General features: G+C 42.4%; 9 protein-coding genes and 2 long non-coding RNA genes across 22 annotated transcripts; 6 read left to right on the forward strand and 5 right to left on the reverse strand.

The window, feature by feature from the left end:
• The first annotated feature begins 4,170 nt into the window (after positions 1-4,170).
• Positions 4,171-16,977, forward strand: Pi3K68D (phosphatidylinositol-4-phosphate 3-kinase catalytic subunit Pi3K68D). 6 transcript variants are annotated; one of them, XM_025304700.1, is made up of 27 exons: positions 4,171-4,681; positions 4,867-5,102; positions 5,270-5,482; positions 5,639-5,709; positions 5,770-5,876; positions 6,036-6,080; positions 6,475-6,736; positions 6,908-7,128; positions 7,200-7,308; positions 7,389-7,550; positions 7,623-7,852; positions 7,927-8,026; positions 8,117-8,536; positions 8,621-8,822; positions 8,905-9,078; positions 9,220-9,480; positions 9,571-9,759; positions 9,849-10,098; positions 10,315-10,461; positions 10,546-10,794; positions 10,879-11,315; positions 11,398-11,554; positions 12,449-12,684; positions 12,909-13,109; positions 14,834-15,030; positions 15,158-15,405; positions 15,524-16,977. In XM_025304700.1, the coding sequence occupies exons 2-27, from the start codon at positions 4,867-4,869 to the stop codon at positions 15,695-15,697; spliced, it is 5,298 nt and encodes a 1,765-aa protein (XP_025160485.1). In that variant the 5' UTR covers positions 4,171-4,681; the 3' UTR covers positions 15,698-16,977. The 6 variants fall into 6 exon arrangements, with proteins under 6 accessions (XP_025160485.1, XP_025160483.1, XP_019698714.1 ...); XM_025304698.1 differs by having other exon boundaries at positions 5,639-5,876; XM_019843155.2 differs by having other exon boundaries at positions 5,639-5,876; positions 9,849-10,080.
• LOC112589860 (uncharacterized) lies at positions 13,316-14,051 on the reverse strand. 2 transcript variants are annotated; one of them, XM_025304702.1, is made up of 2 exons: positions 13,930-14,051; positions 13,316-13,814 (listed from the first exon to the last, which is right to left on the reverse strand). In XM_025304702.1, the coding sequence occupies exon 2, from the start codon at positions 13,790-13,792 to the stop codon at positions 13,385-13,387; it is 408 nt and encodes a 135-aa protein (XP_025160487.1). In that variant the 5' UTR covers positions 13,793-13,814; positions 13,930-14,051; the 3' UTR covers positions 13,316-13,384. The 2 variants fall into 2 exon arrangements, with proteins under 2 accessions (XP_025160487.1, XP_025160486.1); XM_025304701.1 differs by having other exon boundaries at positions 13,316-13,865.
• LOC105187091 (uncharacterized) lies at positions 14,181-14,827 on the reverse strand. The gene is made up of 2 exons (XR_850078.2): positions 14,438-14,827; positions 14,181-14,251 (listed from the first exon to the last, which is right to left on the reverse strand). It is a non-coding gene; the product is annotated as an uncharacterized LOC105187091 (long non-coding RNA).
• A 9,150-nt stretch (positions 16,978-26,127) lies between the features above and the next one.
• On the forward strand, positions 26,128-43,056 carry cad (homeotic protein caudal). The gene is made up of 3 exons (XM_011147694.1): positions 26,128-28,077; positions 38,597-38,742; positions 39,566-43,056. Exons 1-3 carry the CDS (start codon positions 27,117-27,119, stop codon positions 40,121-40,123), a joined length of 1,665 nt encoding a protein of 554 aa, XP_011145996.1. The 5' UTR covers positions 26,128-27,116; the 3' UTR covers positions 40,124-43,056.
• LOC105187095 (uncharacterized) lies at positions 27,950-30,367 on the reverse strand. Its single transcript, XR_850079.2, has 3 exons — positions 29,761-30,367; positions 28,441-28,567; positions 27,950-28,118 (listed from the first exon to the last, which is right to left on the reverse strand). It is a non-coding gene; the product is annotated as an uncharacterized LOC105187095 (long non-coding RNA).
• Positions 43,057-46,827: 3,771 nt separating the features above from the next.
• Positions 46,828-50,778, forward strand: LOC105187094 (coiled-coil and C2 domain-containing protein 2A). Its single transcript, XM_011147693.3, has 3 exons — positions 46,828-49,324; positions 49,673-49,824; positions 49,953-50,778. Exons 1-3 carry the CDS (start codon positions 47,686-47,688, stop codon positions 50,490-50,492), a joined length of 2,331 nt encoding a protein of 776 aa, XP_011145995.1. The 5' UTR covers positions 46,828-47,685; the 3' UTR covers positions 50,493-50,778.
• A 262-nt stretch (positions 50,779-51,040) lies between these two features.
• Positions 51,041-73,453, reverse strand: LOC105187097 (elongation of very long chain fatty acids protein 4). Of its 4 annotated transcripts, none has more exons than XM_025304709.1 (7): positions 72,310-72,651; positions 57,735-57,816; positions 57,124-57,311; positions 56,909-56,989; positions 56,581-56,752; positions 55,919-56,196; positions 51,041-55,321 (listed from the first exon to the last, which is right to left on the reverse strand). In XM_025304709.1, exons 1-7 carry the CDS (start codon positions 72,463-72,465, stop codon positions 55,163-55,165), a joined length of 1,116 nt encoding a protein of 371 aa, XP_025160494.1. In that variant the 5' UTR covers positions 72,466-72,651; the 3' UTR covers positions 51,041-55,162. The 4 variants fall into 4 exon arrangements, with proteins under 4 accessions (XP_025160494.1, XP_025160496.1, XP_011145999.1 ...); XM_025304711.1 differs by lacking the exon at positions 72,310-72,651 and adding an exon at positions 72,668-73,453 and having other exon boundaries at positions 55,163-55,321; XM_011147697.3 differs by lacking the exon at positions 72,310-72,651 and adding an exon at positions 60,840-62,007 and having other exon boundaries at positions 55,163-55,321.
• alka (glycine receptor subunit alpha alkaliphile) lies at positions 71,055-80,380 on the forward strand. Of its 2 annotated transcripts, none has more exons than XM_011147701.3 (10): positions 71,055-71,719; positions 76,320-76,618; positions 77,225-77,295; positions 77,379-77,478; positions 77,943-78,097; positions 78,181-78,336; positions 78,851-78,991; positions 79,465-79,694; positions 79,820-79,954; positions 80,111-80,365. In XM_011147701.3, exons 2-10 carry the CDS (start codon positions 76,542-76,544, stop codon positions 80,363-80,365), a joined length of 1,320 nt encoding a protein of 439 aa, XP_011146003.1. In that variant the 5' UTR covers positions 71,055-71,719; positions 76,320-76,541. The 2 variants fall into 2 exon arrangements, with proteins under 2 accessions (XP_011146003.1, XP_025160493.1); XM_025304708.1 differs by having other exon boundaries at positions 71,060-72,324; positions 80,111-80,380.
• Positions 80,229-85,856, reverse strand: LOC105187098 (periodic tryptophan protein 2 homolog). Of its 2 annotated transcripts, none has more exons than XM_011147700.3 (16): positions 85,722-85,739; positions 85,154-85,266; positions 84,857-84,951; positions 84,622-84,750; positions 84,215-84,485; positions 83,913-84,088; positions 83,481-83,745; positions 82,804-83,308; positions 82,383-82,720; positions 82,111-82,258; positions 81,861-82,029; positions 81,582-81,725; positions 81,301-81,375; positions 80,984-81,203; positions 80,698-80,900; positions 80,229-80,380 (listed from the first exon to the last, which is right to left on the reverse strand). In XM_011147700.3, exons 1-16 carry the CDS (start codon positions 85,737-85,739, stop codon positions 80,325-80,327), a joined length of 2,925 nt encoding a protein of 974 aa, XP_011146002.1. In that variant the 3' UTR covers positions 80,229-80,324. The 2 variants fall into 2 exon arrangements, with proteins under 2 accessions (XP_011146002.1, XP_011146001.1); XM_011147699.3 differs by having other exon boundaries at positions 80,314-80,454; positions 85,722-85,856.
• Positions 85,857-95,560: 9,704 nt separating this feature from the next.
• Positions 95,561-99,594, forward strand: CysRS (cysteine--tRNA ligase, cytoplasmic). Its single transcript, XM_011137176.3, has 10 exons — positions 95,561-95,714; positions 96,033-96,236; positions 96,551-96,893; positions 96,994-97,134; positions 97,215-97,425; positions 97,511-97,986; positions 98,088-98,232; positions 98,317-98,525; positions 98,605-98,979; positions 99,059-99,594. Exons 1-10 carry the CDS (start codon positions 95,593-95,595, stop codon positions 99,185-99,187), a joined length of 2,355 nt encoding a protein of 784 aa, XP_011135478.1. The 5' UTR covers positions 95,561-95,592; the 3' UTR covers positions 99,188-99,594.
• A 2,267-nt stretch (positions 99,595-101,861) lies between these two features.
• On the forward strand, positions 101,862-114,663 carry LOC105180856 (endochitinase). Its single transcript, XM_011137175.2, has 11 exons — positions 101,862-101,867; positions 104,336-104,450; positions 109,397-109,474; positions 111,118-111,447; positions 111,611-111,833; positions 112,346-112,469; positions 112,590-112,787; positions 112,871-112,952; positions 113,309-113,523; positions 113,658-113,858; positions 114,295-114,663. The coding sequence occupies exons 1-11, from the start codon at positions 101,862-101,864 to the stop codon at positions 114,415-114,417; spliced, it is 1,695 nt and encodes a 564-aa protein (XP_011135477.2). The 3' UTR covers positions 114,418-114,663.
• The last annotated feature ends 28,711 nt before the right edge of the window (positions 114,664-143,374 follow it).

The following is a 143,374-nucleotide window of genomic DNA, read 5'->3' on the forward strand; positions in this document are numbered from 1 at the left end:
GCAGACGTTTGACGAATTTTCCGGGAATAAGAAGTCGGAATTTCGCGCTCGGTATTCACAATCCGTCATCATCCGACTAGTAATCATGACTTTATGAATTTGCAATTACTCTCGTCAATCTCTGTCTGTCTATCTATTTATTGCGTTATTGTATACAAGAGATATCGACCCAGACAGAGACGGATAACGGTCCATGAACGCGGATCTCTAATTCATCATGTTCTCAATCAAACATTCTGAATATTTCCCAACTGTGTGAGTATACCGATCTTGTGTAGAATATTCAACGTCATACCGCTTCTTAGACTGCGACCACTTTTGTTTTCGGTCAGCGCTTCTTTCAAGTCTGTTTATTTTCGTTACGGGATCTAAATTTAAATGTCCATTCGTAAAAAAGTATTTTCGAAAGCACACAACTGTTGTCTCCGCTTCTTGTTGTCATTATTTTTCATCAGCTCTTTCAAGAGCTCTAAGTCCTATCTAGACTTTCAATGTCAGTGAAGAAAAAAACCGTAGCGAATATTCTCCACTCATCCCAACCAAACATTCTTTCTCTACCGCAGTTTACTAACCAGGAACGCTAAATTTTTGTTCCAGACGTTGCGGGAAGCAAGTCCGGCGGACGCGGATGCCGTACCGAAGGATCCGGTTCGGGCCAAGCAGAATTGGTCGGAAGGTAAAGTTTACAAGTTTCCTACACATCTGTGTTCAACCCTTTACGATCTTTGCCTTTGCAACTTGTTCCTCATCAGCTCTCTTAAAAGCTTCAAGTCTCATTTAAATTTTCAATGTTGGAACAAAAATATAATGATAAAAATTCCGTATCAAAATATTTCCGTGTTTTCGATTCATCCCGATTAAAGATATTCTCTCTCTTAGGTTATCAACCGGGAAAATCTTCATAATATTAATCATACACAATCTCAATTCTTTTTTTCTTTTGCGCATGTTAGCATGTTAATTCATATTACAAATGCATAACAATGTGCGAGACTGTGCTTGTTAAGTAAGCTATTATAATTATAGCACGGACATAAACCGCCTGAAAGTGGATGTAGCACGGACTGCCATCACATGCAGGTTTTACCGCCGAGACTTGAAAGTGGGTGTAACATCGTAGTTCCCCTCTCAAAATGGATGCAGATAGCGCTCTTTCCCAGTGTGGAATAGAGACCCTCTAATAAAGCCAACGACACATGGTGCTTGTTTTCGTGCTAGATTGCTTGCTGGATGAAAATACTGCGTTCTAATTGATGCATTTCCATCCATCTTCGGAAATGTACCAATCACAATGCAATATTTTCATCCAGCAAGCAATCCAGCACGGAAACAAGTACCGTATGCCGCTGGCTTTAGAGTCTGGCCAAGTGATAGCCATTTCTGATTGGTCCATTAATTCTTGTCAACTCCCGCTAATATTTAAATTACACTAATCTTACTATTGACATGAACATTATATTGTAACAATATAAATAAAAAATTAATGTTGCAAAAGAATCAGATATGTTTTTTATGTAAAGTTTATGCAAATGTTTCTAATAATATATAATATAAATGTAAGAAATTCCTTGTGTATGGTTAATGTTTGCTTAATCGTTTATAAATCGTTTATAAAGAGTAAAAGTAAGTTTTTCTTACAGAAAGTATTACTGGCTGTAATAAAGTAGCCAGTGATAAATTATTGCTGTTCACTAATTGCACTATAAATTTAATTATATTATGAATATATTAAAATTACTGAGCAACGTTTTACAGCTAGTAATACTTTTTTATATATGAAGAAAAGACAAAATAAAGAAAATAATATTTATTACATGCTATTAGCGTCATAAATATTATCACAATCATCTTTAAAAATATTATAATATATAATCACAACCAGAAAAAGTAATATTGCATCAGAGTAATAATAAAGACTAAATAATTATTGAAAAGCAGCATGCATAGCCATTGATTTGCCACCATATTGATTGCACACAGAATATTTTTTTTGTTATGAATCTTCAAACGAGACGTTGCAAATCGCCTTGTAATTTTATGAAATAAATCATGACAATTTAAAATATGGTCTGCATTTACTTTTGCAAACTCTGCATTTAAAAATATCATTAAATTAATATTTTGCATAACATTAAAATAAATATTACCCTGGTAGCAGACTGACGTCAAATGACGTACTAATGACGTCTTAATGACGTTAGCTAACGTCATTAAGACGTCATTTGACGTCAGTCTGCTACCTGGGTATAATGTCGAAATATATGTTCTAAACGTAAAAATACTTTAAATGTTTTTATATTAACAAAACATATAACGACTGTGTTGTATAGCATTTATGTTGTACTAACTTTGTAGATATAAAACATAATGGGACTGGCGATCGCACTGATTGTAGACGTTTATTGCACGTTGTACATATTTTATTTATAGACATAATAAGATAACCAGCTACATTGTACAGAATTTAATTCTACATTTGACAGCGGTGCTATGTTGTGTGCATTAAAGGGAGAAATATCAACAGTTTTAAGTTTACACGTATCTATCGTAGATTTTCCTCTTTTTTCTTGTGATAAATATTCAAGAAATCCGGTTAAATATTCTTGATTATCATTATCATAACTAGTATTATTAATATCATTCATCATATTGAGATTGCTATCAATATAAATCATTGGAAAATTGAAGCGGATTTGGTATAACATTTTTTTGTCGAATTTGAGAAAATAAATTTTCTACATAATCTTGTGTGAAGCACAAGACTCTCTTTTGACAGTATTCTTTTTACTACTCAGAGTAGCATTAACTGTTTGCAGCGCGCGCAAGTAAAAGATAGGTTTAAGAGAGAGATAGCGTGTGTATACCTTTCTCTCTCGCATGATTTTGACCATAGACATAGTATATTTAAACTGCGTGTTCGAGGAGTGGGGGTATAGCTCACGTAGAAAGGATATACTCTGTTTTTACCGTTCGTTTTCTCTCGCACAGTCCCGATGGAAGGGATATAGGGATATAGGTTGCTGTACAGTGCTGTACAGTAAGGGCCATCACACGTAGAAAAATTTTAACCGTAACCGTAAAGTTGTAAGAAAACTGACCAATCACAGTCGATTATTATAATGTCACAAGAGAAAGGATCGACTGTGATTGGTCAGTTTTCTTACAACCTTACGGTTACGGTTAAAATTTTTCTACGTGTGATGGCCTTAACCACCGCTCCTAACCCCTTCCATCGGGATTATGCGAGAGAGAACGAACAGTAAAAACAGAGTGCTTCCTTTTCTACGAGAGTTATACCCCCACTCTTGAAATTTGGGAGAACGCGCAGTCTAGGGCTGCGTTCCGATATTCACTGCCAGTATTGAAAATATATACTTTATGTCACATATATTATAGATTTTCAGTACTGGCAGTGAATATCGGAACGCAGCCTAGATATACTGTTCTTTATAGCTGCACTGCTGAACTAGTGCAATAAGTTAAAATGAGACAACCATATTTTTTCTCATTCTAACTTATTGCACTAGTTCAGCAGTGCAGCTATAAAGAACAGACCAACTATGTCTATGATTTTGACAATATCGCTCAAATGTCCAAACTCTTATTAGATGGTCTCTAGTGTGGAAAGTCGGTGTCGCCGAAAACACCGTGTTGGCCGCTTTCAGGTTCCTCTCTGTTCCACAGGCTTCTATAGTATAACTAGACTGCTAACTCCCTTATATACAGTAGCACAAAATTGACCCCAAAAGTATGTATTACATAAGGGAATCAAATATTGCGTATGCGTGATTGGAGTCCACAAGGAGAAGGGGTATATAAGCAATCTGGTCCATCCAATTAGAAGAAATGTGTTTTGATTCAACCAATCAGACGTGAATGTCGGACACCAGGACGGTACATACTTTTCGGGGTCATGTATTGAGTCGGAGTTAGCAGTCTAGTTATACTATAGAAGTCTGTGCTCTGTTCCCATTGTGAAAAGAGTTCCACCATCTCCCATCACGCGGCGTTGCGTTGGTAGATCGTCATCAATTGAGCAAAGGGAAATGATAAAGTGAGGAAGGGAGCAAGAGAGACGAGTGGATGGCCGAAGTGCCGAGGGAGGAGTGAAGAGGGATTGAGGAGTAAAGGAGGAGAAGGGATGGGAGAGGTGAGAGAGAGGGAGGGAGGGAGCGAGAGAAAGAGTGAGAGGGAGAGAAACAGTGAGCGTTTCGAAAGCACTTGTCAACGAGACGTTCCGTCGGGATAATGCCACGGTGATCCGTCATTTTTCGTCTCACGATTGTGTCCTGTCGACCGCAACCAACCGCAACTTTGCCTATCGCGAAAACGATAACGCGGTCCTTTAAACACGATCACTGGCCGCTCGTTATCACGTTACTTCTGTTTCTTATCGCTACACGCGGCGTTACATTACGCTCGCGGTAGCCAGTAACGTATGTATCACACAACGTCGTCGGGAATCCGCGAATCTCAATATCCGTCCTGCCTGATTCCGTCCGATGTGGTGATCGACTTGAAATCTTGGTATTTATGAGATGTCACGGAGTGACGCGCTCAAAGTGCGCGACAGACAGTAAATGCTCCATGAATGGACGTCGTTCTTGAGACAAAGCGGTTATTCACCTCGACAATCGAGCAGAAGTCACCTGTTGTTTTGTTGCTTCTTCGTTTAGCATAGGTTCGAATATGATTTATACCGTTCATTGGTCTTAAGTGCTGTTTAGTATACACATTTATGTACATGCATAATATACTGTTACACTGTTGAGGGATTGACTGCAATGATGCATCCAATTTGTACAGACATGATAATTTACAAATTTTAATGCAATATAGTGAAAGTAATCTTTTGTCCGGTTCTAGATGTCACACTGCAGTAAAAATACCTGTGATCAGAAGACTGCGGTGATTGATCATGAGAGGCAGTTTCAGGAGGACTTAGAAAGAGCTCAAGCATTGAGTTTAGAGAGCTTGGCTCTAGAGAAATTTAGACTGCAAAAGTTGCAGTCCAATGTGCAGCAATTGTGCTCTAGACAAAACAATGTGTGCAATAGAAATAGTACAGTATCCGAGACAGATGGATGTTCACAAGGAGAAAGGTAAGTGTTTTGATATATCATATTTAACAAAATGATAATTCATCTTAATTTATGAATCAGTAAATATTAATCTAATAATATTTACTGATCTATGACATTTATATTTTGATAAGAAATAGATAAATCTTGCAAAATCAATTAAGTAAGATCTCACCATGTGATTATAGATCCCAATGCAGAAGTCGACCAAGACCTGGATTTTTCAACACAAATCAAAAGAATTCTGTAATATTGGCCCCACCACCTCCGATACCATGTAGAAGAAATTCAACCACCACTGCAGCCAGTCAGGATTCTTCTACTGATTTGATCAACTTTACAAGTCCTGTGAAACAGGATAATCTAGCTGAATATTGCCCGACACCACCTCCACCACCACAGTAATATATTTTTACTGTTATATTTAGTTGGCAAAATAATGTTCCATGAAGCTAGCTTATATATCAATATATTCTTTTTGATAATTGTTCCTCTTTAATATATACATGTATAAAATCTTAATCTTTAATATCAAGTATATTATGAACTTGTTCTAGAAAAGCACCGATAGAACCTAAATGGGATACTCATCCATCTATATTAAAGAGACAATCAAGAGTATCACGAAGTAATAGCTCAGTTGGTGCATATCATTCCAGAGATTTCAGATATCATTCTCTTTCTCCAGGCCCACGGTCTTCTACGGCACCATGTACACCAGGAACACCAGGAATTAGTCCTATCATGTCAAGAGCTAGCAGTGTTAGCAACAATGTACCTGATATTGCACCGCAGGTAGCAGAGATGTCTGTTAAATCCAAAATCTTTTATTCTAAGAGCGAACATTCCCAATCCTGACCTTTTTTTTTCTTTTTGTTATTTGGCCATAGTAAAATTAATGTAACTTTAAAATAGAATGTAGAGCAGTTGGTTAAAATGCAGTTTTTCTTGCAGCCTGCATGGAAATCTATTACACTTAAGCATTTTTTCTTCAGACAGGTATTATTATATGGAACATGCGCCCATGCTTTTCTTTTTGATGGTTTTAGAAAGAATTTTTAGATATTAGTTGTAATATCACAATATAGTCACAATATTACCGAAAATGGCCATAAGTAGCGTGTGTTTTTTTATATCATTAATTTATTTTAATTATTATAAATGTTATTTTAATTTTTTTTAATAAACTCTATATATATATATATAATATCATCTATATATAAAATAATATCAAATAGATTCATGTTTTATATATTTTCTAATAAATGCACAAAGGTATCTTCATATTTTACATATGCTGTTATTGCTAATTCTCCAAGCGAGGAATGTTCATCAATGCATGACGAATGAAACGAAAGAATGCCATCTTGAAGATTTCATACTTCTTTTGCAGATTCCTCCATTGCCTATGAATTATAGACCAACTGTTGCGCCTGCCATGTGTGCACCATCAATATCAGCATTTTGTATGGACGACGAACAGTTGAACGTGTTAAAAGTAATAGAGAAAAAGCCAAATAGCAATCTTATAGATTTGAGTAGTTTTGAACAAACGGAAGACAAGACGAATGTACGAGTTAGCGTGTTAGAAGCGTTTGATCCATTACTTATAAAGACTGACAATAGAAACGATTCCACACAAAACCATAAAGACGGTGAGTTATCAAATGTCGTAACTTTTTCAAATGTCGTAATAATTTATTAATATTGCATACGAAATGATAAAATCAAAATATAGATATGATTCAGCTGAAATATTATGTATGCGAAATATATATATATATAAATATTGTTGCTCCATTGTTATCACAAATGAATTTTTACAGACTCGCAATCGCAAGTTAGTGGCACTGTATACGATCCGTTCGATCCATTTGATTATATGTACAGCACAAACGAAAGCGCCAATTCGGATCCAGTTTACGTCGCTGTGGAGAAATCTGCAAAATCGCCGGCTATTTCACCAGCTGCGCCTCCACCCTTACCTCCTCGGAATTCATCTGCATGGAATACCATAGAGAGACGAAAAACTTCTTTGGATCGTCGAGTAAATTTCACAAAAGTTTATTTCTCATCTTTTTTTGCACAAAATCCTTCACGTACCAATATTATTTCCAGCAAAAGCGTCAAACGCGTTTATACGAGAACGTAACGGTCATAAAAACCAGGTCATCTCTTCATGATTGTGACTTGAAGGCGTTCCACAGTATGATCAAATTTGTACGAGGTTAGTGGAAAATAATATTTTGTCCCACGCCACACATTTTAACCGTATTCTTCATTTTTCACAATATAAATTCATTTAAGGCGAGTTTCCCTTTAATAATCCCACTACAAATATCGGCTACGTCGTGAGTCCAACGATGGAGAACTTATACCCAGATGGTACAAGTATAAAATTGGTAGTTCATCCACAATTGACCAGTAGCACTAAAGATCCAGTACCGTCTATTTCTTTTACCTGTAATGGTGAGTTAACAGAATTTATTTGAAGACTGCACGAAATTATTTCAATCTGTCATTTTCACTATTTCATTTCAGTGAATTGTAGCGTTGAACATGTTATTCTGAACGTCGCCTGTTCTTTAGAGGATGAGGATACAGTAAATGTAGAGAAATATTGTTTAAGAGTATGGGGACTAGCTGAGTACCTCGCACCTAATACAACTTTAGCACAATATGAGTATATACATCAGTGTATTAAATTAGAAAAGGATATCGAATTAGCTATAATGAGCAGATCACAAATTAAACAATCTATTGCTCGATCGGTCAGTATCATGTACATATATATGTAAGCATTTCATTATCTCAATCTTTACACATTCCTTTTCTTCTATTTCAGTTGCAGGATGACAATCGCGACCACTGTCTAAAGTTGGAAGATATTCTACCAAACGAGCCTTCACAACCTATTTCATATGATACATTACTTATTTTACTAGGTATATCTCCACACAGACACACGTGTATGTCAAAAAATGACATACTTTTATTGTATTTACATTGTTATGTGTATATTCTTACATTTATAGAAACAGTGGAGAAAGAAATGGAACGCGTAGAGACCGCAGCGATACAATTGGCCACCACAAACCAAGGTTCTAGCTTACTACCTCAACTTCAACCACGCGGCGTAGTGCAAGCGGTAAAAGCGGTGTGTGCCTTAATGGGAAGCATCGAGACATTCGAGATCACAGAGGCCGTTGACAATTTCGTGAATGCTTGCTGCCAGTTCCTGCCACAAGCTCACACGGCCAATATAGAATGCAAGAAACCAGAAATCTTGCACGAGGACGGTGATTACGCTGTGGTCACCTTAAGAAAGAAATTTCCCGACGTAATCGCCTCGCATTGTCATAAAATCCGTGACGCTATTCAAGAACTCGTTGAAACTTACTGTCATGCGTTCAGAGTCGACTTTCAGTTGAACAGCAAAGGAGAATTCCCGACAAGTAAGGAGAAACCAACTCTTTCACTTATGTGTATGTGTGCGCTTGCAAAATATAAAATTGACTTTTTCATGTTTTTGTCGGCAGATACGCTGGTTTCATCAGAGGTGATCGATACTATTTTGGTGCGTGTCGGAGCACTGCATAGACTACCGAATTCGTGGAAACACGACGATTATATAGTGGCAGCTCAAATATTTCATGGAACTAGGCCGGTAGGGAATCCCGTTTTATCGGAACCAATGACGGTCAGCTCAAATTTTTACCAGAGAATTTTATTTAATACATGGTAAGCATTAGGAAGCATTTATGACGTTCTAGTCAAAATTATTTGATTTATATAGTCTAACTAAAACTTCAATTCATACAAGGTTGGAATTTCGCGGAATAAGCGTATGTCAAGTGCCGAGAGAAGCCAGACTCGTGCTAGTTCTTTACGGCCGTACTTTGCAACCTGCTGAACACGAGTCCAATTCGTCCGCGGAGAATTCAATGCAGAAAGAGGAACTTGGATGGGGTGCTATACAATTCTTCGATTATGATGGGTAAGTAACACGAATAATATTCCACATCTCTGGTTTGTTCTTCATTCGACTTTTTATCTTTGACGAAATATCACATTGTCTCACCTAGTATGTTTCCTCGAGCCATATACGCACTTTTAAATATTTTTACTTTACTTGTAGCGTTATGAGCCAAGGGAGCTTTTTTCTGTCCCTCTGGCCAGCTATTGCAGACAAGAGATTAGGTCCAGCGCCAGCACCCGGAATTCACCCGCATGGCGATACTCACCCCATCATAGGATTAGAGCTACCCGATTACGGAGGAAAGGTATTGTTTCCTACCGAGTTGAGGGATCATGACGTGGAATCGCTCGACTTCAATTCGTTAGATCAAAATACGCAAGAACTATTGATCGACATCACGCAGCAAGACACGTTTTCGAGGTACGCGATTTTCTAGAAACGCGACAGTAACAAGTCAAATAACGTTCAAGCTTTCTCTGATGTGTTACGAGGGTTCTTCTTGTTTCTCAGACCGCCTATCGACGAACGGGAGATCCTTTGGGAGAAAAGGCATTATCTACATGATAGACCGGAAGCTCTACCTAAGGTATTATTAGCTGCGCATAGTTGGGACTGGGCATGCTTACCAGATTTACACGCGTCGCTCAGAGTTTGGAGTCCGTTGCCTCCAGTGCAGGCCTTGCAGTTACTTTTGCCGTGGTACGTTTTTGTGCAAGCTAGTCCAGTGTAATATTTTTTGAGAAAGTGATTAGAGTACCGCGTTATCTTCTTTTTTCTTTTCTTTGTAGCTTTCCAGACATGAAAGTCAGGGAAATGGCAGTTGAGTGGATTCGCGAGCTAAGCAACGATGAATTAGTCGATTATTTACCGCAATTACTTCAAGCGATGAAACATGAGACATACGAAGCTTCACCTCTGACACGATTTTTATTGGAGCGTGCCTTACTTTCACCACGAGTGGCTCATCACGTTTACTGGTTATTGACTCAAGCGCTACCGGGACAGAGTCCCCAGGTACAGGTTGGGGGATCAGCATTGGTAACATTATTAATCGCTTATACTGCTATTTTTAATGCTTGAATCGTAACAAAATAGCAATAAATTAGATCGCACATTAAAAAAACTTCTCTTTTCTTATGATTCATTTTCATTCATTCATATAATCTAAGCAATAGTAGTTTCATGCGACTTTCATTAACACGAAAACACTATCCAGTATTAGATATGTTGCAGCGAAGATCTTTTGTTCTTCAGAATTCTGCTGAGATTGCCGCGGAAGATGACAAGGCTATCAGTTACGCTCGTTATCACCGGAGACTGCAATTAATGTTGAGAGCATTGTTGGCAGTTATTGGAGATGCGCTGAGAAATAGTTTCCTTACTCAACAATTACTAGTTAAAGTATGTTTCAATTTTATATTTTATATACACATATTTGAAGGAGCGTATATATACTACAAATCACAATTTGCATACTTTGTGTAGAATCTTCATGAGGTAGCTGAAAATATTAAAGTCACAAAGGAATCGTTACGCATAGAAACACTTAAAAGCGGCCTACAAAACATACACTGCCAGTTAATGGAAGATGATGGCACGTGTTTGCCGTTGTCTCCTAGTAAATTAGCGTTCGGCATAAACGTATCTACATGTGCCTACTTCCCATCGTTCACTCTCCCATTGAAAATTAACTTCATCGGTTGTGACAGTGTAATAAGTCCCGCAATTTTCAAGGTATGTTTCTCGCAAAGGCATTCTATCTGTAGTCGCAGTGTCACGCATTGAGTGGTTATTCACATCGTTACTTCTCTCTTACAGGTTGGTGACGATTTACAGCAGGATATGTTGACTCTCCAAATGGTGCGTATTATGGACAAGTTGTGGTTGAAGGAAGGACTCGATCTGAAAATGGTTACTTTCACTTGTGTACCGACCGGCCACAAACGTGGAATGATAGAAATGGTCACAAATGCGGAAACATTGCGAAAAATTCAAGTTGAATTTGGTTTAACCGGGTCGTTTAAAGATCGACCGATCGCAGAGTGGTTGGCGAAACACAATCCCTCAGAATTAGAGTACGAAAGAGCGGTAGCAAATTTCACGGCATCTTGCGCCGGTTATAGCGTCGCCACTTATATCTTAGGGATATGCGATAGGCACAACGATAACATAATGTTGAAAACATCTGGTCATTTATTTCATATTGACTTCGGAAAGTTCCTTGGCGATGCGCAAATGTTTGGAAACTTCAAAAGGTGAGCATAATCTTGCATTTTGATTTTAATTGAAATAATGTGAATTTATATGTATAATATTATTCATTGTTTTCAATAACAGAGACAGGACACCGTTTGTGTTAACGTCAGATATGGCATATGTTATAAATGGGGGCGACAAACCTTCTGCGAAGTTTCATCATTTTGTAGATTTGTGCTGCCAAGCTTTCAATGTAGTTCGAAAACATGGAAATCTTATTCTTCATCTTTTTGGACTGGTACGTTATAATTCTTCACATTTCATGGTAATGCTTGTGAAAAATCTGTCTTTACTACGACTTTTCAATTTCCTAATATAAAATGGGATATTAAATATAAATAATGTAATCACTATATATATCGTAAATTTTCTTTGTCTTTAGTGAACTTTACTTCAAAATCTTAAACCTCATACATTAAAAATCTACGAAAAATTATATTTTATCATAAAAATGAAGATACTTGAATTATATAATTATATACACAAATATATAAATTATATAATTACAGTCTATAAAAGTCTATGAAATTAAATTAAATTAATGAATCGTTATTTAGTAAAATATAGATTTTCAACATAATTAGAAAAATATTATAGACTAATTATTTCACGTAAACTTGCAAACATTATGTTGCATATTAGAATGCGTTTGCAATGAGAGATTCATGAGTTATATACTCTACTGCTCTGTTATAAAAACAACAAAACCGCAAGAACCGGAAGAACTTATCCATATGCTTTATCAGGGGACCGCTATCGCCCTAAACTATATACGATGTAGTTAATTAGCGTTTATCATCCGTGCTCTTGTAATATCGTGTATTGTAGCAGTCAGTTTGCGTCAATCGTTTTAAGAGTGAGGTGCCGTGGAGAGCGAATAAAAGTCAGAAAACCGTTGTCAAGTTAAAATGCTACCAATAGTTTCCACAGTGCGTTGCCGTTAAAGAGAATAGGGATACATTTCCATCTTCCCAATAACATCCCAAAATAGATCGCAATGGATGAACTAATATCTCAGAAGAATCTCCTCAGTGATCTCCATAAACAAGATCTCATAGCACGAAAACTTCACGATATCGAAATAAAAGATCATTTGAATCAAGCGAGAATGAACGAATATACGACTTCGCAGATGACTTCGTCTGGCATCCCTGGAGTGACCATGGACGCAGTCAGTTACGTACAGAAAGCACTACTCCCGGGACAAACGAATCCCGAAGCAGCGGCAACTTTCGCTCGAATGATAGAGAGCTCGTTGAAGAATTGGTTCACACAGTTCAACTTCTTCCTGCATAATCTGGCGCAGCTCAGATTCTCCGGAGATCACAGCGATGGAGAACTCCTGTCCTTCATCCCGCGCACATATTCGTGAGTTTTTCTTTCTATTTCAAATTGAAAGGGCGAATCGTATCAACGAGAGATGAAACGAGAATTCAAATTATCAAAATTTCACTCGGCAAACATTTTTATTTGCTTTAAATTACATCGCGATGCCCTTCAAGCGCATACTTTTCAAATCATAAATATGTAAATACATAAACATACACACACGTGTAATCTTAAGCGATTAACAACGTTTACAACCATTGTAGAATGCAACAAGAAGGTCAATTAACAAGCGTCCAGGTTCACGGCTACCAAAAACGCTACGATCCGGAAAAATATTATATGTATATTTTGCGGATACAACGGAAAGGTCAAGCAGACCCAACGTATTTGTTTCGATCGTACAAAGAATTCTGTGAATTCTATCAAAAATTGTGCATACACTTTCCACTTGCCAAGGTGGCTAGGTAAGACCCACGTATACACACCAATCATGTCGTTTTTTCGTGCAATGCTTAATGCAAATGTTAAATATATAGATTATAATATATCTATTCTAAGATAAGGAATTCATTATTAATATTTTTTCATGTCGATTTAAGCATTACATATATATATATATATATATATATATATATATATACAAATAATTAGCATGAATAATGGGTAGAAAAATGCGAATTGATATACATATTTTCGAAATACTTTCACGTGTACCATTTCATGACATTTTTATCATTTTTTAAATCACTAATTCAGTTTCTTGACAAGTACTATCTTTCATATTTGAAACATGATTTTGATCTTCATTTGTTTCATTCGTTTCTTCTTCGTATATGGACGATTGTTTTACCATCTTTAATTCTTTGATAGATGCAACAAGTTCCTCATTTTGAGCTACGTATTCATCATGTTCCAAATCAGTATTTAATGATTGTGATTGACTTGTAAGGTCTTCTTTATTATTGGCATTTGTTGAGTCATTTGCAATCGAAGAAGACACAGTTGACAGTGAATATTCGTTTTTCCTCATTGCCAATGTATTAGATTCAGAATACGAAACTCTTCTGTATATGCCTGGCATTGTTGAAATTTTGTATGCCCCTTTTTTATTTATTGACAAACGTGCTCGGAACCATTTTAGACCCATTTTTATGTGTATAATATCAAACCTTTAAAAAGAAATTCATTTCTCCTGAAATTGTCTTTAATTCTTAAGTGGTCTGTAAATAAGACACAATTTCTCATATTTTTAATGTAAGAACTCATTGGTCTGATACTACTTACTTTTATAAAAAAATTTTTTTGATAAATTCAGTTATAACCTGGTGGATCCTTTGGAAATATTTATCTAGTTATTGGATATAATATCTATATTTAAAATATTAAGATATTAATTATAAGATATTAACATCTTATCTTATTTTATTTGTCTGCAACAATTAATTTTTCACATGAGATACGTTAAGGTAGCACGCACAATAACAATATTATTTTTATTCTATAGTTGATATTGATAAACAATTATTTTACTTACGATGCAGAAATGTCAAGCTATTATTGCCTGTGTGGTCATTTCAGAAAACACAATAATAAATTCACAGGGAACCTAAAATACAATCAAAATATTATTATTATTACGTTTAAAATTGAAAATCAGTTCGATATTTGCACATTATCACGAGCGAGAATTCCGCGATATATTGAGAGAAAAGCACAACGAAGAAGAACGTCGTGTCACGAAGAACGCGGAATATCTTAAACACAAAAAGCCTCGTCGCGCATAAAGTCGCACCTTTTGATACGCGTTATCTTCAGATTGTCTGATATTAGTCAGACATATCTCATATGCTTATAGCAGTCTGTTAGTCATGCTATGATTAATTATAGCACGATACTCGTTGAATGCAAATATCATGAAGAATAATTTAATTAAGATGATTCTTCTTTGTTCTGTTTAAAACACTATATAAATTTATGTGTAATATACAGAAACTTCACAATGCCACTATTGCTTCATACAACTGCTTCAACTCTAATACATTATATTTATTTACGAAAAGAGGTATTCATCACACACGTTGTCCCCTCGATCACGAGACGCTAATACAATTGGATGTTTACAAATAGGAAAATACGTCATTCATCACGATTTTAATAACAGGGTCTACTCATCCCGTTTATTTCGCAGCTTACCGAGCGGAATGAGCGTCGGACGCTCCAACATTAAGCAAGTGGCTGATAAACGACGGGCAGATATAGAGAAGTTTCTTGTAAGTCTGTTCAAAATGGCACCAGAAATTTCTCAAAGCGATCTGGTGTATACTTTCTTTCATCCGTTGCTGCGAGATCAACAGAACGCTGATATTCGCTTGCGTAAAGTCAAAGGTAAAGCCTTCATACGTGTTGAAACTTGCAAAAGATGTGCTATATACATTACACTTTTAATTTTAAATTCGAAAATCTTAAATTTTTTGTATTTATGTATCGAGCAATTTCGTTTTTCATGTATTAGTTGGAAACTGGTGGGCAGAGAAGAGGGTCAGAGACAATGTGCAAAATGGCCAGATCAAATTATCTCTTCACTATGCACGTGGCACCTTGTCTGTCATGGTTTATCATGCTCGAGGACTCCCTAAAGTAGCTAACGCTCAAGAACCAAATACATATGTGAAGGTATACCTTAAGCCCGATCCCACGAAAGCGACGAAGCGGAAAACAAAGGTGATAAAGAAGAACTGTCATCCGTCATTTATGGAAATGGTAAATAAATAATGTCAATTTTAATACGCTCTGACTGCTCAAAATATCGATCAGTGCAAGTTTAATAAGAAAACGTTGTAATTGGTTAATTATTTACCTTTTTTTTTCATCGCACCAGTTGGAGTACAGAATGCCGCTAGAAGTGATAAAAGAAAGAACGCTTGAAGCAACGATATGGAATCATGATACCTTGCAGGAAAACGAATTTCTTGGTGGCATAAGTTTACCACTCGGACGTCTCGACTTGACAAACGAAACCATCGAATGGTTTCCGTTGGGTAGCGTACGATGAAACGAGTATAAAGACTGCCTTGAAATTGAGTCTCTTAATGCTCATAGAGATCTAGAAACTATCACATCAGAAGACATAACTTTAGCGCACAATATTAAAGCTTCTTCATCACATTATGCACAAACGAGTGCAATTATCACCGCGCTTATTCGCGATATAAAAATAATCTTTATTTATATTACTTCACATCTAGCAGAGTCTTGCTTCCTTAACGAAGTAATTTCGCAATTTATAGAATGACATGGTAGATGTTAAGAACTATGTGATATCCAGGAGATAATTATATGCAGAGGAAAAGTCAGCTTCTACAAAAGTTGCTAAGGAATATAAAGTATACATAATAATTATTTAAAGAAACATATAAGTGCACTCGTTTGCACATCTTGCGCAAAATTATTCTGATGAAGTCAGGAGCGTATTAAATGATCATGATTGTGCAAAACATCGTTTATGGGCTTCCATGGTGATTTGTTATGACAGAAATCGAATGATAATACATGGTGTAAATAGTTGTCCTTTATTATACTCTTACTTGATAAATAAAAGTATAATGAAGATGCATTTTCCTGAATCTTCCGGTGCAATTGTGACTTTGAATGTTTTGCATATCATCATTCCGACATCTGTCTCCGATAACTGATTACTGTACAAACTCGTGAGTAGTGGTTTGCAATCGTGATCATTTGATGCGATTGCTTTATAGGGAAAAGAGTGTGCAAACGAGTGTGCAATGTACAACATGGCCTGTCGCAAAAGTAATGGGGCTTTCTTGTTGTGATAACAATGGGTGTTAAAAATGTAATTCTTAAATCTTAGTATCTTGTAGACATGAGACTAGATGTGATACGATTTATTCAGTATGTCTCACGTACTCGTAAATTAAACAAAAGTATGTTTCATGATTGCGTCGCAAAAGTGGAGCACAGAGATATCAAGCGAAAGTCAACTTTTGTTTCACTAAAGTATGGATAGGTATGTGCAAAAGTATGAAACTTATCAGACTCTAAACTTTATGTCGAATACAAACTTTTTGGTGATATAAAAATTGTTTGAGAATCTAATTAAACTCATAAAGTTCTTCTGTTTTGCTTTGATAACGCAATCGACAAACTCTTGTCATATTGGCAAGATTTCAAGGTTCAAATCAGCCTGCGGATTTCGAGTACGATGTTGGCACATCACTTTGAAAAGCCTAATTGCTTTGGTCTAGTCTAATTGCTTTGGTGGCAGATCGCGGTATGTTGAAATATGCAAGACGAAAATAGATCAAGAAAAAAAAACAATCATACTGTTGCAGGAATTTAGAATTATACTGCGTTTATGTATATTTCTCTAATTATATTTTTTGGCAGAGAACGTCTGAACAAATGAAAAATTCATCATGTGAATCGAATGAATTTCTGCACTGGAAAGTTACTCTTTTAAAGGAATTTTATACACTTATTTATTTATATCACTTTTTACCGACTATCGATGACCAATTGTAAATATATTAATGTATTTTATATGACATGCAATCGCAGTAACGAAATGATCATCATGGAACGATCATGAATCAGTCATCAAGTTCTAAATTCCCTTTAGATGACATTTTACAGTCCGGGGGAAAGTTCGCAGAGATTCCTATCAAATCTAGTTAAATGAAAATCGAATTATGTGTGTATGTGTGACATACACATACAGCAAAATCATGTTTTATGGTATTATTTTAATGATAGAAGACATCACATAATTTACATAATCGTCTGATATAATGGCCTCTCATTTATAGCGAGTGGACGTACTATTAACGTTATTAAAGTTATGTGTATATATGCTATTAAATTTATGTAATAAATTATCTTTTTCGTTTTGTTTCTATACATATGTTGCTCGATTTGATGAACAACCGAATTTGCAAATATCCAAAACACAATTCTCAGAGTAAATCTTGTTTGAGTCATTTTAAGACAAGAGCGACAAAACGAAACTCGATTCTTGTCGATCAAACGAGCAACATTTGGTTCAAAACCGCTCAGTACTGCTTCGTCGTTTTAGAATAGCCACGATCGGTAAAGCAACTTATCATTCAACGCGTTCCAACTGAAAAAGATTAATATCTTGTTCGTTCGGGAGATTCATTTTTGATCTATAAAAACGAATACGAAATTATCGATGAGTTGTCAAAGATCATCGTCCTGGATAAATTTTTATAACCATCAAACAAACCCCAAAATATGTTTGACGAAAGATAATATCTACCATTTTTAATTGGAAAGGAATTATTAAACAATGAAAAATTTCATATATGCTAAATCTTTTGTAAGCCTTTTTCTATTTTTATTTTATCGCGCGATTTATTTGATATATCGATTGTATCGTTATATCGAAACTTGCGACCACACTCAATGTGCCAACTTCAACACGGTCTTTTTCGGAACAATGGCGGCGCGGCGGTGAGTGTTTGAAAGATCGTCCCGTATTTTTCGCAATTTTAGCTTGTTTATAATAAGTCCCGAACATAAATTATCATCACCGGGAGTGCCGGAAGTGTTGTGCGTTTGTATAGTAAGATATAGCAGGTTAAATGTCTACCGAAAACATGTATCTCGCGGAACGAATGCCGTCGAATCTTCGGGAGTGTCGAACAAGGTATCGCGCGACCGTTACGGTAGTCGGGGATCTAAATCGCTCCGTTATTGCTTTTGAATGTTCAAATGAAATCAAGTCGTGCGCGAAATATTGTGCGAAAGGGCAGATATGTGATGTATTTATTGTGACGAAATATCGCGAAGAAATCGCAATATTTCGTGCAACAAGTCGTCGAAAATGTCCGGTCCGATAAGCCGCATTCTGCTCTTCACGCATCAAGGAAAATTCGGTAAGTGCCAATTAAAAATGATTAAACAGATGTCGATTGATATGAGATATCCGGTAAATTTATCGTAAACCGTGTATCGTAGTTATTTTTGCCCACAGAATCATATATTGTGACGTTATATATATTCTTACGCTATATTGACAAACGAAATGTATAGTTTTAATAACTGACAAAAAATTTATTTTGTAAAAACTCTGGCTAGCAACTCATTCGTACATCGCTAAAAAAAATTATTACCATAAACCTGTATAATTGCAAGATAAGTTTCTTACTTATGGAAAAAGGAAACAGTCGGTAACGGTAGTACTCTAACTTTCTCTAAGCAGCTAAAAGATTATTGAAGAGATCGTTATTATCGACAGGTTATAATGTGTAAGATGATGAATTATAAAAATTTAGATAGATAAATGAATATAAAATGTAAGTTAGAACGCTGTATATTAGAATTTAGTCCGCTTACAATTTGAATGTGTTTTTTTCTATAAAATATAAATACTTGAACGCAGATCTATATAATACAAATATTTTATGTAGAAGTATAATCCTACTATATAGACTTGTATTGCTCGTAGTAGCACTTTTTCTTTCATAGGTTTGTTACTTAATATTTTTTATCAGTTTTTTTACATTTTCTAACCCTCTGCCACATTTTTAGAAATGTATTAATAAGTAACATATTGTTTTGCTTCAGGCTATTTGTTGGCTTATTAGATTTTTATATTTTTTTATATGTTTATTTTAATTCTATAACAAGAAGAAGTCTTATTAAACGACTATTTGATTAAATTATTCCTTGAACGTTTCATAAATGATTTCCAAAAATATCAATATCAATCAGACGATTAAATTTGGAACGGGTACTTCTTAATTTTTGTAACATGTTTATAAAAATATTCTAAATGTTTGTAATAGTTTTGTGAAATTTACTTTACAATAATCGCAACGCTCAGCAACACGATCGTGTGTCGGCCATTTGTGTGTAGCCTTCGTGTCAAATAAATGCAGGTAATTCAGCTCAAGAGTGGTCGAACCGGTTGCTATTTATCTTTTGGTCGAAATGTTTTTTGCTCGTCACAGGAATTTCAGTCAAAAAACAAACATTAGGGGTTTTGTATCTACATATCTGCAAGGCGGGGTTTCGAAATGCCCAATAAGCGACAGGACGACATAATGAGATGAAATGGAGGAAACTTTATTAAAAACTATACGATGGTTTTGATCAATTATTCATTTCGTCGTCATGCTGACTCATAAAAGCAATAGAAAAGCACTTTCTGTTTTGCTCTTTCGCGAAAAAAGCATACTTTTGCGATTCTCGCGAGTATATATAAAATAATATGCGGTACCAGCCAACCAAATGCAATGTCCCAGATAACACGAAGGCAACGTTAATCATATCGATGAAAGGATAAAGAAAGCTTAGAACGACTTCGTTCTCCATTTAACATTCAGAAAATACGCAGGGAACGAGACAAAGGCGTTCAAGAATCGTGCAACAATGGGAGTGTCCAAAACCTTTTTTCTCTGCTTTATCGTTTCATATTATACAAGGTTTAGGTAGTATGCTTAGATAACACAACCACAAATTTATGTATTGAAGGCTCAAAAGTAATTGATGACAGTATTCGCTATAGTGAAGAGTTGTTACAAGTGATGTTACATCGTAACATCGATGTACACTTTCTAAACACAAAATAAAAAGTAAGAAAAATGGAGATGAGAGATATTACAGAGAGCTTAATTAACACGATTAATATTATTAATAATAGCACATTAACATCAAGAGCAGTATCGACGATAACACAAGTTGCGAATCGAGCAATAATCTCTCAATTGCCGTGTTCGAAAATCGATCACATTGGCGATGTTTCGTTTTCCCTTCGCGTCGCAAACAAAAGAAAATCTTGTAAGTATAATGCACACGTCGCGGACATGCAAACACGCATGCCGATAATAAAATATTATCATCGAGGAAAAAGAATTCATCAACGCTCCGCGGATTCCGCGCAATGACAACGATAAATTAGCCGAATCACGCGTAGCGTAATGCTACACTAGCCTAAACCGAGTAACTTTCTTACAGGAGCCCCCTGTAACACACGGAACTTGGCGGGAACGAGATAGAGTCGCTATTTAAAACGCCGTCGTAAATATTATGCAATCGCAATTAATACCTCTCGCGCGTGTTTGCCGAGATATCGTACACGCTACGTCGTCGCCGACTCTGTGACATATATGACACTGTGTATAAGCGCGCGTTTAATCGCACACGCGGGTAGGATGAAATTTACCTTGATTCGCGGCTCCTCTCACACGTCGATCGCCGCGCGATTCCGCTTTAATTCAGCCGTGCGCACTTGAAACCTTGTTCGCGATAATCCGACAGCCAGTAGTTATTACGCACTCTCAGGATCTAATGTTAATGTCCGCCGATTAAACGTTTGAACTTCCGTGATCATAATGCCGGTGCTGGAGCTTGCCGCGGGACCCGTGAGGACGAAGGGCTTTTAGGTACTAATTTTATGTAAAGTTATGAGACGTCGGCGGTGCTCCGATGTGCCATCACGCTTCCCGCAGGTGCTATAATCAAGAACCCGCGCTTCACGACCGTCGTGTGCTGCAGTATAACTAAATATTCTGCCAGGAATTCCGACTCTTTCGGAGATGACGGAGATTCTTCCCGCGAAAACAAACTACGACCCTTCTGCGAGCTCCTGCGGAGCAGCCGAGAGATCCGTTCCTCCGAAAATGGAAAACGCGCGAAGGTGGACGTTTTCGCGAGGACGTCCACGCGAAGTCGAGTCACCCGCGAGATCCTCGTAGGAATATACGCGACGAGAAATGCGTTTTCACATATATATATATATATATTATCATCAACTATATGTATTTTTTTTTGTATAGGCAAAGAGGCATGCGCGCGTATATCGCATTTAACAAGTCTAGTTAACTACGAATGCTACGAAGGATATCGCCGAACAACACATAAATAAGCTGCAACGGACAAACACTATGCGCGCCTTCAGCGGCGACGTGTTTATGGCACCATAAAAAAATAAAAATAGGAAACATTTTTACAGGCTGATCATTAAAGCCGACTCGCGGCGAAGCAACGAAGATGTCCGTCAATTAATGTCTGCGGACTCACGTAACTATATCTCCCCGGCGTGCATACCGCAAAGGGTATATCGAGCCATCTTCGCCCGATCACACAAACTATTCTTTCCGCGTGCTCGTCGTAAGACCATCCTTCATTATCTATTCTCTCGCGCTTAATGACACGAATTTAAGAGCTTAGCAGGCAGCATATTTTTTACCATCTTCGAGACTGAGCACGAAGCTACAAGCCGATTCCAATTTCGTGACTCGCCCGCTGCATTCTCTTGTACTTGCTTATTTTTACAAGAAAGAGGAATTCTGTGCGCTAACTATTATAGTGTCTTGATGAAATGTGCTCGATGCACGACATACGAGTAATATTTTGAGGCTCTGCCTCTCTGCTTTTCGTGAGAAGAAGTAAATATCGGTTTCTTTTTTTTAATAAGTGATCGCTTTGCACAGAGAAAGGTGTAATAGTTGTGTATTTTATCGTCGACCGTCAACTAGCATTATCCTTATAAACACTCAATAAATTTCAAGTGTACACTCTTGAATCTTTCCTTGTCGTAAAAAGATTGTTGTTGGTGTAGAGATAATAGAGCGAGTAATCACTTGCGCTACCCAATTTTATTGTTTTACAGATGGCATATATCTTTGCGAAACACGCTCCTTCTATCACAGTCTGTCGTCATATGACACAACTATTGTCATACAGATCAACGTCTTGTTGGTTAATTATTTGAGCGTCAAGAAATGCAATTGCGCTTCCACAAAGTGTGAACATTGCCGGAAATCTCCGTCAGATTTCTTTCTTCTTTCGTCCGGAAAAGTCTCAGGTAGAACGCTGCCGCGCTACTTTCACAATTTCATGGTTCGCTGTGTTTATATTTGATATTTGAAAATGGTCGTTATAACAGAGCATTACGCGTTAACAGATTTATTTTCCAAGTGCGTTTTTTGAATGCGACATCCGTAACAAAAAATTTGATTTCTAAGAATCACGCAAAGACACATTTTCCCATTAAATGTCATCTACGTTCCGAGGTACGAAAAAAAGTTCTACAAAAAATTGTACACAATAGAAGATTGTTACGTAAATTACCACTCAAGCGCGATAACCCTAAAAAACCAGTTTGCACTTTTTGTCGCTTGCAACTTTCTTTATATTATATTCACGCTATAATACTTTTGGCAATTACTAACAAACTGAAACATAATCCGGATGTTTCGAGAGTACGAAAAGAACCGCAAAAGTCGAAACTACCTCCAAAGTATTTAACAGCAAATAGCAAACAGCTAAAAAAACTAGTACTGCTTCTGCTCCCTTTAGACATCACTTTGTAAGGTAACTAAGGTAACTAAACCTTGAGCCTTGACATTTACCCTGGATAGAGTCCTTCTGTGAGAGCTTCTTTGAAACTTCTCGAAAGAGAACGAAGGTATCTTGTGGAGCGCATCTCTTGCAAGTTGGCTATTTCGTGGCCACGCTGTGACGCTCAGAAATGATCTTCGATTGTAGAGACGCAATAAATGTGTTTTCAGGCGTTTTGATCTATTAGATTACCCCGATAGGAAGCATTCTTGTCACCATTGCCCGACGAAAATTTCGTGTCAAACGAATGAGCTTGAACGGAGTCGGGATAATAACGCAAACCGGATCGTAACACTTTGAAGTGTGTAAATGTAGCTCTTCTCTTTTTTTATGGAAGGGATCGGAATCTTTATGGAACGGACGATCGTGCGTGTGTGTATATCGTGATAGAATATTAATATTATTCAAGGCGCACGGTGTAAAACACGATATTAGCGCCGGAGAAACGACGAATGAAACTCGCACTTTCACCGAGCGCATTCTTAAAAGTGCGAGAGTTAGGATAATTGCAAACGATAAAAGTTGCGTTCGATTTAGCTATCAGTTACTTCTTGAAAAGTGCAATTGTTCACGAAAGCAAAGAGATATTTTCGATAATAAGTACTCACGCGACGTATCATACCGATGAAAAACGAAACGTTTGTAAGATTTTGCAAAAAGAAAAAGAAAATAAAATCTATCGGGTACAGAGGGATTTAAATAAAATTTCCGTACACAGATATGCTTGCTTTAGTAAGAACAATATTTATTGCAATGAGATATTATTTCAAAAATCGCTATTCATCAACAAGACGCTGATTCACAATCATACAGAAAAGTGCGCGACAATGCCCAAGTCTCGAAACACAATATTGAGACAATTCATTTGCATACGACCGCAGGACAAGCTACCCCGCGTTAGAAAAGCAGAACGTTAACTGACGCTTCATCGGCGTCCAAATATCGTATTAAGCCGCAACATGTTGCAGTTCATTGTTTGTATTGTACTGTGCATAATTTGTTTTATACGCCGCTTTTCTAGCCAGCGTAGACACTTCCAACAGAACACACATAAAGAATAAACTGTGGCGTGCAGAGCAATTCTTTGCTGGAGATGATTTTAACGCGATTACCGCTATCGGTAGCTAGGACAAGACAAATACTTTATATTGAACCTTGCCTTGCTTTATTCAAAACTTTTATTGCTTTGCTTTAAATCGTGTGCACGCGATGACCTGCCTGTTTCTTCAAAACCTGTCATATGACTTTTAGTGTTTATTGATAATTATTGATACTTAAAACAATTGTTTCTTTCTCATGAATTGCTCCATCTAAGCTTCGTCTAGCAAAATATATTACACACGTAGAAACGAAAGCTTATATATTTGTTATTGCAACCATTATGGGCTCTCAATAAATCGTGGGAAAAATATTATCATTATTACGCAAACATAATTTTAATAAAATGTAACAGTAAAACGTCATATATATAATCATCATGTATATTATCATATATATCACATATATTAAAGACGAGAATATACAATATAAGAGGGTGAGTTTAATATATATTTACTAGATAGATAAAAACATTATATAACAATAAATAATTATAAAAGAAAATAATAAAATAAGATAAAATATATAAAATTTAGGAAATAAATTGTATGAAATGAAATAATTATCAAAGTAAATGAAATAAAATATATATAACGTTCGAGTAAAATGAGAGCATGTAGATGCTTTTATTTAACTGCAGACTAGTAGCAAAATTGACTTAATCTCAAAGAATATTAGAAGGTTCTATAAAATAAAATTATTTAAACTCTTTCCATAAAATCATAAATTTGTTTGAGTTCCGAGTAAGAGCGAGTTACGAGCGTCGCAGAATTGTTATTATTATACAGAAATTTGTTTGTTGTATAAAGATGCTTGTTTCTTGATACATTAAACACAAAGTGTTTAGTGTGTAGAGTTTCTCATTTTGACTCATGGCAAACATAATAAACATATACAATGATTATATCGATCTTAATCACAGCCGTGATAAACTCGAGTTTTTGGCTCTAAATCATCTACACGGCAAAATGATTTATGAACTTCTGGCACAGTTTATAATTGTTGTGCATTCCGGACTATCGTGTATGATTTTGTTACGACCATGCAATAAAATAATATATTACACGAATCCACACCAATTAGAAGTACAGATGAGCGATATGTGCGCTATAAGACTTAGAAGCGATTACAATATTATCTTTGATCAGTCTTTTGACAATATAGATTTAGAGAAAGCGTGTATCTAATAGTTTATTAATATTTGCGTACTAACATTTGTTCCTCCAACTCCATTCCAAACTGATTTTATTAATTTTGTCCTTTGCACTGAATGTAATACCATATTTAAACATCATTAGCAAAAGTATTCTACCATAAACAAACGTTGCTCTTAGTAAACAATGAAATGTGCGAGTAAAAATTTGATGTTACACGTAAGCATATTTTAAAATTGGTATCAAGTTGTGAATATTCTCTCTAACATCTCTTTCACTATCTATTATATACATATAATTTATATAAATTATATTAATTTATTAATTATATTAATTTATATAAATTTATATTGTATACACAAGGAGTACACTCGTCGAATTAGGACGTGCTCTCGAATACCCTATATACATGATATCAGAGATATCAATAAATGACGATATTTGCAATGTTCCCTACATATTAATACTTCACATTTCACAATTCCGAGTTTTTGTGAATGTTCAAACACGAAGCTAAAGATGCTTGCTTGAAATTCGTCGTAAGCGCAGCAAATCTTGCTCGTTTAATGCAACATTCAACTCGAAGTATGAACAGCGATTGAATTGTAATGTAAATTTCGCATTTCCCTTCCATTTAAGTAGGAAATATTGTAAGTCCTAAATATACAGATTCACATTAGCGCGGATATACGACGCTTTTGTTTCTCGAATTTTAGCGTTGATGATTTCAAACTTGTAGAAACAACATTTGAAGCAGAGTAAAAATAATCGGATACAGAATAAAGAAAAAAAAATATATATATAATTGTAAATATACATATATATATATATATATAATTGTGCCTCCGATTATTTATTTCAATTCATCGTTATTTTGAATTGTTTTTATTTAAATGTTTTTTCCGCGAAATATCGCCAAAGTGCGAAGACAAAAGCATGATATCCCTTAAGGGGTGGCACTCACCCTCAAGTGAACGTGTTATAATGTGAGAAGGAAAATTAAAAATTTGCTTCCTACGCTTTGTGTCCGAAATCGATACAGTTTGCCGTGGCATTGCCGAACTGGCAAGAACTGGTCCGCTGAAACAAAAAGATTTTTACCTCCTTGCCTCATGCGCAATAAATTCGTCAGACGCAAAGCAACTTCCGCACGACAGCACTTTTCACATTGAAGGAACAATGTGATTACGCAAATTCAAATCTAACTAATGAACGCAAATCTGACAAAATCCAACAAAAACAAGCAGGAGTGAATTTTTATTAATAACCGAGGAGCTGCTCTCCCCCGAAGGTGTAAACTCGGCGCGATTCGCCAGGGTGGTGGGGTCGTGAGGGCCGCCTTCTCGGTTCTCTTTCCGTTAACGGATGATATCTTCGAGGGTCGGAACATTCTAGTCGAACGCCATTACGCTGAATAACGCAGGTAGACGGCTGCGATTGGTCGAGAGGAAATATTTGGTGGGGACTTCAGACCAGTCGTGGGCGGACTGTGCGCAGCCGTTAAATACCTGATGTAGAGACTGCTCACAAGCTTGGAGCAGCTGACAGTCTTCGCATTGCGAATTCTTTCGGTAGTCAGCATAGAGCCGCTCTATCGCTGTCACGTTCCGTTCCGTCGGCTCGTCAAAACAAATCTCGTCGCCCGCGCTACTCGTTCGCGAAATTCCGAATCCCCACATTCGCGACTAAACACAATTCGACGCAGTCGAGCACTTCCAGTGATGACCCAACACGCAATTTCTTAAGGTGACGATCAGATTGGCGCGACGTTTAACCGTTCCAGTGCAAACAGTGTACGTCGTGTTACACCGCGGATAACGAGTCGGAGTAAGCACCATGTCGGAAACCAGTACGAATGTCAACAACATCAGCGCGTACTTCAACTCACTGGGTGCTACATACTATCAGCCACAACGAAATGTACACCCGCAGACGCAACACACGCCGTCGCAAACACTAACGCCGCAGTCGTTGGTGCCGCAGCACCAACAATTCCCACAAATACATCAGCAAGCAATTGCTGCCACCATCGACGCGACTCACTGGCACGGTTATCCTCACGGGACTTTGCACATGAACCATCAGCAACCTGCAACCCCGGGCTCGCACCAATATGTTGACCATACCGAGTTATTCGCGTGGACTCACCACCATTACACGCATCTTCCGTACCCACCACCTCCGCAGTCATATTCCCAATTTCAACAGTATCCTCAATCGCAACATCAGTCCCAGATGCAGCAACTGCAGGTGACCGAGTGGGCGAACAACGTAAGCAACGTCAATTCCGGCCAAAACTCGCGGCAAGTGACCGGCGGTAGCAGTAGCGAGATCAGCCACCCCAGCACTCCGTCCACCCCGTACAGTCACAATAGCATCAGTAATGGCTTCAACCAAGCTCCCCATTCGGCGAACAGTCTACCGTTCGCGGCTGGTATCAGTTCTCCGAACACCTCGCAGGACCTCACTGTGCCGTCCACCATGGCTTCGCATCTCAGCGCGCCATCGTCCATCGCCACGGCGCGCGACCCCAACATACCACCGTCCAACGTCGCAAGCCGCGATCTCCATATCCCGACCACGTCCGCAACTACACCCGCCACGTCCTCATCGACACCTCGTGAGCACAACACACCATCCACCTCGTCGTCGCACAACGTGAACCTGCAGTACGTGTCTAACAATATGAACCAGCAGCCCGTGTCCCGCGATATATATTCGGTGAACGCGCGAGGCCCGAGCAGGAGCCCGTTCGGATGGATGAGGAGACCGTCGTATCAGAATCAGCCGAAACCGGGTGAGTGATGTCCTCTAATTACTTCATGCCCGAGCTCGAATCTGAGGGAGCAGAAAGGGAGAGTGTTTAAATGCCGAAGCTCATAGAGCGTAATCTTGGCACGCTATACGGGGATTATCGCAAAGTTACGTTGTGAGGGCGACGATTTCAACGCTGCGACCAGCGAAAAATATAAAAAATTTTCAATGAACGTTAGAACCGCTGTTTGCATTATTTTAGAAATTATACACGCGGAGGACGATCATCGTCGCCGATAAAAATCGTCTCTCAAGATCCAATAAGAAAACCAAAATTCTGCGCAAACAAAATTCACATAGCGCTTGTACACACAGCTGCACTTGTCGAGAGACGGATTATACCAACCGTTAAATTTTGCCCGTAATTCTCGCTTCAATCCTCTCATTGTCGTTGACACTTTCTTCTCTCACATTTTACAGTCTCTCCTGGAAGTTTTCGCATTATCCTTTGCTTATAACTTCTGTAAGCAAGTCTAGAAAAAAAAATAGCGTAATTCGCACGCGGCTATTATCGTGCTTGTCTTTAAATATCCAAGTAGCGATGGAACTCGCGAGTACTTAGCCGCAAATGAATTTGTGTCCAACTAGTCGCTACTAGTCAATAATGTAACGCTCGTTTTTCGAAGTTGCTAGATAAATATCTTAGCTGATGTCTAGACAAAAGAAATTACAACTACGTCGTGAAACATTGAAATTAACGGCCAGCAATGTAACTCTCTCTCTCTTCTATCCCTTTAAAATTTCTACAACATAACGCAAATTTGATTTTCACACCCAATTTCCAAATATTAGTGGCGATACAGTACAGCTAGGAAGAGATTATTTTATTTATTTTATTATATTTAGGTTTATCGTACAAACTGATTCTACATTTCAGTAAATAGCCAGTAATTAGCCAGTAATAAGCTAGGAAATATAATTTAATCTGTGTGTGTTAGCTAGCTGCTAGCTTCCTAATCATGTCGATTAATTACGCTTCTACTCGGGTATTTTAACCTATTGATTGAAAAAATGAACGAAAAATGATTACGAAATGTCCGTTGAAATGTCTTATTTATGGGAAATATAATATTAAGATAACATTAAGACATAATCGTAGCAATAAGATGTAAATACAAATGTATATATGAATTCAAGTAACATTAACTTCACCCGGCAAAATTCAAATCCGTATTCAGTAACATACTTATTCTATGAGACATTATTCTGTGTACATGTGAGAAGTCCGTGTGTAAAATAAGCAGGCGATGCGCGTCACATCGAGAACTTAAAGGCAGATATTTTTTATTTTACAAAATTCGCAAGCAATGACTCGTTAAATCAATCTGCTAACTTTCAGCCGACGAACTGCGCGCCGTCGGACACATTTCACCTCTCCACTCGTCGGTGCTTAGTCCCGCTATGTTTTTATCTTATCTCGCATTTGGCTAGGTATAGCATAACGCAATTTACGTAGAAGTTATTGTAGATTATAATTGCTCGATTTAAATCACAATGGGAAAATTAAAGCGGGATATATGCGCGGAAAAAAGGACTCGATTCGCACAAGTGAATTTTTATTCCCTGAGGATCAAATGAAAACGCTATGACAAGAGATAATCGTTACGTCAAAGTACACGTGTATAAAACTAAATCAGAGCTACAACAAGGGTCTACGTCGACTTACTTGTTTAAACTATCTTCGCATCGTCCGACGTGATGGTAATCCTCGGTTTCAAGAGATCGGCTAGGAGGAAATCGTGTTATTCGAAAGTCATGGCGCAATGGAGTACGAGTCTAACGAGAACGAAGAGAACTTGCTCGTTCGTATCGCGCGCAGTTATAAACACGTCTCGCCGGTCTAGATACGGCAAACCATGTAAACATGGTAACAGACGCGCAAACATCTAATTGCTCCCAAATATTTGTGAGATAATCCCCAAGCTCTTGTCATCAACCTCAATTTTCCACCGTATCCGAAAGAGAGTCCCAACCGTTCGCACGACATCCTGAATCAACACGCGGCAAGGAAGAGTTGGAGTTCCTTGAGGAAGTCGGAGTTAGAGGACCAGGGCTGCAGCGAGCTCCAAGTAGCGTCCTTGGCCTTGAAAAGAGGAGTCTCTTGCGCTCTAATCGAGGAATCTAATCGACTGCCCTCGTACTTGACGCGATCCGCGATATAATTCGCAATTACCACTTTGCTATGCTCAGCGGAGAAAGTTGTTTTGTAGCTTTGTTGTCAAATTCGTCAGTCTCATTGGTCAACGTACTCTTAATCCTGGCTGAATCAAAAAGCGTATACCAACCAGACTCATGAATTTAACAACAATTGCAAAGTAGCCTGCCTCTCTGCTGGATGTAGCCGATGCTTCCAATTACGTCGCCTTCTGTTTCCAACGAGGATTGAAAATGTATCTCTTTCACCCCTAAACAGCTTGTAAGAAATCTTTGCATGCCTTACCAAGCCCTTGCTACGGCCCTGGAAGTATGTATTATACCTCATATCGCGCGGAGCATGTTTGATCAGTATCAAGCAAAGATAAAGGGTGAGCGAAAATTTGGTCATTGCCTTCGCTTAAAATGTTTTCTACCTAGCTCAGGTATATGTTTGACTTTTTTTTTCTTAATTTACAATTATAAATTTTCGTCGCATTACTGAAGTCAAAGTTAGTTTTGTAAAAGCTGCTGCAAATTCGAGTGTATTCCACTGTTACGGCGTTACGTGAGGCGTGTAAGATCGGAAAATGATTTGGAACGACGAAAGTACCCCGATAGATGCTGTTGTTTCTACTGTTGCAGCTGGCAATGATGCCGCTGCCTCTAACGCAGGTGCTGTTTCAACGATTAATGACCTCTGCAGTCGTCTTGCCCTCCTCGGTAGGATTTATAAAGTATAATCGATGGATCGTTGTGTATACAATGCGGTGGCGTAACTACGAATATTTCACTCTCAAGCGAAATTACGGAGGAAGAAAGTGCACTCCTGATCTCTACTCTCTTCCGTTGCTCCGTTTACGTAAACAAAGAACGATCAAAGTAAAAATTCAATTCTCATAAACGCACGTTCAATCGTCGTTGTCGCTCACTCGCTCTTGACAAAATAGTTACGCCATTCGCATGATTCGATTGCGCATGCAGTTATTATCTGTAAAGTAGAAATAGAAATATTTGCGAGAAGATTTTTATTGAACGGGCTTAGCACGTAGTTACGAGAAAATACCGATAGAAAATTATTAACAATGACGAAAAGTAGGTCTAGAGCATGTATATAATTCTTTTAATCGTTTTCGATCTCTCTCTTTCTCGTATTCTCTTCTCTCGATATACAACATCGATTTATGGTGCACAGAATTTGGTGACATTACCTCCGCAGAATGTGACCGTATTGTTATTTATATTTTTGCGTTCCGTATTAGTATTGTGTAGCATCGATATAATCTCTCGCTGTTAACCCTTTGATGTTTTAATTGCAGAACTCTCCGCATGCATGTAGCATAATTGTTGCATTGCGTTGTATCGTTATCGATTGAGAACAGAAAATTCGCGTAACTTTTTTCTACATGGCCATGATGTCGGCGCGAAGGGAACGAACGAGCCCCTCGATTAGTCTATGGTGTTGTTAATGTTTACTGTTCCTGTAGTGGCTACGTTAGCATGTTAGCAGCGATAGAGATTTGGCAAATAGATCACTTCTTCGTCCGTTAAAAGTCACAACAATAATTACGTTGCGCTCAAGCGGGATCGTAAATTTAGTCACGCGTCGGGATCGGTTGGCTTCCGCGCGAGGATGCGCTTCATTTACAACACCTTTTAAAATCTCATTGTTGCCTCACGTCTTGTGCGCTAGTGTTATCTTCATCCTGAAGTTCTCTTCCGGCACGTTGTAAAGGTCGAATTAGTCATTACGTAACTTTTTTCGAAGATTGCCACATCCCAACTCCCGTGCACGCTCTCACGGCGAGACATCAATCGCGAGCGGTGCAAGGTCGGGCTGTTAGCGCTAATTTGCGGACGATGAACTTGAAGAACTATCTAACTACTTAATTATTCTCATTTCATCCGATGTGGAAATACATCGATCTTGAGAGATTTTCAAACAGTCGAAGACAACCTGCGCGTTACCGATGCAGTCGCTGCTCATTGCGCGTCGTGCAACATTTTCAGTCGACCGACGACTGCTCGCACAAACACTGCACATCTTGAGCGCATTTGCACTTCCGCAAAGCGGAAAGCCGTAACGCAGCCGATTTGTATTACTGGTTCTTTCCTTTTTTTTATAGTTACATATAACGTTATCCGTACTGGCGGAAATGTTCACGGCACTGTTTGCGCTTTCTTTGTGCCGAAGCTCCGTCCCCTTTTCTCCCTCGCTTTCGTCAGGTAAATTCCACGAAACCTCGCGGATCTGTTCTAACCCTTGTTTCTCGCCGTTTTTCCCCAACTCGTCCCTTTTCCTTTCGCTCCTCCATTTTTTGCCCCTCGTGCGATTTCACGGACGTGCAGTACTTTGACCGAACGAACGTCCACTGCCTTCCAACACCTATTATCTGCATTTTATGGCTATATTGCAGGTAGAGCCGCTCGGTATTTTCGCCATGAGGACGTGCATTCGCTCGTTCGCTCGTCGGCTCGCACGATACAGAAACGCGATGCGTTACATTACAATATCGTGCGCTTTCACGTTCGCGTATATCGCGAATCGCAGCCGTTCCGTGAGAGCGCATTTGCGTCGCGACCCTACGGTGGCAGCACGCGATTTCTACGGCTTTTATGGCGTCTTCGTCTCGTCTCATTCCGTCTCGGCTCGTCTCGGCTCGCAGCGATCCTCCCTTAACGGCACGATTAAAAGTAACATCGAATGCCGAAGGGGAGATCCAAGATTATTCCTCCGGGTCCGAGAGAAAGAAAACGACACGCGGCGCTATATTATTTCCAACGAATGGCCGCGGACTGTAATTGTTTTCGCGTGAAAAATAGTCGATCTTTCGGTGATCTCGCGTGATCTCGTGTGATCTGCAGCCTTCGATTGTAAGAGGTTGCGGCGCTCGCGGGCGATTGAGAGGGGCCAAGTTTCGCCCTTCGATCGCTGAAATATCAACCGAACAGTGCGGTTATGCAACGCGGTTATACGCTTGTGCAACGTTTCTGCACGTTCCAAGGGACGTCTGATGATTTCAGATCGAAGAAACCCTTGAAATCGAAGTTGCTGGTCCCCGAAATATCCTAGACATCTATCTTTAGCTTTCATTAGCTTTGGCGGCATTTTTTTGTCAAAGGTATACAACAAGAGAACCGACGTAAAAATGTGTCGAACGTTTAGTTGTCTCCGCAGGTAGTACAGCCGAGATTCGTCTCAAGGATTCCTTCCTCTGCGCTCTTTGGCGCGCCAGCTTGACGACGGCGCGCCGTGATGTGTCTGTTTCTTCAAAAGAGACGTTTAGGACGATCTGTTTACCGGTCCTGTCTACACCGGCCCGCCTCTTCTGTCACTTATGAAACAAATAAAATAATGAAACGAGCGTGGCGGCCCTGTGATTTTTCAGGGTGCACCGCACGAGCGATTTTCAGCGCCCGAAATGTTGCCCGAACTTCAGCCAGCCCATTCCATTGTCCAACCTCGTGCTAAGTGTCCGACATGAAAAAAAAATACTGCCGTAGGTCACACATGTCAAATCCAATAAAGCGCGAGATTTTCATGGTCGCTCAAGCGGATTTGGAAACTTGAGAACCGCTCGCTCTTTCTCGCGCGCCAAACAACACAATGCAGCCCGTGTCATATTATAAAAAGTACATTCGAAAAGTAACAGTCCAATAATTACCAGTGCACGCGTAAACGGGTGTTTTATTTGCCGAGGCTTTCTTCCGGTTCCAGCGGTCATGTCGAATCGCCAATTTCGGGCAGAACGGACCGACGATTTCGTACGTACGAACGCTCGCAGGTGTAATAGCGTGTATTGTATATATCCAATGCATATTAATGCGCATTTATATAAATGCACACGTAGAATTGTTCGACCGCTTTGTCCGATATTGGCGATTCACGATATATCGAGCCGAGACAAGTGAATACGCGCGCGCCTGTCGAGAAATTATTACTTGTTACTTGAATATACTTTTCACGAAACAACACTTAGCATGCGATTATTATATTCAAATACGAAAGCAAAGCGCGTGAAATAGCCGTGTGATCGGCAGGCGAAAGAAAATAAATGACCTTCGAGCTTGGAGTATTAAATTACGTTACTTCCGAGTTACCGTAGAGTCGATTTCTTTTGATCGACACAGATAACGCGTAATCATTATCCTCCGAGTTACAACGACGCAAGAATACCGTCGTTTGACCTGGAAAGTCCGAAATTACTCGTCACAATGCATTTTGCCCGACGCTGCAAATCGCATGTATGCGCAAATAGAACTGTGGCCGCAGAGCGGCCACGGTAGCCGGCGAGGAATCTCTCTCGCCGTTCGCGGGCACTTGATACACGATATACAAATGCGAGATGGCACAATAGGGGTAATTGTGACGCCGCTGACAAATGGCACCCGCGCGAGTCGGCGCACATGACGGACGACGCGGCGCCGAGCCGAGCCGCGCGTCGACGCGATATCGCCGGGGGTTGTCAAACACCCACAGGAAAAGCGGGGCACGCGCTTTTGCCATTTCGCGGCGTGAAATGGAAGAGCAAACGCTATAATGGGGTGGCAACGAGTCCCAGGAGCACCGTTTCTTCGCCCCCTCGCTCGCGCGCCTTTCATCTCTCTTTCTCCCGGGCAGTCTGTGGCTTCCTCTCACACATTTCGTCCGTAAAATCCGTCGTCTCTCTTCGTCATGCTCGGTTCGCATTTCGCGCGGATACTCGAGAGAAATAGCTCGAGTGGATCACCAGAGTGGCTGGCTCGAAGATGTAGCCAATGACGGCTCGACGTCGGATTCGACGAGACGCATTTTAAGAAATCGCAGGCCGATACCGTTCGCGTTAACGACGTATTTTAAGGAATCGGCGAACGGCCGCTCCACCTCGTTGACGAGGATTACGAAATTTGCATGACGACACGTTGACTTTTGGAATTAAAAGAATTCAGATAACGGCACGTTGGCACTTCTGAAAGAGAGGACGGGAAATTTTATGTTGCTAGGGCCAAGAGACTCGGCAGGTAACGCGAGCACAGATTCGACGCTTACAAGCACGCCATTCAGAGCATTCATCGGCTGCATCGCGGCTCCGCAGCGAGTCACCGTGGCTGGATAATCGTAGGTGCTAGCTCCGATATCGGTGAGATGAAAAACGCCGACGGTAATCCTTTCTGACTCACACACGAGCACACGTACGCACTTGCGCGGTCCGTGCATCGGGAAACGAAAGAACTCGCCCTTGCAAACAACAGCCTGTACAGCATGCAGACCATTCGAGACCATTTCGACGTGGTCTTCTCTCTGCCCGAAAATAAAAAAAAGAAGTTTTTATAGAAAGAATCACACACACACACACACACACACACACACAAACTTGCGCTGAGAAAGTTGCTCCCGCTAATCGTGAAAGACAAGTCGAGGAAACTAGAAACGTCGATTTTTCCGTTGGTCTTCCCCTCGGGTCACGCGTTATTGCAACGAGAACGATTCACACTTTGGTATTTTAAAGCGTTGTTTATTCCTCGACGAGTGTCGAAACATTGACATTTCATGAAGAAAAAATATATTGAACGTTTCTTGAGATATTTATTAGACATTATATTGTTCTCACGCTTCTTTTCACGCTATTGCGTAATGCGAGAATCTCGAAAACATCTCAGCATCTGCCTGTGCCTCTCAACTAACATCTCAATTACTCGCTTTTAACTGATTAATTCTCTCATTATATCGCATATGCGAATGCTGTAGTGTCTTTCGTCCCGCGATAAAAGCTGACTTGCGAAATTATCTTTTGCAAGCGATGAGAGAGAGATTCACGCGCGCGTATACGGGGAATCTATCGCAATTCAGGCCGGTACCGCACACGGTTTGGAATTTTTTGATTCGATTACAATCTTCAGAGAGATAAAGAGTATGTCTCTTTCGATAAGGTTTAAGGATGTCTCACGTTTGTTTACGTGCATCAGGTTGCGCGACGCTCGTACTTAACGTGCCAAATATTTGCGATGACAATAATGCATTGCGCGACTGAAGCGAAAAGGAAAGAAAGAAAAAGAGAGCGAGAAAAGATCCGAGCTGCATATCGCGCGTCTCGTATTGATCGATAGAATTATAAGGAGAATACCGTCTAATATTTAGTCTTCCTTCGTCTCTCTCTCTCTCTCTCTCTCTCTCTCTCTCTCTCTCTCTCTCTCTCTCTCTTTCTCTTTATCGTGCAAGCGTCATATTTATGTAACAGAGATTTAAGCTAGTCGTTATGTAACGGTGAAACAATTGAATCATTGTGGCGAAAGAACGCGTTGTGAACGGAACTTTCCTTTAGCGGAATAAGAGTGGAATTCCTGCAAGTTCTATGCTTGATATGAATTTTTGTACTTTGCCGAAATTATCACGCGTAAAAGTACGATTTGGACACTTTTGATCGATATGTATTGCCACTTGATGTGGCAAAGGAATCAAGAATTTTTGTTCTATTTTTATCGCTGCAAATTTTTATTGTAATTCACACTCATAACTGATTCAATGATATGAAAAAATCCTTACTGAAATTATTAAGTTTTGTCGTGGATTAATACACATGATTCGATGATAAATGACATAGAAAGCGAAGAGTAGGGACTTACATTTCGATTACAGACCGACCCGGTCGAAATTCGGTAGCGACGAATAAAGCACAATGATCGCAGTGAGCGTGCCGATTTATTATATAGCGCGCCTCCTCGCACGGGGGCAAAGGCGTGATTCAAGCATTATCATAGATACGGAAAGCTGAAAGTGCCCGCGATAACGATCGATCTCGAAGTAAGTAGATGAAAACTCGAAACCCGACAGTCTGTAATATATTGCTCTCCGTTATTTGAACAGATCTCACACAGATTTAGCAGTGAACGTGCCACGAGCGTGGACGCGTATATCGCTCGAGCGTCAACATAGCGTCTGACTTAAAGTCTTAAATAGCTTCAATGTTTACGTTACATCGTGCAAATATATGATGCGTGAAAAGAACATTAAAAAAAATCAGATCGTTCCAATGCAATAGAAGTAAGGTACAATTTGCAAAACTTTTTTCTTTTCTTTTTTTTTAATAAGCGAACTATATGTCTGTGTTTAAGTATCGTCTCAATATTTTCACGATTTTCCCGAAATACGTTTATGCGTTCCTTCCTCAAAAAACAAAAGATAATGAAAAATGATAAACATCTCTGCTCCGTGAAATTGCGGAAAGAAACTTGGGTCGCTAACAAAGCGCTGGACAAAGCGTTGGTTTTCACTTTAGTTTAATGTTGAGAATTTCTTTCCCCTATACTCACACTTTTTCCTTGGAGGGAAAGGAGAAGGCTCGAGCATTACGGAAGGACATTCAAAACTTCCAGATGTGTTTTCCATAGAACCAGTTTCCTCTCGTTCGCCCACAGCAAAGTGCCCACTCCTGACGAAGAACGCATGTAGACATCCGTCGTTTTCGCATCCTTACGAAAGGATGTTCTCCTGGCAGGCCGGTGTCAGCCATGCTGGATTCACCTATGTGTACCGTCAAAAAGTCTAAGATCGCTGCTTATTCGTGATGCCACGAAGGCCTCGGTGTTCCCTTATCGAGGAGTGGTGGATTAACGTGCACGCCTTTGATCTCGCCGGCGGGGTCTTATCTAATCGTGTCCCTCTCTCCCGAGCGATTCCTTGCCGTCACCATCCCTGTTCCCCATTCCTCTCTCCATTCTGTATTTTGTGCGCATGTTACCGCCACGAACGACGCCACGTCGTAAGAACCGCATTCACACCGTGCGGCCGCTTTCTCGACGCACCTCTCTTGGCGCTTCGTTTCTTCTTCTTCACGAGTAATCACCGCGCGTTAGTCGCTGCAAATCGTAAATGCGGGTCTCTTTCTTTCTTTCTTTCTCTCTCTCTCTCTCTCTCTCTCTCTCTCTCTCTCTCTCTCTCTCTCTCTCTCTCTCTCTCTCTTTCCTTCTTTGCGTGTCGTTGTTAATATTCAAAATAGTATATTAATTTATATCGCTGACCTTGTGCAATTTGCTTCTCCTTTCGCTCTTTTTCATTCCTGGGCATTTCCGATAAAAAGTAGTCAAGTCTGAGCAACCGGGGTGACTTTACTGATTCTCGATTGCGCAGAAAATCCTCAGTTGCTCCTTTGTCGGGATCTTCAGGATGTCTTCCCGTTTTGGAGCAAGCTATATACGTGTTTTTTATGTTCGCCGATCCGGCGTAAAATTAATTACGACGCTTGATTTCTTTACCTTATTAATGTCGCCATGCGATGTATGTATACGCGCTCGCTGAAAACGTTATCTTCTTAACGTATTATTGACAAGAGAATCAGTACGATAGATATTAACCGCGTAATAACGTCGGCCGTTATCTTCTTCTTTTTCAGGAAAGACGCGTACAAAAGACAAATACAGAGTGGTCTACACGGATTACCAGAGGCTGGAGCTCGAGAAGGAGTTCCATTTCAACCGTTACATCACGATGCGACGCAAAGCAGAGCTCGCCAAAACACTCGGATTAACGGAGCGTCAGGTGAGCAAATGGTGCCAAAACGAACGGACACGCAGACGGATGGCTCTTCTTCGCGGCGAATCACCGACGCGCAAATATTTCCTTACGGGATCACGCTGTTCTCTCGCGTTTGGTAACGAGCGCGTATCATATCGGAGATTACAGCTTTCCGAATTGGATTCGTCGCCCGCATGCGTACTCGAGACACCGTGTTGACGCCGAGTCAGATGCGAAAATATTTAATGATCACGGCATGCGTGATTGCCGACAAGCTTCGACGTTAATTAACCCTTCTGTAGGCGCATGCGTTTCTTATCTGGCTTCAGTCGCATCGGTCTACCACTGTGGACCACAATGTTTCGCTCCTCACGTGAATGAGATCAATGTTGTTCTGCTTGCAAGCAACCGCACGGAAAGTAAAGAACCTCGTTGGTACAATTGAGTTTTCCATAGCCTGGGAAGAGCAGAGACCGAACGGAAAATTCGGCTCCCGCGACCGAAGACGTTCCTTAGAATATTCAGCTGTGTTAAAACTCGGTTGGGATAATCGAAGACGATTGACCCATGAGAAACCTACGAGAATCTTCTCGTTTCTATATTCGAGTTTTCTGTGTGATTCCTATTTTTTTTTTTTCGACTTTAGTTCAAGTAAGTAGTGAGGGAATAAGAGACGTGAGCAAGTTCAGCACGCGTAAGGAGACGAGTATAGAAAAGACATGAGACTTCGATAGAGCTTCTGCATCCGAGACGCAGGCATAGGTCAATGGCTCGTGCACACGAACATGAAGAAGCGCAGGGCGATTACAGCCGACGGAGTCAGGTCAGTCAGGTTTCTCTTGCACAGGTGAAGATATGGTTCCAAAACCGACGGGCGAAGGAGCGTAAGCTGCAGAAGAAGCGCGACGAGCAAATGAAGGGGGATACACAGCAACAGACGGCCAGAACGTCCGGCAGGATTATCGACGGCACTGCGTCGGTGGCTGGCGTCGTGGTGCACAACAACCCCCTCAACATCAATTCGGTCCCTCTGAACATGGGCCACTCGCAGCACAGTCTGCACGGCCCGATGGTGCACGCGCCTCCGAGCCTGCATCTGCACCTTCAGAACGGGTACCAGCATCATCAGAGCGGACACACGTATCAGAACAGTTGCGCGTATCAGAACGGGCTCGCAGCGTCGCAGGGCGAGCAATTGTATCAGAACGGACTGCCGCCGCCGGACGAGCCGGCGCCTCAGCAAAACGCGCATCTTTACCAGAACGGGCTGTCACCGGCGGACGGGCCGTCGCCCCCGGACGCGCAGTTCTACTCGAACGGAGTGTCGCCCCAGGACGAGGCGTCGCCTCAGGACGGACAGGCGCCTCAGAGCTCGATGCACTCGTCGCAGAATGAACGCACCTAACCTGTGTGAAGTTAGCCCCGCACTTTTCGAATTTTAGCTTACCGTTGATCGTGCTGCATCGCGCGCAAATTGGCAAAGGAAAAGAGGAAGAATGGAAGGAACGCGAAGTTTTTTATGCTGACCCCGCACTCTCGAATCCGCTCCGAGTTTGAGGAAACAGATGAGAGAATTCGAAAAGGGCAGGGTTAACTTCACACACAGGTGTGCGCAGCTACCGCAACAGGCCTCCGCAACGAGGTCGTGGTGTTCTCCTCGCTCGTGACGGACTCGGAAAGTCGCTTCGTATCTGGGAGAGAACGTTTGCAGCACATGAACGACGTGCACCCACATGAAGGCCGGCACTTAGCAGAAGACGCATTGTCTTGTGTCGCAACGGATGAGTAAGAACGATCGTTCGCGTATCGCTCTCATCGGCATATACTGGACTTGATTTCGTTCACTTGCTCTCGTCCGCCGTACATGAACGAACCCCTCGACCGGTGCGACGATCATGTAACGCCCGTCGGCGCCACATTACGCTTAACTTTGGTTCGATTCCTCGAGAGCTTGTCCTCTCTTTTCTCTCGTTCCTTCGTTGCATCTCGTCTCGACCGCCGAAGGGTTCGAGACTTCTCGCGAGGGGCAGAGGTGAAGCTACGAAAGAGAGTTCAAAGTTTGCCTTAAACCACACTGACGCGCGCGCGCGCGCGCTGTCGAATGGTTGTTATAGTCACTTAAGTTGTAAGTTTTAGGCACTAGGCCGTAGAAATCGCGCGACGCGTCATTCCCGGCATCGTATTGCCGGGCATTTGTACATTTCGACGAGCACTGTATGGTGTATTATTTTGTACGATATCTTCTTTTTTTTTCTTTTTGCCAAACTTCAGAGTATATAATTTTAATTTAGTCGCGGAGTCGATTATTGGCGCTGACATGTATAAACGCTGTCATATGCTATACGGTGCGTTATTTAAAAGGACCTAACTTATATCTTTATTTTTTATGTCTATTTTTACTTTTAACTTATATAATTTATGTCAATGTTAACTAGCGTTTTACTTAGGGAACGTAGCTCGGTAATCCGAGATTCTAAGAATCGTAATCCTTAGACGACCATTAATTACCTCGTCTCGATGTCTTATGGACTTTCCATTACTTGAAAGGGAATCCTCCTAGAAGCAGAATTCACTAATCGAGTCCATCGTCGTAACTAGCGTCGGATGTGAAGTAACTATCGAATCATTTTCACCACAGTCAATCACATCGTGATCAAAATCGAACTAACGGATGCGACATATTAATATACGTTGATAACGATCCGGTCGGTCCTTGTGCTCCGAACACAAACAGAAAGAATAGAAGAAAGTCCAAATTGTGCCTTAAACCACAGACGCGAGCATCGAATGTGGTTGTTACAGCGGCTTAGTTAAATTTAGACGTTAAATTGTTGAAGCGAATGTTTCTTCTACGCGAAATTTCGGGATATTTGCGTGTTCCAAGGGGCACCGTAGCAGATTATATTGCACGATATTTTCTGAAATTTTATAGTATAAGCAAGGTGCATTTTGGCAATGCACGCATACACACGCACACACGTACGCATAGAACGTCGCGTATAAATCTTCCCTCACTCCGAGCACGACAGACACTTGAACGCACCTTTGAGGCCTGCAACACGATGGACATAGCAAGGCTTTAGCCTTTCGCTGTAAGCTCAAAACTGCAACGTAATTTCTGATCAAAAATGTTTCCCGCGCTGACAGGAATTGCAACAACGCTTTGCGTTTACGAATTGCTGCATCTAGTAGTCTGGAAATATCTTCCGACAGAAATTACATTAGTTTCGAACTTAGAGGCTAAATACCTACCATAACCATTGTGAATCCGCACCTGAAAGGTCGAGATTCAAGCTATGCACATATACTGTGAAACACAAACACCCATAAGGACATCTAGAAAATATAAGCTATTCTTTGTTGCGATGCAGCGAGACGAGGTGAGACAAGGCACGTCTCCGCTTAATCTGGATGGACATTTAAGATATTGAGAAGGGAAAGTAAACCGTATATACTCATTTTACACATTATCTAACACACACATACACACAGTATCGTTTACATGCTTATCATTAAATCGATGATCTTAAACTCATGAGCTTTTTTCTGTAATAATGTACATAATATTATTCGATATACATTATATCGAATATAATGATTGCACGGTGAAAAGATTTGTTGCTACAGCATATTTTGTTGATTATTATTATATGTGAACAATTTATGGGCATTTGTACATTAGGTTGTTCGATAAGTTCGGCAAGTTTGGATTTTTACGAAAAACTCCAAGCTGATAATTCTGTAGTCCGGCACAATTTTATTTCTTTCGTTTTTTCAATAATTTGCCATCGAAGGTCGATGACAAATTGTCGAAAAAGGAACAATCAATCGTATCGTTATTGAAATAAATTTGTGCCCAACTTTACAAGTATACGCCTTGAAGCTTTCATAAAAATCTCTACAAACTTATCGAACAACCTAATGTACACATTTATAATGATATGAAAATTTTGCTGAAGGAAAAACAAGTTTGCAACATTAAAAAATAATTTTTATAAATTTTCTCTTTTGATCAATTCTCCGAAGACGGTTTTATATCAGTGTTTTGAGATGTAAACTTCCTCGCGGATATTCTTCGCATAAGCATTTTAAAATTAATGGCGCAAAAAATACTTAGGAGTTAGGAATATCTGAAAAGTTACATCCACGTGATGATGAGAATATCGTATTTACGATGTTGAACAAATGTATCATCAGTAATTCCGTGAAACAGATTTTGCTTTGTTTGTCGATTCGTTCTAATAGCGGACAAATGTGTTCTTGTGAACAAATTTATTCAACACAGCTTCTGTTATTATTCTCCTAAAACGAATCATTTGTTTTGTTATGATATATTTGTTATGTATATGTTGTTGATATTATATTATATATATGTTTTAATGTCGAAAAAATTTTAACGAGAGAGAGAGAGAGAGAGAGAGAGAGTAGGCAACTTTTTTTTTACTTTAACAGTAAATAAACATATATTTACTAATGCAAATTCACCCAACAAAATTTTCATCCACCGGTGGAGAGAGCTTGCTGTGTAACATTGAACGACTGTTCGCACAGTTGATTTTATTAGCGAAATTTTCCTTGTTGTCACTACTACTATACAGCAGCGGCGACTGTCTCGCCGCAACGGCGAAATTCTTCGATCCTCAGTGGCGCGTAAAGCAAGGATGCGCGTACTGCAAAAGGATTCCGGATACATACACAGGGCGGACGTTTTATTACAGTTTTCATCCGCAGATTAGCCCCTTTGGAACCATCGATACCCGATTCAGGCACTTTTATAGCCCCCTCATAAAAGTATCTATTTGGTGTTTTCGACTGGGCCGACTGGGCCGCAGCAAGTCGAACAAAAAGGCATCTTCCGCGTCTACCTAGGAATTTCGAGGTATATACGTAAAGCGATGTTACGTCTCGGGTTCCAATTACGCACGGATTGCCGACCGGGAGTCGTCCTTTCAGGATCCACCACGGAATCGGTCCGTGCCGCTTCCCCGGCTTTTCTTACCGTTATCCTGGACGCGCTCGTTCTTCCCACATGCGTCGCGCGCCGCGTATCGGGACACTCTCCGCGGCAGCCTTTTGTAGTTTTGTCACGTTTGGAAAAATATGGCAAAAAGATCTTTATCTCTCTCTTTTTAGCGTTCACGACGCGCCACAATGTTGGATAGATTGGATACAATGAAGACGGAATTTATGTATTTTTTACCAGAAAATATGTTTGCCCTCTGTTACATTTAATCCATCATTCCTCGCGATCACGTCGAAACAGCAATTATAATTTTCTCAGATATTTCTCTGCTCATCGAGGCAAATATAATTTCACTAAATTGCTGACATATATCGACACCTTGAGCAAAATAAAAAACGCATAAAACACGTGTCTACATTACACAAGACAGAATTCATCTCCGTTGTTATTTATTGGCCTGTGTTTTATAAATGGTCTTTGTCGGCGGTTGATGCGGTGGAATCAATTAAATTTTGTATGCGTCTCTTAACTGTACACCAAATATATATTTGTTCTGCCGTCGATACGTTGTAATGCATAAAACATGTAACACACCGAATCTCCATTAATCCTAGGACAGCGGGTGGAGCGTGTAAATGCATAAAAGTCCAAGAGGCTGCGTCAAAATCTAGATTGCGCAATGTTGCGGAATACGACGCGTTTGCCGTTTCAGCGTAAATTTCTACATATTTACAACATGCGCACGCGCGCGCGCGATAACTTTTTTTCAATTCAGCCGCGAGAGAGTCTCCGATGAATAAATCCGCACTGCGAATGGCGGCGGCGGATTCGTTTGCGTGCAATTAAATTCCGATGCCGTCGTCGCTTTTTCGCGTCATCAGTCTCTCACGGTGTTTATTCGTCTCCGTGTCGCAACAACGACAACGCGTCCGCGAACGCTGCGTATCGAAGCTTGGGCTAATCAGCACCGCAGGCAATAACTGGAGCGTATAATACTGGAGGTGTCTATCTCGTTATGCGGTGGTTCCATTAATTTCTCCGCAGCGCCCATTTCTCATGCCGTCGCGCGCAATTGTCGGACTCACTCGAGACCGCGCGTTTCATTCGCGTGCGTTCGTTCGTTCGCGGAATTATTTCGACGGGGACGAAATGAAACGCGGCCAATTTCGCGAGGAAAACAGCCGCGATAAATATGTTATCTAAAGTCCGACGAGCAGGGAGGGAAAGAGAACGACCGTGTGTGGATGCTACACTGAGGGAAAAATGGAATTGGAGAGAGACTTTACGGTCGAATAGAATTCGCTCGGTTAAATGTCTCGTCGATTGAACGCTAAATTGTATAATTACTCCACGATGATTTGTCGAACCTTCGCAATTCGAGCAGCGCCTGTGTGAACGTATCTTTGCGCTAACGCGCCATTTGTTCACAACTGGCTACACTATCAGTATATCAGTCTATCAACATTGTTGTTGTTATCGCCATTATTACTATTTAATGCTTTTATTATTTTTATTAATACTTCTTTTGGTAGATTTTGTCGATCCAACTCCTTTTTCCGCATCCGACATGAGTTGAAGGATAATTCGAACGAATGTTTCGCAGTTTGTTCAGAACATTGTTCTTTCGACCGCATCTCTGGTCGCTTCTAAACGAGCATTTCCCCGACTTTAGAGAAAAAAGAAAAAGAAAAAAAAGAACGTTGAGGAAAGAACGATAGAGTCGAGCCATCGAGAGCGCTTTCGACGGTCGTGTTTACCGAACGAGCTCGCCAGACTGGCAACGCGCGTCTCGTCTCTCGCCGCGCCGGGAAGAAATCAAACCTTCGACCCGCCGGTGTCCCATAACCGCGCAAAGTTGTTCCTGGTTCTCGGCCGGCCGGGGTGGGCAGAGGAGGACCGCCGACAGGGCGGCTCGGTTGTCGAAGCGTCGGGGGTTGGTTTCAGGGGATGAGGTGGGCTGGTGCGGGTCGGACATCGATCTGGTAGTTAACTTCAGTGCCCCCGCGGGACTCGTTGCCACCTTCGTCTGCTTCGCGCCGGTATGCGTGGATGGGGTACGGCCGTTGTGGAACGCGCGCGTCTCCTACATCTCCGTGGACGTTGCGCTCTCGCATAAAGCGCATTATGTGGCGTTTTTACGTTTGCGTTTGTGCGCCTTCGCGCACGACGCGGAGCCGCTTTCGCATCGCGCCTGATGCCGCCGGCCAGCGAGAGCGCGGCTTCCAGGAGAATCTCAATGGCGAACAATGCGACGGCGGTAATTGCCGAGGTGGTCAAAATAAAGCAGTCGGGATTTTCGTGGACAGCTGATATACCGGGTATTTCAGACCACCCGGGTCACCCGATTTTTTCGTTAACGCGACACTTTAGAGAAAAATATTTCAGACAAAAGTTGCAGGGCTTCAAAGGATCTATTTACTGACGTTATGAATTTGACCTTGGAATAACCTTGAAAAGTTCAGTCAAGATCAACATAAAAATCTGAAACGGAAACCGCGACTTTTTATTACACTGTCTTTCTCCACCAATTAATTTGAACAACTTTTGTCTAAAATATTTTTCTATTTGCCTAATATTTTTCTAGATATTGAAGGAAAATTTGATAACTTTTTCAATATTTAACTTACGATATCTCGCTAACTAGTTGTCGGAAGAAAAAGTGGCATTTGACTTTTTTGCTCTATTTAGTCTCAAGAATATATTTTTACAATAGCGCCTTGACTTTTGTTAACTTGCTGATTTTTGGAAATTTCAAAATCATCAAATTAACCAAATTCAGGGCGCTATTGGAACAATATATTTTTGAGATTAAATAGAGCAAAAAAGTCTAGTACCACTTTTTCTTCTGACAAATAGTTAGCGAGATATTGTGAGTTAAATATTGAAAAAGTTATCAAGTTTCTCTTAAATATTTCAGAAAATATTAGGTAAATAAAAAAATGTTTCAGACAAAAATTGTTCAAATTAATTGCTAGAAAAAGATATAATAAAAAATTGAGGTATCCATTTAAGATTTTTATGTTGAACTTGACTGGATTTTTCAAGATTATCCCAAGATCAAATTCATAACTTCAGTAAATAGATCTTTTGAAGCCCTACAACTTTTGTCTGAAATATTTTTTTCTAAAATGTCGCGTTAACGAAAAATCGGGTGACCCGGGTAGTCTGAAACATCCGGTATATCGTCCATCGATGCAACTCACTCGTTGCTTTTCGCTCTTAGAAGCAAACGCTTTCGTCGTTATCTTATGCGAACACCGTCAATTTTTCACAGATTCACAATCACGCGCGTTAACAATTGCATTGAACTCATATTAACAATGTGCAATAATACCATTTGAATAACCGACGTTTTACTCTGCTTGACAACGCGGCTAAATGTTCTTACGGTGGTGACACGCACGTCTCATTCCCCGAGACTTGCATTAATATTGTTGTTAGTGATTTAATTTTTCTCCGTCGCGCTTCTCTCTATTGTCTCTCTCGTGCGTCACGGAGCAACGAGTAGTAAAAGTCTAAAGTCGCATCTCGCGCTGCATCGCGATGCAGCATCTATTCATCAGTTTGCATCGCATGCTCGCACGAGTTGCAAGCTTGCACGAATTCAATTTAGCCGAGACTCGAATCGCGCACTTCCGAGTCTTCACGCAGAGCCGTTAGATGGCAGCAAGCGGCTACGTACCTGTCAACGCGCCACGTGTCCCGTTGCCATGGCAACCGAGGATGCCGTAAACAGACCAACTGTTATCTGAACGTACGAGACACGAGATCGCGTTTCTAGCAATTCCGCACGTGACGATGTGACGAGAGGAGCGAGTGAAGTTCAGCGATTTGACAATTGTACATTAAAGAGCCAATAATGTGATTGTAAAATTTGAAATAATGCGATTAAAGGAATAAATCATTTAAGGAAACCTCTGTGTGTGAACATTCAGTCTCGCTTAGTTCTTCGCGCATATACAACATCGCAACATCTCTCTCTCTCTCTCTCTCTCGCGCGCGCCATGTCTTCCCCTCAGTTAGACTTTATAAGCGGACTTGGGCAGCAATCGGACGCATCGGAGCAAGACTTGAGCCTCTGCTACGCGTACCCGGAGGTCGACGACGATCGAGAAACGAGCAGTGTGCTCAGCTGCGACAAAGAAGCGTCGCGAGCGCCGAGCCGCAAAGACACCTCGGCCGATGACGGCCTGTACGTTCCGGAAAACCCGTTCACTGATAAGATAATCAAGCCTTATCGGCTCAACAACGTCCGCATGTTGGACTACGAGTCGCGGGAGGAGTTCCGTGGGAGGCTCGTGGAGATCGCGATTCGCGACGTTCGCATTCACGAAGCCAACACCCCGCTGCAGATCGCCTCGGTATCTATACTGTTCAAGCGGAAGCCGATATGCAGGACGAAGCAGCCGTTCAACCGGAAACTGTACAAGCTACTGATCCGGAACATGGAGAACCACAATCTGTCGATACAGGTGCACGCGCAGCGCGGGGAGTCCAGCGTGCTACCGTTGCCGTTGCCGCGACGCTGCGTGAAGGACCACAAGGTGGACATAGACTTCGCGATCGGCGACAGCTCGGGTAGGATATACGCCGGCACCGTCACCTCCACGGTCTCCGTGTCGAAGCAAGGCGATGACGAGCGGGAGGAGGAGAGCGACGTTTATTTCTACACGCTCAGCAACGACCCGAACGACCCGCAGAACTGCCTCTCCCTGCGGAGACCGTCAAGACGGCAAGCTGCCAAGAAGGAAGACGTCAAGTACTTCTCGCTGCAGGATCCAGCGCTGATCTTCGACACGGAGCTTCACACGGTTCGCAAGAGCCGCTCGCAGGAGTACAAGCCGCCGGACATCGTGGTGACCGAGCAGCCGGCCTTCTCCGTGCTGGACGTGTCCCTGAAGAACTTCTTCCAGGCCAGCCGACCGCTCAGACCGTCGTCGAGCGCTCGTAGGCATCGCACTATAGGGAAGACGATCCTCAGCGTCAGCGTCCTCCGGGGAGTAGAGGTGCCGGTGAGGGAGGAGTCGGCCTCGGTATCCCCGTTGCTCGAGGTCGAGTGGGGCGACGTCGTGCACGCGACCTCGGTGGCCGAGGGGCCTGCACCCGTCTGGCAGCAGACCATGCACTTCGAACTGCCGCGGCAGAACGGCGAACGCTGCGTGAAGTTCCGTTTGTACGACCAGCACCCGGTCTGGGGCCAACAGTGGCTGGGCGAGGCGAGGGTCCCGCTGGAACGCCAGCGGAATCATCAGGAGCTCGAGCGTTGGCTCGATTTGTCGCCCTTGTTCAGTCCGGTGCTGCTGTTCGGCTACGTGCAAGCCAGCCCGGGCCAGTCGCACACCAGGATCTATGTACTCATGAAGATGGAGCAGCGAGGTAACTCCAAGTCCATGGAGGCCGACGCCATCGACACCCTCTCCAAAGGCATTCAACGTTGCCTGGCGACTCCCTACAAAGTGGCCGGCGTGGAGACTCCTGGCGATGCTGCGCGATTCTCGATGCTGTTGCCGGCGTTGCCTGTACACTACGGCCCGGTCACGCCGCGCCAGGTTCTGAACGTCAACAAGGTGGATCACTATGGCCGAGCGGCTCTCTTGGCGACGCTGCTGCAAGGCTTCGGTTTGCATTCTTACGTGTTGCTGGGTGTGTGAATTTTGCTCTTCGCTTCATTCTTGTTTCGTTTATTTAACTCTTTAATCTTTCGCTCGACTTTCATCTTCGCAAAGAGTCATCCGAGTTGGTTGACGGCGAGTATGGTGGTCGTAAGCAAATTACTGCGAGAGAAATTACGAGATGTCGATCGAAATTTACGTAAATCGTAGCGTGCTTTGTTCGTTTTTTGTTCATTCAATTTACCGCGAAGCGAGTTTCAGATCTTCATCGGCTCGCTTTTAACTCCTCCTGAGCTCTCGTAAAGCTCGGACGTCACTTTTAAGGAAAGCTTTACTGAAAGGAAAGCTGGGAAATGTAGGAACTTTCAAATTACCGCAGGTTCGTCGCAGATAAGCAAGTGGACCGCGTTTGTCTTGAACATCGAGGGAGACGACGCTACCTTGTGGGACCCCGAGGTCGGGGACCACTACGAACTCAGCGACAGCCGCTGCTCTTTGACGAAAGTCTCGCGCTTGATCAATCACTCCGGCGTGAGTACGTTTGGTCTCATTGCTTCTCCGCTACCGCGACACTTAGGACGCCCTCCCCTCCCCCTCGTCTTCGTCGTGTCTTTGCATATTTCCGTGTACTTTTCTCAAGATCAACCTCTGCATTCTAGATATGGGAGAACCTGCAAAAGTCCATCCTGCCGCACAATCTCAGGTACAACGTAGCGAATAGCAAAGACTGGCGGCCGCTCGCGCCAGTAGCTACATCGGCCAGCCATCGGTCCGTTCAGACGCTGGAACCGGCCGTCGCGGACGAAGAGGACGTGCAGGCGAAGGAGAGCGCAGCGCAAATGGAGCAACATCTGCGGGATAAACTGTCGAGCTGGCGTAGCGCTCTCGGCCTGACGACCGTGTTCAACCGTCACGCAGTCGCCGTGCTGCGGACCTTCGTTTCCAGCATACCGAGCGACGTGAGCCAGCAGGTGGACAAGAAGGACCTCAAGCAACTATACAGAGCTTACCACACGCACGGCTTCCTGCTGAACCTGCGCCAGGCCAGCCTCGACGAGCTGACCGAGCAGATAGCAGCCACGAAGGTGCGCGACATCAGCGGTCCCGTCGAATTCGCGCTCGTCTGCCACGTGCAGCGCTACGTCGGGAAGACGTGTTCGGTCTGGTTGGCCTTGGCGATCCTCAGGAGCCGCGGTTAATATCGCTCGCGCGCGCTCCATGAAATAAATGTGGCGTCTGCATATGAAGGGGAGTGACGTATGCGAATCACGGCGCAGCACGCGTGATATAAGCACGTCGTTTACGCGCGTGGCCGTATCGTCAAATTGCAAATTAACCTGCGGATGTTATGTATAAGAATGCAGGATTTATGAATATTAATTAGAGAAAAGCCGTCGGTAGAATTAAAGATGTATTTCAGCCGTACACGCGTCCACATTCACACACACATTCACACACACACACACTCTCTCTCTCTTTCTCTTTCATTCTCTCTTTTCATTCTCCCTCCTCTCTCTCTCTCTCTCTCTCTCTCTCTCTCTCTCTCTCTCTCTCTCTCTCTCTCTCTCTCTCTCTCTCTCTCTCTCTCTCTCATATCGAAAGCTGTCTTAATCGTTTTTCGACGTTCAATTATTTTCCGTTAAACCGCACATTATGATGCTATAATTGTGGTGTAATTAGTTGCATTTATTTGTGTACTATTTGCCACACGTACTTAACGCAATTTCTGTAGAATGTGAGCTCGTGATTATTAACTGCCTGTGTAAACTAACGCGGTTGTCGTACTGCTCGGAGAAAGCGCGTATACAAATAAATAACAATCGAATAAAATTAAGATACAACGTTCAACGCACGATTACAAAGGTCCTCGCAAATCAACGCGACAAAAGACTCGGCACTAAAAGGATAATGGAATGCAAAGATCGTTAGTAATTGACGTAATGCATTTCTTTCATACTTTCGTTCTCTTTCATTCGTTCATCCCTCCCCTTTTTCCTCGCGGGCGTTGCTCAGCAACGCCTGTTTGTTGTAACAATCGTATCGCCCGTTTCCAACGTGATAATAATAAACATATTAACAATAAAAACATAATTACTTATAGAAGTTTTAAAGATATATTAGGAGGAAACCCCTTCGGATTCGACCGGATAATCGCGACCGGGACTCGTCGTCGCGAATGGTCATTTTGTGATTTCTACGGGCTGGTTACTGTCTCTTTCGATTTTCGAGTAAAAATGCGACTCACAACGCCGGATAAAACCCTTGCGCTTGTGCGTTGCGGAATGATCAAGACGGACGCCTGTCTTGTTCTCTGCAAGACCCTCGTGTTGCCATTATCGTTTCATTTCGCTCGTTAACTAGCTCTCTCTCTCTCTCTCTCTCTCTCTCTCTCTCTCTCTCTCACTCATCGCGACGAAGACGTTCTACGTGTTTCTGCGCGTCGCCCGTACACACGTGAACTACTTGTTATAGAAAAGTGTCTGTATCAAAACCTCTGTCTAACTGATCGATACTTCATTTGCCTAATTTCCTTTCCCGTTTACGTACATCGTTTGAAAACTAATAGAGATCTGTCGATGATATTCGAATGTGCGTAACCGTTTAACATAAGTATGCACACGCGAACCACACACCACACGCACACGCACATACATACGCTTCGGTGCATCGCGGGATCTCTCGTCACCGTGTGAGCAAACCAATCGAAAAATAATCATACATAGGTTGCTTGCGCTTGTGACTCTTACGCGGAATCGCTCGCTCGTATCATCCGCGCTCGCTAAATTTCTCGAAGTGGAGCTCCACTGAGAACGAGAGTGGAAAGTGGCAGTATACAAGTGGTAATTCCGCCACTTGAGATCGCGAGAGCGCGAGAGTGAACGTGTTCCATTGAAGCTCAGAACGGATTTTGACTTCGTACGAGCGAATGTTTCAATCGATTACAGTGAAGGTGTTCCCACTGCACAATGGAGCACGTCAGATTCACTCTTGGATTCCGGCCGAGGATACTCGCTCGTCGACTCAAAGCGGGGAATTCATTCCGTGTGAATGGAGAATCGCTCGAATTCGAAGGACTCGCTGGTCACTCTACTTTTCGAGTGAAACTTCGCTCCGAGACACTTAGAAAGTACCTGATGATCTCGCGCTCGCGCAAGACTTAACCGAGCCGATCCTGCGAGCGCACGCACAGCAGCAGAGAAGCGTATCTTGTTATTACGAATTGTTTAACGTTGCCAGACGTGTCGCGATTGGATCTCGAGAGCGGGCCGTTTCATGCTTGCGGCGATAAAGCAATTCCGATTGGAAATTTGACTCCGCATCCGTCCGTCCGTCCGTCCGACCAACTTGGGTCGGTAAACAGGATCGCAGGATCGTTTCTCAGGTATTTCGGGCTTCGTTCCGCAGAGTTCACTTTTCTTTTTTTTCAGAGAAGTCTATTTTTCTCTTTCAATTTCTTAGCTTACGAAATCTCGGGTGATATCATTGCTGGAGTAAAATTGGCGGAACGGGGTTTCGTATAAAACGGGATTCAGTGCAAAATTTGCTCGCTAAATTGGTCGGTCGCGGAGATTTCCGCTGCGAAGCCCGAAATTCACAGACCGGACGTCCTGCGAACGCGCTATTCACTACGAAACGTATCCGAACCTAAACTACCTTCCACTGTATATTCGTTAATATGTACAGTCGCTGGGATCAGCGTGGTGACGTACAATCGCTGGAACCGACAAGAGGGTGAGACGCGGATCGATAAGCTTGGGATTAACGCTCGCGATCCTCTTTCTCCGCCTCGGATCGCTCGCGTCATCCCGATATCGAGCGCGATGGTCGCGATTCGCCTCAGCGAGCGCAAATCCGACGTGTACACTCGTTTACGAAACGGTTGGAACACATTTTCTTCTTATGACGAAGCCAGAAGCGCGTCAAGTGGTCACGATTGCGAGCCAGCATTCACGAGTTCGCGTGGCAGTTCGTTGTGACAGGAGCCGAAGTGACAATCAGGGCTGAGAAATAACTCGTCGCTTGCAAACGCCGTTACCGTTACGAATTGCTTTCCTCCGGTAACGACTCGGTAACGACGGTGTTCCCTTTTCTCTCATTGGTAACGATAACGGTAACGCAGTTACATTTTTTGGTGTTAACGGTAACGAGTACCATCGTTACTTTTGTCGTTACTTTACGCACAGAATGAACAGAGAGAAACGAATTCTCAAAAAAGATCCTCAAAACTCGGTGAACAAAAGATAACGAAAATCGCGACGACTCTTTACTTCTTGAATAACGGTACCGGCAACGAGTTACTTTTTATCGACGAATAATGAATAAGCTTTCTTGCTTCTCAGAAGTAACTTTCGGACCAATCCCGATGACGACGGTTGCGCTTGGCGAACACAGCGGTTGTGCAACCGTCGAGTAAGACTCGACGTGATTTGTGATTAGTGTATGCTCTGAGATCTACCAATCATATCTACACTCCAAAAACCGATCACTCGACCGTCGCGTTTGCCGAATGCAGTTTAGTGATATCGTCAATGTGACGATATCACAATCCAACGTCACAGCTGCAACGGAGAATTCGAGAAAAACGTATCTTTATTTTATTCTTATCTATCGAGTAAGAGTATAAAATAAAGGACCACTATTTACATCGTCCACCGTCATTCGACTTTTGTCATAACCGATCACCACAAGTGGCTCGCAATTGTGACCATTTGACTCGCTGCTAGCTGTCGCAAGAAAATGTGTTCAAATTAGAGCTAGTATTCGAATATCTAACTGTCTGAGTACCCGAAATCGGTTTCGATCGGAAGTCTCAAAACCGTGTTATTCGAATAATCCGGATAATCCAAGTTCAAACTGTATAGACAAGAAATTCGAATCTACAGCCAAATTCTGATCCCAATTATATAGAAAAAGTAGATAAATACAAAAACGGATCAATTTGATATAAGAAAATCACCCGAAATAATTATTATTCAAGTACAAAAGTGAACATAATCATTTTGGATGAAATCCAAGTTGAGTTGTAGTTAAAAAATGTCGATTTCTTGATTGTCCAATTTTGTTTCTTCAGAGCGATCCAAATCGTCTCGAATGTTTCTGGTAGAGGCCGATCCTACTACGAACATAAATCCGGACTCGATACTTCAACTGTTCCCCGGATTACCCGAATATAGGATTTTAAACATTTACTCATACACATAGAACGGTACACTGAATATCCTTTTATCGATAAAAGTAGCTCTAAAAGTGGCTGATAGCTAAGCTTGTGGACCACTTTTGGAAGCACTTTTATCCATAAAAATAGTCACAGATTGAGCGCTTCACAAAAAGCCACGAAGATTATATTAGAAATAGAGATTGCCTGTGTCACGAGCACTCGATCTTTGTCTATCTTGATCCCCATCGGAGGAAGTTAAACAGCATAGCAGTGGGCGGTTGAGGAGAAATATAGCTGTCCTTTGCGTCTAAACTTGAAATCTCTCGTTGCATATTTATTCGCCGTCTGGACAATCGGGTGACCGGATAGTGCGAAGTCCGAATGAAGATTGAAGCCTTAGCTTTCAGATCGTTTCGTAGATGAATGTACATCGGGCGACCTAAACGAAGTCTATTCCACGTTCCCGTTGTTGCTATTGCTTCCATCTCTTTTCCTTTCGCCCTTTCGCTTCCTTCTTCTCGTGCTTTTGCCTCGCTTCACGGTGAACTACTCCCTCGATTTTCGTCGCCGTCGATCGCGACGCAAACTTTGACGGCAACATGACATGTGTGTCTGTTACTAATGTCCGTGACTATGTTCCTCTTGTCCTGCGTCGCGCGAGGGTCGTCTGTATCGGACTAACGTCGACATCGAAGAAAGCCGGGAAGAGCCTCATTGAGTCTTCTTCTTGGACACCCCGTTCGTGTAACCGTTCGTGTGCCCGTTTGTGACAATTCCATTGCTGAGCGCGCTGCTCGTACTCGCTGACGCAGCTGCCGCGGCGGCAGCCTTTAACCTCTCCAGCCGCTTCTCCGCGTACACTTGTTTACCCTGAAAAAACAAGAACGATCGGATATATTTGGTTCCACTACGGTTAGGACTCTTCTTTTTCGTTTCCGATGCAATTCGAGTGCAACAATCGATAAGGAAACTTAACTTCTAGAAATTAATAAAGAACAAGTCCAACAGGAGACGACGCGCTCTCTTGATTTGCCGTTACAACCACGTCGAATCATAAGACGCATTGTCAAACTTAATTGTCCGCCTATAAAGGTTCTTCAACTTTTATGACGCAATGATGCCCGTCGCGATGATGGCTGCAAACTCGTGATGGAATTTGAAATTTTCGCTCAGGTACGTCTAAGCATTCGTACATCTTGACTGTCGATTAATAAGAGCTGATTAATAATCAATAGTCATGACGTGCGGATTTTTTGATATAATGCGTCTGATCGGAGAAACACCTGTGAGGACTGGGACTGCATTTATAGGAAGCTTTTATGAAGCCACCGGCGTTTCTGATTGCAACAGCTAGACGTCGTGACAATTGGAGTTGACCAACTGTTGCGATGAGTTAGCCATCATCGTCGCTACGAGCGTGTTGCGACCAATTGCGGCCGACATCGCGGCGGACGTAACCGGACTGACCTTTGCAATGTAAGCTTTGGCGTAGAAGTTTCCAAACAGGACGATGAAGGAGAGCATGTAGATTACAAGAGCGTATTGCATCCAGAGAGGGAAATCACATCCCGATCGAATGCCGTTGATGCCCAAAATTAAGGCAGTGGTGAACTGGATGAGCTGGAGAATCGTCAAGTACTTCTTCCACCAGAGGTACTTGGTCACCGAAGGGCCTAACGCGGCGAGTCCGTAGTACGAGTACATCAGCACGTGGATGGAGCTGTTTACCATCGCAGGCAGGAAAGCTGCGAGTACACGGACACGCGTAAAAAGAAAAGGAAGTGGCTAATTTTCTTCGTGCGCGCAAGAACGAGAGGCGTTACGACTTTTATACGTTCGTTTAAATGTTGAAATAAACGTTCCGTTAATTTAACGTCTGAAATCTCCGCAGTGACGAGTCCATTGTGAAGGACAACATTTCAAAATACTCTTTTAGCAGAGTAGAAGAATTAATTCATCGTTGCGAAAGGTATATTGAAAAAATAGTTATTGCATCGAAAAATAAAAATGCTTCTTTTATTTTTTTATCATCTTTTTTATACCTTTGGGCCGGGAAATTTTGAATCTTACTTATATTTTTTATCTTTCAATAAGGTGATTGATTTTGGGAGAAAGACTTGCACACTTACTGGATCCACTCGGTACCCATTTGATACCGATCCACCATAAGGAAAACATGGTGGAATGGTGGTAGACATGGAGGAAGCTCAACTGATTGTCCTTCTTCCGTAGAATGAAGAAGAATGTGTCGCAAAATTCCAGAAGTTTGCTGAAGTAGTACCACCAAACCGCGTGAGCAATCTAAAAGCATAGAAAGCGAAATCAGAGATTCTTTAAAAAATCTCTTGTAACTATAAATCAGACGTGCTTGGAGCAGATAAGATCACTAAAAATTATTCCTTTTCGAAATTTTCCCATTACCGAAGAAGAGAGGGAGAAAGACACAAGTTTACTCACCTGAAGTTCGTCGGGACGTGTAATGTGCCTTATTGGCTGGCATACGTAACTATATCGTAATCTCGTAGAAGCTAGAAACAACTGCAAAGAACACCAAGTATATACACATCGATAAAGCGATGAAGGAAACGCACTTTCCAGTGAAAGTGGATAAATAAAAGTAAGTAAAAACGTTCCGCGGGATATTTTCTCGTGCGACAGGAAGTAGTACCTACCTGAATGGCAATGTAAGCATTAAGACAGGCCATGGCAAGGTTATAGGGCACCAGTGCCCATGTTAATTTGAAAGCTTTCCGCTTCTTCATCGCCTTAGGACCCGCCCAAACAATTAGGAGGTACAGTATCGTGTACATTAACGTTGGTTTGGGCGAGTCAACCAATAACCATCCCCTCGTCCTCTCATCTGGAAGTCAAACAGATCGAAAAAATAGTTTTGTGAGAAATACATAAGTATTATTTCTTCGTGTGGTGGAGTGCCATTTTCATCGACCTATGTGGTAAAATATTATTTGACGTGACGAAAGAGTTTAGAAACGAAAATCTTCTCATACTTTCTCTAGGCACTGACAGTTCTTTTTCTTTTTTGGTAAGATACTCGACCAACTAATAAATTTCGTGCTGCAATTTCCAGAAATGGAACAATCTGATATTCAATAATTATTCGATGTATTCGTAATTAAATTATATATTTGGAAAAATTTTAATCGTTCTTTACGATTTTAATTTTCTAGAAATTGTGATGTTATCTGTAAACGGTTAAACACATCTATGCGACGTAACGCGTGTTGTACAATATAGTGCATATATATTTAAATTATAAAATTACCTGCGAGAGACAGCGTCCAGAGGTAGTAGTCGTATGCATCGTTGATGAGACTCGCCGTCGAATTGATAAAGTTCGCCATCGCCTGCGTAAGTCATCCTTGATTTTAGCAACTTTTACAATTTTAGGTTTATGGCTATAGATAACTTTTACAGATATTTCAATCATTTATTTCAATTGTATACATTCTTATCATGGGAAATGACGAAGTCATCGTCATTGCCGTTCCGACGATTGTGTGTTTCGTATGTGACGAGTAATTTAGCTCAATAAAATAAGATTAATAGATTCTCGTACGTTATTCCTTATCTTTGAAGACTACTTTGACAACATGGAGATCTAGGCACGTGCTATGGCAAAGTATAGTGCAAGGTGTTTTTCTGCCTTTTTTCGAAAATTGCCATTTCATAGAGATAAGTGATAAATTATCGTGAGAGAAAAAACTTTCATTAAGTAAGAAAGAAATTGCGAATCTAAAATAATGCGTGTTAAAAAATACGTGCATACTCAATGTTCTTGAATATGAATTACCGGAAATGAGGAAAAAAAGAAAAAAAGATAAATCGAGCAGTTTTCTTCTATTTCAATGACAAATTTTCAAACGAATATTAAGTAGATTTTTTTCGCGAAATAAAAATATCAAAAAGAGCCGTATTTATCATAATTGTCTCCAGGTCAAAATTCTGCTGTAAAGAAGCAATCTAATTAATTAGCTCAAGTCTACATGCCCAACCGGAAAACTTAATGCCTCGGAAAGAGAAATCGACTTTAACGTCGATGTTTATTATTTACGAACTTGCTTTTTTTTAATCATGCAAAACTCGCACGGAAAACAATCCGATTATTTTCCGTACAAATACGCAACATTTACAGAAATGAACAGTAGATGGACTCATTCGTAGCACACAGCGTCAATCGAAGTTCGATTGAACGAAATACGCCGTACGTGCGTTCATCAGCTCGTAATTAATTCTTGATGGTAATTCCGTCGAGATGCACATTATACGGTCGTTCACTCGCCGTCTATATCGCGGAACATAACTTTCACGCTCCTAAGAAACTATTACCGCTATCTCCCGAAGTCGCGCACTATAAACATGTCTCGACAAGCACGTTTTTTCTTCTCTTCAACTGCTCGTTGTGCGGAGTGCGATCATCCATCAACTAACGTATCCTATAAGGAAAGTCACTTTCCTTGCGCGTAACGACTCCGCGTTGAATTTACAGTACGCGAGCGCGCGTATTGCAACGTACAGCATATTTGAACTCTCGCGTGTCAGCAAATGCATATCGTGTGCGATGCCATCGTCGACACAATGTTATCGCATTGTAACGCGTAGCTAAATAATCGTTGGAATAACTCACGCCTCGGGAACTCTCAAAAATCAAATCACCAATTGTTTTCGCGTAGTGTCAGCTATGGAACGTTCCGTTGCAAAAGTTCAACTACGAAAACAGTGGAAACAATCAGATCTATTGTGACGCTGGAACACGTTTGTAATTACAAATAAAATATTTGGTGATGTGAGATCGAACGACTTTCTTCGTTTTCTCACGGGACGAAGCATTACCAATAGTTCATGGATGCAAATATTTCCTACCTTTACATTGCAGACGAATTTGATCGTAGAATGCGAGTTATTCCACAGTGTTTGTTACAACGAGTGAGTTGTTTATATTTTACAGTGAACAGTTGTTCCACGAAATAAATTTTAATGTAATTCGTAAAATTTAGAGAATCTGTACGTGACAATAGAATCGGTGTGTTAATTGACGTAAGCGTGCTAACCGTATGCAATTGTTGATGACATATACAAAAAAAAAGATAATCTTCTCAATATTAAATATTAAAGAGATTTGTGATATTATATATTAAAGTATATGTTGCCAAAGCATATTAGTGTGCATATTAGTGCACCAGCGCTCCATCATACACTCATAATAATAAGCATTTTCAATGACACGAGCGCGCGATCAAAGTGAAAGCTGAATCTATTAACAACTTTTTGTTCACGGAATTGTGTAGGATTTCTGAAGCTTTCAACAATCACCGCTGTCGCTTATGAACCACTAATAAATACGAAAGGATATCGTACACGGTATGTTAAAATATCAACGATAAAGTATCGTTGAAAATATACGAACTTCGCTATTGAAAGAGAAATATGTCGGTCGATTTCTTCTTAGAGTTAACGAGCTTATTAGAGAGTCACTCATCTCAAAAAGTGATCGAGAGAAGCATTTCAGAGACTATAATAAATGAATGCTTTATTAAATATATATATATATATATTAATAATAATAATAATATTAATAATAATAATAAATCGACATTCCTGGCTTTTTGTCTTAATTTAGCTTTTTACAAACAATATTAACAAACAATATTAACATTTCTCTTTTTGTGCTACAAGCGGAATTTATAAATTCAAGCTTTCCTGCCTACTAACGGCGCTGTGTGAATGAAAGTGCTTATTAACTGCATTTCCGACTTTCTATTATCCGACGCAATTAACAACACACCTCGGTTCCTCGGGAATTGCTCAACAAGAAAATGCTTAATACGTATATTTTGACTTAGAATCTTATTCCATTACAACATCACTAACGAATACGTTTATTAATGCTCTCTCTCTCTCCGACAAATTTCGCTGACGATTGCGCATTTTCGAACAACGACGTATGCGTTAGTCCGTATTGCGCGATAATAACAACAGCCAATTAACCGTTATCCATGTCGAAAGTACAAACCTACATTTCTCACTGTCGAGATGCGCGATCGACGAATTTTCGCGGTCGCAACGCATCATCGGAAGAAGAAATTCCGAAGAACGTACCCGCAGGATTGATATCGTTCGATTAATCGCGATTGCTCTCCAACGGGACGCGATACTGCGTGACACATGCTGCGTCCCTCGTCCTACTTATCGATTTTGGAAATCCCGTCTCCGTCTTGACCAACGCGAAGACGCGTAAGTACAAGTCGATATCTCGCGCGTTTCAAGAAGGAAGCAATGTGCTCTCTCGCAGAGTCGGTCGTTTCGGTCACTAGGTGATCCCAGCTTACGACGGGGGTTCCTTCTCGACGGCAGGAGGAAGCTCCCTTACCTTGTACGGATCTTACGAGCACCTTGACTCACTCTCAGCGGGTGGCTGCCGTCGCTGGAATCCCTCGATCTTGCGTGCGACTGGCGCGTGACGCGGGCCGACGAACGCGTGCTCTTTTCTTTTTCTTTTTCCTTTTCTTTTCTTTTCTTTTGCTTTTTTTTTCTCGGCGATGGCGACCGCGACTGACTTCGCGAGCGGAGTGAGCGCCGTGAGCTTGAACTTGCGAAACTGGCACCCGCGACTTCTCTCGCGGTCAAAGTGACATGGTCCGACAACCGTTCGACTCGGACGCTCGGACGAAAAAGAAAGAAACGATGACACCGCGGTAGGCGCCTCGCGAAAAGTGTCGCTGCTCTTTCTTCCACGAAAAAACGGGACGAAACCGTGGCACGTTCGTGGTCGCTCGACAAAGTGGCAGCGTCGTTCGTCGGCTTAGTCGGTCCGCTTTATAACTTTGGTGCCGGGAGTCTTCCGCCGTCCGCAATGGGTCCCAGTGGTGGACGACGATCGTCGTCGTCGGAGGTGGTGGTACCTCTCGCGTCGCGGGGACGTTGAGCGTAAACGAGGCCAAAAGGATCGCGAAAGTGGTGGGAACCGATCGTGGGGATAGATCGGCCGAGATCGGTCAAGGCGAGACGCACCTGGTAGATAGGATCGTGACGATCCCCCCCGGGATCGCGATGTATCCCACCCTCGGACGTCCGACGTCTTTCTTCTTCCACCACCACCTTCACCCTCACCCCCGCCCGCGCTCCGCCGAGCGGCACCGTCGTGGTCGTAGAGATCGAATCCGCGTGCGGAAACAACGGGTCGCGGAAGCCACCCGCGGTGGCTTCTCGCGGTGATTTCTACTTCCGCTCCGTGGCTCGAGATGAGCTTCTCGAATCGATTAGCCGAATTTGACGATGCGCGTTCGGTCGTCGCGCGTATTCACCGACATCGTCGGCCCGCGCCGAAAAGTGGACTTCCTGGTGGAGGGGAAAGGTGATCGGGGCGTGTAACGGTGGGGTCAACAGGGAGTACCGGTTTTTGAGCACGTGTTCGATTTTCCCCGACAAATAACTCGCCACCACCTCCTGGAGGACCAGTCCTTTGCGTTGTCCTAGTTTCGCGCGTGCAATGCGTAATTATAAATACACATATTTTTTTCTCCTTTCCTTCCTCTCTCTCTCTCTCTCTCTCTCTCTCTCTCTCTCTCTCTCTCTCTCTCTCATACTCTTGATTCTTTCATTTGTATTTGTTCGAAGTCGCATATATGCTGGCTACAACACGACGTCGTCGGCGTAGCCTCATTTTCCAGGCGAGAGTCTTGCGGCATCTCGGCACTTGCTGAGCGCATCGGGCCTCGTTCCAGGATTCTCGCGTCGGAAAAGTGGGCCCGCGAGAGTATCCGCACGGATACAAGGACGAGACGAAACGTACGAGACGCGAGGACTCTGCGTCGTGTCATCCTAGAACAGCAGCCCTACGCTCTCCGCGAATGCTCATCTTGTTACGTTGACGTTAACGAGTGCGGGTAGGGCTTTAAAACTGGATCGAGTTTTATCGAATGCCACGGGACGAATTTAACCGGACGACGAGATCATTTATTTACCGTGCATTCGACGTGCTCGAGTGACCCGAATATGAGGAATAAATTAGCTCACGAAGATCTTCCTATCGAACGATCGCGCGTGCAAGAGAGAGAGAGAGAGAGAGAGAGAGAGGAAGCAATTTTTCTCCAGTTCGACTTGGAAGAAGCGCGAGAGATACGCGAGGAAAAATTGCGATCGAGGAGAAAGCGACGGCAGGCGCAAAGCCGATATCTCAATGGGTAATCCGATAAATCAAAACGGGTCAATGGACCAGTCGCCGACTGTGTAGCACGGTTCCAAAATCCAAATACGTTGGTCCATGCGAGCCGCTTCTTCAGGGCCTCGATCGGTTCCCCTTTGTTGCTCGCTAAATCATCACTTAGCGAACGCTGCGATTTCGTACACGATCACAGATTTCACCAATAAATATAATCCTGTGCTATCAGCCCGCAGTCGATTCGTTATGGAGTCGGATTGCATCCTGCACGTTTCCGCGAAACACAACGCTGCTTCGCGCGCGATTGTTGATTTGTGATAATTATCACAACGCTGAATGCTGAATGGTGATTATTTATCAAACTGTAAATGATACTCTGTCTCTCCCTCCCTCCCTCCCTCCCTCCCTCCCTCCCTCCCTCTCCCTCAATCTCGCTTCCTTTCTCTTTGTAAATTTTCTTCATAAATTTATTCTCGTACGTGTGAGAAATTTTGAGATACAGCCTAATCTAATATGTATGTATTCGCGTCATTATTCACACTAACACACGTTGCCAGCCGAGAAACCCGGCTGAATGATTCATTTTCAGCGTTTATCTGGCGTTGAAAATATAAAATATGAATATTCGCCGTTTTCGAGACTATTTATGACTTAGCACGAGGATATAGGAACGTGAAATTATACGACGAAAAACTGCGTGAAGCGCGTCCCTCCGCGACGGCCAAACCACTCCCGGTACACCGGTATAATCCGGCGACGATTTGCATAAAGTCCAGAAATCTCAATAACAGGATTTAAAGTGGAGGTATCGGTGGCCCAATCTGAATTCATCGAATGACGATCAGCGATCTGCCCGATCAGCGGGACTCGTGCCCGTGCCAAACCGGTGGCAAGGAGAAAGAAAAGAGGAGAAGCAAAACGGGACCAGTTGCGTGGACGATCTCACGGCTCGTTCAGCCGATCGCGGCTCGGACAACTAGCAGTTGAGCAGCAGGTGAAGGATCAGCACACTGGAAGCTGAGTTACTGGCTCTGCCTAAGAGCACTTTCGTGGGGCGTCGTGTCGTGTGACAAACGAGTTCCGTGATGGGATGTATCATCGGGCAATCGTCCTTTTTATTATCGTTCGCGCTCACTCAAACGCCGAAAGCGAGCCGAAACGAGAGAGAGGAAGCGAGAAAAGGGTCATGCGGCGTAAAGGTATCGAAGGAGAAAGCGCGCCTCTGTTACCTTCGAATCTGGACATATCCGCGAGGGTCGCTCCACTTTGGCAGCGAAAGGCTAAAAAATCGCGATTCGGCTCTTACGCTCGAGGCGTAAACACACGTTTGTGTAAAACGAGAAAGACGCTGGAACATCAAACGTAAAATTACCGGTCGCGGTTATTAAGCGGTTATTAAGCGTCTCTGACGTGGCACGAGATAGAAAGCATAAAGGAGCATTAGATCGATCTTCTATCTGGACCGAATGTTTCTAGACGTATTGTCTGGTCTGAGATCTCTCTCTCTCTCTCTCTCTCTCTCTCTCTCTCTCTCTCTCTCTCTCTCTCTCTCTCTAATTCGATGATTCCACCATTCAGTTCAAAATGCATCAAGATTGCGCGCGCGAGCACACTGCGTATGCACATTGCGTATGCACGCAAAAACACACCAGACACGCGATATCCAAATTGAAAAAGACATTACTATACACACCCAGAAGAAATCTGGTTAATATATCCCCTGGAGCGAACTTTCATCCGAGCGTATTTTTTTTAGGCCGGCTTTTTTCACCAACCGAGCCGACGGATAATCCGAGAGATGAATCTCCGTCGAGAGAGTCAAGTCTTCAAAATATGTAGGAAATGTTTCCCTATTACCGCCCTTCGACGCCACTTTGATGACACAATCAAGCGGAATCGCGATACCGCGGAACTGCTTTTTACTTCCCCGGAAACGTCCTCGAGGTTTTGCATACTTGTCGAGAATCAGGTTTCTCGCCTGAAATGGGAACAGAATAAAAACGAAACCGCCTATACGATGGCTACTATGTAAAAACCGGTATGTGAAACTAGAACTATAAAAATCAATCATTGACGAGATCCAAAGATAACATACGGCGATGCGCTACCGTTGGTCACTTGCTTTAATAAAGCTATCAGCATTCCAGAAGCGTGAGTTCGCTCTGGACCGTTTTACGAGCATCTCATGGGCATTTTGAAAGTGTGACACTTTGAATAGCGACATGTCATCGTGATAATGAGGCATTCTGCGATATTCCATCGCGCGCTATATATACGTATCTCAATATTATTGATAATGTCGTGTTATTGCTTATCATTTCTCTCAGCTCACAAGGATCAGCATCGAATTGATATCGCGCGTTTGAAATGCCCGTGGGCTGAATTTCAAACTACGTCGACTGATCGTATCTGTTGAATATACATACGTAACGCTACATCAATTCTATTGCATCAGTCGTGTTACACATAACATTACATTATATGATCAACATAATAGTTGTATAAATAGGGATGCAACGATACGTATCGATAATATCGAAATATCGATATATCGAGAGACAAGTATCGAATATTTATTGATATTTTTTGTCTCCGATAAAATCGACATATCGACACATGAATTTTACTGATTTTCGTATTTCTCAGTTACAGCTCTGGGGGCCTATTACGGTTCTACGACCGAGATTAAAATTACAAAAGTGAGTGAATTCACTAGAATATATATTATGTAATTGCTCGATGTCTAATAAATTCGCTTACTTTTATAATTTCCATCTCAATCGTAATCCATTTGAACCGTAGATATCCTGCTCCATATATGTGGTGATCTTCGGCAAATAACTGCGGCTCATTATATATTTTCTAATAAGAATACGACAATAAATTATGTGAAGATAAACATTTTTAAAAGATCTTTTAAAATTTTTCGTGCATACCCTTTATATGCATACCCCTATATGTATATATTTTTTTTATATAAATATCAATATTTTTCGAAATTATCGATAATATCGTTATCGATATTTTGAGAAATCGTTGCATCTCTATGTATAAATGACAATCATCAATGCAATTAAGCTATTAGTGATATTAACATGCAATATATACGCATTACGCGACAGAAAAATGATCACTCCATTTATCGTCGCACGAGCGGCGCAGCGAGGAAATTAGAAAAGTTTGAATGATGTCGAAGCACTCCTCTCTCGCAATCGCTCTCGCTGAAGAAATTCATTATACATTCATTTCCAACGCAAGACTATGCGCTTGGAGCGACGAGTTTGAAGGCCCATTTACAGTGTATTACAGAATATTTCTCGTCTCGGTTCTCCCGACGCGCCGTATATTTCTTCAAATCATCTTACTAGACAAACATGACGCGTCTTCATGAATAACCAGCGTTTCAGGCGAAATAAGCATACGTCTCTTTCAGGCTGTAGAAATGTGAAATGCTACATGTTGTACGACCCCATTTGCCTTTGCCGTGACAATAATTTTACACTCTCTATTTTACGGCCAGCTAAATAATGACAATTATTAAGAAACGAAAAAGCAGAATCGTGCGCGCCTGCTCGCGTTTCTGTTACTCTTGCGGCCAATTGTCGCCAATTGGAGACACGTCTTGAATTCGAAACCTTTATTACACTAATACATACTGTACTATTATCTTCACGAACATTGTATTTGTTTCTCTCTGCGATTACAGCGCGGAGAAAACAAATACAATTCTTTTTCCAATGTTCAGTTTTTCTATAATAATTGACGCCAACGCGCTGTACAAACAATTACATCTCACGACGTAAAAGCAAATTGATTAATGAGTATGTGCTCTGTAAATGTTCATGAGGAGATGAGATTTTTTTTCCTTCTCTTTCGGAGACGACACAAGTGTTCCGATTGTATAATTACCTGCGATATTATTTCTAAATGTTATTCTCTTTCTTGTTGTATCTTAATGATCTTTTTTACAATATTTTTTTGCGCACGTTTGAAACTCTCCTTTGGAAATGGGTGAGTGTAAGTTGTCAGAGGCAAATAATGAGAAGAGGTAATAATGAGAAAGCTCGCGCCTTCTTTATTGACATGTTACACGGTAATAACGTATCTCGAGGTCGTACATGCGATGTTACGTTAGTTTGCGAGCAACCTTGTGATGGAGGAAATGAAATTTGCTAACGTTACGTGGGGATCTTTGATGTCGCGTACTTCTTGGGAAAATAATCGCTGACACACTTCAGCACCGGTACGTATCGCGGAAATGAACGTCGTCGAACGTTACACAATTAGCACACGGATTTAAGAAACAATATTTGGCGTCTCTACAAACATTTGCCGGTCGTTGTGGACCTTCCTAGAACTCGTTGCATGGTTACGCATGTCGATATAGGATGGGCTTACCAAATTTAACGATAGCTCGACACTTAGATCGCGTAACATCCTGTGAGGAAAGACCAAACTCGATCTCGAATTCGCGGCGAGAAACCGGCCGCTGCGAACAAAATTTGAAAAACGGACACTCCATACGGACGAAGCAGGAAGACGAGGAGGAGGAGAAGGAAGAGGATAAGGAAGAGGATTTGGCTTAGACGATGTGACGATTTATTGTGCCACTTAAGCGATCGCTAAGCGATCGTTGTTTTGCCTATAAAATATCCAATTCTACGATCGGAAAAAGAGCGAAAGTCTAAGCTACCATTCAAATCAATAAGCGGTGACATGGAAATACGTTTCAATATCTATCCTTGAAAATAGATCGCAAGCGAGATATCTTACGAACATGTTTCCCTCTTGCACGTTGAACAGCTCACTGTTTAGAATATTGCAAATTATCAGCGTACTATCGACGTGCTACCGATTCGCAATCGGTGAAAGAGAGCGTGGTAATTTAAAACTCGTTAAAATTCTACGTCGCGAGCATTCGAGCAATTAGATTAGAATGTAGATGCGCTAACAAGAATAAGTGCGATGATCTGGGAAGATATATCAGAGAGACAAAGATGTATATTAGCGTTTGCCACGAGTTCGCCGCACATAAAACTTGCAACTTTCCGCTAATTAATTGATGAATCCAAATAACAGCAATTTCGTGGAATAACGAGTGAATAATGTTAGAAACTCGCAAGATTTGGATGTCGATTGCTGAGCAACGGTCGACAATCATCAACAGTTTTTAGAATTCTCGGATTTGCGTTTGTCGCGCATTCGCAGCTAATGTTGCATCCGCAATATACAAGAAATTTCATCGCGGTCCGATTCTAATAAGTGAAACTGCTTTCAAGAGGTTTGTTCTTACAACAACCAGTGTTCAGTTAACGCCTGCTTGAAACGAAGGGAAAAGTTGTTCGATAGAGAGTGGTTACACTTCCTTTCTCCTGCACTGAGCAGGCAGGATCGTTTCTATCGTAATCATTGACATTCCCAGGCTGGACAAAAGTCTGCTGATCGGAGTCGCGGTAATTTGATATCGATATTTGACGCAATATGAAAGTATCGGGAGGAGGACACAAGGGTGTCCTCCTCGAAGATCATGTTGCCAAGATTTGAGGATTCGCGAGGACGTCGCAGGACGCGCAAGGATTTCGCAAACGCGGTGTCGCCGCTCATAGTGTCACCGTAACATAACATGTCACGTAACGATCGAAGCAGGAAAGAAGCAACGGTCTCGAACACGAAGATTTCACTAACAAGGACGCGAGTTGCGATATATTTGCACTACATTCGGCTTTGCTTATCGCGAGCGAACCAGGTATCCTGTAATCCGCAAAATCTCAGCGGGCTCTTCGTTAACTTGACTCGGTAAACAGACGGGATTATACTTGATTCGCTTTGGTCTGCGCCTTGGTTGCGTATAAATGGTCGGAAAAGAGAATTACATTGATACAATTGGCACCGCAACGATCAAGTGAAAGCGATAGGTTTTTATTAGAATTTCTCTAATCGGCAATCTTTTTGCATTTCCGCTGGTAAGAATACTAACGAAGAAAGTCATTTCCAACACACCATCAATGCACGAATCTCAAATTATGCGTCCCACCCGTAGGAACTATCCGATCCCTCGGCAAATCGGGCAAAACTAAACGCGTGCACTTACGTGATCGATAAGACACACACACCCATCGGACCGAACCATTAATACCGCATTAACAGCATCATATTTGTTATGCGATAAATTTGCTTGTTGCTACTCGAGTAAACGTGGAAAGAAAAAAGAAATCACAAGGCGTCACGAGGAAAAAATGTGACGCCTTGCTAATCAGCGTGTTAGGCATTAATTATTCCGGGTAATTAATTTCAAAAGTAAATTAACAGGCTATATTATAATTCTCGAGTCCTTCTTCACTCTCCTCTCATTGACTCGCGATATTCCACTACGTAGATCGTCCTAACACACACATCGCGGAGAGAAAGTGCTCAACGGCCTGCCGTTATACCAATCCCGAAAATAATTAGCGGAAAGCGCCTCGTGTGTGTGTGTGTGTGTGTGTGTTAGTTTTATCGCCTTGTATACCATCGGGAATTCGGACACAGTGACGTCTCGCCGATCGGTGGTGTGTGATAGAAGCCAATCTTTTTGTCGAGAACATAAGAAAAGGACAATAATTCGCCGGAGAAGGTCGAATGTGTGCCTCGGCACGTGATACACGTAAGATACAAACCGGTTGGTGGCCGGTTCGCACTTTCTTCGATACATCTCTACGCTGGCCATGATCACCTCACTTTCGAGGTCAATGTCTAGGCCTGGGGTGTACGCCCGAGATGTGCATCACGTTGTGGCTGGCTTCTTTTGCATCGGTGCAACTTTCCTTGATTCGCGAGTGCTAGTGAGACGGAGGCACGTGCGTGTGTGATTCTCTTATTTGCCAGGAGCGCATGTGTCGCGTCTGTAATCGATGAAACCGTGCCTTCCCGGAAAAATCTTCGATTTTCCCTCGCATTCACGTACGCATCTACAGCAATGATTCGCCGTATGGTGTCACGTGACACTGAAAATATCTCCGGGATTTCAAGCAAGAGCTCCATGAGAGAATTTACACTCGATGCGTAGCAGCGTTTGCGTACGGATCGTTCGTTCCGACAGATTTTTAACTGGCGCTTCGCCGCGGCCAGTTGCAATTGGAAAACCCGAGATAAAGTTCCGAGATGCGTTTTGAGAAAAGAGAAGATTATCAAGGAGATGGAGCTCTCGTAATTACACTCATCATACCATTTTTTCCTCCTGCCGCGGTGATTTCTCCGTATTCCGCGCGGCGAACTGGTATGTCCGGCGGATCTAGTAAATGAAGAAGCAGCGAAAGTAAAACCTCTCAGATACGACCGACATGGAGAGTGCATTCGTATACGCGCGTCGATTATTTTACAGTAGAGTTATAGCACTAAATTAGCACCAAGCGACTGCACATTTCAGAAATGTTTCGTAATGAGATTGTATGCAACGAAAACATGCATTTCCTTCAAATTAAACGGGTTTTTTTTTCTTAATTGCCGGCCATCGGAACTATTCCGCAATGGACAACGATAACGCGAACGACGGAATTGTCGCGATGACTCAACACTCGAGTAATCACTAAATTAAATAATAAATAAATCACGACTAAATTAAATCCGATATCAAAGAAAAGGCTGCAGGATCCCCGAGCTGATTCGCTGAAACAGCTGGAGATTCATTCGATCGAGATTAACGATCGTTCTCCCAGCTTATTAATTCGCGAATACGGTGGGTGGGATAAATTGTCCTAATGTAATCATCGACTGAACCAAATCGTCTGAATTGTCGTGATGCTTTCTACTGTCACATGTCACATGACTAAGTGCGCGATTGACCGCGTTTGAAGGTTTCGTCGCCTCATTAAATGTCGCGGAGTGACGGGCCAGTCGGACTTGCCGTGTTCGCGTTCGCACGCACTTCCACAGCTTCATCAAATAGCGTATTAAATATGAAAATTGTTTATGTAAATTACTGAATGCGGCCTTAATCGAGGGTCGTTCAATTCCTTTGTTCAAAATCGCCCATCATCGCGACACCGCGACAAATACGCGACTTTGTCGCGCCACCGACTCGCGGCCGGCGAATATAATAACGCGCGTCCCAAACTGCTTGTCAGTGTACTGCGTAACAGAAATGAGCGATTTGTTGACAATTTCTCATCGTTTCCTCATGCCTCCCGCCGGTGTAGAATTTTGCTGTATCGAATCGTAATGCCAAATGGAGCCGCGAAAAACGCATGCGCGTTTTAACCTCAAGATATCAGTCGCGTGTTTTCCCGCTTGACTTTACGTACGCCGTTTAGGCGAAGCGCGTGCGATTTTAACGCGGAGACACTACTAAATAATAATTTAGTTGGAAAATAATAATTTAGTTGTAAAGATGAATTTTCTTCTGATTCCTTTCTTGAAACCTCATTTTTAATCCTCATCAAGTATCGCCGAAGAAAATCACGTTAACGCTGTCATGGAAAGGAAATTTCATTCCGCTGCATGCTTTTTTATTTCAGAAATAAAAAATCAAACAAAGGCAATTAAATGTTTTATTGCGACTTTCGGCCCCAGTTGAATTCGTGCTTAAAAATATGCCATCAAACTCCATCGGAGGCGTCATATTGTCATTTTTGTGCGACGAAGATGCTGAATTAAAAAACTCACCGATAACAACGCGCGTTCCAAACCGTTCGTCATACCGTAACTGAAATGAGTGACAATTGTTGACAGCTTCTTATCTTTTCCTTATGCCTCCCGTCGCGGCACGGAATTTCGCAGTATCGAATCGAGCCATGTGAAAAACACACGCGCGTCGATCCTCAGATATCAATCGCGTAATTCTCCCGCTTGACTTAACGCGTTGTTTAGACGAAGCACGCGCGCGAAGTAGCAGCGACGCAGCAGCGACGAGAGAGATCAACGTGAACTCGCGGTTCGTATTTCAGCTCCTCCGGATCCTCGAATCTCGAGCAAGTCTGTAAGGGCAGACCTGCCGGAGTGAGTCGATGACCGAGATATTAAAAGTAAGACACATGAACAAATGATGGAAGAGGGTATAAGTCGGTCGATGGAGCGTAAACTATAGCTGACAAGTCATTCACTGCAAGTGACAGGTGTGTACATATAGTCTTTATCTCTTTATATGCAGCCAGACTTGAATAATCGTGAAAATATTGATGTCAAGTGAAAACTCGAATTCAATTAACATTCGAACGCGCGTATTCCCGTGATATAACGACGAAGCCACGTCGTTCCCGCAATTTCGCGAAAACGTTTCCATTAGAGGCCCAGTGGCGCTCATGAGTGTGACAATTAGACTTGTTAAGAGTCGTGACACTCGGGTCTTTTAACTGTTTCTTCTTTCCCGCGATTTCGCGGGGACTTTCGTTAAAATTCAAATGACCTTCGAATGAAATTAGTAGGAATCAATGAATCGAATGAATTTTCAAATCGTTTGTCTTTGTGCATATGTTAAACTGCCTTTTCTTCTATTCTTTTTTTTCAATTAACCTCATCGCTTATCAAGCGATCCGAGTCGAATCGAATATAATCCCGTTCGACTTCGCTCCCTGATTACAATCATTGGCATCAGCATTGCGTTGGAAAGCACGGATCGCGCATGAGCAGTTGCATATTCCGAACCAAAGTGTGAAACCAAAGTAGATTGCACAGAATTGAAAAGAGACAAAGGCATTACACACACCGCTTGAAATAAGAAGTAAGAAGTAGCAAATCGCTCGCGTTCATCTAACCCGAGTAATCCAACGAACATTCGCCGCTTTGATAATCCCTCTTGGTGCGGACTTCCTCGTCGAGGAACGCGCTTATCAGAAGGCAATGACAATATGCGTTGGCACATCAAAGACCCTCCGATCGTTCCATTTACGACGCCTTTTACGAACGTGTGAACGCTAACTGCTGTGCTGCAGCACAGCACACGTTACGCACGAGCTCGACGCCACAAGCGTCACAAGCTGCGTCGGCAGGCTCCTCCGACGAAGCTTCAGCTTCGACATTACACGCCGATGAGCTTATTTTTCCCCGTGGCGGCGATCCCTTACCCAAGGAGTAGCGCTCTTCCTCGCTGATTTCTCCGTCTCGCGACCCGTCGCGATCGCGGTCACGCGCGACTCTCCTCCACCTCGTCGGCCACCCTCAGGCAACAACCTCTCCGGTCGGTGTCGCCGTGCGTCGCGCGCCAGGGAGATCCGGTCGAATAAGACCCGCGGCTCTCATTCGACGAGGTGCGCGATGATACGTAGACCCGGGGCTCGGCGGCGACCTCTCAACCGAGCGAGCCCGACATTCGCGCCTTGTTCAACGATCGCCAGCCATGTCAACGATCCCGCGAAGCAACGGGCGCACACACGCACCACACACCGTCACCATCACCCACGAATGATCACGAGGGCTCGGTGTCGCGCGGCACAGCCTCCCGTCCCGTCAAAATCGCGAGGTGCGCGGAAACGAAAGTACCGGCTCACTTCGCGTCGCGTTTCCGTCGATTAGCGATCAGCTTTCACACGCTCGCGCACCGCACCTCCTATCAGTACCGCCGATGGAGAGTAAAAAAAGAGGGAAAACGCTAACGCACAGGAGCGACTCTCGTTCCTCTCTCGTTTCTCGCTCTCGCTCTCGCTCTCGCTCTTTCTCGCCGTCTCTTTCTCTGTGCCAGGCCTTTCCCGATCTCGCGGAGGGTGCAGGCGCCGGCCGGCCGCCATCATAGAAATCAATACAACCCTTAAGGGGAGCTTACACCGTGTGTATGGGATTTCGTCGAGCGAACGCTTTCGCTTCGCGGGTCGACAACCCCGGGTCGCGACCTCGACCACTACGATTTTCGAACGCTGCTTGGAAACGACAGGGTCTCGCCCTGGTCGCATCTCGACTCGTTTCCATCGTCGCGAACAGACGAGTCAAGGAGCCAACGAGCCTCATCGTACAAACAGCGTCGACAACCGAGCTCGCGGGTAGTTTCGGTTGTCAGCAATCGATGTCAATTTCGATTTGCCACTGGCCTTGTGTACATTTAGGCAGACAAGGTGTAACCTGTCGGTTATCTCAACCGTAGAAACGCACCGAACCTTCCGCTCGTTTTTTGACCTCCGCAACATTTTTATTACGTGTGACACCTTCCTGTCCAATTAGATCTCGACGTTTCCACCTTCCCAAGCAGCGCGATCGATATCTTCCTAGTCGGTGTGTCCGCAAACACCCGACTTCCTCGCCGTTGAAGAACTAGACGATGAAGGGTCTCGGGCGAAAAGTAAACGCTTCTATTTCCCTTCCTGGATCCGCTGACGCTAACTGCAACACAGGCGGGAAACTGCGGACAGTCGTCCGACAGTCGAGGATGGAATTATCGGGGCTCGGAAAAAGCGGCGATCAGCCGCTAATGATTCATCCGTCATTTGTCACCGCTTGACCAACGTGTATACATAGACTAAGCATTTGTATACTTTCACTACGGTTGAAGAAACGAGCTGAACCGGAAATTGGTAGTTGAGGATCGAGGGAGAGAGAGAGAGAGAGAGAGAGAGAGAGAGAGAGAGAGGGGGAGAGAGAGAGAAAGAAAGTATTAGCAAATAATCTTTTAGTCTTAAGTTACTATTTTCCGATCTGCGGCCAAGATTTTTGGTGTGGTGAAAACTTCATCCTGGTGATTCAGCACTATCTAACATTCGGACGTTACGGTTTCGAGCGGTAATGCGGAAGTAACAAATCGGAAACGCACGTACAGCCGGCTGATTCCAAATTGCAACACTTCCTTCCGATGAGTTTCGTAACGCTTCCCATATCCAATAGGGAAATTCGTTTTTCAATCATCCTCAGGAAATTTTTCATCTTCCTTGTTGGATACGGAAGACGTTGCAAGAGTCGTCGGAGAAGAAGCTTGCGACCTTTGATCAGCTGGCCGCACAAGACATGATTCTCTAGAAACGTCGAACTGCGAAATGTAGATGCAGAGTACGGCTTAGACGTTGAGTTGTATTTATTAGAAGAGAGTAACGAGGACGAGAGACGGTAGAAAATGGATACGCAAGAGGACTTTCTATGTGCAGTCTTGTGCCCCTCTCTCTCTCTCTCTCTCTCTCTCTCTCTCTCTCTCTCTCTCTCTCTCTCTCTCTCTCTCTCCCTCCCTCTCATTTTGACCGCCTCACCTAGTATTCATATACCATGTACATATATGTCAGTTCTCCCACGCGATATAAAAGTTTTTCCTAGCAATACCAATAGTTACATGAACGATGTCCAAATGCAACTCAAAATCGAATATGACTGCTTTGAGATCAGCGACGGAGAAAAAAGGATGAAGAAGAGAAAGAGGGAGAAGAAGCAATCAGAATCGCCGATTGATAAAGATAAAAATTTCATGTTCAATTCCGACACGGGTCGGCGAGCAAGAAGTTACGAAAATCTTCCACATTAAAATATATTTCTAAAGACACAACTTTGAAAAGCAGAAAAGAAGGAAAACCAAGTCTAGACGATGCGCTCGGGTCGCGATGCAACAATTGCTGCAAAACACAGCGATTTCCGAAGCAGAACCGATTGCTTCTTCGCGCGTCTTCCGGCTGCTCCGAAGCTCGATGCAACTCGCGCTAGACAAATACGGCGAAGCGGCCGGCCGGATCATTCTTCCTCGATGATCAATGACAATCAATCTTTCATAACGGGAAAGTCAGGATTGTCCGTGCCTGTTTATCCGTAGCATCCGTAGGAAGCGGCTAGAAACTGACGGCTCCCTTGCCATTTTACTGTACTATGTCCTTGAAGAGGAGAGACTTACGAGAGAACGAAGCGAACAGGCACGAAAGATCTCATCGAGGCCGTCGATCGAGGTCAGGTTTTAGACGCGCATGACGTCAAGGTCTAAATAGACGGTACCGTTGTGCCGTTCAGGACGCGATCGAGAGGAAAGGGAAGGACGCGTCAGCGTGTGCTGTAGCGGGTTGCGATCTCTTCACGCGCGCGCGCGCGCATTTCTTTCTCATTTGCGAAGCCTGCCGGGCTGCCTGCATCGGGACGAGCTATCCGTAGCCATACCAGACGCCTCTGTACTGACCCACTCTCACTCTCACCTTTCTCTTTCCCTCCGTATCTCTTCGTATTTTCTCCTCTCAAGAGCGTATCCGCGTAATATAAAGATGATAGGAACGACTCTCGAAAGAATTTCGTTATCGTCTACGCGCCGTTTTCATCTTAACACTTTCGATACATTTTTGCACGATCTTGCGTATTCTCTCTCTGTTGCCAGCCTCCGTTGCTTCGTTTTTCTTTGATCGAACATATAAATTACTGCACGATATCTCTTTCTCCATTATGGTAGTCTCTCATCGTCCAAGGTCAAAGGTCAAAATTGAAACGTGTAAAGTTCTCGTACGAGTTTACGCTTTGAACTACGCGAGTTAGCTCTTATTGGTTCATAAAATTTCACTTTGGCTATGCTATCTGAGAGTCTTGTAATATATATTTATTTGCGTTTCTCTTTTTTTTTATTTCTCCAACCGGATGCAGATTGAAATTGACTAAAATAATTGGCAAATCGATAATCAAAAGTAATCAATCGTCATAAAATGTAATTCCGAATAATTCGATCGATTAATAAATTGATTATTAATAATACAATCTATTAAATTAAAATGATGAATTGAAACAGTTGTTATCTGTGCAATTACGATTTACTCAATGTTAATTTGGATTATTTCAAAGTTTCAGTCGATTAATGCCCGACACTGGTTGAAACGTATCTGCGTCAAATAGGAAGACACTGGGCAATTCGCGGCAAGTAATTTGCATACACGCGTAAGCGGATGATAGCACTTGCAATTGGGCTAAATCGATAGCTAATTGATAGCAAATTGATTAATTGCCGTGCCTCGTGCACGTCGCGAAGGACGCCGAAAGCGCGTCGTCAGTCGACCACGGCCTAAGATGAAGAGCGCACTACCTCTGGTAGTTTTGCTTCACCTGTGTTGGAATTCTCTCCCGGAAGTATGCTCCGGTACAAGGTAAATGACATCGTCGTACTCGTTTAAAAGTCATTTTCGCGCCATTACGCACTGCGACGAGTCGACGGCGCGTTTCGTCGCGGCGCCTTTTATCGCTTTCGACGATTTTCGAGGAAAAACGTCTGTGAATAATTTCGCACCAAGGAGCGCGGAGTAAGTTCGAAATTACTTTTTTTGCGATTTTGACATATTTTTCACCTTTGGCGTCACAAACGAGCTGCTGTGTAATTTACAGGGTAAAGAAAATCCGCGAGTATGATCGTTCGAAAATGATAAGACAACGGTCGTTGATTTCCACGTCGCGATGAAGCGAATCGCTACATAATTTTGTTTGAATAATTTGCAGTTTTTCTCAGAGAAGAGATTGTTTCTCTTCCTGCGTTTAACGCGTCGAGAAAATTTGCAATGAGTCATTAGTTACGCGTTATGACATTAATCGTATGTAAAGAGCTATTAGAAAAAATTCTTCTACACATTTCGTGTAAACATGCACCGTGAATATTTAAAGAAAAATGAATGCGTTGACAAGAACGATTAGATATATTTAATCAACGCTAATGCATAAGACAACTTAAACAATAAGAGAATATAGAATATTTCTCGCAGTTTGTTCAACGAGAATGTCAACAATTGTACTGTGACGCCGAGACTCATTCTACCCGATCATTATGTTAAAGGTAATACGCATATTACTGTAAGGAAACATCCTTACAGATATAACGAACAATAATAAATAATAACGAAACAAAACAATCCACAGAGATAAGACCACCATCGGCAAAGGACGCGCCTGTAGTAGTGAACTTTAACATTTTAGTGGTTGACATTAATTCGATCAATGTTGAAGATATGGACTTCCGGTAAGCCGAAATATTTTCAGAAGGTGTCCAGAGACGTAAAATTCAATTAAAAGATCAAAATACGCTAATTTTCATTAGAGATTTAAAATTTAATCAAATATAATATATAGTAAAAAAATATATTTAAAAAGTCCTCCAAAAGTCATAATCAAGTATTACAAATATAAATAAATTATCCGTCACAACAGAAAAGAGTCAGATATGATAAAATATTTAATAATTATAAAAGACACAAGTTTCAGTCCGATTTTGGATTTTTTTCAATGTTACATTACGCTCTTACAGTCCTTCAACTAATTATACAATAATTGTATATTTGATTGTATATCATAAAGCCTTTATTCTTAATTTTCTGACAGAAATTTATGCGCACGTAAAAAAGTCACAAACGTGTGCGATCTATTGATATACATTGACACATTTATTAGTGTAGAGATTTATTCGAAAACATATACATTAATTAGTGTAGACATGTTCGTCAGTCAAAGTTGGATGGAATCTCGACTTAACATGCCTCAGGACATATTCGAAGAGGACGACGACTACGTTATACTTCCGCCAGAATTCTTCGACAATCTTTGGCAGCCGGATCCGTACTTCTTGAATTCAAAAGTGTCCGGTAAGCACGTACAATTGAGCAAGTTATAACGCAACAAGTTGTCTTCCCAGCGGAAACCGCAAAATTAAATGTTCTTTTTTCAGAGATCGCGACCTTGAACCACAAGTTTTCCCTGGTCACGTTATACCGGAATAAAACTGTTAAGTATTCCGCGCGAATTAATGCCATTGTCGCGTGTCAGATGGAATTTCAATTGTATCCGATGGACATCCAGATCTGCCCGATTTATATAGAAAGCTGTAAGTGAGCGCGCGAAAGTGAAAAATGTAATTATACAACGGCCAAATAACGGCGCAAAAAAACTCGACTTCATATATTCGATGAAATATTATTTTACATATTCGATTATATTTCCTTTATTTCTCAAATAGATAAAAATGTTTCTAACACGAAAATGTTTCGAGATCTTTGCGAGATTCAAACAGTGTGACAAGTGTCAACAAATGTTTGGACAAACCGTCATTTGCCGTTTAAAGATTTTTTACGACAGAATTTATCACTGCATTTACATAGAAATGAACAACAAACTCGCTTTGCGATTCATCGTCTTCGTATAATCGGAATATTTAATGCTATCTAGAATTATGTATTCCGTGGTTCATGTTTTCAAGTTTACATGACTTGTTTCGTCCGCAAGAGCTAGAAAAAAGTGGGCAGTGTTCCAAAGTACAATTTTGTATGAGACAATGCAAGCGCTCAAACTCGGTAAATTGTTCGTTTATCTGTTGCAACAAGCCGATTTACTTATTGCAGTTTCCTACAATAGAAAGAAGCTACACTTAAAATGGGGCGCAGGCGGTGTCACGGTAAATCCCGAGCTAAAGTTGTTGCAATACGACTTCGGGAAGCCTGCGGTATTCGAGGAGATCATAGATTACATGTTGGAGAAAAACGGTACGACGTATCTGCGGAATTGAGAAATAATTTTCATGTATCACTTAGCTGACACTTGAGAAATTCAGTCGTTAACTGCATTCGCTCTTCTGCCCGACGTCATTATTTGCTCAACAACTATACATTGAAAGAAAGGATACTAAAAAAATAGAAGATACTTATACGGTGGATGTGAATAATATGTTCATTTGTATTCATATCTATATTTTCACACTGAAAAAAAATATTGTTAGAAAATGAAAAAATATACATTTCCTTAAAACTGTTTCATGTCATGAGACTCCAATTGTATATTCTGTTTAAATAAAAGCATTTAAATCTAAGCGTGTATATTATTAGCAGCCACCGAATATCTTTTTATTTTTAGATATTTTTCTTGCAAAGTAACATATACATATCCATATTGAACTCAAAGAATTTAAGAAACAGTACGACGATTCGTCTGAAAAACATCCGAAAGGTAAATTTTACAGGAAATTTTTCAAGATTGGTCGTCTTCTTCCGCTTCGAGAGACAAATCGGTCACCACTTGATACAAACGTTCGCACCGTCGATGTTGGTAGTAATGCTCTCTTGGTTCAGCTTCTGGCTGGGTCTGGATGCGATTCCTGGTCGAGTGGCTCTTCTGGTCACGAGCATGCTTACCCTGGTAACGATGTTCACGGGTCTTAAGAGCGACATCCCGCCGGTAGCGTACATCAAGGTGAGTTTGCGCACGTACTCCAACATTTTGTAATGGTCTTACGCGCGCCGAACATCTTTATCTTTGTGTGTACATAAGTACCTACTTTTTCCTTTGATACAAAGCTTCACACACTACTCGCGTAGGCGTTGGACGTGTGGATGGCTGGCTGCATGATGTTCGTATTCGCGGCTCTGGGCGAATTCGTCGTGGTCAAAGTGCTTGACTTGCGACATGTCGAAAACGATTCGCAGAGTTTCATAGGATCTCGCTTCTTTTCGGTTCGTATCTAATTTAATTATAAAAATAGAATTTGTGCGCCAATTTCGAAGACGCGTGCAATAATGATATCAATCGATGTGCGGAAATTAATCGAATTAAAAAAAAATGCGTTGTAAAAACTTTCTCCTTCAATTTTATTTTCTTTTTTTTTTCAGCGATTTACAGCGATAGAAAAGAGGCAAAGCATTTGGGATAATGAATTTGTTTATGTAAATAAACCGAGAAACAAGCAAATTAGCAATCGATACCTACTGCCAACGGTATGGCTAGATGCTGAATGTCAGATGATGCAGTCGCGTAAGACACGCTCTCAGAAGATCGATTGTTACAGCAGAATTGTTTTTCCGATACTCTTTCTGCTTTTCGTCGTTACATATTGGCCGATAGTGTTGCTGAAGAAGGCGCCATAATGAACGAGACAAGTCCTATTTAGAAACCGTTGCAACATTAGCACATTCCGTACGTGTTATTCTGTAATCGGTATACCCTCCAAATTTTGCTGAAATGCGTAAACCCCTGCTGCCATTATAACTCGAAAACAAAAGTCGAAATGTACTACGAATTTATATGTGTAGAAAAATGAAATATACAATCTTTCTCTCTCTCTCTCTCTCTCTCTCTCTCTCTCTCTCGACGTTCGTTTATATTTTATAAATATAGCTTGTTGTATATGTACATTACAATGTACATACAAAGTATAAAAATAAGAATTTTTCTATAAAATTTAGATAGAAAGCCTAACCGGTCACTTCCTTTTCTTCTTCTTCTTCGCTCGAATTTTCTACATCTGTAGAAGAATCTTGCCACGGTTCAGTTACATGATTAACCGAATCGTCATCATCATTCAACTCATTTTTATCTGATGCATGTTTGGATAACTTGTCCGTCAATTTCAGTTCTCCCACGTTCAGTATGTAATTTAACGTATATTGGTTAAAATCGCATCTGCAAAAATATCCCAAATTAACTTGCGATGTTTAATATTAACGTGCTGTGTACATTAATTAAAAACATTTAGTAAAACCAACATTTTACTCAAGTCGTCGTATTTCTTCTGCATATTTTTCTGCAACATCAACAACACTGGCATTTGAAGTGCAGCATTAATCTGCGACCCACGTTTCGTCAGGATTGTTTCTATCCAGAGCAGATAAAAATGTATATGTCTGGTGGGTTCCAATTCGGACGCTATAAATTTCAATAGCTTCTCTATGTAAATATCTGGCATACTCGTCGTCGTCAATCCAACTATAATAGCAGAAAGGTGAAACAAATATGCATCATGTATGAGATTATTGATAAAGTCTATAAAAATTTTCTCAAAGATACTCATACGTGGACTTACTATCTTTGTATGGAATAGTCTCCAAAATTTGTTGCGTCAGTAACTTCTCGTTTAATTTCAACGCCATCATCAGTGCTAGAACAAGTATTATTGATTAGGTTTATCGTTCAGTCGTGTGTATTATTGTTGCTACTTATGTTATTAATTTTAACTTCATCTACTATAAAATTGTGCACAGGAAAATATTCCACTGTTAAGAAAATTATGATCACTCGGTTTATTCTCCTTCTTTTAAGTATTATATTTATACTTCAATGCAGTATGCATTTTTCTGAGTTTACCTTTCGCATACTCTTGCTTCTCAAGCATTTCTCTTGCTGTGTCTGGTGTAATTCCAAGTTCCAACTGAAAAGGATCGAACATCAATCCGACATCCAACGAATATATCAATAAACCTTCTGTTGTCGCTGCAGCCCACGCTTGTCCTATTTCACAAAATTAATATTAGTTAAACTAATATGTTTATACAATGTATCAAGATAATAACAACTATAATGCAAGATAACATATATTTAATAAATAACAAAATTAATAACCATTATATTATTATTCATTCTTACCTGTAGGAGAAAATTGTAAACTGAGTACTCTCACTTCTGGTTTAACCCTTCTGCTTGCCATATCACCAGTTTTGACACCTGGCAAACGTAATGATATATTCCCACCCTCGCGATATTCAATTAAAGCCTTGTTTCCAAATTCAGACATGTATCTTCTGTTTATAACTTCCTACATTGAAAAAGAAACAGTACAATGAAACAGTTGAAAAGAAGAATAGACTTGTGCTTTTGTGCGACACTAATTACTTACATCCACCCCATCCAGCGATCTGTTCTGAGTGATCTCAAATTTCTTCAACAACGTACATACTTCAGTATTATAAATGCATACATTTTTCGAACGGCCACCGGCTAATATGCATATACCATCAGCTGAGTAACATAAGCTAGTGAAAGCTCTGAAAAAATAGAAATAGGAAGAAAATAAATTATAAAGTTAATACCTGATAATACATTCGTTAAAGAGCAATATACATTCGATGTACAATATTCCCGGTGATCTGATACATTTTGATTACTTACTTTCCCTGTAAATTCTTTTTTGCCGTGATGAGATCAGTTTTGGTTCTACCAGCGCCTAAATCATTCCTGCCCTCGATATAAGCTCTTTGTGTCGCAGTTTTACAATTGAAAAACGAAATTTGTCCGTCCAACGTGGCAACCGCAACTTCTTCCCCGTTCGGTTTGTAAGTTACGTACAATGCATCAGCAGTTAACTGTATCGTTTCATGTGCGGAGCCATTCTCAATAGCATTCCATATTTTCAGTGTTTTATCCCAGGATACAGATGCCAATTCTGTGCTAGTGACATTGGGATTGAAGGCCAGACTCGCTACGGGTCCTTCATGACCGCCTAATACCTGAAAATGGATTTTATCGAAAAACCGTTTAGTACTTTAAATCCTAGTTTTACATATATCTACGATATTAATATTATACGCACCTCTAAGAGAGTCCCAAGTTTCATGCTCCACAAGAATATTTCGAAGAAATCTTGACCGCCTGCCGCGAGAAACTCGTCGCTCGCATCGATCGCCATGCAGGAAAATTGCACCGGCCGTGGCGAGGTGAGAGTACGAAAATTTCTGTACCTCACTAGATCGTATGCGCGAACGGTTCCATCCAGCGAAGCAGATGCGATGAATTTACGATTATGGCTGAAGAGAACGCTTGATACTGACGAGGTGTGTTCGTGAAACGTGAGCGTGCAAAATCCAGTCATTGTATTCCACAATTTCATCTTCCCATCGTCGCCACCGGTGACGATGTATTGGCCATCCGGACTGTATGCTAGACAATTTATGTCAGTTCGATGTCCTTGCTGCTTCATAGCATACGTCTCGCTTTGCCATTCCCAAACTAATAACTGACCAGCGTGAGAGCATCCTACAGCTATCCAGTCACCGGTAGAATTTAAAGCGACTGATGAAATACGCTGTCGAGAAATACTGTGAAACCGAACCAGTGATTACGTATGTAATCGATAAATTAAGTATCAGCAATATAAGTATATAAAAAAAAATTAAATATACATGTATAGTTACAACAGTAAAAATAATTATGTAAAAATTATAATATATCTTCAATTATTTTCTTTGATAATTAAATATTAGATCATACCTTAATGAATGAATCATGTTGACATCGGGCATTTCATATAAATAAAACGAGCCATTATTGAATCCAACAACCAACATATGAGTGTCACAATGATAAGTTGCTGCAGTAAGCTTTGCATCCTTATAATGCTTTCGAGGTTCATCTGCTAAGTAATGGCGTGCTAATTTCTTGTAACCTAATCTTTTAATTTCAATATTATTTTCTTCTACAATATCTTCTTCTATAGCATTTACCTCTTCTACAGCGTTATCTTGTGGCAGATTCTCTAATAAAATATGCTCTTATAAATAAAACACATTACTCATATTCTAGTTATTTTTATATAATTATTTAAGAACGTGTTAAATTGAAAAAAACTTATAAAAAATTTATAGAAGAAACTTTTATAAGAAATTTATAAAATAATTGTGATAAATAAGATAGAAAAATAACCTGATTCTGTAAAATTATTTTTTAAAATATGGGCCTTTGGCTTTTCTATAGCTTTTCTTGTATCAATATCATCTTCACTGTCACTATCGATAGGCTTTCTTTTTTTCACAGGTGGTTTCCACTCAACTAAATCATCTGGATCAATTGTGCATTGCCAGATACAAATCCGGCCATTTCTGTCAAACAAATCCACACACATTTATAAAATCTGTAGCATATATATTTAAAATAAACATCAGCTTATTGACTTAGCTTATATCACTTTTAAATTTTATGTCGATATTTTTAAACATTTTACTTACTTGCTGATAGTATAGATGTCATAATTTTTACTCTCAAAGAAGCACCCTACAATTACATCTGAATGACAACCCAATGTAGTTACTCTAAAATTTGCCCATTTTTGTAAACTATAGATTTTTACAGTAGTATCTTTGGAACCAACTGCTAATAGTTTTGAGTCAAAAGACCAATTGAGGCATGTTGTTTCTGCAGTAGACTCATGGAACGCACGTGTCATAACAAATGGATTATAGTCTCCACATTGTAAGCGAGGTGCATTAAAGACAAAAACTATAACATGAAAATATAAATTATTTTAAATAATAACTAGGAATATTATAATTTCATGCTTAACTTCATTATACAATTAACTTAATACATAATAAATCACAATATTATTAACAAAGTTGTAATGATAAATACCTACCACCACCTCCTTTGCAAACTGCAAAATGTTTCCCATCTCGAGAAAATTTTACACGTTTCGGATGTCCTTTGAGCCTGTATTTATGTAAAATAACCTTGCTTATCATGCTTATTACATGAATTTCACCATCTGTACAGATGATATAAAATTATGCATTTTTCTATGATATCATTTCTTTGTAAATATATTTGCATAATTGCTTTTAGAAATATGTATCTGAAAAAAGAAATCTTACCCGCATTAACTGCAACCAACATGCCACCATTTGGTGATATATCAATGGTAACATAATTAAATCTACTTTCCACAGGAAGTGTTGTGGATTTATTACTGAAAGAAAAATTATTTAAAATATAAGATATTTTAAATGCTATATGGAACGTTATCGAATTTGTAGAAATTGTCTTAAGATTGAATATCAACCTTAAACATATAACATACAATGAAGCTTAAGAAAATTATTATACAAATTATTATATAAAAGAAGCATGATTTATTTAAATTTAAAAGTGATATATTTCGTTGTACTCACTTCTTCAAGTCATAAATTGTGATTCTATTGCCCACAGGGCTAATGACTGATGAACCATCTGGAGAAAAGAGTAAATCCCCTTTTCGATAAACTGTGCCAAGTAAATTACTAAACTGTAATAAATATAAAAAAATTAATAGTATGATATATTTATGTACATATTTCTTACAATTTAAATTTCCACTACAATTTCTACTAAATTTTAGAAATCCTTTTCCAAGCTTTGCTTCTATGCATGCTATAAATAAAAATAAATAAATGGTAACAAGAGAGTATAATTACATTCGTTATGTTAAAAAATTTTAATACATATAAAAATTAAGTTAACATTATTAATGAAAAGATCACGATACAAAGTTATAAGTTATATTCAAATTTTAACATTCACTAAGTGTATAATGTTTATATAATATAACCTAGTACACATGCTCAATAGTAACGTACAGAAAATATAAATTCACAGGTAGGTTATGGTCAAATGTAGGTTAAAAATAATAAATGTAAGAAATATATCTTTTAAAATTTAGTAGAAATGAAAGAAACATATAATTTTACAATAAACGATTACCTTATAGGAGAATTTCATCTTTTTTCTAAGAAGGTGTAACTTTTTTTTTGTAATATCACTTTATACAAAACACGTTTTCATCTCAACTCTCGAAGGTAGTTTATTGATTGAATGGCGCTCAGGGTCGCCCGACTTCCGTTATGGCCGAAACCAGAGAAAAACCTAAGAGCGGCCATCAGCGAAGATTCAGAAATTTTTATGAATTCGACACGTCCCCTGAGGAAATAAACGTCAACTACGACGATGTCGCTCAGTAACGAAGTGTGTTTGTGATAGTTTGGTTCATATCTGAGCTATTACACAGAATATAGTGAAAATTATATATGTATCATCAAGAGAAATCATCCCAGTAAACACAATATTGTGTTATTTTTAGAAATTTCAAATTCAAATTTTTTTTTAAAGGTATATATATGTACATAACAAGTTTTTACATTTCTTTTTTAATATTGGGCACTATTAACAAACGTGTTAAATTTTTATAACACGATATAATTTTTACTTTTAAAAGTTTATGTACAAATATTATAAAAACTTATGTTATGTACATAATATATATCTTAAAAAAGAAAATAATTTGAATTTGAGATTTCTAAAAATATTAAGTTAAGTATACAATAATCATATATATATGTTAGGTTTCTCAGTTGGCGCTACTGTTCTAATATATCACTTCTTTTGTACAGTAGAAAAGTGTTGCAGAGTTTTGTTATAGTTATAAGTTTTACTTGTAAAAACTTATATACACATATATACAATAAAAAAAATAATTTCAGTTTGATACTTCTAAAAATAACACAATACGTGTTGCGCTTGTACTTAGCGCCTTCTTTTTACCTTTTTGTTTAAAAAGGTAAGTTTTATATAATATTGAATATACGTACGTTTCACGTATAACGTGATTGACTTGGAGTACTCCGTGCCCACGCGTATTATTCATAGCGACGCATTCATACTTTTCCTGATCTGTTACATCGGATTCGATAATCTGCAAGACACCTGAAACATAAAATGTGATATTCTCGAATAGCGTTCCTCTCAGGATTTTCTTGTCCAAAGAAAGATGCGATGATGCGATCGCAGATCCCGTGTATATCATATCAATAGAGACAGTTTGAATTCGGCGTAATATGATTCTTGGAACAGATATAAATAAATATTGTGAAGTTTGAAGCGAATCTCTCACAGGCATGCTTTGAAAACACGAGTTGTTTTCATTTTCAGCTAACGGACGACGCAGGCATCAACACTGATCGGCAAGGTCAGCGACTGGTGGGGGGTAACCGTGCCTTCCCGATTGTTTGGATTCGTAGGCTTATATATGACTCCGTGATTGCGGAAAGGACATTGCGCCTCGGGCCGACGAACGACGCGCATACCGCGACGCAGAGTACGAGTGTCGGTAGTCGTATCGGTTAATACGCGTTTCTTTGTCCGAATCTTACTTGCGCGAGTGTTAGAGCTAGAGTCAGTGTCGTCGCCAGTGCTACGATGGAATATCCGGGGGTGCTGCGACGGAGTAACCAGAAGGAGGACGTCGGATCGAGAAGTCAGGATGGAGAGAGGACTTGGAGCGCGCCGAGAGACGTGGACAGCGATACATCATGTATGGTATTCGAGGTACCTCGAGTAATTATTATTACGCAGGATTTTTCTGATTTTAACGGACCTTACTCGAAGTAAGGACATACCCGAGTCGAAATTAAATCAGCATTCATAGTTTATCATGTGAAAAATGATAAAATAGCTTGAGATTTGATTATTCGTTAACCTAATTTCACGTAACATGAGTTCTATTTTTCTTTTCTCATAAAATATAAATGTCTATTCAAGCAAGGTTGCTGAGGCAAACTAAGGTTTATGAATACAAATTTTTAATTATGTTCTCAATAAAAAGTTGCACATAATTTAGAAAACTATGAGTAATGATCTTAGAATCTGATATAAATTTTACAAGTGTTGATTTTTATTCGTCTAATAATGCTCAGATTGTTGTTTTCGTTTAGAATCTACTAGAATGTCCGTTTCTCATTCTTGTTTATCTTTCTTATTGTACCGAATCTGAATTAAAATCTCTATTAGTGAAACAGCATTATTAGACATAACCGTTGTCTTTGCCTTTGCAGCTTTAGCTCTTTTGAGAGCTACAATTCTCATCATTCTCATTAGAAAAAAGAAAAGAAAAAAAGAGAAGAAAAAAGGAAAAAAGAACTTTAAGAATGATGAGAATAAAAAGTGTTTTTCATCTCCCATTTCCTCTAATTCTTATATGATTATTTAATCCTTATATATTTATCTCGCGCACAGTTCTAACAAAGGCAGTTCTATTTACGTTTTTATCTTTGTTCTCTTTCTTGCGCTATTAAGCGAATATATAATCAACATCAACAAAAATTACTCATTTAAATTAAGAATATAAGGATTAAGTACATATACATTGTCGAGATAAACAAGTATTAAATAACTGCGGAACACGTCGCTGTTGAAGACTCATCATGGGCGAGACTGCGAGAGTAGCCAGATGTAACATTCAGGTAGGACAAAGCTTGTTCACTATTGCGCATCTAGATATTCTGCATTGATTTTTCAAATTGGATGCAACTTGCAGGATCAATGTAGAATTAATATTTCGACTCGGGAAAGACTTTTTTTTTATCAAATCCTAACTTGTAGAAAACTATCGATTTGAATGTCGGCAAGAAAAAAACGGAGATACTTTTGATAGATATTTGACAAAACACCGGATCGGTATTTATCCAACGCTTAAAAAGTAACACGGAGAATGTTTTAGTTGGATGAATAAATTTTCGTTACTTTCCGCTTGCGGTTCTCGATCATTAGCGGCGATTCAGAAACGAAGAGAGAGGAGAGCGAGAAAGAGAGAGAAACATCTTGCCAGGAATTCTGCAGATCGGTCCATTTCGACAGATTCGGTATTAAAATATTAGACGTAGAAAAAATAAGAACGAGAAAAAATTTTTTATATTACAGTTAGTACAGAAAATCCGACGTACTTTTGTCAAAAAGAGATGAGTACCAAATTTTCTACAAGTTAGGACTAGGATAGAGAAAACGTCAAATCTTTTGCGACGATGGAATTAAACAGCAATATAGATTTTGATTTACGATATTAATCGATATTCGATTTCCGGTACTGATTTACTTTCTCATTTCTCTATAAGAGAAGAAAAAATTAATACGAATCGTTCGTTTATATATCTGAGTTAATTTGTTGAATAAATTAGAGGGGTAAGTACCTGAGAAATGAGAACGAATTGTCATTGCACTTGGACAATCTTCTGACATTGATTTCTGGTATTGATCGATATTCGATTTTCGGTACTGATTTACTCTTTCATTTTTCTACAAGAAAAAAGAATTGATACGACTCGTTCATTTATCCGTGTTAATTTGATGAATAAATTAAATATTGATCGGTCTTCAATTTTCGGTACTGATTTATTCTCTCATTTCTTTATAAGACAAGAAAAATTGATACGAATCATTCGTTTAGTCGAGTTAATTTGTTGAGTAAATTAGAGGGATAAATACCTGAAAAATGAGAACAAATTGTCATTGCAATTGGACAATTTTTTGACACTGATTTACAGTATTAATCGATATTCGATTTTCGGTACTGATTTACTCTTTCATTTCTCTATAAGAAAAAAAAAATTCATACGAATCGTTCATTTATCCGCGTTAATTTGATGAATAAATTAAATATTGATCGGTCTTCAATCTTGGGTACTGACTGATTCTCTAATTTCTTTATAACAGAATAAAAATTGATACGAATCGTTCTTTATCCGACTTAATTTGTTGAGTAAATTAGTGGGGTAAGTACCCGCAAGACGAAAACAACTTGTCATTGCACTTGGACAATTTTCTTGACATTGATTTATGGTATTGATCAGTCTTCGATTTTCGGTACTGATTTATTTTCTCATTTTTTTGTAAGACAAAAAAAATTGATACGAATCGTTCGTTTATCCTGGTTAATTTGTTGAATAAGATTAGGGGGGTAGGTACCTGAAAAGTGAGAACAAATTGTCATTGCACTTGGACAATTTTTTGACACTGATTTATAGTATTAATCGATATTCGATTTTCGGTACTGATTTACTCTTTCATTTCTCTATAAGAAAAAAAAATTCATACGAATCGTTCATTTATCCGCGTTAATTTGATGAATAAATTAAATATTGATCGGTCTTCAATCTTGGGTACTGACTGATTCTCTAATTTCTTTATAACAGAATAAAAATTGATACGAATCGTTCTTTATCCGACTTAATTTGTTGAGTAAATTAGTGGGGTAAGTACCCGCAAGACGAAAACAACTTGTCATTGCACTGTCATTGCACTTGGACAATTTTCTTGACATTGATTTATGGTATTGATCAGTCTTCGGTTTTCGATATTGATTTATTTTCTCATTTTTTATAAGACAAAAAAATGGATACGAATCGTTCGTTTATCCGGGTTAATTTGTTGAATAAGATTAGAGGGGTATGTACCTGAAAAATAAGGACAAATTGTCATTGCACGTGTGCAATTTTTTGACATTGATTTATGGTATTAATCGATATTCGATTTTCGGTACTGATTTATTCTTCCATTTCACTGTAAGAAAACAGAAAATTAACACGAATCGTTCATTTATCCGCGTTAATTCGATGAAAAAATTAGGTATTGATCGGTCTTCGGTTTTCGATACTGATTTATTCTGTCATTTCTTTATAAGAAAAGAAAAATTAATACGGATCGTTCGTTTAACCGAGTTAATTTGTTGAGTAAATTAGAGTGGTAAGTACCTGAAAAATGAGAACAAATTGTCATTGCACTTGGACAATTTTCTGACATTGATTTATGGTATTAATCGATATTTGGTTTTCGGTACTGATTTATTTTCCCATTTTTAAAAGGCAAAAAAAATTTATACGAATCGTTCATTTATCCAAGTTAATTTGTTGAATAAGATTAGTGGGGTAAGTACTTGGCAAATGAGAACAAATTGTCATTGCACTTAGACAATTTTCTAACGCTGATTTATAGTATTGATCAATATCCGGTTTTTGATACTGATTTACTCTTCCATTTCCCTATAAGAAAAAAAAATTCATACGAATCGTTCATTTATCCGCGTTAATTTGATGAATAAATTAAATATTGATCGGTCTTCAATTTTCGGTACTGATTGATTCTCTAATTTCTTTATAAGAGAATAAAAATTGATACGAATCGTTCTTTTATCCGACTTAATTTGTTGAGTAAATTAGTAGGGTAAGTACCTGCAAGATGAAAACAACTTGTCATTGCACTTAGACAATTTTCTTGACATTAATTTATGGTATTGATCAGTCTTCAGTTTTCGGCACTAATTTATTTTTTTCATTCTTTTATAAGACAAAAAAAATTCATACGAATCGTTCGTTTACCCGAGTTAATTTGTTGAATAAGATTAGAGGGGTAAGTACCTGAAAAATGAGTACAAATTGTCATTGCACTTGGACAATTTTCTGACACTGATTTACGGTATTGATCGATATTCAATTTTCGGTACTGATTTACTCTTTCATTTCTCTATAAGAAAAAAAAATTCATACGAATCATTCATTTATCCGCGTTATTTTGATGAATAAATTAAATATTGATCGGTCTTCAATTTTCGGTACTGACTGATTTTCTAATTTCTTTATAAGAAAATAAAAATTGATACGAATCTTTCTTTTATCCGACTTAATTTGTTGAGTAAATTAGTGGGGCAAGTACCTGCAAGATGAAAACAACTTGTCATTGCACTTAGATAATTTTCTAACGCTGATTTATAGTGTTGATCAATATCCCGTTTTCGGTACTGATTTAGTCTTTGATTTCTCTATAAAAGAAAAAAAAATTGATACAAATCGTTTGTTTATCCACGTTAATTAGATGAATAAATTCGATATTGATCGTTATTCGATTTTCGGTACTGGTTTCTCCTTTCATTTTTCTATAAGAAAAGAAAAAATTCAGACGAATTGTTCAGTTATCCACGTTAATTTGATGAAAAAATTAGGTATTGATCGGTCTTCGGTTTTCGGTACTGATTTATTCTCTCATTTCTTTATAAAAAAAGAAAAATTGATACGGATCGTTCGTTTAACAGAGTTAATTTGTTGAATAAATTAGAGGGGTAAGTACCTGAAAAATAAGAACAAATTGTCATTGCACTTGGACAATTTTCTGACACTGATTTATGGTATTAATCAATATTCAATTTTCAGTACTGATTTACTCTTTCATTGTGCTATAAGAAAAGAAAAAATTGATACGAATCGTTCATTTATCCGCGTTAATTTGATAAATAAATTAAATATTGATCGTGCACAATGGGGGGGAGAGGGAGAGGGATGGGAATAGGTGGTAGAAAGACTGCTAGGAGAGGGGGGAGGGAGAGGGGGGATGAGAGAGGCGGAGGAGTGGAGGGGGCGAAAGGGAGGAAGAGGAGGAATAAAAGGATAAGAGAGAGAACGAGGGAGAGAGTGTGAAGGAATGGAACGAATGGAGGAAAGCGAAAATCGGCGGTAGGAAATAAGAATTATAGAAGTAACAGCGGCATAGAAATATAGATATATATATATATATATATATATATGTATAAGAATAGATGATAAGCAAACAATTAATTATAAGAGATAAGCGAGCGAGTAGATGTAACATATTTGTAAAGTAGATTTAAGGAGGGGCGGGGATGGGAGTGTGTGTGTGTGTGTGTATACGAAGGGGTAGAGGCGAGCGTAATAGGAAGTAAGAAGGAGAGATTATATTCGAATTTGTAACCCCGTCAGGGTAATCAATAAAGTATACATACAATTAAATATTGATCGGTCTTCAATTTTCGGTACTGACTAATTCTCTAATTTCTTTATAAGAGAATAAAAATTGATACGAATCTTTCGTTTATTCAAGTTAATTTGTTGAGTAAATTAGAGGGGTAAGTACCTACAAAATAAGAACAAATTGTAATTGCACGTGGACAATTTTCTGACGTTGATTACGATATTGATCGGTCTTCGATTTCGGTACTGATTTACTTTTTCGTTTCTCTATAAGAAGAGGAAAATTGATACAAATCGTTCGTTTATCCGGGTTAATTTGTTGAGTAAGATTAGAGAGGTATGTACCTGAAAAATAAGAACAAATTGTCATTGCACGTGTGCAATTTTTTGACAATGATTTATGGTATTAATCGATATTCGATTTTCGGTGATTTACTCTTTCATTTTTCTATAAGAAAACAGAAAATTAATACGAATCGTCCATTAATCCGCGTTAATTTGATAAATAAATTAGGTATTGATCGGCCTTCGATTTTCGATACTTATTTATTCTCTCATTTCTTTATAAGAGAAGAAAAATTGGTACGAATCGTTCGTTTAACCGAGTTAATTTGTTGTGTAAATTACAACGTTAACGAAAAATAAGAACAAATTGTCATTGGACAATTTTCTGACACTGATTTATGGTATTAATCGGTATTCGATTTTCAATACTGATTTACTCTTTCATTGCTCTATAAGAAAAGGAAAAATTGATACAAATCGTTCATTTCCGCGTTAATTTTTTTTTTATTATATATTTTATTATTATAAGTGGTTCATGGGACGATTAAATATTCAAATATATGTTGCCGTATCAAAGTCTCTCCTCTATATTAAACGATTTGACACGTCTGGAGACGCATGATGTATCGTTGCCCGCATCCCATTCCCTTCGTCCTGCTTCCCTGTATAAAATGTCAAATTGAAACATATTAAAAAGTATTGACATTTTGAATATGTCTGAATTCTGAATTTTTTTTATCTGAAGAAAAGGATTGAAAAGTATTAGTTCCCATTAAATTTTACTGCGCTAAATGCGAGACTTTTTCGCCCGGGTGCCTCACCAGGGAAATTTGTCTGGTACACTAAATCCCGTAAGGCCATCAATCTTTGTAGTATATCTCGTCGGTGCATAAGGTTTATATTACCTGTACATACATATTTTGAAACATTTTCTTTAGATATTATATCAAACGGATTTTGCGTGTCACATAATATCCTTCGGACTACACGGACATTATTATTTTGATCATTTTGATTTCTTTGGTATTCATTGAATTATCCAGAACGCGCAACTGCCATGTTGAACGACTCAATTGTCGTGTGAAATGTTTCGATTTTCACAAATTCATATAAAATTTTTCATTTTTCACTGATTCACAGAAGTCTCACTTTTTATTAGTTTACGTTAGGGAAAAGATTCATGATCGCTGCTCCGAGCAGCTGCAACGCTTTTCGAATCATCTATGTCGGCGCGCTTTTACTCCTCAGATTTCTGTCATTAATAACTCGATAATTATTGCGAATCTCGCAAAATGGTATGGGACTTTTATGTTTATCTTAACCCAATCTACCCTCACACTTCGTGTTGGCAGCTAATTACCGGACACTTCGTATGATTTTCATGATATTAATCATACGCAATGTCAATTCTTATTTTTTTTGTGCATGTTAACATGTTAATTCATGTTACAAACGCGTAACAATGCGCGAGACCATGCTTGTCAAGTAAGCTACTGTGGTTGTAGCACGGACATAAACCGCCTGAAAGTGGATGTAGCACGGACTGCCACCACATGCAGGTTTTACCGCCGAGACCTGAAAGTGGAGATGTAGCATCGTAGTTCCCCTCTCAAAATGGATGCAGAGGGCGCCCTTTCCCAATGAGGAAAGTCGGTGTCGTCGAAAATAGAGTGCCTCTAATCAGAGTGACGACACCTGAATATCTCTTTTCATTGGTCCGCCATGTTTTATCCGTTCCCGCCAGTTATTAAACGAGTTTATTCGCATTTTCGGAAAACATATTATCACAGTAATATATAAAACAATGATACTTATTGTTAACAAATACATAAATGAAAATAAACAAATGGTGCGTAAACAAAGTATTATTTAATGCCAGAATAGTGTTTTATTGCACAAAACATTGTAATCATGTTGCACAACAATTATTGTAAGTACATTTAAATAAACTGAAAATAAACTTGAAATAAACTTGAAATAAACTTGAAACAAACTTGAAATAAACTTTAAATAAACTTGCAACACACTTGCAATAAACTTTAAATAAACTTAGAACTATAATTTAATTAATAGACGTATATAGATTTGCAGTTATTTGAACGAATGATGCATCGCCATGGACTTGCTGTCATAGAATTTACGATTCGGTAATACAATTTTACGTTTATTTTTAAATTGCAAACGCAACGCAACGTAACGCTGGCGTCCAATTATACTTTGTATTTATACGTTCTATCCATTGTCGTCGACGTTCATCATCTCTCGGGATTATTTTCAGAATATATCCCTTTTCTGAGGAATTGTTGCAAAATGGTATGGTACATCCAACCATTTTGCAATAATTAACGAAACTATAAAAACTATAAAAACGAAAATATAAACAGTCAAACGCTTACAGGTTATACGAATGTTTATGTTACTTTTTGCACTATGTTCCGATATTTACGGTCAGTTCATAAATTGTACATTTCATAGATTTTCAGTACTGACGGCGTATGTCTGAACACACCCGATTTCGATAAAACATGGCGGACCTCCCAACTTGTCGCCACTCTGATTAGAGGCACTCTAGTCGAAAACACCGTTGGCCGCCCTCACGTTCCTCTTTGATATATATATATATATATATCATTTTCACTATAGTTTGTTTTAGTAGCTCGGACATTAACCAGACTCAAATCACAGACGCAAACCTCGTATCGTTACCGAGACATCGAGTTAGTTGACGTCTATTTTCTCAGGGGGCGTATCAGGACAGACATATGCTTTCGCCCGGTGGCCGCTCTCAGGTTTCTCTCTGCCAAAACTCTCGAAGGTCAATGCGACCAGTGCTGGGACTGGAACATCTATTGTATGCACAGAGCCATCTATTGAAGAAGAAGATGTAAGTTGATCTGTAGATTGCAGTAGATCTTAACAGGCTCTGTTGAAATTTAGTAAACTGCTGTGGTATGTTGGACACATATTTGATTAAAAAAAAAAAAAAAATTATTCAGATCTTTTGAGAATTATACTTGTAGAGAAATTAGCTTGTAGTAGGTGATTAAAAGAATGGCATTGTAAGGTAGAGGATGATTTACTGAACATTTAGGAAGGGACGCAGCTTATGTAAAAATTTTAAAGAGTATATTAATTTTAAATATATTAATTTAATTATGAATTTATACATAGCACCTGTAAAAATAAGTCTTATTTTTATTAGTTTCAGTCTATTTCAGAAATTTGAAATGGCAAAGCGTATGCAACCAGCTTGGCATCTGCCAGATAGGAAAGACAACACAGTGCTTCAATTGTACAATAGTTTAACCAGAAAGAAAGAAGTATTTGTCCCACAGTTTGGGAATCGTATACTATGGTACAGTTGTGGACCTACCGTTTATGATGCATCACATATGGGCCATGCAAGGTATCATAAATATATATTACTTATATTTTTTGAAGTGTTATTTCATTCAGTATGGTATTTTTCATAATTTGAGAATAGAATATGAGATATTTTATTTATATTTTTATCATTTTATAAATGTATACACATGTAATTGGTCTGTTCTTTTTAGCTGCACTACTGAACTGGTGCAATAAGTTAAAGTGAGAAAAAATATACTCATTCTAACTTATTGCACTAGTTCCGCAGTGCAGCTGAAAAGAACAGACCAATTGTATGTACGTTTTTCTCAATATACAAGATATTCCTATTTAGATGTACACTTTTTTTTTCAGGTCATATATATCATTTGACATTTTGCGTCGTGTACTTTCAGACTATTTTGGATATGACGTTTTATATGTGATGAATATTACTGATATAGATGATAAGATTATTAAAAGAGCTAGACAGAATTATTTATATGAAAAATATGTAGAGGAAAACCATAATCTTAATACTATATTAGATGATGCTAAACAAGTAATGTCTAACTTTGAAAATACTGTACACACTATAACTGATTTGGATAAGAAGTGCATGTTAGAGAATATGCTAAGCAAACTAACCAAAGTTATTGAAAATTTGGAGAAAGCTGTTAGAGAAAAAGATGAACATGAAATTGCAGTACTTCAGGAAGTAAGAAAGATTCATTTAATGTAAAATTGCACATGTACGTATAATTTATAAAATTACTTTCCATAAAATATTAATATATTTTTCATCTGTATATATACAGCTATTATTGAAAGAAGTCAAAGATCTGTTGTCTGACTGGTTGGATCAATTGAAGGGCAGTACTATCACAGAACATTCTATATTCAATAAATTATCTAAACATTGGGAATCAGAATTTCACAAAGATATGGATGCCTTAAATGTAACATCAAACAGAATGTTGATATGTTTAAGACTATGTTAATTTATGAATATTAACTTTGGGATCTATAAATTATTTAGGTATTAAAACCAAGTGTCCTGACAAGAGTTAGTGAATATGTTCCTGAGATAATAGCATTTGTCCAACAAATAATAGATAATGGATTAGCTTATGGAAGTAACGGATCAGTATATTTTGATGTAAGCAAGTTTGACAAACAAGAGAAACATTTTTATGCCAAACTTGTACCTGAAGCATACGGTGATACATCAAGTTTACAAGAAGGCGAAGGCAAGTTTTTTAGAATTTCTAAGTTAAGATATATTTTATATTTTTTGTATTTTAATTTATCATCATTTCTGTATTATTTGATCAGGTGACTTGAGTGTTACGGAAGATAAACTCTCCGAAAAGAGATCTTTGACAGACTTTGCGCTTTGGAAGAGCTCGAAAGCAGGTGAGCCTTGGTGGGACAGTCCTTGGGGTAAAGGACGTCCAGGATGGCACATTGAGTGCTCGGTTATGGCATCAGTGATTTGCGGAGAAAATCTTGATATCCATACAGGAGGCGTAGATCTTAAATTTCCACATCACGATAACGAGCTCGCTCAAGCGGAAGCGTATTTTGATAATTCGCATTGGGTGAAATATTTCCTGCACTCGGGTCACCTGACGATAGCCGGCTGCAAGATGTCCAAGTCGCTGAAGAATTTTGTGACGATACAAGATGCTTTAAAAAAACATTCGGCAAGGCAGTTGAGACTTGCGTTTCTTTTGCATTCGTGGAAAGACACGTTAGATTACAGTGATAATACTATGAATATGGCCGTGCAGTATGAAAAGTTCCTTAACGTAAGTTGCAACATAACTTTTATTATGTCTCATGATTGACATTTTTAAGATCTTTGAGGTTCAAATGTCTGATGAAAATGACAACGCTTCCTATTTTTCAGGAATTCTTTTTAAATATCAAATGTAGAATTAGGAGCTTAGGGAAGAAAACTACTATTGATACTTTTGCTAAATGGACCGATTCCGAAATGGAACTCAATAGAAAGTTTCAAGTTGCTAAACATTCTGTGCACAAAGCATTATGTGGTAAGGTTGTTGGATATTTCGATGATTTATGCTCTCGATAATAAATCCAGATGTATATTGGTGACGAAATATAATTTATTTCAGATAATATTGATACGAGATCTGTTCTTGATACAATACGAGAACTTGTGGTGGATAGTAACGTGTACATGAGCCAAAATAAAAATCCAAATACTCTTCTTCTCAGGGATATTGCTGTATATATTACAAAGATGTTTGTCATATTTGGAGCCATATCTTCAACACACGATTCCATCGGGTTTCCAATTGATGACGAGGCAGTTGGTACAAATGTAAGATAAATACATCGACATGTATTTATATCGAAGAGTTCTTGGCAATTTTTTAAATTTCTACATACAATTCTGTCAGGTGGAAGAGACCGTTATGCCGTATCTTGAAATTCTCGCGAATTTCCGAAAGAAGGTGCGAAACTGCGCGAAAACTTTAAAAGCGAACGATATTCTACAAGAATGCGATATACTGCGCGACGATATTTTGCCAAATGTTGGGGTGCGGCTGGAGGATAGCAACGAGGAAACTTGCAAAGTAAAATTAGTGAATAAAGAAGAGTTACTAAAAGAGAAAGAAATTAAGAAGAATTTGGAACAAGAAAAAGCTTTAGAAAAAGAGAGAAGGAAGGCAGAGGCTGCTGCTGCAGCGGCGGCAAAGGAAGCGCAGAAAAGAATATCACCGAATGATATGTTCCGATTAGAGAAGGACAAATATTCTCAATTTGACGATAAGGTGAGCGTCTTAATACTTGAATTTACATCATTATTATTTCACATGTATTGTTTTGTATATTTGACTTTTTCTTGTGTAGGGATTACCAACGCACAATGCCGAGGGTAAAGAGATAAGCAAAGGTTTATTCAAAAAACTGCAAAAATTGCAACAAGCACAGGAAAAAAGATACAATGAATATTTAACTTTCATACAAAACGGTCTATAACATTTCACACATGAAGTAAACTCTTATATAAAATTATTTTATTTATAAATTTATAATATATACAGAACGACGATTTTGTCTCGCTACTTCTTCATCGTGAAGATAATCATGGTTGCTCAGCATTGAGTAGTATTTTTTTTAACTTCAGTACCGACAATTTTATTTCAGAATTTTGGATATTTGATATTTGTTTGAATTGATTAGATTAATATCATAGAATTACGTTTCCGAAGCCTTGTTCTAAAAGCTTCAATCACACAATATCTTTAATTTAAAATTATTTGTGATATATCTCATCTGTCAGTATTTCTCCATTACATAATTAAATATGTATTACACAATTAAGTATATTAGTAAAATATTAAAAAATTTGTAATTTCATTCATTCTAGCCATGTATGTTATTTTTTTCTTTAATATTACATTATTTACACACGACTACTGTAGGAATACCATTAGACATTATTGTGTAATACATGCTTTTTTTCAAAATAATTTTTTTATTTCAAAGCATTTATGCATTTTTAACGTGGTTTCGATAATACATGCAAAGAGACATAGCCTTATGTGTTAAATTATGTGTTAAATAATTATGTACCATTTGTCACTGCATATAAACACACGTCATACACACATACTCTGTCATTTTAATCCCCATATTACTATTTAGTTGATTTCTCTCATTTTTCTGTTTTTTGTCTTATGAACTCGTCGTGTACCCAACAACGCATAACGAGTGCTCACCGTTGCCGCGTAAGTGAGCGTGCACGTCCGTTAATCCTACAAATCTACAATTAACTCCCCGTAATCACTTTCGCTCAGAGTATATGTGAGTGTGTATGAGCGGCTACAAAAAGAGCGCTCCAGTATCAAAACTTTCGACAGCGTGGTCGTGCTCGACACATAGGTACACACATTGCACGTATCACGTCGATGTGATTCGAAACTGGTCGAACAAAATACATAAATGTTACGTGCGTTTTCACTCTACCGGATGAATTCGACGCGCGATGTTGTCCATTATTAAAACATAATACCCCTTTCATAACACGGTGAGCGCGAACCGACAGTGACAGCTTCGTAAATGCGGAGGCGATATAATGCTCGGCTCGCGGCGTGAGAAGCGAGCGAGCGAGCCGATATTCATCCCACATTCAAAAGCCCGTGAAAACGTCCGTGGCGGACGAACACAGGTCGACCCGTCAGCCGCTTTTCGAACTTGTCGTAAAATACGAATCGCACGTGCGCGCGCATGCGATAATAATGATGTCCAGTCCCGAAAACTTCCCGGGATAATCGGGAAAGCGCGCTCCACCCTCTCTGGCCGATTACAAATTATGTTTCCGGACTGGAACGAAGCGGCCCGTTAAACTTTCCGTTCATTCTTAATCGAGAAAGTTTAATGCGATATCGTGCGCGTGTTATATACACGAGTACGTGTATTATTGTGCTGTGTTTGCAGTATAACAAAGCGCAAGCGGTAGAATACCCTCCTCCTCCCGAAGCCGCGCAATGATTCAATTGAATTTTCTTGTCGAATTTTTGCAGAGATAAGGAAATACGCCAAATATATCAAAAGACTCGTGTTCAGATTCGTATGTAACAAAACGTAATTGTTAAAAAAAATGAATGTACTGAGAATTAAATTTGCTTGTTGAGTTTTTTGCTGAAATTTATCGACGGTTTGTTTTTTATTCATCGAAATCGACGATTTTTTACCGAGATTGCCATTGCTAACTGCTTTAATGATCTCTCAACGTCAGACTGTCAACATACGATTTCATAAAATTTGCTCTTCTACGTATATGATACGACGAGATTTGACAAATTGCGCGAAAAGAAGCCGATCCTCCGAACGGGCGAACGATATTGCCGCTGAATCCTTTTTCCGCAAATCGACGTCGATGAAACCGCGATGTCTTTTTGGTCGTGCATCGCGGTAGACTCGTTTTCTCTCCTTTCCACCGTTATTGGCAGCGATGTGTAAAGAGAGAAAGAAGAAAAAAGCACGCGAGCGACGTTAACAATGCGTGACAGCCGAACGCAAAAAAATACGCTCTCGAATATAGAGTCAAGACAGATGGAAAAGCAAACAGAGACTCTTTCGTTCGTGTCGATCTGTCCCTATCGTTTTCCATTTTCGCGATCCACGCGTGGATGGACGCGTAAATTTTCAGGTGGAAAAATCGCGCCTCAAAATACGAGAATCTTGAAATCACTGATAACCGTCCGTCGCTCTCGAGATACTTGCAGGATGTCACGACGTCATTGGATGTCTTTTTAGCTGTGAATTTTAAAGAGAATCCAAAAAAGCGTTATTTATTTTTTTAACGAGACATAATGGAAAACTATTGAATTTTTCACTTTTGTCGTTTCTTGATTTCGTTTCTGCCATCTGCACACGGAAAAATACATTGTATTCAAGTAGATATGTTTTATATATTTCATAAATTTATCCGGAAATCTATCGCAAGTTTATCACAAAATGAAATTTACTCAAGCTAAATCCTAACAAGTTTAATCTTCATATAAATAAAAATATCAAATTAAAACAAAATGTTGGCTTGATTCTTGCATAAAGTATACGTTTTACAATGTTCTTGAAAAAAGAATAAATTTTTCTTTTACATGATAGTACATGATAGTATAGGATAGTAAGTTAAGTCTAGTACATCATGATAGTAAGTTAAAATTTCTAAAATTCGCTATAATTATATTCTGAAATTATTATCAAGAAAATATATACTTTGTTAAAGATAAGGTATTTCTTAAAAGAAAGTGAACTGAGCGATCGATTTTCATAATAGAACAGAATGACAGCTTTCTCTGTGTGCAAAGTCGATACCGGGCAGGCAGGACATCTGTCATAGAACGATGATTTCCAAACAGCGGATCGATCATCGGGACGATTCGCGAATTTATTTTAACAAATGATAATTTGCAGATATTTCAACTTTTCTGCGAACCAACCTCCTCGTACCAAGCAATCATGTATTAACAATGCAACGGAGGCCAAAAGTGTGCTGCTTACGTCACGGCTCGATAACAAATACCTTGAGATGATGTCTTACCGCAAGGGAGAAAAATGTTGCATTTTCACTTGTCCCAATATTATGTAGTCGTTTGCGTAATGCGAACAATAATAAAGTAAGAAGTATTCGTTTCACGAACAAACAGCCACGAAGACGTAGTGTTATTAATCAACTTTTGTATGCGTGTCGATTGTTAGTTGCGATAAATTAAATGATACTTCGCTCGTTAATTGGTACTTCACATGTACATGTGTATGGCCATACACATACACACGAGAAACTTCGCAAACATTCCGACGAGATAAGCGGTGCCAGGAGCGTCGATTACAATAGCAACGACGCTAAGATACGTAGCTTTGCGCAGGCTCGCCAGAGAGAAAAATACATTCGCAAGTCGCATGGCGTTTCATTTCTGCATCTCGAATTTTGATCATTCCGCTGATAATTTCTCGGACCGCATCCACTGACGCGTAATGGTAAACGATAACCGGGTGCGTCAATACTGCTATATTAACAGCTGTTTGAGTATCTACCAGGTGGTCACGAAGAATATCTCTATTATTGTTTCGAACCGATGGCGATTAATGGCGATGGTGTGACGACGTATCGCACGCGAAGCAATTAAATAAAGTACTGTAACAAACGACACCGTAAAATTTATTCAGAAAGCCACGTATTTAATTAATAATTCTGTTTTTTATCTTTCATAGAAATTCACGACTCAATTAGTAAGATTAATTACTAAGGAAGCTTCACGGTAACATTACAATTAATATTTCTTACCCCTGAAGAAAGGATCGCATGACGATTGCATAGCATTTCAACAATTGAATGAGATATTAATAAACAATACCGCAAAATTAATTCAAGATCGCATATTTCCTCGTTAATCAAGCATTTCCAAGGCTTAAAATCAATGAGATTAATTAATGAAAAAAGCTTCAGGGTGATATCATAACTAGAGATGTGCGAATTATTCGAATTCGAATCGAATCGAATCGAATCTAATGTAATTCGATTCGATTCGAATCTGAATCCCTGTGATTCGAATCTGAATAATTCGAAAATTTCGAATCGAAGGTTCAATTACGAATCAAATATATTAGCGTGCATTATATTTGCATGCATCAAGTACAAAACGAGACATCTGGGCCAGTATGTTTGAATCCTTAACTTGTAATTAACTTAACTTATAATTAATAACTTAATTATAAATTACTTTAAATATTTAAATATATATTTTACTTTAAAATGATATTACAATAACAATATCCCCTTTCATATTAAAACCTTCCATCATTATGTACATGTTTAATAGTCATGTTAAATTTTTTAATGATTCGATTCGATTCGAATTCGAATGAAATTTCATAGATTCGATTCGATTCGAATTCGAATTAAAAAAATGAGATTCGATTCGATTCGACATAAAAATTCTTGATTCGCACATCTCTAATCACAACATAATATTTCCCGCGTAAGAAGAAAGTGACATCACACACTGCAGTAATTAAATGAGATATTAACAAATGATACCTCAAGTTTTGTCGAAGATCGCGTTTCTATCGTTTGTCAAGATTCAGGGCTCAATCAGTAAGATTAGTTAATAAGAAAAATATCGCAATAATAATGCTCATCGCGCATGCGATTGAAGGAAGGATCGCATCACGATCGCGTGACGATCTCATCGCACGACGCTGGGGTTTATTTAGAAGCTAAGCGTGAAGTCCCGATGTCGATAACACAATATCTGAATGACGCGTCAAATAAAGTGGGTGTTATCGGGAATATCGCGCTATTACAATTTTTCCCAAACACTCGCTCCCATGTTCACCGATACATTCCAAGGCACGCTGGGACGTTTGTCCCGCGTTCAATTTCTCCCACGTTGCAGCGTGGAATTTGTTTAGCTCCAGCTAAAATCAAGGGACATTGTGCGCCGGATCGTCGCGTTTCATGTCGACTCGTCGGAAAGCGACTCGCTTCTGCGACTTGCGAAAACGCGAGTGTGACGAGCGGCCGCGCGATGACGGATCGCGATCGTCCTGCGACACCACAGCGTCCCTCGCGACCGGCGCTCCTCGACGACGACGGGAGGCAGAGGGTCGACGAACCAGCCAATCGTGCGGGGGCCCGTGCACCTGAATTCTAATGAGGCCCACCTGGGTATATATGAGCTTAAGCTCGCGCCTTCAGTCGCGATTTTTCTGAAGTTATCTGTCCGTCGCGCAGGTGAGTCCTTCTGCTCTTCGTTCTCTCCTACGCCGCGGCCCTCGCGATATTCCCAGTGGAACGTTTCTACCGCGATGTTATCGCCTCGCGAGCTTTTCCCTTATTATCGCGTTTCGTTCTTTAATTCGTCAATTTTTAGTCGCGTTGCTCTTGACATGATAATTTCTATTTTTGAACTTTTTTAATTTTTTGAATTTTGAATTTTTGAGTTGGTGTGTAAAAGATACCGCGGGGACGGCCGATAAAAAGAATGAAAGATCAGGATCACGAAGACAGCCTGCCTGCCGGTTTGTTTTCAGCGTCTGAATGTCATGTTGCCTCCTTATAATTGGCTCCTCGGCTTCGTGACAGCGAATTATTCCGTCAATCGCTCGTTTTTCTCGAAAACAAGCAACAATCGGTCGTGACACGCGATGCATGAGAAACAGTGTAGATAGGGACTTCGCGGATTCTCTCGCAACAACATAGCGGAAGCGATAAATTGAGAGTTATGCCAACGGTGGGGACGCAAGAATATATCGACGTGAGTACAGTGTGTGACGGATTCAATTCACTGTTCGATTTACTCGCGATTGTGCGCAGTGGAAGTAAAGCAGCTTGATCTCGTGAAAGAGAAAAAAAGAAACACAGTGAGCTACCGGATAAGCGGGTGACTCGATCATTTCAGAAGCGCGACATTCTTTCCGGGGTGTTGCAATGCGGCAAATTGTATTTTCCGCACTTTTGTTCATGCGCCAGCTGATCGGTGTCGACGAGATATACGCGCGCGATTACAGACACGGGTTTCCGCCGCGGACAAACATTTCACCTACGATGTCTTTAGTTGGGCGGCCAAAGATCGACGGGCAAAATGTGCGATAATTAACAAAGCGTGCGCCCACGTGTATCTGGTGTGATTCACGACGACATCATCTCGCGCATGAGCGTCATATGGGCAGGCGGCCCTGCAGAGAGAGAGTTTAACGAGCCCGCTTTTACTGCGGGCTCTATCGTTCATTAAAAACCGATTTACGATCGCGTCTGTCATCTCGATCGTCGTTTTCCATTAAGCCGCGTTCCGCCGGTCCCGTTGTCGATAGCGAGTTCATCAACGATATCGCGCCATCGTAAAACTCGACGCCGCTCTGCCTACGCGCGAATCCGCTGGAATCTCGAGGGGTTCGTCGACACGAGAACCGAGAGAGCCTCCGCTCTCCTTAATTATTTCGTTTTTCTTTCTGCCCCTCGTCGACCGAAACGAAGGTCAACCCGTTACACCTACGTCGGAAACGCCTGGGACAACGGCTCGTTAAATTTTCGTCTCGGGCTTTTCTTTGTCATTTACGAGTGTCCGTTTCGGCATTCGCCGTCGTTATTAGATCGCGAGGCCGCTCCTTGTCGATCGTTCCGGGACGTCCGGAGAGAAAAATCGACGCTGCGCTTCCCCGCGTGCCTCGTCAGGACGATTCCTCTTCGCGAAGACGACTCTCGCTCTCTCGTCATCGAAACGTCACTTTTGGCTGCTCTTTTTCTCTCCCGCGAGAAAGAGACGCGATGTCGATGCCGAGATGCTCTCGTTGGAATCCTTCGAAACTCGCTCGGGTCCATTTGCTTCCTTTTCGACGGTGCCGTAGCGAAGGTCAGACCGGAGGTGTGCCCGCGTAAGCCGCGAGAGACTCCTCCGGCCGTATTACCATATTAAAAAGAAAAAGAGGAAAGGAGCTGAGATTTTCGTAAGAGTTCACCGTTACCGGCGAGCGAGCAACGTGATCGATGCCGAATAACAAAACATTAATTAACATCGAGCGAACGGGCCGCGAACCGTTACCTTGCCTCGCTCGTACAAAGCGAGCAACGCGATCATAGCACGCGAGGATACTCCTAATGACGTCTCTCCGAGGGCCGGCCTCTCGCGAGCCGTCTGTAGCTTCATCCTGATGACGCGCGATTGTTCGCATGCGGACGTCGTTCTGCGTCTTTGTTCCTCGTTTCATCGCCGATCGCTGCTTCACGCACTTCCATGCTCTGGGCGTGTAGAAAACGATAAAACTTACACTGCATACACTGTAAAATTGTCCTTCCTCTCCTCGATTCTCTGGGCTTATAAAATGACGGCAGGTTGTGTAAGATCTGTCTCGTATGACAAAGACTGAATTTCCGTTTCAACATCTTCGGTCAGAGCAATGCCGTCCATGCAGCCGATAGCCGCTCAGCATAAACTTTCTTTAATCTTATTATTAAAGCTTCTCGCCAATAAGAGTTTTTGCAAAAAGGGGAAAAGATTTTTAGAGATAATTGTATAAAATTATATATAATTTTTTAATACGTAATTGTCCGTACGGAAAAACTGCTGTTGAATGAAAACGAGAGAAAAATAGTTCGATTCAATTAAATTCCGACATTGTGGGCTGTTACAGACATTCTCTTCAATTTTATTCATGCAACAGGATTCTTTTCGATGCGAACATCTACTATACGACGTGAGTCTACCGGCGATTATCGTTTTCAGTCGTAGGGTAATTCTACCTAGAGTTAAGGCGGAGTAAAAGGATTAGTGGGTGAATTCCAGCAATTGTCAAAGTGATCTGAACGGAACGGAGCGAGGTGGCAATCGCGGCGTCGTGAAAATGTACGCAATAAACGCATATCTTGGAGCAACGGCGGGCGTCGAGGACTCGCTCGTCGACCGCGGCGAGTTTGTATTCAAAGTTTAACGAGCGGAACAGAAGTCGCGGGTGCCGATGCATCGCGCATCTTAATTCGCGGGCGAGGATCCTGCTGCGAGACCCGCACGCACACTATGCGTTCGTTTATTTTTAACCGCCGTGGCATTACGCGTCTCTTTATCCCGTCACGGTGGCCGTAGAATCCGAAGGACGGTCTTTGATTCCTCCCGGGAGACTCGCACGTCTTCGGCCCCGCCGGCGAATTCGGGGATCGTTATTCGGCCTCCCTGGCTGAAAGAGAGAAGGAACTTCGGCGAGGATTTTATAACTTCAAAACAACGTCCGCCCCCTTCGCCGCTCGCGAAGGTCCCGGGTCGTTAATCCCTCCTCCTCCCCCTGTGGTCGCCTCGCGACAAACCCGTAACACCGGTATTCGCGATCGTCTAACGCGTGGCGAGCGCGTGCGAAAGCGAGCGTTCTCGCGAATTCAATAGCCTCTTCTTCTCCCTCTCGTCGCTCTCCCGTTTTCGCGCTTCGATTCGACGAAGCTCGCTCGAGCGACGTTATTTCCGTCGGCCGCGAGGCGCGAGTCTGTGGAGCCGCGAATGAAACGCGCGAGCGCGTCACCGGCACCGGAGAGATCGTCCGTTACTTCCGTCTGCTTTTCTTACACGCTAACGGCGATCGCGAGCGTTGCGCAATTTTACGCGGGAATAAGCCCAGGCTATTTTCAGCCAGTGTGCGTTTTATAATGCCACAAAACTGTATTACAGTCGTAATTCTGTTTCCTCCGTATCGCGCGAAAATTGCGCCGCGGAATTCTCGGGACGCGAGTAGTCAGACGTGCGCGATCTTTCGTTCCCTCCGCAGGAGAAGGACACAGCCTCATTGTCGGCTTCAATTACGGCGTCCCGTTCGGAATCGTCGAGCGTGTCCTCGGGAATTTTTAATCGCCGAGCGCGATGCATCGGGATTCGCGAACGATTTTCTCCGTTTGCTCGCAACCGGATCCTCCCAGTTCGAGTTTCACCCGGCTTCAACATCCGGCTGAAGGGCGACCCAACGGGAAGAGGGAATTGTTTAACGAGAGAATTAATTTATTCGCCGCGATTGAAGCTAAAAGACTCTCTGTTTCTTTTCGAGCTGCTCGATATCAGCCTCGATATATATCTTCTTTAATCTGAACTTAATATATTAATAACTATACACTAAAATTATATACGGCGAGACTGGTGACCGTTATCTCGTACTCGCCTAATTCTGCTCGAGGATAGATCGATAGGTTGGTCGGACTGGAATAACTGAATATTTAATCTCGTAGAAACAGTTAGACACCAAGATTAATATCCATCGACTAAAGGACGATTATAGCGCGTTCTCTATAATTATTATACGTTATCGGAGAATATATATGCGTAATAATAAAAGATGATGAACGACGGCATTGTCCTGCTCCCGTTTTACGCTAATAGACTTAGTTACTGCTGTTTATAGACATCGGATAACCGGGCTTGTCCAACATCCATTCCGTATAATTAATCAAACGCAGAAATAATCTTCGTGCTGGAAATATAATATGATATTCATGAAAAGCCGAAGATCGCCGCTCTTCATAGAAGCTCTTCATTTTACAATTGCCCGGCAACTCTTCTTCCCATTTCCGTCCGTGAGGATTTCGTTCATTCCTCAAGATCGAAATCGAGCCGATTTCGAAGGATCCACATCGTGCCTCGATCGCGCGTCGATGTATCGTCCTCGCTGCGTGCACGTCGTTTGAAGATTTCACGTCGGTGTCAATGTTCACTGTCCCGTTCCAGAGAACCGGTCGTCATAGATCATTCCCCTTGAGCACGACGACATCGCGATAAATCGATCGGTTTACGCTCCAAGGAGTTTCCGCGGAGGTCCGACGAAGCTCTCGGACAACCGGCCGCGATACAGAAACGTGTCGATTGCCGAGGAAACCGCACGAAGAGTTTCAAACGCGCGGCTTTAGAGTGTATTTTCGAAGAGAAAAAGTGCGCGCGAAGTTTCTTTGGAAAGGCAAGAGAAAAAAATCAGTACAAAAATTTCGAAATTCTCGTAGATGTTTCTGCACGCTGAGACAACGATATGCATTAATTTAACGACAATTACAAAAAATACGAAAGAGATAAATTCTCCAAGGTTCTCAAAAAAATTGTGCAACGTAGCTTGAAAGAGTCCGAAAGAGCGGTTAACGATTCCAGGATGTTTTCATTAAAAATTTTCATGATTGTGCTTATTTAGATTTGACACGTCGTTTCATTGGATTAATTACAGATTTCAAGATGACATATTCGGGAAAGCTGCTATTTTCTGTCCCCGTATTCCTGGCATTGCTGGCGTACGGAGCAACCGGTGAGCTACCTGCCACTCATTGATAAGATATTGATAAGATACAGATAGCGCGGGAAAAATCGATTTCAGCTATAGTGAAAAATATTAACGTTAAATCGAATACTCGCACTTAATCGTTTTTATGCACCACGAAGGACGCTAGGATTTCTTTTCGTGTTTCACATATGCGACATGTACATGTGCATTATGTGAACTATTAATTTGCATTCTTTCATTAAATAAATTGTAAAAAGTATAGGTAAAAGGTATTTATTCTTAAAATTAATAGACGAAAAACGCAATAAAAATTTTTATTTTAGATTATTCTTCTATATTTCTCTATCGTGAACACTGAAGATTTTTACATTACCCACTTTAATCGCTATCTTTATTTATTATTTCTTTTTTATCACGTTGTTCTTGTATGCCACTTAATTGATTTAATTTGTGTCGCATTTGAAATCTCGCTTGATTTGAACTCGAGGTTTCTGCATTCTGAAAAAAAATTGTTGTAATGACCAATTTTTATTGGCTGCATAAAAGTTTCCTGTTACAACGATTTAATTATTAAAATAGCAAATCATAATATCAGTCTATAATTTCGGATAGGTTAATGCAACCAACTTTCAAAAGTAGTAAATAGTTGGTCACATTAGGCAACTTCTTCTTAGCTGAGATAGCTTTACCAACTGGATTAATGAGACAGTTGGCTGGCCTGGCAACTTAAATTTGTTGTTCAGGCAGCAACCGGCGCGCCGGCGATAGTATATTATTTTTGCGATAAGATTTTATTGACGCTTGTCGAACGGACATCTAGCTAACTTAGTGTATGCACGTTTTTCGCTTCGCTCCAAATTTATTTTTACAAAGATAAAGATTTCATATTCTGTTTTCTTTGAGAGGAGGTGAGAGGATCTGTTGGTGAAACGAAATAAAGACAAGAAATTGTAAAATATATAGACATAAACCAAATAAACTATTTTCTTCATTTCTGGTTTCTTTATAGACTTCAATCATTATCACACAGAAAAAAAAAGTTATTTACGGTAGCTAAAATTCGTGTGCTATAGCTAAAATAGTTGTAATATATGGACACCTGAAAATATTGTTGCGTTAGTCACTGTTCTTTTACTGCAGGAGTAAATTTTCTTGCTGTGGAATCGATATAATAACATGTTAATTTTATAGTAAAAGAATTTGCTTCTATAATAAAAATATAACTAACGAAGCAATATTTTGAAGTGTCCATATATTACAATAATTTTTTTCCTATGTAAATGGTTTCAGTAATCAGTTAAAATGGTCGTAACAATATGCACAGTATAGCCACGCAGAAGTTTGTTAGATAGAGCAATCAAATAACAGACCATCTCGTAAAAATCATTTAGCTGCAGTAACCAATTAACAAATCGCTGCAAAATAGGCCGTTGGTTGAAGCAACAAAGCCACGTATTTATTCCAACCAAATTTATAGCAGCTTTGAAAATTGGTTGCTGCAGCCAACTAAAATGCTATGCCATATTTTACTATCTAAATTGGCTGCAGCAGCCAATTTTAGGCTGTAGCAGCCAATTTTTTCTTCCAGTGTGGATGTCGAAGAATACCTGTAACAGAGAAGTCAGCGTAATTTAGACATAATGCTAATTGCATCATTCATGTTGCAGAATCTCCAAAGTTGGTTTGTTACTTCAGTAACTGGGCTATCTACCGGCCGGACGTAGGCAGCTATGGCATCGACGACATCCCCACTGATATGTGCACGCACGTTATCTACTCCTTTATCGGTGTGAGCAACGTGACGTGGGACGTACTCATCCTCGACCCTGAACTCGACGTCGACAAAGGTGGCTTCAAGGACTTCGTCGCCTTGAAGCATAAACATCCGCACCTGAAGACTCTGGTCGCCATCGGTGGGTGGGCCGAGGGTGGCAGGAAGTACAGCGCAATGGTTAGTGATCCAGCCAAGCGAAACTCGCTCATCAACGGCATCGTCAGTGAGTACACCACTTCTGTTAGTACGCAGAGCTAAATTTGCGAAATTAACCAAAAATTAGTATGCTGTTGTCATGACGTTTCTTCTCGCGGGAATTTAGATCGATGTTCATCGCGGATTGTAAGCAGTGAGAAATCTAATGAAACCCTCGATTTTCTTGGCAGATTTCATGCATAAGTACGGATTCGACGGTTTCGATCTTGATTGGGAATACCCGGCTGCTACCGACAGAGGCGGCACTTTCAGCGACAAGAACAACTTCTTTTACTTTGTCGAGGAGTTGAGGACCGCGTTCACCAAGGCGGGAAAGGACTGGGAGATTACCATGGCGGTGCCGATGGCCACCTTCCGTCTCAACGAAGGATATCATGTGCCGGAGTTGTGCGAGTAAGTGATTGCTTGTCGTTTTTGCTGGTAGACTCATTTTTGCAGCAATCGCGCGATGATAAAATAGAAATTACATGACATGAGGCTTTGCACATGAGCGTAATTAATACTCATTTCGACACTTTATTGAGGATCCGCGTTTTAGTAAAATTTTTGAACATGGTTGCAACTTGAGACAAGTTGCTGCGCCTTGTTGAAACAAATAAAACTTGTTAAAATAATCAAAACAAAATTAATAGCAAATGTGCTCTAAAAATGAATCAACAGATATTTATACCCTGGCTATGCGAGCTCATTTACTTGATTACAATAAAATTCCTAAATTACCGCGACTGTGTTTAAGAATTTGATCAAAAAGGGTCTGCACAGTGTAACGTGAAATGTTTTCAGCATGTAGTAAATAAGGTGCGCATTAAGACCAGCTCTTGGCCGAATGTAATTATGCTATATTCGTTCATTTCTGGAGCCGCTTTATTATCAATTTTACCGTAATTATTTAATTACTTTCGCAGGTTGATCGATGCCATCCACGTGATGTCTTACGACCTTCGAGGTAACTGGGGCGGCTTCGCAGACGTCCACAGCCCGCTGTATAGGAGACCTCACGATCAGTACGCCTACGAAAAACTGAACGTGGTATGACTTTCACATACTTAAAACATAATTTACGCGATCACGTAACACGATCGATTCGCTCGTTGACGATCTGTCCCGGCGTATCGATCAATAGCCGATTACAATCGTCGCCGTTCGCAGCACGACGGTCTTCAACTCTGGGAAGACAAGGGTTGTCCCGCCAACAAGCTGGTCGTAGGAATCCCGTTGTACGGGCGTACCTTCACCCTCAGCCAGGGCAACAGTAACTACAAGCCCGGAACTTATATCAACAAGGAAGCCGGCGGCGGCGCGCCCGGCAAGTACACCGCGGCCAAAGGATTCTTGGCTTACTACGAGGTAGGCAATCGATCCAGGCTGAAACGAGCGCGAGCGATATTAGGCGAGCCGCGTTTATGACGTCGCGATGTTACTGCTTGCAGATCTGCATGGAGCTTCAGGACCCAAATAACGGATGGACCAAAGATTACGACGACATCGGCAAAGTGCCGTACGCGTACAAGGGTGAGTTTAACCGCGAAATAGAGACTCATGGTGCGGATTCTCGTAAGAATTATTAATCCTTCAAAGTCGAACAATTTCGCTCTCTACTTTTTATTAGACAAACACGACAAATTTTTTCCCATCTTAATTATTAAAGGAAATAGAATTCTCTTGTGCGACTGAGTACAGAAAGAGATTCGACGATTATTAAAAAAAGAATCATACTCGCACAGCAATCATCTTACTTCGCGTCCGCAGTCGTTTCTATTGTAGAGTTTGATCGCTATCGAGCGAAATTACTCTTCAATTCGACATTTACGAAAGATCCGGCTTAAAAATGGCGGTAGTTAAAAGCTCCTGTTTCCCGTGATCCTCAGGCACTCAATGGGTCGGCTACGAAGACGTCGACAGCATCCGCTACAAGATGGACTTTATCAAGGAGAAGCAGTACGCCGGCGCCATGGTCTGGGCTGTCGACATGGACGACTTCAGAGGACTTTGCGGTGACGTGAAGAACCCCCTCATGACCGCTATTTACAACGGCCTGAAAGGATACACGGTACAACCCAAGAAATACGACACCACCCCCAGGGTAAGGCGCTCGAATATATTCAAATATCAATAATCACAGTATGTTCATCATATGAGCGTAAATATCTCAGTAAACATCAAGCATTCGACGAGAATAAATGGCAACCGAACACGGCAATCGCGATTTGCTTTCAGCCCGACTGGGATAGACCGCCCAGCACGCCAGCCCCGAACGGCGAGACCAGACCAACCACACAGGCACCCCCAAGGCCCACTGAGCAAACTCAGAGACCTACCCAGACACCTACCGACCGACCAACCATGAATCCACCAGTCGATGACGGCGAGGTCGTTTGCAACGGCCAACATATGATCCCTGGCAAGGAATGCTCGACGGTAAGTTTGCTCGCGTCTACGCTCAAGTCGAAGAACTGTTTCGACTGTTATCAGCATCTCTCGCTGTCGCTCGAATACCAGGCGTTTTCAAGTCTTCTTCGTGGTAAGAAACATGCATAAAATAAGAGCATAAAACAAGAGCTCTTTTCTGTGTGACGCGAGGCGAAGCGCTTCGCGATATGAGACTTCGAACTATTGCGAGCGATACAATCGGCAACTTGTAGACTTGAAGGCTCAAACGTTACAACTTGCCACTCATCGATGCAACTGTTGCACGCGTAACGTACGTTATATCGTATCTGCATTGTGTGAGAAATTATAACATTGATAGAACGCTGCTGTCAATTGCTGTTCATCGGGCCTTATTTCAGTCTACATCAGCATAATTTGGAACATGTCGTCACCTCTGTGTGTGATCACGTTTATCTGTTTACAGTATTACCTCTGCAACCACGGCAAACCCGAAAAGCGTCAGTGTCCACCCGGTTTGATCTTCCAAATATCCAAGTTGATCTGCGACTGGCCGGCTAACGCCGATCGCTTGGAATGCAAGAAGTGATCTGTGATCCGGTGATTTGATCCTACCGATTTCTGCACCTTTTACCACCGTTTTTCGTCAGCTCATGGATCGCGGAGATTCATGGGGGATTTTATCATGTAATAATTTTATACGATAAGAATCCGTTACGTTTTATTATCTGCTGTCGCGTATGAGAACGTGTGCGCGTGTGCGCATGTGCATTCATAAGTTGATGTGGAGCGACATCGCCGCGAGGCACAATAAATCATGCGCGGTTCAACAAAAGTCAGAGAATTCATTCGACGAGACGACTGCTCCTGTCCTCTATATTCCCCTCCCCCCGCATAACGCATCGATCGTACGATATCTCAGGGTGAATTTAGAGTGCTAATGGCGATCCGAAAAAAATCTTGGCTATTATTATCTTCAAGGTTTGGACCACACAGTCAATTTCGAGACAGAACGTTGTCTTTCGATGTTATTTTTTTAAGCGACGGAAGACACACGCTCTCTTGAAACGGTATCATACACCGAGGGCCAAGAGATTTTGGAAATATAGAGTCTCTTTTCCAGAATGGAAGGTCCAATTTATATGCCGTTTCTGGAAATAACGAGCTGAAATCTCGTGATGCGAAGCTCCAACCGAACCGAGCTGGACGTCTCGTACATTGATAATCCTCTTATACAATATTCATGTCTTATCGGCTTATAAGGCGAGATATATTCACTTCACGCGCCGGGAATAACTTATGAATCGCGAGTTATTAAAATCATTTGACTGTCACGCCGATTACCATTGATTGTCTCAACGTTCGCTTAAAGTTTGACTCGCCAAAGACGCGGCAAATAAATGCAATTCGCGACGTTTATATGTCGTGGAGCTCCCCTCCCTTTCGCTTTCTATCGGCCGTATTCAATTCGTTTCACGCGCAGTTGCTTGGCTACATTTCACACGTGAATCAGTGATACGCGGCACAACATTATAACGCTGCTGTCCATCATGACGGCCCGAGGTGTTAATGAGCGAAGTAACTTATAAAAAGTCCGCCGATGCGAAAAGAGTCTCCAGGGTGAATCGACGAGCGCGATCCTCGCTCGGGATCCCATGGTGGAATCGAACGACTCTGTACACCACGATACGCACTCGTTTCCGGCTTTCCGCCGTTATTGGCAGCAACGTGTGATAAAAAAGAAGACAAAGTGTGAGTTGACGTTAACAATGCGTGACGGTTGGCGCAAAAAATATACTCTCGAATATGAAGTCAAGAGTGGTGAAAAAGCAAACAGACTTCCCGCTCCCGTAATCTGCCCCCTGCCCCTCCCTCCTCTACTGTCGACCTCCGTTCGCGCGGTCCTCGCGTGAATGAATACGTAAATTTTTAGCGGAAAAATCGTGTCCCGGGCACGGCACCCCAAAGTCCAAAGATCCCGGCCTTGATTGACACCTGAATGTTCTCGTATGCATATGGAACCGCCCTCCATCTCGCGATCTCTCCCTCCCTCCCTCCCTCGCCCTCTCTTTTCCCGTTCTAACTATTTCTCTCCCTCTTTTCTTCTCCGTTCCGCGCTCCGCACAATCTCGTCCACTCCCTCGTCCTTGCGCATTCCGTTGCGTCGCTTTCATCCGGAAACGGAATTTGGTAGTTGTTATAATTTAACGAGCACGTTTCTTTCTTCCGTCACTGAGGCATTTGCGAGAATGCACACGGCAAAGCCCACACGGCTTCCTTCCTCCTCTTCCGTTACTCTGCATAAGGCGGCTCTTTCTCGTTGCGCTGCGCTCGTCGTGCGTTTTTTTCTTCTCTCGCTGAAATCGCAACGGAAACGAAGATGAGAACAAAAAAAGCGAGCGAGCAAGTCGAACGCGCAAACGAACGGTTCGTTTCACGTGTCAGAGGGTGCGCGATGTGACGTAACAGCCTGAAAATTAGAATAACGTCTGATAGACTGTAATTCGAACGATTCGAACGTTCGCATTGTGACTCGGATTCCGCGACTTTCTCGCAACGGTCGTTCTCGCGAGCCTCACCCCAATCGTTGTTCTCAACGCTCGTTGCTTTCGTGTACAGAACTGAGCGAGGTAATAAAGCTTTGAAAATAATCGACAACGATCATCTCCAGGTATCGTATTATTTAATATGAAATTAAGCGAAGGAAAATTAAGAGTTGAATTGAAATTAATCGCACGAAAAAACAGAAGGATCAGAAGAGAAGCTCACTCGAGGGCGAGTCAGAGCAGTTATTCGTAACCTTCTCAGAAACGCCTGTTTCGAAAATGTTTCACTTCCTTCGAGACGAGGTTTATCCATTACCTCATCGCTTCGCCCGGCAACATTAATTAAATCATCTCTCCGAAACGAATAGCGGGCGCGTGCCGACACACAGTATCATCCGAGCGACACATAAATAATACACTGTTGTTCGTATTTCGGGAGCCAGCGACCCCATGTCAGCTTTTTGCGGCATGGGGAACGAGGGGCGTCGAGAGAGACCACGGAGCCCACTTTTTATAACTCCATCGACAATTTTCGGTTACCCTCTTCACTATTGCCGATCACCCATACATCGTTTTATGAGCGGCCCTGCCGCGTCGCGCCATTACTAGGTGTCAGATTTTCGACATCGGCTCTCGGTATCGGCTCGACCCATTCTGATACTCAATTATAACCGAATCATAACTCGAGCCTAACGCTGACAACCAATGCTTGGCGTTGGTTTTCTGCGTGTAGCACGTGCGAGACTTCTTTTATAATTTACACGGTAAACATTTTCTTCACGCTATATACGAATCAATCTCCATTGCGTATCGTAATCATACTTAAATAAATCCATCATCTATCTGAACGATACAGCACATATGATGATAAGAGCGCACGTGGACAGATTTCGAAAAAGAAAGAGTGTACATTTTACGGTTGTACGACGATTGTAATTACATATCATCACGCAGATAAACACGTTAAATTTTCGAAGAGAGTGCTTTCAACCACTTCCACCTTATATACATATTTGCTTGTTGATAATATTTCGACCAGCAATATACGTCGATATAATATATTTTTATCGTATTAGTACCGCAGGTCCAACCTCTTCCTCTTTTTCTTTCTTTCCTTCGTCGACGCGTAACATTGTCACCGTGCCTCGCTTCCGTCAAACGACTCACCGCTCTTCGATAACTTTGTGCAAAAATATCGAATAAACTGCAATCTAAAACCGAGACTGTCACTCTTCCGATGAGAGTGCGACAGTTTCTCTATATCATCGACAAATTTTGTGTGCTGCATTAATAAATCCATTCCACCTGAACTAAAAGTCAATCCGCGATTAAAGATACGACTTTGATTTTGATTTTGATTCGAGCAAATCGAGGAAAGAATGAGGGGAATCACATTGGAGAGAAAATAATCTTCCATTCGCTGAAGCGTAAGAATAAATTATCATCTAATATTTATAGCTTGCCTTCCCCATTTATGTTTCATTGTTTGCTCCGCTGAATTGAGTATATAAAGATTTGTCACAGTCTTCATTCTAGTTTTAATGCAAGCGGTTGATGACAAAAGAATTCTCAATTGCAACGGTACTCACGTCACATTACTAATTACACGACACATTACTAAAACAGCGCTGTGAAAAATTAATTCTAAATATTATAAGCCACTATGTGAATAAACAACGCTCGATTACTCATCAATAACGATTGGTGACGCATTCAACGTCATCGAACGACAGATTCTTCGTCGATGCTTGACAGTCGCAGGTCGATCGGGCTTATATGAGCGGCTCGAGACGCGTCCATATCCTGCTGTTGGATTTCTCTTCTCACAGGAAGGGATGCGATTCTCGGCGCTTCCCCGGCGCCGAATTTCACGATGCTTGCGCCTTCGCCCGTGCCTTCCGTCCGTGCTAATAGCGTTCACCTCGCTTTGATTTGTGCGACACGTCGAGCGGGAGCAAGCCACTCATTGTCGCATACATATAATTTCGGCGAGCAAAAAAGTCATTCGTTTCGCCAGTCAGCCCGGCATGATCCGATTCCGCCCAGCGCGCCCGTGTAATCGTGCCCTTTTATGCTAATCGGCAACCCTTCCGCGTTTAACCAGCTGCGCCGGCGTCATTGTCTCGGGCTCTCTCGGCGAGCTTTTTCTTGCCGCGCGCGGCGTGCGTTCACGAGCTTGTTTTGTTACGTCGCCGCGGTGGAAAACAGGACGCACGCGACCATCGCTCCTGCGCGGCCCCGTGCCACCCGGATCGCTTTTTACCGCCGCCGCGCCGCGTCGACGGCGGCGATGGAAAAAAAGGGTTGCGCGCCCGAGGGTGGGTGAACGTCGCGCGCTCTGCATTGCGTGCTTGCTAGCGAAAAAACGAGAGGGAGACAGGGAGAAAGGGCTTAGGGAAAAACTAGTGCCGACGCGCGGTCGGAAATCCGCGTAACGCGCTTTCCTCGGCGCTCGCGCGTGCGTTCCGTCGACACCGATTTGCGGATGCCGCGTGTGCCCTCTAATACACGGGCAATGGAAGAAGCTGTGTCTGTGAGCGTCCAAGACCTGCCCTCGCCGGTGTAAGGGAGGGGAAGCCTTTTAACCCTTTTACCCCGGAGGACATGCGCACTGCAAGCGAACGTCGCAATGCAACCTCGGTAATTGCTGCACCCGAGACAAAATGGCAGGCTCGGCCGCGCCGTTTGCGCGGCTATGGCGCGTCTCGCGGAAAACATCCCCCCCGAGTCTCACCCCTGGCTCGACGCGCGGGAATCGCGCGCTGCGAACGCAAGCGACGAAGATGGAATGGACCGCGGCTCTATCGCGGCCACGTCGAGATAAAGCCGATCGATCAGGCGGAAAACGGGCCAACGGAGCAAATTAAATCGCTCGTCGCGCTTACGTCGTTTGTCGCGAAACAGCGACACGTATTTCGCCGGCCGGCGTCGACGCGCGCGATCGCGCATCGGACAATCTGTTATCGACACGCATCACGGATACGCAGGATGTGTGACACATGACGCGCCGCCGTCAGCGAGGTCGTAACAGCGTGTCTCTAATAATTGAGCGTTGGAGTCGACGCGCCGACGGGGACGATCGCCTCTGCGGAAGCCGCAGTGCCGCCGATGTAGCCGGGGCTTCATCGCAGTGCGGCCTCGCGATTCGCCGTCGCGTGTCGGAGTTACTTACTCGCGACGTGCGGGCGGTGGGCGACGATAAGCGACATTACCGCTCGATCGGCGAATTTCTCGTCGATCGACTCAGTCCGCCAAGATGCGTTCGCTTGGGCCGCTCAAATCATCCGCCGGGCTAGCCCGAAAGCGCGAGCTCGCTCGCGCTTGCGAGTTCCCAGATGCGGAGAGGAAGCAATTACCGGGAGGGATTTGAGGAACGGCGAAAGGAATATCGCGCGCAGGCCTCCGCGGGTGCTCTCTCGTCGGGGGTCGATGGCGAGGCTCGCTCGCGTAGTTAGCGGGGCGTGTCTTCGGTTTCGTTGAATTAAACATCGCGCCCGCTTCAATCAGCTCGTCGCACCGCGTCTCGCGCCCTTCCCGAGGGCGCGCTTCGTCTCTCTTCCTCGAGGCCGCCGCGACTCCGGAGAGACCGGCTGCTTTCTTTTTCTTCTTCACCGACCTCGCTGCGTGCTCGTTCGCTTCCGAGTCTCCTTCGACGCTCACGGTGTACCCCGAGCAAGGAGATCGCAGGACGATGGGCGTAAGTGAGCTTAAAGGCTCGCGTTCTGCGCCCCGCGATTTATTCCTCCGAGGGCGAGGAAACAGGTAGAGGAATCTTCGTGACGAGTCCTCGCGTCTTCGTCTGCGATTCCTCCGACCACTTTAGCAGCTGCCATTTCGCCGCAACTTGGCACGAGAGAGCAGGGATTCGTAGACGATTCAGGAAAATAAGAAGGGGTTGATTTTCGAGTAACGTAAGGAACACGTTGAGAGCGCGATATCACTTGTTAAGCAACGCTGAACTTGAGGGGTGTATTAAAAACAGGCTAAACTAATGTCTGACATCGAGCTGCCGCTGCAAGAAACAACGGCTTCGCGCAGCAAAAAACACGAGTGCGTACGTAAATTCAGAGTTAGAGCAAGGCCGCTCTCCCGCTATCTCTCTCTCTCTCTCTCTCTCTCTCTCTCTCTCTCCTCTCTCTCTCTCTCTCTCTCTCTCTCTCTCTCTCTCTCTCTCTCTCTCTCTCTGTCTCTCTCTCTCTCTCTCTGTCTCTCTCTCTCTCTCTCTCTCTCTCTCTCTGTCTCTCTCTCTCTCTCTCTCTCTCTCTCTCTCTCTCTCTCTCTCTCTCTCTCTTTTTCTTTTTCTCTTCGTCTCGCGTCCTCACAGCACGCGCATAAGTCCTGGCCTCAGGTGTTGCACGCTCGACAGGGTGTTTATGCCGTAGCCCGTAGCACTTTGCTTTTACCGAAAATTTATTCTCTTTCGTTATACGTACAGCGCGTCCCATTCGTATAGCGGTGGAAAGAGACAAAGGAGGGAGGCAGGTGACGCATAAAGTGTAATGAACTTCTAACGACGCGCATGAACGTGCACCATCGGATAATTGAATTCGCCCAAGACGAGAGACAGAGACAGAGAGAGAGAGAGAGAGAGAGAGAGAGAGAGAGAGAGAGAGAGAGAGAGAGAGAGAGAGAGAGAGAACTGCGTTTGCCGCTTCTATATCGAGGGCTTCGTCGGACGTAAATCGCGAACGCGCCGGATTAGCATCACCGACACGCATGGGGACGATAATACGTCACGAAAATGATTTCAGAGTGGCTTTGAAGAGGTGTAGGGGTATCGCGGCGTATCGGGCTTTTTGTGTCAAATCGATCTGCACTCGATCGAGAGAGGGTGTCACGGGGCTGCACGCTCATGTAACACTCGGGGCGTTGTAAAAATGATGTTAAAGGGTATATCCACGCCCACCCACGATTTCTATACTGGGATATATTCCCCATATCGTCCAATATATATATATATATATATATATTTATATATACATACATGTACGTTGTACATGTCGGGCGTTTGCTATTAATAATCGTCATCGAGGATTGTCATGGCTTCTCGATCGAGGAGCTCCTTTTGCCATTGTTGTGCAAAAATTGGTGATTTCTCATCGCGACTAACGACATCTCGTTCGTTGCTAAGCACGGGCAGTTTGCGAGCGACCTTTGACCTCTCAGTCCGCGAGATTTAATAGCCGATAACGATCGAGTGCCGACGGACATTAATCGATTTTTCGCGTCGCTTTTCTTCGTCGACCGAGCCCGTGGAATAACATTCGCGGGAAGACGAGAGACGTGAAAAGCTGGCAGGATGAGGGCTCTGAGCGCGAGATGTATCGACTCGCGCAAAGTCGGACTTTAGTCGGATCGTCCTAAACAAATTACCGTGCGTTTCTCGAAACGCGAAAAACACAATATCGGCCTCACGACCGCCCGGTCGCTAAAGAGTAACGATGGTCATTTGGAATTGAAGGATCCGTCGCGCCGCCGCTCTTCCCCGCGGCACACCGCTCTTTCCTTTTTCTTCCTCAGCTATCAATCTATACTCTCCGGCGAGACTCCGACTTCGGCTCTCCCGCTGACTCCGCTCTCCACCTCCTTATCCTTTATCCTTTCAACTTCCTTACGGCACGGCGAAGACGCGGCTCGATACGGCCCACGGCCGAGTTACCCCGCGCGGCGCTCCACTCGAGAAGTCCACCCCGAAGATTTGATCGGGAGAAAGGCAGAGAGAGAGCGAGACAGGGAAAAAAGGAGAGCGAGCGAGCGAGAGAGAGGGAGAGAGAAGTGAAAAAAAGAGAGATCCACACCGACGAAGTGGAGCGCGGGGCCAAGGGTGGGACCCCAAGCAAGCGTGCAGGCAGTCCTGCTGCTTCATACCGAAGGGCACCCTTGCGCACCGCCACCCCCTGGCCGCCGCACCCCAGGCCATGAAAAAAAAACTCGGCTACCCCTAACGATTTTTTTCCTCAACCCCATCCCGGCGCACACTAATTACGTTTTTAAGCGAAATTACTTTGCGAGAGGCGAGCGCGGGGCTTCGTTGTAGACGGTAACGGCCCTGGCGTAGGGTGGCGGATGAGAAATACCGTGGGCGAGGGGTGCGTTTCTTTCTTCTTCTTCTTCTTCTTCTTTCTCTTCTTCCTCTTATTCTTCTTCTTCGTCTTCTCGCTCTCTCGCTCTCATTCTTCCTTTTTTTCTTTTATGCCAAGTCCTGAGGAAAGGCTACAGGGGTTGGAGGCGGCCACCCATCCTGTGCTCCCTACAACCCTCTTCCGCCCCGTCCGCGACGTGCGCTCTGATTACGAAATGTTAAACGGCACCGCCGCACCGGCAGCGGCTCGTTACTCATCCAAATTTTATTCCTTCTGGCAATTGGCCGGGCAAGCAGGCCGACTTCCCCCTTTGGAGAGGAGAGGTAAGACGAGAGAGAAAGAGAGACTCTCGGTGGCTGCTAGGTCAGCGAGTGGCTGCGGCCAGGCCTTACGAGGCTATTCTTCTGATCCTCTTTATTTCCGACCCTCTCGCGATTACCGGCGGGATTTTCGTTTTGATAATTTCGTCGACGGCTTCTTCCTTCCGCGCGTGCTACTTACTCCACGGAAAAAACGGCCTTCTCTCAACGCGTCCTCTCTCTTTCTCTCTTTCTCTCTCTTCCGTGGAATAATTTTCTCTCGTCGCGCTTACCGTATAATCCTTCCTTAATTTCGAGCGTGTTTAAATTCCGCCGCGGCGAATTCGCACGTAACTCGCGCGCGCATACAGGCGACTCGTTCCCATGGAAAAAATCTTGAGACTACGTGGGATGAGAATTCGCTCTCCGTGGCTTCCCTATTTTTCATTTATTTAACTCTCTATGCTCCATGTATTCTATATTTAATTACATTTATCTCTCAACTTTATACATTAAGAGTCTCTGATACTTAAGGACTCCGCGAATGTCCTTACATGGAAGTGGTGGACGCCTCTCTCAAGTTGAGAGAATACTTTTATTTTATAGAGGAAGATGTAAACGCAAAAATGGCAAGTTCTCAAGAGGAGGAGACAATTTTCTCGGTGTCTCGAGCGAGCAACAACGAGGAGAACTCGAGGAGATCTCGCGTCGGGAAACCACTCTGTGGTCGATCCCGAGGCATCGCATGCACGGAGAACGGAGTTATTCTCGAGAGCAAATTTCTCGATCAACCCTTCTCCAATTCATCGAACCGATCTCATGTATATACGTGCACAAAAGTTGCGCGCATCTCATGAATAATTTCTGCTGCGTTCTCTCCTTTTCTCCTTCTCTCTCTGCCTCACTGTCTCTGTGGGTCGATTGTACTGCCGGCTAGGGTTAGGCATGAGGGTGCAACCGGACCTAGGCCCGCTCTGCAAATCCCTGTAGATAAAAAGTCTGCACCCACCCCAGGCGCTATCACCCCAGCCGATAGTAGTGACTCACCCACCATCACCCAACCCATTTTTTTTCAACCCCTACGTGGCACAGATCCGTGGGTCCGTGGATGAAAGGGACGAATCCTTTCGCCTCGTGTCGCTCCTTGTACTTCGGACTCCGTTTCAGGAAAGAGTTCGACGACCCGCGTTTTCACGTTTGATTCTTGAGAGCCGAAACGCCTTTCTTCGTACATTAAATTGTACGCAATTCATTGATGAGATGCATGTAACATCTTGGGAATTTTGACGTATAACATGAGAAGGATATCCCTCTAAATTTCATTCACGTCGCGCATCAGCTCCTCGATTGGACGAATTTCGTCGTCGCATCGAGGAAAGAGTTGCCCAAAGTGCTCGGCCCACGTGACGGATGCGTTCCCCGCGGCGCGGAACGGGAACGAATTTCAATTAGTATTTCGTATCCGACGTAGCCTACGGCTGCGTGTCCCACGCTTCTAGTCCGATCGATTCTAGATTCCAATTTGTGAGATTCGAATTACCGCGGATCCCTCGATTTCTGGGCACTTTATTTGCCCAGTCGACACACGCGGGACGTCGATAGCCGTGGGTATCAGACTGGAGATGGGCCAACTGGTAGCCGGGGTACAAAGGCGAAAACGGATTGCGTCGCTTGTTGTTAGGCGGATATGAGGCGACGGGCAGAGGCTTCGGCGATATCGTCGAATATAATGCAATATTTTTAACAAACGCGCGAAGATGTGTACAAGTGTGTGTATAACCCGTCGTGTATACTTCCCTCTTAGATTGTCGCGATTTTCCGGAGGCTGGCAGAAACTCGGCATCTCCAAGAACCGGCCGAAAGCCGATCGACGGCCGAAGTGGGCCGATGGGAGCGTTTTGCAGGAATACGAAGTTCCCGAGACGCGGCTTGAGCGCTCGGACACCTTTTGTAGGGTCCGCTAATAGCCTCTCATTTGACCTCGCTTCGCCTTGCATCGCTCCTCTCGAATCTCTCCTCTTCTTTCTATTCTTCTCTCTTTCTCTTCCCCTCTCTTTCCTCCCCTCTCTCTCTCTCTCTCTCTCTCTCTTTCTCCCTCCTTCTCTATTATTCATACTCGGTTACTTAAACCGTGAACTTCCCCCGCGCGCGGCGCGGCGACCAAGCGCGGCGCTCGCGCACCCTTTTCCAGCCCAAAAGCCGGGCGTAGCCTTTTTACGCGCGCATTATTTTTTATGCTTTACGTCGCGCGAAGAGAGCACTCCGCTCTCTTCTACGTCGTCGCGAATCCACTCCCCTTTCCCCTTCTCCTCCTCCCGCTCTCCTCCTGCCGCTCGTCGTATTCTTCCCACTCGTGAGAGCGCGGGAGACACTGCCGGTGGGAAATTGCGATATTAATTTTTAATATTTTTTTCAGCGGCGGCCTCGCGTTTACGAGCTCGTCGGGACGCGCGAGATCGGACGACGGCTGCGCCACGGGGCGGTCTAAATAGTTGATGGGTTATGGATTCTGTCTCTCTCTCTCTCTCTCTCTCTCTCTCTCTCTCACTCTCTCTCTCGCTGGGCGGGCGCTTGATTAATGCCGGCCGTATGCGCAACGTTGGCGAGTCGTAGTCGGTAGGCCGCGACAGCTAGACGCGTGTGTATTATGCGGCCAGACCGGCAGCCAGGGTGGTACCAGGCTGCGCGGGTCGCGCCGACGGGGTAAGTGTTTAGAGGATTGATTAATCGCTCGCACGACGACAGCGTGCTCGAGCAAAAAAAGTAATCTTCCGACCTGCGACATTTGTTTTTTTTTTCAAGGCCTCTCTTTTTTTCTGTCACACCCGGAGAACTTGGCGCGTGTGACAGCCGCGCGCGATTCTCTCACAATATGCGAAAATGCTGAGGAAAGGCTTATCGTTCTGATAATTCTGTAACGACTGCGTCGATCATTTTTACCGTATTACTTCAATCGATCTTCGATCGATTTAGACCTATTCATATTTTAGATGAGCTCGCTTGCGCTCATGGGATCGGCGCGAAATTTTGCGAAAAGTCCCGCCTATAGACACAGCCTGCCGCAAGTTTGTTGTTTCCGCGGAACACTTCGCTACGGAGAAAGAAGTTTAGCTATCTGCCTCTGTGAAAGAACATTCCCGTTTCTCTTTCTCTCTCTCCTTCTCTCTCACCTCTGATCGAGTTCCGTCAAGCTTTCACCGCCTCACCCGCCGCCTCTCACCTCATCCGCCGAGAAAGCGTAGGAGACGACCGATGAACAAGAGCGAGCCGAGAAATAAAGAACACGCGAGGGGGTGAAACACCCTCTTGACCCCGCAGGCCCCTTCCGCCTCCAGCGGAGCGCGTCTTCCGCGCGAGAAGAGTAGCGGGGCGTAAGCGAGCGCGCGCGCGCCCTTTCACCCACCCTGCCACCCCGTCCCTCGAAGAAAAGTATCTTGCGTAATTAAGCAACGCGGCCGTAATGTATCCAGCGTGCAGGAGCGGCCATATTGCCCCCACCGTGAGGCGGAGGGGTTGCTGCCCCGCGCGAATCGAAGCGCGGAGGGTTGCTACCGGAGAAGATGGAAGGGTGAAGAGTTCGGGATGAGAGGAGAAGAAGAAGGAGGTGGAGGAGGACGAGGAGGACGAGGACGAGACGGCTGGAGGGGCAGGGGGTGCGGTGAGCTGCACGGAAGACGATGGGTGGTTTGGGGGGATGAGCGGCGAAGGGGTAATGATATGCCGGGTTAGCCGGCGCGCAGAACGACGACTACAACGACCCTTCCTTGTAGTTCGTCCGGAGGGTTCAGGGGGAGGGAGATCCAGGAGAAGGTCTGATTCGCAGACCCGGTCTCTTCCTTCTGTTGTCCATCCTCTTTCTTCTTCGCCCCTTTCGTCCCTCTATGTCCTTGTCCTCTTGTCTGTTGTTGTTTTTTTTTTTATTTAATTCGGCAGCAGCAATTACGACCGCGAAACATCAGCAGTCGCACCTTTCCTCGTGTCTTTTCAGGTCTTCGTCCCCTTTATTTCCTCTTCGTCCTCCCTCCTCTTCCCTCTCGTCTCTCTCGCTTCCCATCTCCTTCGCTTCCTCTCGAGAGGATAGTGACGAAGAGGTCAGCGTGACGCAGCGAAGAATTGATCTCGTGGGATTCAAAGTGACTTGAGCTACAAAATGTATTCGTGAATAACGGATGAATAATTTTCAATGTGTACACGCGCGCGAGTGTGTTAGACAATGCGTGTAAATAGGAGCAAGTTTGAATTCTCATTCGCGAATACACTTTGCCCTAACATCGAGCTCGAATTGACCTTTCGAAATCGCGTTAATAATTCTGTCGGCGACGTAGTCGCATGAACGATTCATCACGATGCTTGAGGGAAAACCCTAATGAGATCGGTTGCGATTTGCTCGTTCACGATCACCGAATTAATCCGAAAATCATTGGGCGTAAGCGCGTCGACGAAATCGGTCTTACATCTGCTCACCGCGCTCGCGCGAATAAATCATTCCCCTGATTCGTTTATGTCGTTTGCATACCATTAATTATGCCGGAATAACGATCGATTCCTCCCGCAAGCTCGCCTTTCTTTCCCGGATTAATCGGATTCCGAGCCAACGGACGACTTCCTCTCCTCGGCTTTTGGACCGAGACGTGATGAAGTATAACAATAAAATGTAAGAGGGGCGACACGCACACACACTTACACCCAAACTGTACATGAATTCATCTTACAGGAAATAAATATTATGAAAAAACACGCAGACGCTTGACGAATTAAACGAAAACCAAATTATCCAATTATCGAAGGATCGATAATTTTTCAGAATAATACCAACAACATCGACTCGACATTTTGAAACACTTAACTTTCTAATTTTCTTTTAATGCTTTTAATGCTTCCCAGGAAAATTTAATAAAACGAAATAACAAACTTTTCGCACGTCATTCGTCTTTTTCTAAATCTAAATTGAGTTGTAAGAATCATTATGTCATTATTATCTGATTTTTCCTTTCTTCCTTTCAACTTTCTTGAACACGTTCAATTTTATTTATTTGATTTCTATATTTTATCGTGTGTCTCGACCTCACCCTCTCGTCGCGAGCCGCGCGAGGCTCGCTCGCTCGCTCGCTCGCGAGCAGACACTACATAAATCTCCGTAGCCGCGGGTATCCGCGACTCGCATGACTCCGTGCCGGCCACTATTATGCAAATCAGTCGGTGGTACACCATGGTACCCGGGCCGGCGAGCGATAAAGCATCCGCTATACAAGTCTCCCATTGTGAATGCGCACGCTGGCCCTGGAAGCTGCCTGAAAAAGGGCAAAAGAGGACGGGCGTGTGCGCGATCGCGTACAACAACGAAGGAGTCTCGCCAAGAAGAAAAGGAGACAGGAATTCTCACGCGATATCACGCGAAACGCGAATTGTCTGCGACCGCATAAATAGAAGCGTCGGTGAAGTTTACGGATGGGGTCCCGGGAAGAAGTCCCGGTCGTTGCTCCCCGTCAAATTCGCCGAGAAATGGTCACGAGAGCGTGCCGCAGCGCCAGAGGATTCGCGACACGTTAGCGGGCGAAGCGTGATTAAAGCGACTCGTTACCCGAATGAAGTGCGCGACGAATTGCGAATCGCACGAGTGCAAAATTTAAAGTGTACGTGCCATATGTCCATTTGTACGTGGCGTCGCTGATTTCGGGACGATCGCCGGCCTTGAACTTGAATGGGCCCGTGCGTGCCGATAGAATCGATGCCATTGATTTCTTTTTTCCTACGCGGCTCGGGAGCTATACATATATGTATGGGGTGGTGCGCGAGCACAATTGAAAGGTACTCTCAGCATGTATGAACACTGGAACACCATTGTCTGAGGGAGAAAAAAAACGGGTTAGCATTATCTGTATCGCGAGCACTGCGAGTCGGCTTGGAGAGAGGAGAGGAAAAAAAACAAGCAGAAAGGAAATATAATTGGACGAATCGAGCATACGTCAATGACAGGTGATGACAGATCGACGGATTTATTTTTATCCTGAAGAAACTGCCCCCGGGAGAACCTATAAATACGGCATTTCAGGGAATATCTTAATATATACCTCTTGATTATAATATCTCCGGCACACGATACATGTAGATTGCAAATTGCGTTTTCAACTAAATTAATCGGGAAAATCGCATATTGAATTCTGTTCGTACGCTGCTGGTATATTTATAGTTAAAGTACCGCGATATTTATAATCCTTACTATATTATATTAATATTATATTATATTATAACGTTATATCAATCTGAATAATACTTATAATACCTATAATGGGACGCATAATTAATTGTAGGCTCATATTCATAGATTGTTATTATATATTCAGCTATTCGAATCAATAGTTTTTCTTCTTTATTCGTCTCTCCTTCTTATCTTATCCTTTAAACTGTCACAGCTATCGTCAACTGACGATATCGACGATAAATGAGGCACAAAGATTCTCGTCGAATTTGAGCATTCGACTCGTCCATCCTCTAGTCAGCCCAAGAGTGACAGACGAGAAATAAAATTCATACGCGGTTTTTACATAGCGACGTTATCGATATACGATCGTCATGACATTCCCATAAATGCGATCCATAAAGGGGATGGTTCCGGCGAGCAGTAAGGAAATAGATCAAAACCGGGCCGCGCGCGATCCCGCGAATTTACTGCATATTGGCTCGCGTCCTTCTTCTAGTCTACTTCTTCTTTTTCTTCGACGAGCCCCACCGCGCGATTTCGAAACCCCCATGACCGATTTGTTCACGTCGCATCGGTCCTCAAAGGTGGAAGCTCAAAGGCGGATAGTTAGTCGTTGGTCAACCCTGGTAATTGCGCGTAACCATGGAAATGCCTGTTTGTTTGGGGTTCCTCTGGTCACATCGGTTCGAACGAACGCTTCGAAGGGTGAAAGGGTAGACTTTCGAGGCCACTGAATGCAAAGAAGGGTTGTAAGGGGTCGGCCGGAAGTCAAGGACGCACTCGGTGACTTCGGGAAACTCGGCCAACGACGCACGAGTCTCTCTCTCTCTCTCTCTCTCTCTCTCTCTCTCTCTCTCTCTCTCTCTCTCTCTCTCTCTCTCTCTCTCACTCTTTTCTCTTCGCCATGGATAGTATCATGCACGCATGCCGCGCTACAAATAGCAGCGTATAAAACTCACACGCAACGGACTCGTACACGTGCATCGGCACGTGCTTACCGATGTATGTTAACAATAACGATTATCAATCGTGAGTCCAGATATATGATCAGATATGACAGATAAATGATTATTAACATTACCTTATATACTCTTATATAATCTTATACCTTCTATATTTTATATAGTCAGTAGTATTGATATCTTGTATAATCAGTAGTATTGATATCAATTGAAATTTTGGTTGACGAAATCGGTATCAATACCGAGTGAGTCATACGATTATCTTGATTTAATCAATTATACATAATCGACCGGTTAATAACTGATTTCATCGATCGATTAAATTATTCCTCATTGCATGTATGATGACTGATTAATTTTCTTCATTGATTCGTCGATTACTTACGAGTCAGATTAAGATTTTAACCGACACTTGATAAAATTTTTCAGTGGACGGACAATAATAATTGTTCGATGGAAAGGACAACGTACAGCCTATTCCTGATTTTTATTTCGAAATAGCGGACAAGCCGATGGGCGAGTGAGATTGGTGAGTTCCCCGCACGTGCGTTATTCATGCAGTGAATATCCGCTGTCGTACATCGATCTTTATCGAATAACCTCGAAGAGCCCGACGCACTACATTATATCGCGATTCTTCATCGCACGAGGAACACTCATGACAGCGAAGTGCTAGTTAAAATGTGCCAACGAACGGACAGCCGAGAGGAACGTTCCCAGACAGTTAAATTGTATTCTCGGCTGAATAAAAATATCGCCGACGACGTATCGAGATCTAGTCAATTAATTTTGCTCAACTTCATTCATCTTGCGGTGTTCTGGCGCAAGCAGCGCATCGCTTTGGCACTCATTTACTCAGAATATTTTGAACCCTCGTTTAAGTAATCAGGTCAGTGCATCGTAACGGGCTTCGAAGGCCATCCCTCGAGTTTTTGCATGACGGCGAGTACAAGTAACAAGTACGGCGCATTCCGAGCGTCTCGTTACCATCGAAGCCCTCGTTGGTCCTCACGCTTTCAAATCGTGCTACTCGTCGTCGCAATCGTCGTCGTCTCGAGGTAGCTAATTTCGAGTTCGTCTTTAAACATTCGTCGCTCGCTCGCTCGCAAGCCCGGTAGGGTGGCTGAGACTCGAGAACGAGAGAGAGAAAGAGAGAGCACGGCGGATCCGAAGGGTGAAAAAAAGAAGTGGCCGAAAAGAAGCGGGAGGTGGAGAGAGCAAAGGAGAGAGAAGGAGAGTGAGAGAGAGAGAGAGAGACAGAGAGAGAGAAAGCTGATGTGAGGATGACAGAGACGGAGCTATTGGGAGAAGCGGTACGAAGAGCCACGAGGGGGTGAAGCGGGCTGCGGGGGTTCCCGAAGCATCCCCACCCGGTGGCCCATCCGCCCCTGAAAAAAGAGTTAATATTGATCCGTTTTTTTATTTGAGTCACCCCCAGGTTTTTCACCCTCGCTATTTTTTCTTCCCCCGGTCGCAGGGATCGCCGCGGCGTGGCGCGGGTGCGACAGAGACGGAATTAGTGTTTCTATAGCAACTCTCTACCCCGTCCGTTCGTTCGTTCGTTCGTTCGTTCGTTCGTTCGTTCGTTCGTTCGTTCGTTCGTTCGTTCGCTCGCTTGCTCGTTCGTTCGTTCGTTGGTCCGTCCGTCCGTGAGTCCACCGGCCGTGCGTCTGCTCGTTCGTCTGTGGAAGAATCATCCCTTGCGATCCTGACCCAGATAGACAGTTATACATTTTGCAGCAACTTTGCTTCATCAAGCAACGTGTCTCAAGGCTCGATGATGACGTTTCTCAATCAGCAGCTCGACTGTGACGTTTGTTGCAATCGCGCTACATTATTCGAGTCCGCGTTGGTATGAAGCAACAGCGAATAAAAAGCAACCGAAGAATTAATTGTGTGCCACTGAGTCGATCAATTTTTGTTGCATTTGAAAATTTCACTTACGTGTTTCGAACTTGAAACCTTAGGATGCCACAAATATCCTAACTTATCACCTCGACGTTTTAACTATCGTCCGAAATCTAGGTTTTTTTAATAAACATAATTAGTGGATTATCTTTTCTGCTGATTGTGCGTACGGTAACCCTCGTCAGTGATACAAACAAGATGTCAAGCTGTCAAAGTGCCACAACTGTTTTGAAACATCGTCGCTGCTTCCTCGAACTTACTCACTCCACAGCCACGATAAACGCGTGTTTACAAATGAAAACGCCTGACCGAAGTATTTTCTTCTCTTTACCCATTCACAATCTATAAAACGATATCAGACGCGCATGTTTAACTTTAATATGCCACCTAAATCCACTTTTACCCCTTGTAGAATCCGATAATATCGTCGACAATGTCGAGATCGACGTCTGTTTAATGGAGTTTCACCTGTAAATAATCATAAACAAACAACGCGTATCTAATCGTACTCCCTGTATTGTATTGTACTGTAGCGGCTCTTCTCTGACTCAGTTATTGACCTTCATCGCCTCGGCAAACGAATACACTCTTCGGCGCTCGCGCTACCGCCAAGATAGCGACGCGCGCCGAAATCGAATGACTGCTCGTCATTCTTTTCGTCTTTTGTCTGCAGTCTCTTCGGAAACGCGCACGGACGGACCTTTGTCACGACGACGGCGTACACGGAGATAGGGGCGCGGGTACAGCGTCCTTTCGCGGAGCGCAGACGATATCGGGCCCCGAGTTAAATTCACCCCCAAATCAGGAAATATGAAGCTCCGATCGCGCGCTCGTATATTCTCCGAAGAGGGTCGGTACTTTGGAATACCTCTCCGGCTTGTAAGTCGATGCATATTTCAGAGGCACGGCCACGGTTTCTTCCGGAATATGCTCTGGGCGAGTCGCCCTCCTCCTCCTCATCTTCCTCCTCGTCGTCTGCCCGTCTTCTTTCTTATTCCTTCGCATTCCCTTTGACCGGATCCCTCCCGCCTAATAATACTCTTTTGCTATTCCCGTATCTTGGAATTCGTTTAATGCTCGCGATAACGGGCTAAGAAGGGTTACGGACGATACAAAGACACAAAGAACCAGATCATGCAGATAAGAATCATGTAATGACACGCGAAAGCGTGTTTCCTGCCCCGTGATACTTTGCAGCTAAGAACAACGGCGATAGCCCTGAGATATTCTTCCCGAGATAAAAAAAAGAAACGAAGAGATGAGAGAGAAAAGTGACTTTTCACTATCGGGCGTTCCAAGTGCTGTCGCTCTTTTACGGTGCGGACGCTCGAGTGACCTTGGACAGGTCACTTTTCCGCGCGTTAGCGCGATGTTGAGACCGCGCCGAGATTGGAGATTGGAAAAGCAGAAACGCGCCATGAGACAATGGCAATAAAGAGGTCATGGAAAAGCGGGTTTATATCTCCGCAGTTGGGGCGAAACTGCATCACCTGCATTTCTCAGCTGTCGTTTCTAATTTCTGAGCGTCTCAGAACGACACACATTTCATCAGTTGCATCGATCAACTGACATTTCGCTACGGTGTGCTTAAAGGAAGAAGCTTGCAGTTTGCACTCGGGGGCTTTCGAGACTCCAGACCGTTCGCAAAAGTCCACAACAAGCTCCGCACTGACATCCGAAGAAATGGACATCGAGATCTCGCTCTCCTCGCTTGCGATCGATCTGCCGATCGACCGCTCTCGCAAGGCACAAATTTGTGTTTGTCTTGGCAGCTGAGAGCAACGGCGACGTTCTCGGGAGCGCCACGACTTCGCGAACGCTGCAGAGTCGAAGGTAAACCGGAGCGTCGTCGCGGAGAAGACGCTCGGTAAACTCGGTTTAACTCGGACAGTGCGGCTTTCACGTCGACGGGACCCTTTTGAGAAAGACAGAAGTGCTCCTTAAAGCCGCGTTGGCGCGGACGCGGCGCGACGATGCGCGCGAAACTGCAACGCAGGGGTCGTTCTCCCGCTCGAGTGGGGTGGCGCCCGGAAGGCTCGGAAAGCTCTCGCTGGCCGATGTCACCTAAGCGTCGGATCGTTCCGCGTTCGAATCCACGTCTTTACGGCAACCAGGCTTACTTTTACGTCTAACCTACGGCGGCAGCCGCCACTTTGCGCGGCTACGTGACTGCTTAGCTAACTCGCGTGGTTGTTCCTAAGCCGGGGAGTTGTTCCTCGATGGTACAGCTCGGTGTCACGGCCGCTGCCATCCGCGCATCGCGCGACCAGCATTATCCGGACAGACAGATGTACGTAAATTTAGCAGCGACTTTACTTGTCGCACATCACGCGAGGTTGTATCTCTCGCGGAGCGCTTATATTTATTACGTCGAGCGACGAAGTAAAAGTACGAATAAAATTACGACAATTTCCGCTGGATCTTAAATTGTCATTTTTCAAATTATCCCTGGAAGGAATTTTCAAGCGTTTGCTTTTCGTTACACTAATTTCTGTGGAAACAGTCCGCGTGGAAAATCATATTAGACAAAAAAAATTTATCCTACTTTCCATTCGAAGATCCACTCGAAGGAAAAGTGCTCCATCTTGCCTCCTCTCTTATTTGTCTTCTTAAATATAATATAATATAATAAATATAATAATATAATAAATATAATAAAAAACGATAAAGTCGACATCAGTCAGTCGTCGTACTTTGTGGCAATCATGAAACTATCCGAGGCTATCTCTATATCCGGGTATACGTGGAAGAAATCGATCGGTGCTCTTGAAGACAGACACTTTAAGACGAACGTCACCGTCCATTAAAATTATAGTCTCACCCGGCGATGGAAGATTTACAAAGTGCACCGCCGCACTGTATGTGCTGGTGGGCATATAATGTACAGGGTGTTGCGGAAGGCTGTCCGTATGATTATAGTGATTCTTCTCTCTCGGTTTGTCGTGTTAATATTTCTCTTCGTCCTCGACTGCCCATCTCCAGCGAGCGGCGCGTGATGGACGCGCGTGGCCGAACGTGTAATTTTCACCGGGAATGCACTGTTTATCTTCACCGTAATTCTGACATGCGTTTTGTTGTCCGAGCGCCAATTGGAACATTGAGCCACGACATTTTATTCGAACGCGCAACGGCGTGATGAGACTGAATCGTCTGTAGAACAATGTCGACTGTCGAAATCAATCGGAGACGCGCCCAAGAGCGTTTCATATCAATTAAAGACACTTTCGGTCGTTTATTTCACACATTATTGGCTGCCTCCGCGTTGGAAATTCATGTCCGTTTCACGGTCGATTATTTCCGTATGAATTCATCCGATGTCCCTACGACTTCGATAGATCCCGAAAGGTTACTAACTACCTCGTGGCACCTGTCACCCGGAAAGGTAAGCTTCTCTGGGCATTAGCGGGATAAGATGCCGGCTGATAAATAACGCGGTCGTAAAGATAGGAAAAAGCAGGTGAAGACGACCCGAAATCGTCTCGGACGAAAGTGTCTCGCTCATTTTGTTCCGATATTATCAGCCATTGCCATTGATATGTATATATCTACGGCGTATTTCTCCGCGCATGCGAGCGAACCGCATCTCTAATCCGATTCACCGAAGCGCGTCCCGAATGCGTTCTCGTTAGATCAAATTCATGTCCTGCGTTTGCCTGTCAACTTAACTTAAGCAGCAGCGTCCCTCGCCGGAACGACGCGCCTCGAAAAAACGACCGCGGATTCGGCCGAGCACTAAAGTCTATAAATTATTATTAACAAATACGGAGAGCTCTTTTGACAGTTAGGTCTCCGTCGAATCATTAACTAGACATGAATGTAAGACGTTAGATCGGAGACAAGCGAGCGCGATCGCGCGTAGCGACAGCACCTGCTCCTCCGCGACGAAAAATTGTGAAAAAGGGACACGGAGTCTATAACGCCTTTCTAGCGATTTTAAGTGCTGGCAAAAGGATTCGCCATATGGCGCATTTGTCGAACGCGCCGCGCCGCGCCGCGTGCCGCTCCGCATCGAGAATCGAACAGTCGTGTCCCGAGAGCCAACGGTGCTTCGAGGAACGAGGGCCCATTTATTTCGCGTGTGCTGTATAATTAGGACTCGAGAACTGGCCACACGGGAGAGCTTATTGTCCGTTTTTTCTCCTTCCCGGTCCGTGGAAAACGAGTTTTGGAAATATATTACAGGGCGCCGTGTGGTCGGCCGAATTCTCGAATTCGACCGCCTCCTCCTTCGGGCCGAGCCGCGGCCGAGGGCTGCTTCTTCCGCGGTCATCGGTTATTGGGACAGATCGAGAAATAATCTTATCGTGCAAAGAGAGAGAGAGAGAGAGAGAGAGAGAGAGAATGCAAGCAACAAACATTTCAGAAGGAAAGATAACAATGACTGCGTCGTAGAGAAGATCACTCGGCAACTGCTGCAAATCACATGAATCGGTTAATCCAATTCTCGGCTGAATGTAAAAGCATGTGTTCACAAATTTTGCAACAGTCGTGAAGCAGCTTTTTCGTTCCGGTGATCATGCCGATCAACTGCGGTAGGTCATCGCGCTGTTATCACATGCGGTAGCGAAAAATGAGATAAATGTTGCTTATCGTATTCTCTCGATATCGTCCACAGCGACGATATCGAGAGAAGATCCTGCTGAAAGACTCCTTTCCTCTCTCTCTCTCTCTCTCTCTCTCTCTCTTCACAACACATGTCGAGAGTAGGCGGCTTCCGTAAAACAGGAAGCTATTTAAATAACGGCTCTCCTCGGCTTATAAGGGTCACGACGCAGAAACACGACGAAAGTCGAAAATTTCGGCCTTTACTATCCGAACCTTCTATGAACACACAGAATTTCGTTATCGAGCCCTCGATAAGTCTTCTGTTAACAGTCGCGTTGGTCGGCTGAGTAACCGGAAATGCTTGTTCTTCGTTTAAAGGACGGCACGAGTCAAGCGCTCATTGCGGATCGTACTTACGGACCGCGAGGATCTCTCCTCGCTGGAGATGCAGCGGCGCGCAGCCCACCCCCAGGTGGCTCACCCCGCGCGCCCCGGGATTTCACGTAATTTTGGGTTTCGCCGGTAAATGGTATCGCGTTTCTTAGGACGCACCGTCGGATTGGCGCATTGTCGTCAACGGCGGGCCCACCTAAGCCCCCCCGCACAGGCTAGGGTGGCGCGGTCTAGGATCCCTTTCATCCCTCTTCCTCCGCGCGGCAGCACGCGCGTTTCGCTTCCATAAAGGAGCTTTTTTTAACAGAAAGACAAAAAACTAGGAACGACGCCGAGGCAAAAGCGGAAAAGGGGGAACTCGCTCGTCCTCTTCTCTCCTCTCTTCTGCCCCTCCTTCTCCTTTTCCTTCTTCTTCTCCTCCTGCCACTCCCGCCGTCCGCAGCCCCTTTTAGGGACGCGTGGCGTGGCACACGTCGCCATTATTCTTCCACTTCGTCTTCGGTCAAAACCCGGACGACGCCAGCGGAAATTTACGATGCGCTCGTTGCGACGCATTTCGGGAAATACACATCGCCGCTCATCTCCGTCTGGCTTGCCGAGGGCTTCAACGATCGTTCTCGGCCGCAGTTAAGACAGCGACGAGCTCCGCCGGTGGCGAATACTCTCGATCGAGAGTCGCCGATTCGCGAGAGCACGAGGCCGAGAGAGAGAGAGAGAGAGAGAGAGAGAGAGAGAGAGAGAGACCGAAATAATTCCGTCGCGATTGATCGCCGCTGAGCGAGATTTTGGCAGAGGCGACGCGAAACGAGGTAAACAAAGTGTCGTGCCACTGCGCGCATTCTTAGACGTGCTACCGACGCACGCCTCGCGCGAGATAAACGGCGGCCGAATTCTTGCACGGCCGAATCATTACACGCGCGGACGCGGCATCACAATCGAATTTATGAATGTTTACCTATTTGTAGTGCGGCGCACCAGGTAGCCGCGCGCTCGCCGCTCAGATCCCGGGGGACCCTCGCGCTTTTCCGGATTCCGTCCCCAAAACAGCTCTCAGACGGCGCTCTCAATGCCGCGCGAGAGACGCTGCGAGCGCGCCCGGCCGCTTTGTCGCGTGCTGCCAGACCTCCTTGACATGTTGGCACAGTTTTTGACAATGGAGCCAATGCCGTAGGAGTAAACCTATACGCCTGCAACCGTTGTGCAACGAAAACGGACGACGGATTCCCCTTGGTCCTCCGCTCTGAATTTAGTATCTGCTTACCTTTCGTTCGGTCCTCCTGCAACAACTGCGACACGCTGACGCGATGCTCTCGATAGAATAGCGTTAGGTCGCGAGCCGGAGAATGACACATTAAAATCGTATCTCCCACAATCGAAATTAAATTAAAAGCAACAAGGAAATATCGACTGCTTTCTCTGTTTGAGATTCCGCACTCGCAGAAAAGACACTGGCGCTCAGAGGGACGAGAAGAAAATTTCACTGACGCGTTACTTTCGATTCTTCGCGCAATTATTTTAATATCGACAAATTATCTTAATTATTTTAATATTGACAATATTGGTCTAAATTTGTATGAAAAAAAAAAGTTGCCAAAAGTGTCAACGTTAATACATTTTGAAGTAACGACTCAGAGTTAAAGGTTAACTCTTCTAAAATCAATTATGTAAGAAATTATTAATGTCTTTGAACTATTAACCGACGCTGCTAACATAATATTCAATATTAATGTCTGTAACAGTTGCACAATGTGCAACAGTTGTTTCGTAAATCGCAATTGGCCTAATGAATGTGCATCGTAAAGCAAGCGGCCACTCGAGGTTATCGGACGAAAGGGAAAGCAATTAAAACAGGAATACGCGAGATAGGATCGATATGCTCGGAAGAGTGCTGCTCCATGAATCCGAGCGATTCGATCTGACTGGATCCGCTGCATCTGCCACGTGCCCCCATATTACGGCATAATGTGTCACTGTGCCACGGCTGCGCCACCCCTCTCTTCAGCCCTTCGGCGACGCCTGCAGCTTCATCCGACGCACACGGGCGCGCGTGCGCGCGCGCGCGCGCGATCGTGCGTACACGGAATCCTAGATTTTGGAAACTCGCTGGTCCCGAATGGCACAGCTGAATGCAGGTCGCGGCAGTCCTCCATCGGGGAGGGAACACACGCCGGGAGGGTGGAGAGAGACGGTTTTTCAGCATGCATTCACCTCACCCTCAGCTCACCCCATCGGCCGCGACAATCTCTCCGTTTCCTGAATCAACGAGCGAATCCACAATGCAACCTCGGATGAGTCGTAAAAATATCATCACTTTTGTGACGACACTTTATATATCCGCGCCTCAGTCACTGGTCCTTCGGGAAGCAACAGTGTCCACGATGATAATGTTTTATCGATGACTCCGACGAATCGCGAACGAGGGACTTTGGCGGCGGTATGCGCGCACCGCAATGCGAGGAACGTCGAAATGCAGAAGCGCTCGACGATTTGCGCCTGGTTAAAATCTGGCCGACGCGATTCCTCAGACTTGTGTCCGTAGGAAAATAAGGCTCGCAGAGCCTTACATTGATTTACTCTCGTGTAGGATTTATTAAACGTCACACAGGGACGGGTCGCGTGCGGGACGGGTCGGCGAATAAACAGACCAGTGAACGATGAAACAGTGAGCTTTAATAATAAAAATAGTTTCACAGACCAGTCAATCCGATAGAACATTTCAGACAACTGAGTAATGCGTGACTGCAGAGATCGGGGCATGAAAATTACGAGTAAACACATACGATACAAAGGACACCTCTCTCGCTTCCCCTTTTTATTCACAATAGGAATTCGAAATTGGCAGCGATGTAGTTAATAATCGTAGTTAATTACAATTAATATTACTCCCTAGACGCGAATTACTTACAAAACGGCTCATATCATATTTGTACTAACGATATTTTCCTCCCCTTCGCAATCTCTCTCGCCGTCTTACGCCTCTCGTTTCTCCTTCCTTCGCCCCACTTTCTGCGTTTTTTCACCACGTCTCCTTCACTTGTCAATATATAATAAGGTTATTTAAGAATATTATTTATATATATATTTATATATATATAAAATCAGTCTTGTGGTTGAGAGATATATTAGATGTCTGGTGAGGTAGTGTCAGTTTCATAGTATACATTCAGCGTGCCACTTGTTTTGCGGTTCGCGTTTGTACGTCGTCTGCACAACGAAGGTCGGGGCAACGATGTTTACCCGGGCGCGCACCCGATCCATGAATCGTCAGCAACAAGCAGCGAGGAGAGAGAGCACGCGCGAAACTCCTACGCGCGTGTTAATAATGCGGCGACCGAGCGCGTCACAAGTGGCCAGATATACTTCCGCTATCGGTGTGTCCCGAGATTATCATCGATTACCTATTACTTGGTGATGTCTACCGTCTTGTCAATCGACTTCATCGTCATATTTAGGCGTAAGGTCTGAATTTGTACCGTGTCTCGTAAGACGCGCACGCGCGCGCGCGAACATTCGAACGGACGCGTCGCGCGCCGTTGAGCGGCGCGGAGGAGGAGATTGGCACTCTTTGCGCGTGGTTGGCTAATCACGCCGGCTCGAATTCGCAAGCGCGCGCGTGCGCGCGCGCGCACGCAATTTCGCTGTACAAAATTATAGAATATAATTTTAGTTACACGTACATGTACAAAGAAGTATACATAATGCGATAGGTACGTAAGATTACTCTCGAACATTCCAACGAACCGAGATCGCGAAGTACGGAGGCCGCGTCGGCCGGAGAGGCCGCCCGACGAGACGCACGATTACGATGATAATCGCACTTCGGTCGGGGCCCGTGTTCGTCTGGAATAATCTGGAAAGGAGTTCCGACCGACGTGGCGTTCGCGCGATAACAGGATCAAGCCGTCGCTTCGAATGTAAAAGTAAGATATGAGGAAAGAGAGATTAAAGACGAGGCTCGCTCACTCTCTCTCTCTCTCTCTCTCTCTCTCTCTCGAAAGAGTAGCCACAGCGCGGCTTTGATAACCCAACGATAATTTTCCGGCTTCGGGATATCAGCTCGCGCCGAATCCTTGGCCGAATCCCTTGGCACTGACATCCCAAATTTAATCCTTCCGTCTCTTGGTTCTAAGCAAACCGAGTACATTCGAAGTAATCTAGGCTGCGTTCCGATGTTTACCGTCAACACTGAAACTCTACAATATGCGTGACATGAGCTATGTAGACTTTCAGCACTGGCAGTGAGTATCGCGCACATTTAATTTCTCCTTCTCTTGTCACACACTCCGTATCAAGGCCGGGTTACTTCCTCGTACGCCCATGCTACACATTATCTCCTATACGAGAGTACATGTACCATCTCGTCCTTCTCTTCCTCACTTCTTTCCGTTTGTACATTACCGCGACGCACATTGATCCTCGCCCGTACTAAGCGATCCCGATTTACGAGCACACATCGTATTGGTACAACGTTACGGCTATTTGACACAAATATATATATGTATATATATAATATGTATACATAGCTTTTGCACGTTAAGAGCAAGAGGACAACAACAATAGTGATTACGACAGTAGGTAGGACAAGCGACAACTCTATTCATTAACACGATAGGTACTTGACGCGTGGTTCTCTTCGCCTTCTCTCTCTCTCTCTCTCTCTCTCTCTCTCTCTCTCTTTCTCTCTGTCTCTCTCTCTCTCTCTCTCTCTCGGTCGACGTATCGGCCGCTTCGTTAACGCACACTGTACTTCCTGTTCTCCCGTTTCTCAGCGAGGAAACAAAAGAGAAAAACGAAAAGAAAAGAAAAGACGACAACGATCCGCAGGACCGATCACGGTAGGAACATAAGTTACAAGTAGCGTTCTCGGGTCTACGACTCTATTACGACTATTAGCTAGGAATCGATATCCTTCAAGGTACTCTTGCGCTTCAACGTCGCACGGTCCTCGCCGCGTGCGTGCATCACGCCGGGCGGAGGATCGGCCGGCCAGGTCGGGGATTCCCTCCGTCCGGACGGCGGCAAGGACCGCACTCGACGTCGAACGTTAGGAACAAAGGTAGGACGCGGTTATCCGTATCATTCGGCTATGATTCTTCTCACGGATTATTATTATATATATATATATGTGTGTGTGTGTGTGTGTGTATATGTATGCTCGCGGGTCGGGTTGAAATCAATCGCGCGCGCCGCTGGGCGATCGAGCCTCAATGAAGGCCGATGATGAAACGAGCGAATTCGTCGCGTGTACAAACGCTCGAGGAACGCGTCGAAGAACGTACCGTGTTTCCGTGAACGACACTAGCGGCAACAACAATGATGAATCAGCGAGCGAACGACGCGTCGGGACATCTTGTTCGAGCAGCTCTCGCGGGGCTAGCTCGAGTCCCGCGTGGCTTCGCGCGACTCTTCGTGCGAGCTGCACTTCACTTTTCCCTCCGCGTGAACGCGGCAAAAAATACGTTTTATCAATTAGCGGCGATCGCCGCGTCGAGGCGAGCGGATTGGACACACGTCTCTCTATGCGAACACGACGAAATCATAGCGATGCCGATCCCCTGATATCGAGATGCCCAGAGAGCGCCCTTTTCTTCCTCTTCTCTTTCTTTCTTTTTCTCCTGTTGCGCGTTGCACGTTGCGACAAGCGAGCAATTGTCTCTCGCGATTAGTCCGCGTGACGAGGAAGAAGATTTTGCTCGTGAGGCACGTTTGCCTCAGACACAAAGGGCACGCTTCAGCGGCGCCACTCTCGATTAATAATCGCGTCGCCTCTTTCCCCCTCCCTCCGATCAAGTCACTCTCTTCAAGCCCGATGTGTCCGGCCCGTCGTACTGTCGCGCGAGATGAGCGGGACCGGTTCTCGTCTCGCCGATTGTCGCGAACTGGCCACAAGCAAATTCGTTAAGCGCTCTCTGTCACGGCATCACTGTACGCTCGTTTGCCTGTCATCGAGAGGCAAAGGGGGAGGGGGAGGGCGAAGGAGAGGGGGATGGTGAAAAAAGGAGGACAAAATAAAAAGAAAACAGAAAGAAGGCGCGCGAGGCTCTCGCTTGTGAATTCTCGTTTCTTATGCGGTCCTCTCCATCCAAAGCGGGGTTGATACGTTTTTTCTCTCTCTCTCTTTCTCTCTCTCTCTCTCTCTCTCTCTCCTTCTCTCTCTATGTACAATAAACTCGGGGATTCTGCATGAGATGAGATCTGTCTTTCTTTCGGGATATGAGGTCGAGGCCTACTGACCTCTGTCGCCGTCTACCAGTCGAATCGCGAATGGTATATTCCGACAGGGTCATCGTGGCGCACATTCAGCGGAGGTGACAGTCAGCAAGTCATCGACTTTTTGTCCAACCTCGCGCGAGTAGTACGCGTGCGGACTCACCGAGAGTGTACACGGTGGCGAGCGGGTTTGATCGGCATTTTACGGCCGAGTAACGAGAGCAACAATCCCGAGCCAATTCCGAGCTGACAATCTTGCGCGTCGCAAGGCGCGCGCAACAAAGGTACTGCTATGTACAATGCGATGCATTTACTCTTCCCCAAGTTTGCCTCTTTGCGGCACGTTTGGTAGAAACGAAGCAGCATCGCCGCAATCGTAACAAATGTAGCAATGAGAC

Source organism: Harpegnathos saltator, unplaced genomic scaffold, assembly GCF_003227715.2.
Source record: "Harpegnathos saltator strain DR-91 unplaced genomic scaffold, Hsal_v8.6 scaffold640, whole genome shotgun sequence".
In the NCBI taxonomy this organism is placed as follows: Eukaryota; Metazoa; Arthropoda; class Insecta; order Hymenoptera; family Formicidae; genus Harpegnathos; species Harpegnathos saltator.

Bases quoted from the DNA above. Each gene is read 5' to 3' on its own strand.
- LOC112589860 (XM_025304702.1), bottom strand. From the start codon at position 13,792: ATGGGTCTAAAATGGTTCCGAGCACGTTTGTCAATAAATAAAAAAGGG.
- LOC105187094 (XM_011147693.3), top strand. From the start codon at position 47,686: ATGTCTTCCCCTCAGTTAGACTTTATAAGCGGACTTGGGCAGCAATCG. The intron at 49,325-49,672 runs GTGTGTGAATTT...AAATTACCGCAG, and splicing joins GCATTCTTACGTGTTGCTGG to GTTCGTCGCAGATAAGCAAG. The intron at 49,825-49,952 runs GTGAGTACGTTT...TCTGCATTCTAG, and splicing joins GCTTGATCAATCACTCCGGC to ATATGGGAGAACCTGCAAAA.
- CysRS (XM_011137176.3), top strand. From the start codon at position 95,593: ATGCTTTCGCCCGGTGGCCGCTCTCAGGTTTCTCTCTGCCAAAACTCT. The intron at 97,135-97,214 runs GTAACATCAAAC...TAAATTATTTAG, and splicing joins AAGATATGGATGCCTTAAAT to GTATTAAAACCAAGTGTCCT. The intron at 98,233-98,316 runs GTAAGGTTGTTG...AATTTATTTCAG, and splicing joins TGTGCACAAAGCATTATGTG to ATAATATTGATACGAGATCT.
- cad (XM_011147694.1), top strand. From the start codon at position 27,117: ATGTCGGAAACCAGTACGAATGTCAACAACATCAGCGCGTACTTCAAC. The intron at 28,078-38,596 runs GTGAGTGATGTC...CTTCTTTTTCAG, and splicing joins TCAGAATCAGCCGAAACCGG to GAAAGACGCGTACAAAAGAC. The intron at 38,743-39,565 runs GTGAGCAAATGG...TCTCTTGCACAG, and splicing joins TCGGATTAACGGAGCGTCAG to GTGAAGATATGGTTCCAAAA.
- LOC105187097 (XM_025304709.1), bottom strand. From the start codon at position 72,465: ATGTGCCAACGCATATTGTCATTGCCTTCTGATAAGCGCGTTCCTCGA. The intron at 57,817-72,309 runs GTGTGTGTAATG...TGACTTACGCAG, and splicing joins CTTACTTCTTATTTCAAGCG to GCGATGGCGAACTTTATCAA. The intron at 55,322-55,918 runs GTCAGTCCGGTT...TTGTTTTTTCAG, and splicing joins CCAAAGCTTACATTGCAAAG to GGTAAACAAGTGTACGCGGA.
- Pi3K68D (XM_025304698.1), top strand. From the start codon at position 4,867: ATGTCACACTGCAGTAAAAATACCTGTGATCAGAAGACTGCGGTGATT. The intron at 7,853-7,926 runs GTCAGTATCATG...CTTCTATTTCAG, and splicing joins AACAATCTATTGCTCGATCG to TTGCAGGATGACAATCGCGA. The intron at 9,079-9,219 runs GTAAGTAACACG...CTTTACTTGTAG, and splicing joins CAATTCTTCGATTATGATGG to CGTTATGAGCCAAGGGAGCT.
- LOC105180856 (XM_011137175.2), top strand. The intron at 104,451-109,396 runs GTGAGTCCTTCT...GATTAATTACAG, and splicing joins GTTATCTGTCCGTCGCGCAG to ATTTCAAGATGACATATTCG. The intron at 113,524-113,657 runs GTAAGGCGCTCG...ATTTGCTTTCAG, and splicing joins AATACGACACCACCCCCAGG to CCCGACTGGGATAGACCGCC.
- LOC105187098 (XM_011147699.3), bottom strand. The intron at 81,204-81,300 runs GTAAGTCCACGT...CTGCTATTATAG, and splicing joins GACTATTCCATACAAAGATA to TTGGATTGACGACGACGAGT. The intron at 80,455-80,697 runs GTTAGGCTTTCT...TACGCATTTCAG, and splicing joins AGAAGAAAAGGAAGTGACCG to CAAAATTTGGAGGGTATACC.
- alka (XM_011147701.3), top strand. From the start codon at position 76,542: ATGAAGAGCGCACTACCTCTGGTAGTTTTGCTTCACCTGTGTTGGAAT. The intron at 77,296-77,378 runs GTAATACGCATA...AACAATCCACAG, and splicing joins ACCCGATCATTATGTTAAAG to AGATAAGACCACCATCGGCA. The intron at 79,955-80,110 runs GTTCGTATCTAA...TTTTTTTTTCAG, and splicing joins TAGGATCTCGCTTCTTTTCG to CGATTTACAGCGATAGAAAA.